The sequence below is a fragment of the Mesoplodon densirostris genome, chromosome 2 (genome assembly GCF_025265405.1).
Source record: "Mesoplodon densirostris isolate mMesDen1 chromosome 2, mMesDen1 primary haplotype, whole genome shotgun sequence".
NCBI classification, from domain to species: Eukaryota; Metazoa; Chordata; class Mammalia; order Artiodactyla; family Ziphiidae; genus Mesoplodon; species Mesoplodon densirostris.
Window position 1 is genome coordinate 55262249 of NC_082662.1, and position 127686 is coordinate 55389934.

The window sequence follows — 127686 nt, forward strand, 5'->3', positions numbered from 1 at the left end:
CCAATGAAAATATTTTCTCTCACAGAGTTCATATTGCTTTGGTGTATGAGTATCGAAAGCAGCAGATTGTTTTCCATGGTCGTAGGTTTTAAATATTTACCTGCTTGTGCTGCATAATTTAGCACACTGGAGTTGGAAAGCAGTTTGTATGGCAGCTGATGCCATGCCAGTGTTAGAGAATATAATTTCCCTGTGTGACTTCTACGTGAAGTTGTAAAAATGGAAAGTATTCTACTGTTTTACTAACCAATTAAAATTTGTTTTTACTGTAAATCCATAGGCTACCAATGTTTGTGGTATACATACAGTTTTATTTTGTATAATTACCATGTAGTTTATTTAAAGAACCAAAGCATTGTTTCTCGCATCCTGTTAATGTATGATATTAAAAATAAAATACATTCATTCTTGTAATCCGAGTCTTTATGAAAGTAACAAAAAAGCATCCAGACAGCTTGTTAAATGCATATTATCTGTCCTAAGAAATCAAAACGGAGTTCTGTATTTTAAAATATGGAACCACTGGCTATCCAATCAGGCAAGAAAACAGTTATTTTGTTTGCTCACTCTAAAAAGTGTTACATCTTGCTATATCCTTTGTGTGATAGGTTACTTGGTGGCCCTACTGCATAACAGAAAATAAATACTTGCAGTTACCTGTTTTTGTGAGAATAATAATAAAAATAAGATAATTCAAACCATTAAACACATAAAAAAATTGAAAACCCTTTTCAAATCTACTTTTAAACTTTTCAACTCTGCATTCTGAAATATTTTCTTTCCCTTGTGGTTTCATAGTCTGCTACTACAGACTGTTAATTTTTCTCTTCTCGTTTTTATTGTAATTTCCTATTCAATTCGGGAGCACATTTGGTAGCCCTTGTTCCAACACAACCTTGCAGTACTGCAAAAACGACGCAGGATTACACTTTGCAATAATTTAGTATTTCTCTCAACACCCCTTATGAATGAGGATAGAAATTTTCATTTCTTTATGAGCCTTTGCAGACTGTCCTGTTTCAATTCTGGGAAATAATCTGAACGTGGAAAATGAACTCACATATTCCTTGATATTTAATACCTTCACAAAAGGGAAGGAGGGAATACTGGTATTTTTACCAAAGTGGGTCTTGGTAGAAAGGTCTACATTAATCTAAAGGATTTAATGAATCCTCTGAAATCGCCTTTGAGGTCTGCAGGTGTCAGGGGCAGAGTGAAGAATAAGGGGGGCAGTGCATGCTGGATCTTGTAGTTCCCGCGCTGGAGGAGAGGGAGTGTTGCATGGCAAGATGGGAGTTGAAGTCCAATTGTTCAGCAGGAAGTCATGGCAGGAATAATGTAGTTTGTCTATCGGAGACACCGCTTATAGCTGGATACTTTCTCTTGGTTCTGCTCTTGCTATATTGGTGACTTACAGTCTCAGGCGGCAAACAGGACAAAAAAAAGGAAAAAAGGATGAAGTAAACGGACCGGGGGCTTGTAGGCCGCTGCTACTGCTGCTGCCAATCAATAGGCGTTAGTGCCCCGGAAGTGGCTGACCTACTGGGTTTGAAGGGGGGTGGGGCGTTTCTCTTACTACGGTGGCCGGGGAGCTCGAGGTGCATGTAGCTGCGGCGCTGAGGTCGGGGTGTCTGCCTGTGTGTCGGCTGCTTTTGTGGCGGCTGCTGGTGGAGCTGGAACATTTCCCGGTTGGTAGCTCCTGCACATTGTTTACATTTCTCCAGTTCTGTTTTCGGTTTTTCGGTGAGGGGTCGACTTGAGGTTCCTCTGACTCCGCTAGCTTCAGAGAAGGTTGGGACTTAGTGTCTCTGGTCCTTCCAAATGACCGGGTTTCTTGCGGGCCCCTGCCCTCAGTGGAGACCCAGTAGCCAACCGTTTAGGCTCTCTGAGGGTTTTGGCGCCTCCCTCATCTCTGTTTCTGGTGTAATTTGTTTTCTGACTCCTTGCCCTTCCTGGGCTCCAGAGCTAACGAACTGTAAGCCTTCCTGTGGGCAGCTGTTCCCCCCTCTCCTAGAGGCTTTTCTTACGTGTTTCAGGCAGGATCTCTCGTCCCCTAAGTTATTGCATCCATTTAACTCCTTCCCTATTTCTCTCCGTTAAAAAAAGAACAGAAAAGAGAAAAAAAAAATCCCCCCAAATCAGATTCTCAAGGTCTCTATCTTCTCATTCTTAACTCCTTTATCCCTTTTTAGGCCTTTGTTACTGCTTCAGACTCTTAACACATTTGCCTGAATATCTTAATGCTTTTCCATTCAGACATTAACGTTTAATCACTTTATTTGTTTCTTACTCATCCTCAACTCTTCGACTTCCATCCACATGTCCGGGCTTTTTAGGTTGGATGTTCAAACACATTCTTATGATGACTGGTGAATACGAGAGACGTCAACGAACAGCCAAGCATGACTCTGCTTATGAAGTTTATACTTAAGATCTATTTGGCTTACATTTTTGTTTTGTATTGATTATTTTCCCACAAGGGGTTCACTGCTACCCTGTGGTTAGAGGAGAATACCTCGTCCTACAGCTCTTCGTATCTGAATTACTTAGATGGGATTTTTTTCCCTTCTCCTACTCGAAACATGTCCCCAGTAGAATTTTTGCAATGATTTTGTGTCAGTTAATAGCAGATAGACACAAGGGAATGCTCTTTCGTCCTTGGTTGTTTATGATTTGTAATTAGATTGTGAGTCATTGAAAGTACACAGAGGGATTAGAAAAGCTTTGAAAGGTAAAGTCTGTGTGTGTACCAATTTACAAGTAAATAAAGTGTCTTCCCTGAACAAGGGAGAGTTTCTAATTAGTCGAATAATCTGATGGTGTATTAAATTAATTCTCAGTTCTTTCACTGTAAAATTTTGGGACGTGTTTAAAGTTAAAAAGTAGCCAACATGAGAACTTTTATAGTTTAGTAAAAAGAGTTTAAAAACCATTTAAGTGATGCTCCTTTTTCTGTAAAATGGAATACAAATATATTGAAAAGTTTATTTGTTGTGATTGTTTATGAGATATTTCTATATATATTTTAATTTATTTTATTTATTTAGTTTTGGTTGCGTTGGGTGTTCGTTTCTGTGTGCCGGCTTTCTCTAGTTGCGGTGAGCGGGGGCTACTCTTCGTTGCGGTGCGCAGGCTTCTCATTGTGGTGGCTTCTTGTTGCAGAGCATGGGCTCTAGGCACGCGGGCTTCAGTAGTTGTGGCTCGCGGGCTCTAGAGCACAGGCTCAGTAGTTGTGGCGCATGGGCTTATTTGCTCTGCGGCATGTGGGATCTTCCCGGACCAGGGCTCGAACCCGTGTCCCCTGCATTGGCAGGCGGATTCTTAACCACTGCGCTGCCAGGGAAGCCCCTTCTACATAATTTGATAGATCTGGTAAAATAGCATTGTTTACTATTCAGTAATGTTTTGTAGCCAGAAATTTTTGTACTTCTTGTCTTTCTGGGGACCATGTAACTTAAATAACTTTGCAGCTAGCTTTCTTCTATTCTGAGTATTTTACTATTCTAATAGCAAAATTATTGTTCTTCTTTAGGAGTCAAATATAATCTCTATGTCAATAAAATATAAATATTAATACATGTACCCAGTCTAAATTAGGTTATTCCTAATTAGTCAGAAATGGTTTTAGCCATGTTTAAGAGTGGGGCTAAATGTATAATATTTCAGAATTAATTCACTCATGAAATTCTTTATTGGATAAATGATATGAGGCTAAACATTACTCAAATTTTTTATATTTTTCCTGAGATTTTATTCATTTAGTAGGCATTTATTAAATCCTTTTTACTATTTAACTTTTGTCACAATATCATCAAAACATTTATTGAGAACATCCTCTTGTCCTCAGCTCTGTACCAGATGCTTTAAAGCAAGGGTCCCCAACCCCCGAGCCACGGACTGGTACTGGTCTTCGGCCTGTTAGGAACGGGGCTGCCCAGCAGGAGGTGAGTGCTGGGCGAGCGAAGCTTCATCTGCCACTTCTCATCACTTACATTACCACCTGAACCATATTCCCCTCCTCACGAAACTGGTTCCTGGTGCCAAAAAGTTTGGGGACCGCTGCTTTAAAGCATTATTGCATTAAATCATTATACCAACTCATTGAGCTACTGAGTATTATTTACATTTAGCAGATGAAGAAACTGAAGCTCAAAGAATTCAAGTAATTTAGTCCAGTTCCTTTTGACTCTTCCCACTTACTACAGTTGCAAAGATTTGTTCACTACTCTGGAATATATAAAGAGCATTAATTCAATAAATACTTGCTAAGCAGCTATTACATACCAGATAGTCTTCTAGGTGCTGGGAATATAACAGTGAACAAGAGACAAAAGTCCCTGCTCTTAGGGAGCTTACACTCTATCAGAATGTTTGACATGTAAACCTTGCCTTCAAGAAACAAAATATAGCCAGTATGCGTTTGGTTTTATGTGTTTTAAAATGTTAAGGTTGAAAAGAGAGATTATTAACCAGGGACTATTTCATGAAGAAGATGAGATTTGATCTAGAACTAAAATAGTATAAATTTGGTAGGTAGAAATTGGGAGGAAAGTAATTCCAGTTTGAGGCATAAAATGAGCAAAATTCTAAATTGTAGGAGAGAGAGATTAGTGGGAGGGACAGTTAACTGGATTGCTTTGTATCTTCATTTCTTTGCATATAGGTGGGCAGTGTCGGCTGAATTTGAAACAAATGTTTAAATGAATGAAGCTGTGGCAAGAGCTCAGATACCAGGCGATGAGGAATTAGACAGATCTAGTGTTATTATTGTGGGATTTAAAGAAAAGAATTAATTGGATAACTGTTGGTGAAAGAACCAGTAAGCAGTTAATTATTGAATGTTGGGAGTGGCGTGGTGGCCAAAGGAGAAGGGAGGCTAGCCTACCATGTTTGAACTGAGTGGGTCAGTTGTATTGTAGATTTACCTGTGATGAGGGTTTTTTGTTTGTTTGTTTATTTTATTCCAAGATGCACCATTATTTTATGAACTGCCGTGAAAGAAAAAAAATATTGCCCATTAAACATAAAAAGATTGTCAACTGTAAGGTGTATTCAGTTTCAGAGTTTAAAATGTAAAAATGTGTGATCTAGAAATGATGAAATAAGGTACTCCTTATGATGGTTCGTGAGCCTTGTAACTACTTAATTTTTTTGGACTGTTTATAAATGTTTGTAATCTTTGACATGCATTCAATCATTTAGCGTTTATTTATTTACTAGGCATGCTTCTAGGCCACAGTGATATAGTGATGAGTAAATGCAGTCTCTACCTCATAGAACTTATGAGGGGAGGCAGACATAAATCAAATATTCCATCAAAGAAATGTAAAGTTGCAACTATTGTAAGTTCTATGAAAAAGGACTTGATGTTATACAGAAGAAAAACTGTTCACAGAGGAGATAAGAGTGTGGATGAGGAGAGGCCAGATGAGAGATGGTGATATCTTAGACAAGGTGGTGGTGAAGACAGGTAAAAGTGGATGGGTTTTAGAGATGTTTAGGAGGTAGAACTGGGTGATGAATTGGATATGAGGAATGAGGGAGAGAAAGGTGCCATCAGCCACCACTAGCATTTTGGCTTATGTAACTGGATGGATTGTGGTACAGTTCATTGAGGTAGAGAACATTGTAAGATGACTGGGTTTGGGGGGACATGCTTTGTTTGTTAATATTTTTTCACCGTGGCATCAGTGTTCAAGGTTTATGTCTTAATTATTCTTTTTTTCCTTTTATGTCATTGTTTAAGTTAAGTATGTTTGAGGAATGCTGTACCTGAAATAAGTTTTTTCAGTATTTTTTCCCTTGAGTGGGCAGGGATAAGGGTCTAGATGAAGGCTTTTGGAAATATGTTGGTATTTGTTTTGAATTTATATGTAACATATTCAACCATATATATGAATAGGTAACTGAGTAATACAGCTCTATATCATTTTTATTTGCACTTGGGATTTGGCAGTAAATTGGGCATCTGGTTAAATTCTAACTTCATTCAGTTGGTGTATGTGTAGATATAAATGTGTATTAGGGAAAAAAGACATGCTTATGATTTTCTTTGAAATAACTCCATTGTGTAGTTTTTGGTAGATATTGAATTAATACAGTCAGTTATTATTTAAATTTTACATTTCAAAGTAAAGCAGTAGAGGGTACAGAGCAAAAGGCTTGGGCTTGGAGTCAAATTGCCTGGATTCAAGGTGTGTTTTGCTATTTAGTAGCAGTATGGTCTTGCAAAAGTTATTTAGCCTTTGTTATTTTTTAAATCTATAAAATGAGGATAATAATAGTACCTGCCTTATAGAGTTGTTGTGAGGATTAAATGAGATGGTACGTGTTCATAGGTTTACAAAATTCCTGGTACAGAGTTTGTTTATTATTATTGTTATCATTATTATTATTATAGTGATGTGGTGTCTGGGATCATCTGTACTTCTGTAACAACATTTTAAGTTAGAGTTCCTTTTAACTAATAGATCTTGATTGGGGAAAAAATCGTTTGGCAGTCATATTTGGATTTGGAGAAAATATTATACAAGACAGCTTTTGTTTATTCACAATTGTCCTAGGTGAGTCAGCACATGTCATCTTTCACAGAATTCTCATCAGAGATTATGGTTAGTCTACAGCTATAATTGGAAGTTAATGATGGATTGGCTTATAATTACTTATTATTTGTTAGAATTATTACTTTTATTTTTAGTCCAACCTGTCTGAACTTTGTACTGGCTTTTAGGTCTTATGGATAGGGTGAAGAAGTAGTTAAACGTTATAAAGTCTGATCAGCTGCTCTAAAGTCGATTTAATTTCCATCCTACTTTTTTCCCCAACTTTTTTTCTTTTGAAAGTTTCAAACCTATACAAAAAAGTTTAAAGAGTAGTACAACAAATACCTGTATATCCTTTACCTAGACTCACTAGTTGTTAACATTATGCTTCTTTTGCTTTTTTGCTTTTTCTCTAACACACACACACACACAGACACACACACAAATGCACACATTTTTTTTTCCTTGCTGAAGCATTTGAAAGTAAGGGGAGACATCATGGTACTTTATTCTAAATACTTCATCATGCATCGCCTAAGAACTAGGACATCCTCCTACATAAACATAATGCCATTAGCATACCCAAATAATTTAATTTTGATATGATAATATTATCTAATGTATAGGCCATATGAAAAAATTCAGATATACGCAGATGTTCCAGTAATGTCTCTTGTAGCTTTTTAGGAAAAAAACACTGAATTGAGCAAGAGATTTCATTGAATTGTATTTGGTTGTCATGTCTCTCTGTTTTCTTTTATCTAGAACAATCCTCACCTTTTCTTTTTCCTCCTATCTTCCTTCCTTTTTTTTTTTTTTTGGTGTTTCAAGACATTGACATTTTTGAAAAGTTTAGGCCAGTTGTTTTGTAGAATGCCTCACAAAATGAATTTGATTGTTTCATCACAGTTTCAGGCTAAATAGTTTTTTTTCAAGACTGTTACATGGTAGTTATTGTAAACTTTCCATTTGATCACATCAAGAGTAATGTAATGATAATTTGTCCATTTATTGGTGATGTTAAGGTTGATCACTTAGGTTAACCAGACTCCTACATTTTAAAGGTGTCTTTTCCCTTTTATACTTAACTATTAATCTGTGGAGGTGATACTTTATCATTAGATTTTCTGTTTTCCAACCATTTTTTTTCTATACGGTGGTTTTAGTAGCCATTGATGAACCTTGCCTGAATCAATCATTGCATTGGTTGTTGCCAAATAATGGTTTTCCAGTTCTCTCAATCCTTCTACATATGTTTGCTGGCTATTTTCTTTAAAGAAGAGATATTCCTCCTCTCTCTTTTTATTTTATTTTAAAGGAAGATACAAAAAAATATATTTATTTATTTATTTGGCTGCATTGGGTCTTAGTTGCAGTGCGTGGGCTCTTTGTTGAGACATGTGCGCTTCTCTCTAGTTGTGGCGCGTGGGCTCCAGAGCGCACGGGCTTAGCTGCCCGGCGGCCTGTGGGATCTTAGTTCCCTGACCAGGGATTGAACCCTCGTCCCCTGCACTGGAAGGCAGATTCTTAACCACTGGAACACCAAGGAAGTCCCTCTCCTTTTATTTTAGTACCTCTATGTACCCAAGGATTCCTTTAAAAAAAATGTATCCAATGTGATGATCTGTTACCATTATTCTTTTTTTTTTTTTTTTTTTTTTTTCGGTACGCGGGCCTCTTACTGTTGTGGCCTCTCCCGTTGCGGAGCACAGGCTCCGGACATGCAGGCTCAGCGGCCATGGCTCACGGGCCCAGCTGCTCCGCGGCACGTGGGATCTCCCCAGACCGGGGCTCGAACCCCTGTCCCCTGCATCTGCAGGCGGACTCTCAACCACTGCGCCACCAGGGAAGCCCCCATTATTCTTTTTGATGACTGAATTATCTCAGATTTGTTTAGTCCCTTCAAACTAGTTCCTGTGGCCTTTGCATATGTTCACATTGGTATTTGGGCACCTTCTTACTTCTTTGTACAATAAGGTGTTCCAGGCTCACCTTGTATATTCTACTTGGAATCAACTATTTTACAGTGGAGCCCTCGTTCATTTTAGTGGAAAATGGTACTTAGAAACCAAAATTTGGGCATTGAATATACTCACTACTACTACTGTTGTTGCTTCTAAGCCCTTTAAATGGTTACACACATACACACACATTTTTTAAAAGAAATCATGAATTTATAGGATACCTTCAATTCAAGTTCAGAACCACAGAGTTCAATTTTACCTTTCCTCAGTTCATATTTGTATCTCCCTTTTCCTACAGGGAGAATTCTGATTCTCAACCATATTAATATATTTACTCATTTAATCTGCCCTACACACACATATGATAGTTTTGGAATTGCTATATACTGATACTCCCTCCTGCAACAGATTTACCAAGTAAAGATTTCTTTGCCACTTTATGTCCTTATAATATATCCCACTAAAGATATATAGTCAAAGAAAGCAGGTGTTCAAAGGTATTTGAATTATTTCTTCTGTGATTATGTTATCAATTTAAAATATAGTTAAGTTCCTACTAAACTACTTTTTAATAGACTTTCTGTAAAATCAGTTATCTGTAAAACTACTAAAGTAGACATAATAATTTAAAACTTTATCATAATATATAGTAATAGGGAGCTCTAGGATAGTTATATCAGATAGAGAATATGCAGTTTTTATCTTTATAAGGCTTTAAATTTGTAGCTCTTTTTTCAAATTGATATAATTTTTTATTATTTAAAATTAGAAATGATGAGATAAATGACATCAAGCAATTCCATTTGTAAGCCAAAACAATTATGTTTGTGAACATTTTAAACAGTGCTCTTCTTTTGACTGATGATACAATTCAAGCATTAATCTTTAACAATAGACATAATTGTTTAGGGTACTTTAGCTCATTCCTAAAAAATATGGCTAGTGTTTTCCTGTTTTGACACCCAGAATAGAAAGATTTATGTTATTTGTATGTCCTTGTCCTTTGTATTTGAAGAATGCCAGTTATGACTGTGATACCCTGTGATTTTTTTTCATGTGTGAATGTTCTCTTTGGAAATGGAAAAATATTTCTCTTAATTATTATAGCATTTTTTATTTTTGTTGTGAGACATAACCACATTCAATATTGAGGTCTGGTTAGTTATAAACATATTGCTTATTAGAATGCAAGGTTAATGGGGACAGGAACCGGGTTTCATGGCTTATTATATTTCCCATAGTGCCTTATAGAAGTAAGTACTCCAATACTTGATGAATGAATAAATGTGATACTTTGTGTTTAAATGACATATAATACTAGTCTCAATAATATGGATGCACCTTTTTCTTGACAAAAGTATCTAATGGAATGGGACTTGGAAAAGGTCTTATTGGTATTTACTTGTTATAAATCTTAAAGTCACTGTGTCTCACACTGAATTCCTCATCTTCCCTGAGCCTTTTCCTCTTGGGTTCCCTTTTTCTGTTAAAGGTATCATTATCCTCTGAGACATCAGACCTGAAATTTCAGTCACTTTATTCTGTCTCCTGTATGTGGGCATATGAGCATTCATATATTTATATGATGTTGCTATCGTCTCAGCTTGTTGCTTATATCTCCTTATTCCTTACTCCCTTACCAGCACTCTGATTGAGGCACTCATTACCACTCATAACAATCTTCTGACTAATTGAAGGAATTAAGAATATTTAATGTGGAAAAGAGATGATGGGATGGGGTGAAGAGCAGGAAATATGTCTTTGAATATCTGATGGACTATCAAATGGAAGAGGGATTGATTTCAGAGAGCACAGCCAGGACCAGCTACTAGAAATTAGAAGGACATAGACTTTTGGTTCCATATGTCTTTCAAGCACGTGTAGGTGTCTAAAATTAGCTGATAACATGCAGTTGTATGGATACTCTAGAGCAGTTATGTTAGTAGAAAAAAAATAGTTTAAGTATTATCAGGCTTTTAAACTTGTAGCTGTATATTCAGCTCAATACAAAGCTCATTATATACTGAGCTCCCTGTTTTAGGAGTGTTCACTCAGAGGCTGGGTAAATGCACTTGGCTAAGATGTTGTAAAGGAAATCTTGCTGCTATATGGGTGGATGAACTGATTAGCGATTAGAGAGCCTGAACCAGAGAGCAGATCATATTCCTAGGGATAGGAGTGATTTTTTGTTTTTGTTTTTTGCTTTTTAAACTTAACACATTTTCTTTCACTGCTCCTCCCCATCCAAGCAGTGCAAGTTAGGAGAGATTACTGGTAGATTGGAGTGTATTGTGTAGGAAGATGGTCAAGAACTATTAATAGTACTACTTAATAGTTACTAGATGCTTTTAAGTTCCCTTTTTATCCTAAGATTCTGACATCCTTCAGTTCTTAGAGAGGTTAAGTTTATATTATTGATTAAATGATTTAACTCACTATGTTATTTCTTATATGTAGACTGTGTACTTAATAGCTTGCAAAGTTGCACTTTAAAGTATGGAGGCTGCAAACATTCATATTTATCTTGGCCTCATCAGAGGTTACTAAAGTACTGACAGAGTTCTAGAGTATCCATACAACTACATGATTAAAATTTATTTATCAAACTATAGTCAATATTATGTTCTTCTTAGAGGTAAGATCAAGACAGCCCAGATAACATTAATAGTTCCTATTGTACCCTTGAACCATTTAGGTTGGTTATGGTGATGACTTTACAGTCTATGAACATGTAATACTCAGTGCTGCATATGTGGAGATGTTTGCCTGTAGGAACTTGATACAAGTCATATGTCAGGATAAGTGTCTATTCAGTACTTAGGTTTTTCCATATAAGTTTCATTTTAGATTTAAGAGAACACCACCTAAGTAGTACCTTTTATTTATGTCATCATTATGAAGTAGCTCTGCATTGATTTAGTGTCTTTAACTGGAGGATGCAATCCTAAAGAGTTCTAAGAATGTTTACAAGATGTATCCTTTAGGCAAAACTACCAAGCCAGTTTCTGGATGTGCGTGTCTCACCCTTATTATGTTGCTTGTCCCTTTTTTCAATCTTTTTGTCTTTATCTCTTACTGCCATCTACGTTGCCTAACTGTTAGCTCTGAAAGAGGGCAATCCAAGTAAATATTTCTAGTGCTCTCCCTATCTTCATATTTGCTACTTAAAAAAAGCGTGCTGGGTTTACAAACTGAACATTTTTAGACAAGTTCAGGGCACGAAGATAGAAGACTGGCAAGTATAGGAAAAGCAAAGGAATAGAAATGGATACAATAGTTGACGTTTCTGTAAACAAAAAACTGAGATGGAGAAAAGAAATAAGAGAGCAGAAATGACAGACCAACATATTGAGAGACATTCAAGGTCAGACAAGAGATTGATATTTGTTACTAAAAATGCAAGCAGGTAGAAAAGGTTACAGTAGATGAAAAACTTCCTCACAGTTCAATTTATTTGATGGCGTAGCTAAAAGCACATCAAATATTCGAAATCAATATCTATATTTCTTTTGCTGCAGAATACCATTTGGGGAAGATGCCCAACGATACACAAATCCTGGAATTCTGCAGTGTTTTTACTGGTTGTGCTGCGTGACTGAGATATATTCTGTAGAATCAGTCCCCTAAAGTTCTGTCAGGAGTTTTTACTGGCTTTAAATCCTCAGTGGATAAAATATTCTATTTATTGCCATATGGGGGAGGCTGATTATCCTTATCTACTCTTCAAGGACATCGATTTGAGTACCTTTTACATTTATCAATTTATAATTTATCTACTATCTTAATGTGTGGTTGTGGTTAGAAAAGTGACTCTCTAAAAATGACATTTGGGTCTCAACCAATGATTTTCATATCAAATGTTGTAGTTCTGTCTTCCAAAACAGCTCTGTTTAGTCTTCACTCTGCACTTAAAATCATTAACAATAAAGTTGAGGAATGAACCTCATCTAGTGGCTTTATCTATGTTTACTGAGGTAAAGAGTTTTCTCCTCTTTAATGCTATTATTTTTAAATTAAAAATGGAATCGTCAGAATGTAAACAGCAAACAGAAATATGGAAATGGTGGATGATAAAATTTGTTGTAGTATGCGTTAGTGAAGAAGGTCTACTTGAAAAAGTGTTACCAATTTCTCTAAAGTTTTCAGAAATAAACCATAAATCCCTTCTAAAAAGTATTTGGAAATTGTGGAGAATGTTATTTGGGTGGTTTTTTAGACTGAGGCTCTGACAACACTACATAAAATAACCAAGAGTTTTGGTGTATCTTTTTTTTTTTTTCCTGGAGCAGTCAAACCATGTATTTTAGGTATCACAGGAGATTGAAATATACTGGATAATGGGTAAATCATCTCTCCACTTTATAATTGATAGACTAGTGAATTTTAATTCATTTTTAATTTTTTTTTAAATCAGGAAAGCTTTTGGAAAGGGAATTTGTAGGTGAGGATAGTTTAGAATTGTGGTTTCTTCATTTGTATGTTTTTTTTTTTATAGTTAAACTAAAAGTACTGTTTGTCTTGCCTTTCCCTGACTTTTCTCACACAAACAAAAAGGAAAAATTTTTTTCTTCATTGATTTTTTAAATTATTATATACATTTTCTTCGAGCTTTATTGAGATATAATTGACACACAGCACTGTATAAGTTTAAGATGTACAGCATAATGATTTGACTTACATACATCATGAAATAAATGATTATCACAATAAGTTGAGCGATCATCTGTCATCTCATATAGATACAAAATTAAAGAAATAGAAAAAAAATTTTTTTTCTTGTGAAGAGAGCTCAGGAGTCACTCTCTTAAGTTTCATATATAACATACAGCAGTGCTAATTATATTTATCATGTTAATTACATCTCTAGTACTTATTTATCTTACAACTGGAAGTTTGTAACTTTTTTTTTTTTAAATAACTGGAAGTTTGTACCTTTTGACTACCTTCATCCAACTCCCCCTCTGCCAACCAGAAATCTGATGTCTTTTTCTATGAGTTTGTTTGTTTTTGAAGTATAATTGACCTAAACACTGTTAGTTCCTATTAACATAGTGATTTGGTATTTTTATACATTTTAAAATGATCACCACAATTAGTCTAGTTACAGTATGTCACCATCCAAAGATATTATGTAATTATTAACTATATTCCCTATTCATACCTGAGACTTATCTAAAGAAAATATTTTAGTAGACTGAATGGATGCAAGTATTAATTTATGCTTTTTCCTCTTTCCAGATCTCACCACATTTATTTTTAGGAGAAAAAAAAATTATGAGTTAATAAGGGGTAGCCTCCGAGTCATTTTACTCAGCTAAAGCTGTTCTGGGGAATTACATTGAGGAAGTTAAGTTTTGTAAATGACTAAATAGCTGAATCTGATGTCTTTGAGAAACACAAGAATAATGTTGTTTATCTTAAAAAGGAAAAAAGCACTTTGTCTCAGCATTTTTATCTTTGTCATAGGCTGTTTAGGAACTTTGTAATAGAATGTCTTCTCTGTAGATTTCTTAGTTGAGCAGTTTAAGTTGTTTTTGTTAGAATTTAACATAACCTGGACACATTTGTAATTTCCTGTGTTAAGCTTTTCATTTGAGTGATTTATTTTTGAATAATTCTGTTATTTTTTTAAAAGAGGCTCAATGTAAACAATTTAATAAAGAGAAGTACAAACAAGAAAGTAGAAATGACATTGCATAATGTCAGCATAGAGTCTCAACATAAATTATACCTTGTTAAATAAAGCTTCTCCTAATGTTAAAAAAAATGATATTGCATCTCTTAGAGATTTCCACTTTTAACATTATGGGCTTCTTTTTTTTAGAATATTTATTGGAGTATAATTTTTTTATATTGCTGTGTTAGTTTCTGCTGTATAACCAAGTGAATCAGCTATACGTATACTTATATCCCCATATACCCTCTCTCTTGTGCCTCCCTCCCAGCCTCCCTATCCCACCCCTCTAGGTGAACACAAAGCACCGAGCTGATCTCCCTGTGCTATGCAGCTGCTTCCCACTAGCTATCTATTTTATATTTGGTAGTGTATATATGTCAATGCTACTCTCTCACTTCGTCCCAGTTTACCCTTCCCCCTCCCCGTGTCCTCAAGTCCATTCTCTATGTCTGCGTCTTTATTCCTGTCCTGCCCCTAGGTTCTTTAGAACCATTTTTTTTAAGATTCCATATATATGCGTTAGCATACGGTATTTGTTTGTTTCTTTCTGACTTACTTCACTCTGTATGACAGACTTTAGGTCCATCCACCTCACTACAAATAACTCAATTTCGTTTCCTTTTATGGCTGAGTAATATTCCATTGTATATATGTGCCACATCTTCTTTATCCATTCATCTGTTAATGGACACTTAGGTTGCTTCCATGTCCTGGTTATTGTAAATAGTACTGCAGTGAACATTGTGGTACATGACCCTTTTTGAGTTATGGTTTTCTCAGGGTATATGCCCAGTAGTGGGATTGCTGGGTTATGTGATAGTTCTATTTTTAGTTTTTTAGGGAACCTCCATACTGTTCTCCATGGTGGCTGTATCAATTTACATTCCCACCAACAGTGCAAGAGGGTTCCCTTTTCTCCACACCTCTCCAGCATTTATTGTTTGTAGATTTTTTTATGATGGCCATTCTGACTGGTGTGAGGTGATACCTCATTGTGGTTTTGATTTGCATTTCTCTAATGATTAGTGATGTTGAGCATTCTTTCATGTGTTTGTTGGCAATCTGTATATCTTCTTTGGAGAAATGTCTATTTAGGTCTTCTGCCCATTTTTGGATTGGGTTGTTTGTTTTTTTGATATTGAGCTGCATGAGCTGCTTGTATATTTTGGATATTAGTCCTTTGTCCATTGCTTCGTTTGCAAATATTTTCTCCCATTCTGAGGGTTGTCTTTTTGTCTTGTTTATGGTGTCCTTTGCTGTGCAAAAGCTTCTAAGTTTCATTAGGTCCCATTTGTTTATTTTTGTTTTTTTTGTCCTATAGATTTTGGATTGTCGTGTTTTTGTTTCCATTTGTCTCCAGGTATTTTTTGATTTTTTCAGTGACCTCAAAGTCATGCTAGTAAACATTGGTTGTTTACTAGCATATTGCTTAGCTTCCATGTGTTTGTGCTTTTTTGCAGTATTTTTCTTGTAGTTGATTTCTAGTCTCATAGCATTCTGGTCAGAAAGGATTCATGATATAATTTGGATTTTATTAAATTTACTGAGACTTGTTTTGTGGCCTAGCATTTGATCTATCCTGGAGAAAGTTCCATGTGCTTTTGTAAAGAATGTGTATTTGGCTGTTTTTGAATGGTATGTTCTCTATGTATCTCTGAAATGCATTTGATCTAATGTGTCATTTAAACCCCTTTTTCCAAATTGATTTTCTGTCTGGATGATTTTCAGAGTTCATGTAAGTAGGGTGTTAAAGTTCCCTACTATTGATGTTATTGTGTTACTTTCAGTTTCTTCATGTCTGTTAATATTTGCTTTATGTATTTAGGTGCTCATATGTTGTGTGCTTATATATTTACAACAGTTATATCTACTTCTTGGACTGATTCCTTGATCATTATGCAAGCTCCTTCTTTGTCTCTTGTAGTCTTTGTTAAAGTCTATTTTGTTTGATATAAGTGTTGCTATCCTGGCTTCCACGTCCATTTGCATAGAATACCTTTTTCCATCCCCTCATTTTCAGTCTGTGTCTTTAGATCTGAAGTGAGTTTCATGTAGGCTGCGTATGTATGGGTCTTGTTTTTGTATCCATTCAGCCACTCTCTGCCCTTGTTTGGAGTATTTAGTCCATTTACATTTAAAGTAATTATTGATAGCTATGTAATTTTTGCCATTGTGTTAACTGTTTTGGGTTGTTTGTGTAGTTCTTTTTGTTCCTTTCTTCTTCTTTTGCTCTTTTCCCTTGTAATTTGATGACTAGCTTTAGTGTTGTATTTGGATATATTTTTTTCTGTGTATCTATTGTAGTTTTTTGCTTGGTTATTACCATGAGGTTTATATATAGCAATCTCTATATATTTATATGATTGTTTTAAGTTGCTGATTTCTTAAGTTCAAACACATTTTAACAACCCTGAATTTTTTCTCCCCCCACCACATTTACTGTTTTTGACATCATATTTTACATCTTTTTGTTTTGTATATCCCTAACTAGTTATTGTGGATGTAGGTGGTTTTACTACTTTTGTCTTTTAACCTTCCTACTAACTTTGTACTTGGTTGGTTTACTACCTTTATTGTATATTTGGCTTTACCAATGAGACTTTCCTTTTGTAATTTTTATGTTTCTAGTTGTGGCCTTTCTTTTTCATTTAGAGAAGTCCCTTTAACAATTCCTGTAAAGCTGGTTTGGTTGAGCTGAGCTCTTTTGGCTTTTGCTTGTCTGTGAATCTTGATCTCTCCATCAAATCTGAGTGAAAGCCTTGCTGGGTAGAGTCTTCTTGGTTGTGGGTTTTTCCCTTTCATTACTTTAAATGTATTATGCTACTCCCTTTTGGCCTGCTGAGTTTCTGCTGAGAAGTCAGCTGATAGCCTAATGGGAGTTCCTTTGTAGCTTGTTGCTTCTTCCTTGGCTGTTTTTAATGTTCTCTTTATCTTTAATTTTTGCCAATTTAGTTACTATGTGTCTTGTTGTAGTCTTTTTTGGGTTGGTCTCATTTGGGACTCTCTCTGCTTCCTGGACCTGGACGTCTGTGTCTGTTTCATTTCCCAATTTAGGCAAGTTTTCAACTGTTATGCCTTTCATACATTCTCTGCTTTTTATCTCTCTCTTCTTCTTCTGGGACTCCTGTAATGTGAATGTGAGTCATTGTGCAGAGGTCTCTTAAACTGTCCTTGTTTCTTTTTCCATTCAGGTTTAGTGATTTTCACTACTTTGTCTTCCAGTTCACTGATCTATTGCTTATATCATGCAGTCTTCTGTTGATTTCTTCTGTTGTATTTTTTATTTTAGTTACTGTATTTACCTCTGTTCGTTCTTCTTTGTATTTTCTTTTTTTTTATTTGCATTATTTTATTTATTTATTTATTTTTTACATCTTTATTGGAGTATAATTGCTTTACAATGGTGTGTTAGTTTCTGCTTTATAACAAAGTGAATCAGTTATACATATACATATGTTCCCATATCTCTTCCCTCTTGCGTCTCCCTCCCTCCCACCCTCACTATCCCACCCCTCTAGGTGGTCACAAAGCACCGAGCTGACCTCCCTGTGCTGTGCGGCTGCTTCCCACTAGCTATCTATTTTACATTTGGTAGTGTATATATGTCCATTTCTTTGTATTTTCTAACTCTTTGTTACAAACTTCTAAGTTCTCTCTCTGTTCATCCAATCTTCTTCTGAGTTCTTTGAATATCTTTATGATCATTACCTTGACCACTTTATTGGTTAGATTGCTTATCTCTGCTTCCTTTAGTTCTTCTAAATTTTATCTTGTTACTTTATTTGCAAAATATTTCTCTGTTTTCTCATTTTGCCTAATTTGCTATTTTTATTTTTATGTATTTGGTAGGTTGGTTATGTTTCCAGCCTTGGAGAAGTGGCCTTGTGTAGGAGACATCCTATGCGTCCCAGCAGTGCACTCCCCTGTAGTTACTGGAGCTATATGGTCTAAGGGTGCCCCCTTTGTGGGCTGCATGGGTCCTTCTGTTGCAGTGAGCTGGCTACTGTGGTTGGTCTGGTAGGCATGACTGGTCCCCAATCTGTTTCTTTGTCAGGCCCTGTCTTGTGCAGAGGCTGTTGGCTCCTGGTTGGTGGGGCTGGGTCATGAGGCACCTGACTGCAGAGCCCCAGTGGGTCCTGGGGCTAGTGCTGTCCCACTGATGGGTGGGAACTGGGTTCTGCTGTGGGGCTGGGGGGTCCTGGATCTATTGTCAGCCTGCTGGTGGTCAGGTCCATTTTCTGGCATGGCTGGCTGCAGGGTCTGGGGTGTCCCAAAGCTGATTTTTTACCCACTTGTGTGTTGGGCCAGATCCTGGGGAGGCTGGCTCAGGGGCCCAGAGTATCCTAGAGCTGGTGTTGGCTTGCTGGTTGGCAGGGCCAGGACCCAGTGTGTCCTGTGGGTGGTGCTTTTCTGCTGGTTGGTGGGCTGTGTCCTGACATGACAGGCTGTGGGGCTGTGGTGGTCCTGGGTCTGGTGTCTGCCCTCTGATGGGTGGGTCCATAGCCCATGGGATTCTGGTGCTGGTGCCCACCCACTAGTGTCTGAGGTCCTGGGGCTAGTGCCAGCCCACTGGTTGGTAGAGCTGAATCCTGGAATCTCTGGCTGTAGAGCCTGGGGATTACAGAGCTGGTAGCAGCCTGTTGGTGGGGGGGGTGGGGCGAGGCCCAGGTGGTCCTGGGGCTAGTGCCTGCTCGTTGGTGGGTGAAGCTGGGTCTCAGGGTCTTTGGTTGTAGGGCCCTGGAGGTCCTGGAGTTGAGGTGTTGGCACACTCGTGGGTAAGGCCTGGGCCCAGGGAGTTCTGGGGCTGGTGACTGCCCACTAGTGGGTGGGGCCAGGCCCTGGGTTCTCTGGCTGCAAGGCCTGGTGGTTCCGAGGCTAGTGCCAGTGCACTGGTATGTGGGGCCAGGTCCTGGGCCCTCTTCTGTACAGCACGGGTCCTGTGGCAGCTGTGGGCTTGGGGGAGGGGGGTCTTAAGGTAGCTGGCCTGCTGGTGTGTGAGGCTGTGTCTCTGCCTGGCTAGTTGCATGGCCTTAGGAATCCCATTACAGGTGGTGACATGCTGGTGGGAGGGGCTTGGTTCCAGAGATAATAAGCGAGAGGGAGGAGTCCAAAATGGTACTTGACAGCACTGGGGTCCTCGCGGTAGAACAAGCTCCCCAAAATGGCTGCTGCCAGTGTGTATGTCCCCAGGGTGAGCTCCAGTTGCCTCCTGCCTCTGTGCCAAGATCAGCAGGTAGGTCTGACACAGACTCCTTTCAAATTACTGCTTTTGTTCTGGATCCCAGAGAGTGTGAGGTTTTGAGTGCGTCCTTTAAGAGTGGAGTCTCTATTTTGCACAGTCCTCTTTCTCTCCCGAAAGTAAGCCCTACTGGCTTCCCAAGCCAAATCTTTTTGGGGGCTTGTTTTCCTGGTGCAGGACCCCTGGGCTGGGGACCGCAGTGTGGGGCTTGAACCCCCTTGCTCCTTGGGGAGAAACCTCTACAACTGTAATTATCATTTTGTTCGTGGGTCACCCACCTTGGGGAATGGGTCTTTAGTGTACTAAGTCTCTGCCCCTCCTATCCATCTTGTATGTTTACTTCTTTATACCTTTAGTTGTAGAAGATCTTTTCTGTTGGTCTTCTGGTCTATAATCAATAGTTGCTCTGTAAATATTTGTAATTTTGGTATGCCTGTGGGAGGAGGTGAGCTCGGGGTCTTCCTACTCCACTAAAGAGGCCACCCAGATGCATCTCCTATGCATTGCTGAATTTGACTTACTAATATTTAGTTGAGGATTTTGCAGCTATGTTCATGAGAAATACTGGTCAGTAGTTTTCTTTTCTTGTAATGTCTTTGGTTTTGGTTTTAGGGTAATGCTGACTTCATAGAATGAGTTTGGAAGTATTCCCTTTGCTTCTATATGTTCTGGAAGAAATTGTAGAGAATGGACATAACTTCTTTCTTAAATGTATGGTAGAACTCAGTGATGCCATCTGGGCTTGATGCTTTGTGTTTTAAAGCTTATGAATTATTGTTTCACTTTAAAAAATAGATATAGCTGTATTCAGATTGTCTGTGTCTTCTTGTGTGACTTTTGGCAGACTGTCTTTCAAGGATTTGGTCCATTTCATCTGGGTTATCAAATTTGTGAGCATAGAGTTGTTGATAATATTTCTTATTGTTATTTTAATTTCTGTGGGAGCTGTGCTGATGCCTTCTCTTTCAGTTCTGGTATTAGTAATTTGTGTCTTCTCTCTTTTTTCTTAGCCTGGCTAGAGGCTTGTAGGTTTTATTGATCTTTTCAAAGAAGCAGCTTTTGGTTTCATTGACTGGTTTCATTCAATCTCTATTGATTTTTTTTTTCTGCCCTAATTTTTATTATTTCCTTTTTTCTGCTTACTTTAGATTTAATTTGCTCTTATTTTTCTGGTTTTCTAAGGTGGAAGCTTATGTTATTAATTTTATCTTTCTTTTCTAATATATGCATTCAGTGCTATAAATTTCTCTGTAGCCATGCATTTGTTGCATCCCACAAATTTTGATACTACTTTTTCATTTTCATTTAATTTAAAATACTTTTCAATTTCCCTTCTTTGACCCATGAGATTTGAGATTTCTTCTTTGACCCATGAGAGGTATGTTGTTTAAGCTCCAAGTATTTGGGGATTTTTAGGCTATCTTTTCATTTTTGATTTCTAGTTCAACTCCACCATGATAAGAGCAAACATTGTATGATTTTGATCCTTTTAAATTTGTTAAGGGGTGTTTTATGGCCCAGAATGTGGTCTATTTTGGTGAATATTCTGTGTGAACCTGAGAAGAATGTGTAATCTGCTGTTGTTAGGTGAAGTAGTCTGTAGCTGTCTAGTCTGTAGCTGTTTTCCACCCCCCCCCCCCGCCCCGACAAAGGCCCCTTGGAGGGGTAGTCTGTAGCTGTTGATTGATGCTGCTTTTGAGCTCAATTATGTCTTTACTGATTTTCTGCCTGCTGAATGTGTCCATTTCTGATAGAGAGGTGTTAAAGTCTCCAATTATAACAGTGGATTAATCTATTTCTTCTTACAGTTTGGCCTCACATATTTTGATGCTCTCTGGATATCTTTTTTTTAAAACTTTTTATTGGATATCTCTTTATGGTGGTAAATATAGGTCATAATATGTATCATCAACAGATATTTGTGTCTACTAGCACTCCTGTGTGCTAGGTGTGAGGATACAGTAGTGAACAAGACACATTCTCTGCCCTCAAGGAATTTATTATCTGAGAAATAATTTTGTAAAATGCTTGTTACCTCAGGCTTTCCAATATCTCTTGTGAATATGAAAAAAATATTAAATTCCTTTAATGTGCATTACTTTGATCTAGTAAGGTTGAAAATATTTTCATATGTTTATTGGTCCTTTTCTTTCAGAATGCTTGTCTTTTTTTTCCATTTAGTTTTTTTTTTCTGATTGATTTTTAAGAGCTCTTTGTATATTATGGACATTAACGTTTTGTCTATACAATATGAATTGGATTTTTTTCTTAATTTATGAATTGCAAGTCAACCTTGTTAATGCTTTCTTTTTCTTCTTCCTGTACAGAAGTTTTCTTTTTTATGTGATTACATTTTCCTTTCTGATTTCTAGTATTGCATACCATCCAATACCATGCATACCATTGCATACCATGCTTAGAAAGGTCTTTTCTACAAGACTGTTAAAAACATTTAAATCAATACTTCCCTGTAGTATGTGCAAACATGCCATGTGTTTGTATTTGCATTTACTTCTGTGATTGGTCTAGAATTCATAATGTGTGAGGTAGCTTTATTTTTAAACTGGGTAGCTTATTATTCCAGTACTATTTACTAAATCAGCTATCTTTTCTCACTGATGTGAAATATCTCTTGTATCAGTGACTAAATTCTCAAATATATTTGGATTTATTTCTGTACTCCCTGTTATGTTTTACTCAGTGTCATCCTTTGCTAATAAGATCAATAAATTTAAGTATTACTAAACTTAATTACTGTAGTTTATAATGTGTTTTAATATGCAGTAAGGAAAATCCTTTCCTCATTAGGAATTTTTGGTTCCTTTTTAAAGTGTTTTAATTTATAGTACTTTCTAATATGGTTCGAGGGATCACCTTTCAAAATCATCTCTGCTCTAAAAAGTTAGGATTTTTAGAAACAGCCATTTAAATTTTCGATATGGAAATAAAGTGGGTTTCTATCTTTATAGAAGATTGGAATTCAATTTTAGTTATGTGGAAAGTAACTATACTGAATTGTTAAACTAATAACAGCTTAGTTAATTTGACCTTATGATAATAATTTTATTCTTTTCGTGTACTCTATATAACAATGGCAATAAATGCATTCTTATAAAATAGTTGAGATGTTCCAAAAACATTTCAAATGTTTCAAGTTTGGGGTAAAATTACTCTGAGTAAATAACCTATAAGTAGCAGGAGTTTGAAGTAAAAATAACAGTAAAAGAATAACTTAACAATTTATTCCACTCTTAGTTTCTTGAGGTTAGTATATTTGTCTCATTAATTTCTGTATCTGTCACAGCATCTTACCTTGGTTATTTATTTAATTATTTATTTAGGAGTCTTTATCTAATACACAGACTTTCCCCATAGAAAATATCTCATTTTGTCTTCATTTTCCCCCAGCACACTTGAAAGGCATGTTGACTTTCACACTGTTGCTAAGGACTGTCCAGAGTGTTCCTGGTAGCTGGTATTGGGAACTCTTTGAACCAAGGTCCTCCCTGTGGCCTACTTTCTTTCTGACTTAGAAAGAAAATACATTCATGTACATTCTCTTATTTTATTTTTATTTTTTAATTTATTCATTTTTATTGAAGTATAGTTGATTTACAATGTTGTGTTATTTCAAGTTTACAGCAAAGTGATTCAGTTATACATACATACATAGGTCTATTTTTTCAGATTGTTTTCCCTTATAGGTTATTACAAAATATTGAGTATAGTTCTCTGTGCTATATAGTAGGTCCTTGTTGGTTATCTCTTTTTTATAGACTGGTGTGTATATGTTAATTCCAAACTCCTACTTTATCCCTCCCCTGCCCCTTTCCTCTTTGGTAACCATAAGTTTGTTTTCTTTGTCTGTGGGTCTGTTTCTGTTCTTTATGTAAGTTCATTTGTATCATTTTTGTTTACATTGCACATATAAGCAATATCATATGATGTTTGTTGGCTTGCTTCACTTCATATGATAATCTCTAGGTCCACCTATGTTGCTGCAAATGGCATTATTTCATTCTTTTTTATGGCTGAGTAATATTCCATTGTATATATGTATCACATCTTCTTTATCCATTTATCTGTCGATGGACATTTAGGTTACTTCCATGTCTTGGCTATTGTAAATAGTGCTGCAGTAAACATTAGGGTGAATGTATCTTTCAAATTATTTTTGTCCCTATATATGCCCAAGAGTGGTATTGCAGAATCATATGGTAGTTCTATTTTTGGTTTTAAAGAACCTCCAATCTCTTCAGTAAGTGGTGCTGGGAAAACTGGACAGCTACATGTAAAAGAATGAAATTAGAACACTCTCTAGCACCACACACAAAAGTAAACTCAAAATGGATTAAAGACCTAAATGTAGGACCGGATGCTATAAAACTCCTAGAGGAAAACATAGGCAGAGGGACTTCTCTGGTGGCGCAGCGGTTAAGAATCTGCCTGCCAATGCAGGGGACACAGGTTTGATCTTTCCAGGTCTGGGAAGATCCCACATGCTGTGGAGCAACTAAACCCGTGTGCCACAACTACTGAGCCTGCGCTCTAGAGCCCGTAAGGCACAACTACTGAGCCCGCGTGCCACAACTACTGAAGTCTGCAGGCTCTAGGGCCTGCGTGCTGCAACTACTGAAACCCGTGTGCCTAGAGCCCGTGTTCTGCAACACGAGAAGCCACTACAATGAGAAGTCCGCGCACCACAAGGAAGAGTAGCCCCCACTTGCCAGAACTAGAGAAAGCCCATGTGCAGCAACAAAGACCCAATGCAGCCAAAAAATAAAGCAAAACAAAACAAAACAAACCCCCCCAAAAAACATAGGCAGAACACTTTTTGACATAAATCGCAGCAATATCTTTTTGGATTTGTCTCCTAGAGTAATGGAGATAAAAACAAAAAGAAACAAATGGGATCTAATTAAATCAAAGTATTTGCATGCAAAGGAAACCATAAACAAAATGAAAAAACAACCTACAGATTGGGAGAAAATATTTGCAAATGATGTGACCGACAAGGGATTAATCTCTAAAATATACAAATAGCTCAATATAAAAAAAACAAATAACCCAATCAAAAAATGGGCAGAAAACCTAAATAGATATTTCTGTAAAGAAGACATACACATAGCCAAAAGGCACATGAAAAGATGTTTGACATTGCTAATTATTAGAGAAATGCAAATCAAAACTACAAATGAGGTATCACCTCACACTGGTCAGAATGGCCATCGTCCAAAAGTCTACAAACAATAAACACTGGAGAGGGTGTGGAGAAGAATGGACCCTCCTACACTGTTGGTGGGAATGTAAATTGGTGCAGCCACAATGGAGAACAGTATGGAAGTTCCTTACATTCTCTTATTTTAAACATTTTATATTTAGAAGATTCATGGTTGTTGGCTTTTTAAAAATAAAATTTATATATATATTTTTAATATCCATTTGGCTGTGCCGCATCTTAGTTGTGGCACACGGGATCTTCGTTGTGGCATTTGGGATCTTTTTAGTTGTGGCATGTGGGATCTTTAGTTGCATCATGTGGGCTCTTAGTTGTGGCATGCAGGATCTAGTTCCCTGACCAAGGATAGAACCAGGTCCCCCTGCATTGGGAGCTCGGAGTCTTAACCACTGGACCACCAGGGAAGTCCCTAAAAATAAACTTTTTAAATTCTAAAAATTATGTGTGTGCTTTGTATAAGATTTGGAAAAGGTGAGCGATAGTGATAAAAAAATAGCCATATGCAATTTGTCAGGGAAACTACTGTGAGCAATTTGGTATACTTTTTTTTTACCCCTTCACCTCCCCCTCAGCCTCCAGATAGTATTGTGTGATACATAAAGTTTTAGATTTTGCATAGTTTCCCCATTTTCACAGACTTTTTGTAAGCATTTTTAATGGATATATAACCCATCATGTGGATGTACTATATATAATCACACATTTTATAAACTTTTCTCCTTTTTTCTTTTCCAAATTTTGTTAAATAATGCACTTTTGGGAGGAAATTTTTTTCTTTATTCTAGTTGTCAGGTAAAGAATTCTAATTACAGCAGGTAAGACTACTGCTTATGTTTCATAATTTATCAGTTCACTGATTCATTTAATAAACATTTTGAGAAACAGTTGTGTGCCAGGCAGAATTTAAGGACATTTGAAAAGTTTACTGTCTGGTAAGAGGCAGGTAAGAAGCAAGTTATTACAATACAGTGTGATGAGTGCTGTGATAGAGGAAGACATAGGCTCCTAAGGAGCTAAGAAGAGGGGCTTCTGTCTTAGTTTGAGGTTGGGAGGAGGGTAAAAATTTTACTAATCTTACCAGAGGAGGAGAAACTTAAGCTGGGTCTTAGGGACTCATGATAATAAGACAGTCAAAAAGTGAGGGTGAGCAGGAAGGCATTGTAGGTGGAGGGAAGAGCACATGCAAGGCATGGAGGTACTAGCATGTCAAGTTTAGGAAGCTTTAATATTAATATTAAAAATGGCTTTAGTATATAGTGCATGTGAGGGAGTGGCAAGAGAGAAAGCTGAGTAAGTGGGCAGATGTAATTTCATGAAGGGCTTTGAATATCATCCTCAAGGCTGGGGTGCCATCATGGACGAGGCACAATCCTTGAGAAACATGTTTATAGTTCTAACTCTTCATTTGTACATCAGCTATTCTCAAATTAATAGCTCTCACCCAAACCTCACCTTTGAGCTCCAGAGCTATATATCCAACTGCCTTGTTGGCCTCTCTAGTATGTTTAGAATGTAAGTATCATGAAAGCAAGTATTTTACTCCCTTTGCCCTAAGCTATATCTGCACTACCTAGAACAGTGCCTGGCAATAATTTATTGCGTGATTAAATAAAAATGAATGATTCCCTACTATATCTCAGAGCCATCTCAAACTCCACATAAATCCAATTCATGATCTTCTCCCTCTAACCTGCCCTTCTCCTAATGTTCCCTATTTTTAAAAATAATTTAAAAAACATTTTATTTAGTTTTGGCTGTGTTGGGTCTTCTTTGCTGCACGCGGGCTTTCTCTAGTTGTGGTTGTGGGGCTACTGTTCGTTGCAGTGTGCAGGCTTCTCATTGCCATGGCTCCTCTTGTTGTGGAGCACAGGCTCTAGGTGCGTGGGCTTCAGTAGTTGTAGCACATGGGCTCAGTAGTTGTGGCATGTGAGCTTAGTTGCTCCGCGGATCTTCCTGGACCAGGGATCGAACTGTATCCCCTGCTTTGGCAGGCGGATTCTTAACCACTGAGCCACCAGGGAAGTCCCCCTAATTTAATGCTCCCTATTTAAGTGATTGGCACCAACTATTTAATTTCACAAGCCAGAGACCTGGGTGTATCTTTGACATATTCCTCTTTCTCACCTTTCACATCCATTTTCTCACCGAGACCTAATGAATTCTGGACGTTTCTTCATATGTCCATTTCTCTCCATCTCCACTGCTCTAGTCCAAGCTACCATCTCTCTCCTCATCCTATACAATAGTAGTAAACTCTCACCCTTTACTCTTGTCCCTTTTCAATCTGTTCTCTGTGTTGGAGTCAAAAAAACCAAACCCACAGAATCTGATTCTGATATCCCTGTTTGGAACCAGTTGCTCTTTGGATAAAGAACAAAACCTTTAACATGATCTACAAGGCCCTGTGTGCTCTGGCCACTGTCTAACCCAATAGCCACATCTCATGCCACTTTTTTGGATTCTGTTCTTAGTTACATTGGCTTTTTAAATTCTTCCAGTGGACCATGCTTTCTTCTGTCACAGTTATAATGTATAATTAGTAGCTTCTAATACATATTATAAAACGGAATGCCTATTGTCAGAGAAACAAATGTATCAATACCTTTGAGTTGATATTTATAACCCTGAAAGGATAATGTTCTGTGTGGCACTCTTTTCTTGAAAAGAAAACTGTCTGTGAATTATTTCAAATAAGCTCAAACATTTTCAGTTATAATTTGTTCCTCTTTCAGATTACAAATCACATATCTCAGTTTTTCCTCAAGTAAGTTAAATACTTATAAACTACATTTATTCTTATTTTAAAGTAAGAAAACATTGTTTGTAAATTTAAGCCATTTGATTTTTTTAAAAAATGCTGCAGTAGGAAGCAAGGATGTATTGGAAATATAGGAAATGCCTTAATTAAAAAAAACAACTAGGCTTTATATGAAAGTAGTGACTTAATCAGTATAAGTGGAAGCCTCCATTCTGAAGATAGTTGCCATTTCTTATACGATTTCAAATCGCCTTCTCTGATTACAAATGAAATAAGTCTTGAATAGTCTCACCAAAACTGACTTGTGTTACTAAGTTATTGTTCTTAATTGTGAGTGTCTGGGGGAGTTTATTGTTTGGTTTTGTGTGATAATTTTTATTGTTGTATATAAAATATACAACAATAAAATACATTTTGTAATTAAAATATTTATAGAGTATATTGTATTCTGTTCTGTAAAATGAAAAATTGATTTGCTCATTTCCAGTTCAAGTTGTATTTAATCACTTAAGTAACTTTAGCAGATAGTGCACCATATAATATGTACTCATTACTTATTTTTCTTTATCTTCTTTTCTTTATGTCAGAACAAAAGTCTAAACTTACAGAAGAATGCAATCAAGTGATGGCTTTTTCTTTAGAATCTGAATATGGAGGCCACAGGAACAGATGAAGTTGACAAGCTGAAAACTAAATTTATATCTGCTTGGAACAACATGAAATATAGTAAGTATCAAGATTTGAAAACTGTATAAATCCAAAGAAATATTTGAAGACATGTATTATCTCCCTTGTTAAGTCACTGGCAATTGTTGAGATTCTCTTTGAATGAAATATTTCTGTAAGGAATGTAGATAAGAATACTACCTGAAGAAAGAGCCAAATACCATCATAAACATTACTTAGAAACACAGGCATATCATGTGGTCCTTTAAAAAAGAAAATTCCAAAGAAGATAGAATTTATTCAGGTGATAATAATACCTCAGGTTTTCAGACCCAGCATCAGGCAACCTCATGTGTGAACCAGGAAGCAAGCAAAATAGACCTCTGAACACACAAAGCAGACCATTTAAAGTTCACATGCTGATACGTATGACTTTCTTCTCGGAACACACTCAGATCCTTATTTTTAACTTAGTTACTCTTGGTTTGCATACAAATCCAATAAGGATCATATGGTGGTTTTGAAGCCCACTTAAGACTAGAAACAAATTGGAGATGAAAAATCCTTCAAAGATGGAGAAATACTCAGCAGAACCAGTTTCAACCAGAAGAAGTTCATATCCATAAGCTAGGAATGATAAAATTTAGTAAAACCCCTTGACAGTGCAAATTTAAGTAAAACACAATTGGCTGTTGGCTCCTGGTTCACTGGAAGTCATGGCCAGCTAGCTATTTAGACAGTTAAAACTTGATAATAACTTGACATTGTATTTTGAAGATTATAGACATTAATTTTTTGAAAAATTGAGATTTAAATCATATACTACTAAAATTCACCTTTTTAAAGTGTATGATTCAGTGGTTTCTAGTACACTCACAGGAATGTACAACCATCATCACTATCTAATTCCAGAACATTTTCATCACCCCCAAAGGCTACCTTGTACCCATTAGCAACTACTCCCTATTCCTCCCCACCTCTCTCCAATCCCTGGCATCCACCAGTCTACTTTTTGCCTCTCTAGATTTGCCTATTCTGGACATTTCATATAAATGGTATCATATAACTTGTGGCCTTTTGTTTTTGACTCCTTTCACTTGACATAACGTTTTGAAAGTTAATTCATGTTGTAGCATGTATATATCAGTACTTCATTCTCTTATACGGCTAAATAATATTTCATTGTATGGATATATCACATTTTCTTTACCCACTCGTTAGTTGATAGATGTTAGGGTTGTTTCCACTTTTTGGCTATATGAATAATGCTGCTATGAATATTGTATACAAGTTTTTGTGTAACCATATGTTTTCAGTTCTCTTCGGTATATACCTAGGAGTAGAATTGCTGGATCATATGTTTACCCTAAGTTTAACTTTTTAAGGAACTAGCAAACTGTTTTCCAAACTGTTTGCACCATTATACATTCCTACCAGAAATGTTTGAGGGTTTTGAATTTCTCCACATCGTCAGCAATACTTGTTAATGTCTATCTTTTTAATTAGACCCATTCTAGTGAGTGTGAAGTATCTCACTGTGAGTTTGATTTGCATTTCCCTGATGAACATATGAAGATAATCTTCTTTTTATGTATTTATTGGCAATTTGTATATATTCTTTCAAGAAACATCCATTCAAATCTTTTGCATGTTTTAAAATTGGGTAGTCTTTTTATTATTGAGTTGTAAGAGTTCTTTGTATATTCTAGATAAAAATCCCTCAGCAGATATATGATTTGCAAATATTTTCTCCCATTCTTGGATTGTCTTTTCACTTTCTTCATAGTGTCCATTGAAGCATAAAACTTTTACTTTTTGGTGAGGTCCAGTTTACCTATTTTTTTTCCCTTTGTTGCTTGTGCTTTTGATGTTGTATTTAAGAAACTGTTGCTTAAATCAAGTTCATGAAGATTTGCACCTATTCTTTAAAGAGTTTTTATCTTTTTAGCTCTGATATTTAGGTCTTTGATCCATTTCAAGTTAATTTTTGCATATGACGTTAGGTAGAGGTTCCATGTTATTCTTTGTATGTGGGTATCAGGTCTCAGCACCATTTGTTTAAAAGAATATTCTTTCTCCATTGACTGGTCTTGCCACACTTATCTAAAATCAGTTGACCATAGATGTAAGGGTTGATTTCTGGACTCTCAATTCTATTCCATTAATCTGTATGTTTGTTCTATGCCAGTAGAACATTCTCTTGATTACTTTAGCTTTTTGTAAAATTTGAAATTGGAAAGTATGATTCCTCCAACTTTGTTCTTCTTTTCCAAGATTGTTTTGACTGTTCTGGATTCCATGCATTTTCCATATGAATTTTTGATCCTCTTATCAATTTCTGCAAGAAATCCAGCTGGGATTTTTATATAGATTTTAGTGAAATCTGTAGATCAATTTTCAGAGTATTGACATATTAACAGAGTATTGCCGTATTAAGTCTTCCAATCCATGGATATGGGATGTCTTTCCATTTATTTAGGTCTTTAATTTCTTTCAATGATGTTTTGTAGTTTTCTGTGTGTAAGTCTTGGCACTTCTTTTGTTAAAGTTATTCCTGAGTATTTTATTCTTTTCAATGCTATTTTAAAATGAATTTTCTTCATTTCATTTAGACTCTTCATTGCTAGTATATAGAAATACAATTGATTTGTGTGATTTGATCTTGTATCTTGTAAACTTGATAATCTCTTTTATTCTAATAATTTTTTGTGGATTCTTTAGGATTTTCTGTGTGTAAATCATGTCATCTGCAAACAGAGGCTTATGTTCTTTTTCAACCATTTAATTTGATGGATAGGTTATGTGATGAAGATTTCATTTATAAGGTCTGAACATTGTCATACAGGTACTCAACACATTTCAGCAGTAACCTAGGAATTGTTATTTAACCTATTATTTACATATGTGTAGCTTTCCCTATCTAGATATTTAAGTGGGCATCATAAGATTATGGTAACCCCTATCTCTGAAGAACAGATTGTTCAGGGTAACTACATGTTCTAGATAGTTTTAAGTTATAGAGTAGTATTTTAGTTTTATTTTTATTGGTGAAAATTATTCTAAAATGTTGAATGTATTTTCATTGTTTAGAGTTTGTGTAGTATGGATGGTTTAAAAAGGATTAAAATCGATTGAGCACCCACTAGTATGTTGTAGTTTATGCACCTTCTCATTTAAATTTCATCTTTCTGAGTTAGATATCTTTCTGAGATTTAAATCTAATATGTTTCTAAGGTATTCTTTTTTTGCAAATTAGAAAACTGAGATTAGGTGACATATTCAAGGTCATGTATCTAGGTAAGTCTTGAAACTTGTATTCAAACCCAGCCTCCCTTGCTCCCTATTCTTGCTGTTCTCTGAATGCACTGAACATAATTTAGGATTATTTTTTATCAATGTCAATATTATTATATAAAGATGGAACTAGAAATGGCATAGCACTTAAAATTTAAAATAACTGGACCTTACTTTCTTGAAAAAGTGTTTCATTTTTGCTCCCCCCCCCATATTTACATGACTTTATGAGGTATGTAAACTTGATTTCCTTTTTAAAATATTAAGAAGTAAATCATCCTTCTGGGTGTTTCTGTTCCTCCAGAAAATCATTATTATCTCTACTATTTCTATGCTCTTTGGTTTGTTTGCATCTTTTAAAGCCTGACTTGTGATATTCAAATTGCTAACTTAATGGACTGTTGGTTTTTTGGTAACATTTTGTTTATGGTAGCTAGTCTCCAAAGACAGTCCTCAGTGAATCACATTTTGTATTGTCTCTTTTCTCATATGAATCTGGGCTGGCTTGTGTCTCATATCAACCAATAGAATGAGTTAGAAATGAAGCTATGTCAATTCCAGGCCTAGCCATTAAGAGACAACTTCTGCCTGCTGTGTGCACTATAACTCATTGCTCGTGTAAAATGTAGATCATTATAGAGGCTCAGGCTCTGACTTATCAGATTCACCTTTCTTTTCTTTCGGAAGGACTGGTGACTGGTAAGAGGGTATACAGGTAGAGGGTAAACCATAGGGAGAAAGAGAGAAGTTCTTCCTTAAAGGTTTTTTGTTTGTTAGTTTTTGAGGTTGTTTTTATGAAGTTCTTAGGATTTGCTTTGGAAACACTGCCTTTTGGGGAGAGGGGATTGTTATCGTTTTGGGGATTAGAATCATTCTAGTATGGTACTAATAATACTCCTATGAAACAATGTCTATAAAGCACCTGGCTTAGTTCCTAGTATAAAATAGATGGTCAGTAAATACTATTTTCCCATTGGTGTTCAGAGAAGAGAATGAGAGATAGGTGGGAAAAGGAAAAGATGTCTTAGAAGTGCGTGTTTGAGTCAGAAGAAGAAGATTTAAATGGATTTAAATGGGCTGATATTGGGGAGGATATTTTTGTTATGGAATAGTATGAACCAAATAGTAAAGTCCACTTTGAGTATAGATGAGAAGTAGTGGAAAAGATGACTGTAAAGGTAATTTGTATCATATTGTGGAAAGTCTTTAGTATCACAGAGAAGTTCATTATAAATCTGTTAGGTAATGAATCATTGAGGATGGTTTTTGAGCAGACAAGTTACCTAATCAAAGCTGAGCCACAGAGAGATTAATTTGGCAGGGATACGTGGCATATGCTAGAGTGGGGGAAAACTGATTACAGATAAGCCATTTTGGGGGAGTGTTGCAGTAATCCAAAGCCTGATTACTGTATTTGACTTTCCATTCTTTCTTTCTTTCTTTTTTTGGCTGCGTTGGGTCTTCGTTGCGGTGCTTGGGCTTCTCACTTGCAGTGGCTTCTCTTGGTGCAGAGCACGGGCTGTAGGCTTCAGTAGTTGCAGCATGCAGGCTCAGTAGTTGTGGCACGCGAGCCCTAGAGCATGTGGGCTTCAGTAGTTGTGGCACGTGGGCTCAGTAGTTGTGGTGCGCAGGCTCTAGGGTGCGTGGGCTTCAGTAGTTGTGGCACGCGGGCTCAGTGTTGTGGCTCACAGGCTCTGGAGCACAGGCTCAGTAGTTTTGGTGCACATGCTTAGTTGCTCTACAGCATGTGGGATCTTCCTGGGCCAGGGATCAAACTCGTGTCCCCTGCATTGGCAGGCAGATTCTTAACCACTGCAGTACTGGGGAAGTCCCTCCATTCTTTCTTTTTCACTACCAAACTCAGATACTTGCATGATTTTTATTATAAATACATATTTTAATATACTTGTTCTTTATGCTTATTTGTATTATAGTACTTAAGGAAGCACTTTCATAAAAATCACTCATTTAAAATTTTGTAACAACTCTGTTAAATATAAATGTTGGTCTGCTTAAGACTAGACCTAAGTCTCTTAACTCCCAATTTCAGATTCTTTTTATTTATATGTTCTTGCATTTTAGGAACTGCTTTTAAGTCTGCCATTAGCACTCAGGAATTTCTTACACTTAGGAATATTCAGGAATGTAATGGGCAAGTGCTTTTCTCAGGAAATTGAGAACTATTAATGACATCATAAAAAACCAAAAGGATAGTTCCTTTTAGATATAGACAGTTTAGTAGGAAGAAAATTGGAAGAATTAGAGTTTGCAACTAAGAGTTGAGGATTGGGGATGGGAGATGGAAAATTGAGATGAAAATGTCTGAAAGCTTTATACATCACTTTCAGAAATCCTCATTTGGCTGAAAAGATGGGGTAAAAACAAATTTCCCTAGGAAACTTCAGAGATCCACTTTTATCATAAGCATTAGTGTACTGTGTGATCTTTTTCCTAAATTACTTCACTGGAATATTCAAATACTTTAAACTTTTAAAATATCTAAAATGGAAGAAGATATAAGAAATTGGTAACATTTGTTGCCTTTGGGAAAAGAGGTTGGTGTCAGGGAAACTGGAGTAGAATTTGTACCTTTTAATTTTTATACCATAAGAACGTTGTGATCTGTTTGAAAATAAATTAAAACTAAAATTTTTTATCTGCCATGTTCTTTAAGTGGGCAGAATGTGGTTAAAATACTTGGCTTTATTTGAAAGTAGCATAAGTGGCCTGTATTTTCAGTTCATTGTCAGAATACTTTTGCTACACTTGTAAAATATGCACATCCATAATTGGGAATTGGTGATTTGAAATTAAATAAAAGAAAATGCTGCTGAACTTTTAGTCTGAAATCCTTTAATTGCAAAACTGTTTTTCTCTTTTTCTCATTTAGGTTGGGTGTTGAAAACAAAGACATATTTTAGTAGAAATTCCCCTGTATTATTGCTTGGAAAGTGTTACCATTTTAAATATGAAGGTAAGTGCTAAATTTGTAATCCATTTAAAAATCTTTGTAGAAATTCATTGTGTAATTGTTTTCATTATTTTATTTCCAGATTAACCTACTTTTGACATATTTCTTTTTGTTTTTTACTTCCAGTTATTTTTATTGTGGTAAAATACACATATCGAAATTTACCATCTCAGTCATTTTTAAGTGTACGGTTCAGTGGTATTAAATACATTCATAATGTTGTGCTACCATCATCACCATTCATCTATAGAACTCTTCATCTTGTAACACTGAAATTCTGTACCCATTAAACAATAACTCCTCATTCCTCCCTTCCCTTCAGCCCCTGGCAACTGCCGTTCTACTTTTTATGCCTATGTTTTGGCATATATCTTTTAAAAACCTGTATTTTATGTAACACATAAAATACTGCCATATGGTTTGGGTTTCTTGTGAATTCCTTGAAAATAAAGTTCATACCGTCATACACCATTTGTTATATCCCTCATAATTTTGGACTTACCGTATGAGTGCTAAGTAAATATTATTTGAATCAATATCTTAATATTCTTTATCAAGTTCTCTGATGATAATTTTAAAGTATATGATAATTTAAAGTATCACGTTAGTTAATGTAAAAAAATGGTAAGTTTTCCAATTCTTAAGGATGCTCCAATTTCTGAAAGTATTTACTGTATTTGATGTTTCTGAATTTTCATATATGCTCATCATCCTTTCTGTAATTATCATATATTTTCTTTTAATAATGTATGTCCCCTATTGAGTGCCTACTATGTGTCAAGCATCATGCTAAACTCTTTGGGAAATGTATTTAATTCTCACAACAAGCCTACAAGGTAGATTTAAGTGTCCCTGTCCTATGCGCTTGAAAGCCAGAGTTTAGAGAAGTTAAATAATTTGTCCAAAATCACACAGGTATTAGATGACAGAGCTGAATTTAAACCAAGACTATGTTTCATTTTAATACTGGCATTCTTTGTACTATATGTCTTTGCTTGGTATTTTGTATGTATGAGTGTGTGTGTTTTGTGTGTGTTTGTGTGTGTGAGAGAGAGAGGAGAGGGGAAGAATGTATGTGACAGTATGTGATTATCAAGGCTTGTATTCATTTTTTGGTTGATCTTTTTTGGTCACATCAGCAATTGTCTAAAGCCTAAATGGTTTGTAATAGTAACAGCTGACATTTATTGAGTATTTATAATATGCCAGACAGGATTTTTAAGTAATTTACGTGTATTAACTCATTGAGTCCTCACAGTATTCTTGAAAGATGAGTAGGAAGTTGATGGATAAAGAAGGCATGCATTTTAGGTGAATAGAATGGCATGATGAAAGCAATAGCACTGAGATGTTAGACAGTATATTTAGGAAACATAAGTGTCCAGTGTAACTATGGTGGGAGAGAATTATGAAAAGGATCAAATTATGGAGGAGCATCTTGAATGCCGTGCTAAAGAGTTAGGTCATTTGTTTACAGGCAGAGGAGAGTATGGGCTTTGGGGTGAGACATATGTGGGTTTGAATTTTGGCTCCTTTGGCTGATTAGTTGTTATTTTTGGCAAGTTATGTAATTTCCCTAAGTATTAATGATACCTGTTTCATAGGCATTTAGTGATATGCCTCGTACATATAAGCATTCTAAATGATATTATTATTCATGATAAAAGGAATGTGAGAAAAAGTTATTAGAATTATTTTTAAGGATAGCATTATATATTTTTTGGAAGAAATACTTTGAGCAGTAAATGGATTCTTGGGGGTCCTCAACTCAAGAGATGAAAAGTAAATGATATAGGGGATACAAATGAGACAAATAGAAGACTGCTTTGTTTTGGACTAGGAGTAGGGATACAGGGAAAGACAAGGGTATGGGGCTCGGGAGGGAGAAAGGAGAGCGAGCCAGAAAGGTGGTTGGATTCTGCATGTCCACTGAGAAGTTTCCTTGTTGACGTGCTCTGGTCTTCAGTAAAGTCAGGTAAGTTTATGAAATGCTTGGTGTAGGAAAAGTTCTTTTGGAAAGGGGATGGATTTGGCATCTGGAATGAAAAAGGCATCTCATATCATTGTAGGAGTTAGAAGCGGGAGGGGAGGAAACGAGAGTTTAAGCTGTGTAGAATTAACAGAAATCTGGGGGGCTAGCTTTGAACTTCTACATGTCACAGAATTTTTGGTTCAAGCAAGTTTTCTAAGTTATCAGAGAGATAGGGGGTGGTGTACCCAGCTTCTTAACTACAATAGTTATTATTATCCTAGGTTTTTGAACAACAAAATACCAGATTTCATTTAATTATTTTCAGTGATCATGTATTGAGAACATGCTAGCTAGGACATTGATCTTGCCCAGAAGGAGCAATGATAATCATAACTAAATACATGCTTTAGAAAAATAACTGATAGCAACGTAGAAGAACCATTGGAAGTCAGTTATCAGGCAAGATACGATGACTCTGATATAGGGCAGTGAAATGGAGAGGATTGACTTGAGATTTTTTTTTTTTTTTTTTTTTTTTTTTGTGGTACGTGGGCCTCTCACTGTTGTGGCCTCTCCCATTGTGGAGCACAGGCTCCGGACGCACAGGCTCAGCAGCCATGGCTCACGGGCCCAGCCGCTCCATGGCACATGGGGTCCTCCCGGACTGGGGCACGAACCCGTGTCCCCTGCACTGGCAGGCGGACTCTCAACCACTGCGCCACCAGGGAAGCCCCAGACTTGAGATATTTTAAGGTAGACTCGATAGCATCTGACAAATGATTGGATTTGAGGTTATGAGAGAGAGAAGATAAAGAATACTTAAAGACTACTATCTTGGATTATAGGTAGTGTTAGTAACCAAATGTGATATACTAGAGGAAGCGTGGATTTTGTGGGGACATGTAGTATTTGAAGTAGGCCATTCAGAAGTAAGCAGTCTGAATGAAGTAGGTGGTTTAGAATTGATTGGTTAGTTATTTTTATTTTCAAAGAGGTAGCATTTGAGGCTAATGAATAAGGTCACATTGATGGAAAGTATAGGTGGAGAAAATTCATCTTTAAGGATCTACTGATGAAGAAGAATCAGTGAATGAAATTGAGAAGGAGTAGGCAACATATAGGACAAAACCCATGATAGTATTTTATCATAGAGACTGAAGGAAAGAGATTTTCAGGAGAAAAGTTGGGACAAAGTGCCCAATGCTCAAAAGAGGTTAAGCAGGAAAAAACCTGATTAGAGGCTGTAGGATTTGTCAATGAGAAATTGCTGATGACTTTTGAAAGATCAGTTTCACTGGAGTGGTAAGGATGGAAAAGTAAAAGCAGTAAAATTAACAGCAGCTCACCTGCATTTACTGAGTGTGGCTCTTTGTTATGCATTTATTTATTTATTTGGCTGCATTGGGTCTTCATTGCTATGCGTGGGGTTTCTCAAGTTGTGGCGAGCAGGGACTACTCTTTGTTGCAGTGTGCGGGCTTCTCATTGTGGTGGCTTCTCTTGTTGTGGAGCACGGGCTCTAGGCGCACGGGCTTCAGTAGTTGCGGTATGCAGACCCCATCGCACACGGGCTTCAGTAGTTGCAGTGCATGGGCTCAGTAGTTATGGCGCATGAGCTCTAGGGCACGCGGGTTTCTGTAGTTGTGGCATGACATTGTGGCTCGCGGGCTCTAGAGCACAGGCTCAGTAGTTGTGGCACATGGGCTTAGTTGCTCCGCGGCATGTGGGAACTTCCCAGACCAGGTATTGAACCTGTGTCCCCTACATTAGCAGATGGATTCTTAACCACTGTGCCACCAGGGAATTCCCCAAAGCGTATTCTTTTAAAGATTTATTGGTTATGATATCGGGGTAGAGAAGAACTGCTTTTATAACACATAAAAACACAGCCTGTATAGGAAAATATTGATGTATTTGACCAAATAAAAATTTAAAAATCTGCATCACGAAAGACACCATAAACAAAGTTTAGAAGCAAGTCAGAGAGAGAAGATATTTGTATACGCTCTCTCATTCTCTTTTTCTCTCTCTCTGTATTGGTATATGTATGTGTGTGTGTGTGTGTGTGTACATTGAAGATCTGTCTGTCCATCTGTTATCTCTTCATCTATATCTTAGACAAAGGATTAGTCTCCAAAATAATACGAAGCTACAAAATAATATGAAAAACATGGACAATTCAAAAAAAATGAGCCAAGGAAATGAACAGGTGCTTTTAAAGTAGAAACTTGAGTGGCCAAACATAAGAAAATATTCACCACAGTAATAAAGGAAGTGCAAATTAAAATGAGATACTGTTTCTTAGTTATCAAATTTGCAAAAATTTAAAAACTTGATGATATCAAATTTTAGCAAGGTTGTGAAGAAACAGGAACTCAAACACTGCTGATGGGAGGCAACTTGGTACAACCTCTTCATGAATTTGAAGGTACTTAGAAAAATTGATAATACATAAACTTAGGATCTAGCAATTCTACCTTTTAAGTATTTACCCCAGAGAAGTTCTCTGTATATGTGTAGAACACTTGTACAAGGATGTTTATTGTAGCTTTGTTGAAATAACAAAAAATATTGGAAACAAGTGTGTGCTACTGGTGGATTAGATGAATAAGGTTATTCATTCATTCCAAAAGTATTTATTAAGAGCCTGTTATGTGCCAGGCACTGGGGTTACTGCTGAAAGTATTGCAGGCACAGTACTTACACTCAAGGAGCTTACAGTCCAGTAGATGAGAGACATTAAACAAATAATTACAAAATTATTAATTTCATTATGATATTCATGATAAAACAGAAGTATAGGTTCTTATAAACAGAGACCAAATTAGAAAGGATGTGATTGGATCAAATAAGCAGAAAGTCCATTTCAAAATAGCTTAAAAGCAGTAAGGGTATTTATTATCATTCACAAGTGGAAGTCCTGACATAGGGATGGCTCTAGGTTGGTTAATCAGTGCCTCTGTGACATCATCAAGGACCCATGTTCTGTCCATCTTCCTACTCTGCTAATCTCAGCATATTGGTCTTACCTTCATCTACCTCTCCTATAGTAACAAGTGCCTATCTTAGTACCATGGTAAGACATATGGCAGATATGGCAGAATCCAGTGGAAGAAGGACTTTTTCTTCTTTGTTTTCTTTATTATAAATATGAATTTTTATTATTTCAATAATTTTATATTATTTAAAATCTTTACATTTTTAAAATTATGAATTGCTCATATACAGAGAAGACAAAAGCCTTCAAGAATAGTAATGAAATTTTATTAGACAAGAGAAGTACAACATTATGAATAAGTTTTAATCTCCTTGTGCTTCTACCCAACTGTAGTCCTTTCCATGCCAAAAAACTCTACTATCCTAAAGTGGTGGAATTTAGTGTTTCCTGTTTTTGACCTTTTTGAAAATGAAATTGAACTATGTTTTTGCTTCTGTGACTTGCTTATGGCTTTTAAGGTTGTATTTTTTTTTTATTTTTTATTTTTTTTGCTGTACGTGGGCCTCTCACTGTTGTGGCCTCTCCCGTTGCGGAGCACAGGCTCCGGACACGCAGGCTCAGCGGCCATGGCTCATGGGCGCAGCCGCTCCGTGGCATGTGGGATCTTCCCGGACTGGGGCACGAACCCGTGTCCCCTGCATCGGCAGGTGGACTCTCAACCACTGCGCCACCAGGGAAGCCCTTAAGGTTGTATTTTTAAGACTTGTCCATGTTCAGGAATAAAGACACAGACCTACTAGAGAACGGACTTGAGGATATGGGGAGGGGGAAGGGTAAGCTGTGACAAAGTGAGAGAGTGGCATGGACATATATACACTACCAAACGTAAAATAGGTAGCTAGTGGGAAGCAGCTGAAAGCACAGGGAGATCAGCTCGGTGCTTTGTGACCACCTAGAGGGGTGGGATAGGGAGGGAGGGAGGGAGGGAGACGCAAGAGGGAAGAGATACGGGAACATATGTATATGTATAACTGATTCACTTTGTTATAAAGCAGAAACACACCATTGTAAAGCAATTATACTCCAATAAAGATGTAAAAAAATATTTGTCCATGTTATGTGTAGGTTCTAGTTTATTTTTACTGCTGTATAATATTCTGTTGTATGAATTACCACAAATTTTTCATTCTACTATTGTTAGACATTTAGTTTGCTTTGGCTTTGCCTTTTTAAATAGTGTATAATAGTACATTCTTGTATTTTTGTAGAAATAAGACTGTATTCTCAGAAGTTTTTGAAATACGACATTTGCTGATTTAAAATATCTACATGCAGAATGAAGGGAATGAATCATTAGCCAGAAGAATATCATATTTCTGTTCTTATAATCCACTTTATAGATTCTCTTTTCTAATGAGTTAACCCCAAACCACCTTCTTACACCTTTCTAGGAATTTTTTGGTATCCTCAGAGAGGGGGAGGCCTTTGTACTTAAAAGCATACAAATCTTAGTGAGTCAAGTATAATTCTGAAAACAGGAGGAATAACACTGAATAAGATCAAATATACATTTGAAAAGAGATTTAAATATACATTTTGAAAATAATAGGAGTCATAATAATCAAGATAAGATAAAAGGGAATTAGAATATTTGTTCAGAAAAACAAAGGGATATGGCATGGTGGAAGTAACATATTAAGGATTTTTTTTTGTTAATGAAGTTTTAAAACTTTTGAAATATATGACATAAAGGTCTGTTGATTATGGGGGGCTAATTTTCTTTATTATTTCTCCTATTGTGGGTATACAAACCCATATTATGTAAAGGTTTATTAATCCTATAATTATGGTATGACTTTGGTGAATTTCTATTTCATAACACTTGTCCTAAGGTTATTGCCCTGTTTTGTCATGACTTTTTTATAGATTCAGCAGAAATATAATATTCTGTTTATCGCATTTGAAATATTTTAATGGTAACCTTTTCTCTCTGTGTGTCATTATGTACTCACAGCTTTTTAGATTTACTGTGCATTGGTCAATCTCCACCAGATTTTCTCTTAGATGGTTCAGGACATGATGGGCCCAGAGACCGTTAAGGAAAAACTGTATCTGTGGTTATCTCTAGTATACCAGTTCTATCTTAGGGACCCAAATGATTTAACATGAATAACAGAGATAAGGCTCTCTCCTTCTTAATTTTGGGGCTGAGGAGCATCTATAGACAATGATTCTAACCTATGGACAAAGAAACCCCAAAATAGTGCGTGGAAAAAAGGAAAAAAAAAAGCTTTTTAAGAAGTAGAGAGGGTAGCACAGAGGCTAGAAAATAATAAAAGATTTTTCTGCACTGAAACCAACCCAGGGTGGAGCTTTGCCTAGGGATCTCTTTATAGGACATAAAGGACATGAAAGTAAGGTATCAAGGGGTCTTCCTTTGTCAGCTCTTGGTTCTTGTACTATCTCTACTATTTTCAGGGGTCTTTGTTATTCCACATGTTGCCAAGATTATGCCCAAATGTTGTGGAAATAAGATCCCACAATTTGGAATTTTTTGAAACATGACTTTTGCCATTTAGTAAGAAAGGGTGTGCAGGATGAAATCAATTATTTATAGGTATATTACTTAATTTGGAAATTTCCCAGATCTTGTTCTGTTATTGATTTTTAATTTAATTCCATCGTGGTCAGAGAAAATATTTTTATGACTAATCTCTTTGAAGTTATTGAGACTTGCTTTATGGTCTAAATATGGTATAACTTGGTAACTGTACTTTGTGATTCTGTTACTGGAATGTTCTATAAGGACAGTTAGGTCAAATTGGTTGAGTTCAAGTCTTCTCTGTTCTTGCTCTGTCCTACTTGTTCTACCAATTTTTATGAGAGGGATATTGAAATCTCTGACTATAATTGTGGATTTGTTTATTTCTCCTTGCAATTCTATCAGTTTTTGCTTCTTCAACTTTGAAGCTTTGTTATTGGGTACATTAACATTTAGAGTTGTTATGGTCAGTTAATGAATTGACCCCTTTATAATTATAAAACCCTTCTTTATTCCTGGTGATATTTTTTTGGTCTGAAATCTACTTTGTCTGATATTAAGCTTTCTTTTGCTTAGGGGTATATGGTATATCTTTTTATGTTCTTTTACACTTAATCTATTTGTCTTTGTATTTAAAGTTTGTTTCCTGTAGGCAGTAAATTGTTGGGTCTTGCTTTTTTATACAATCTGATAATCTCTGCCTTTTAATTAAGTTGTTTAGACTACAGGCATACCTCGGAGATATTGTGGGTTTGGTTCCAGACCACTGCAATAAAGCAAATATTTCAATAAAGTAAGTTGCACAAATTTTTTGGTTTCCCAGTGCATATGAAAGTTATGTTTATACTGTATTATAGTCTATTAAGTGTACAATAGCATTATGTCTAAAAAAATAATATATGTACCTTAATTAAAAAATACTTTATGGCTAAAAAATGCTAATCATCATCTGACAACACAGGGTTACCACAAACCTTCAATTTGTAAAAAACGCAGTATTTGCAAAGCACAATAAAGTGAAGAACAAAAACAAGGTATGCCTGTATTCACATTTTATATGATTATTGATATAGTTACGTTTGTCTGTTATCTCACTATTTGGTTTCTATTTGTTAAATCTGCTCTTTGTTCCCTTTTCCTCTGCTTCTACCTTCTTTCAGATTGAATATTTTTTGATTTCTATTTTATCTCTGTTGGTTGATTAGCTGTAACTTTTTATTGTGTTATTTTACTGGGTTACTTTAAGGTTTTAGGGTATATATTTAACTTATCACAGTTTACCTTCTAATGATATTATACCAACTCACATATAGTATAAGAACCTTAGAGTAGTGTACTTCACTTCCCTCCTCCTGGTCTTTATGCTACTGGTGTCATACATTTTATTTATTTGTATCTTATACATGCCATAATACATTGTTATTATTTTTGTTTAAACAGTCAATGTCAATTACTTAAGTCAATTACTTAAAGAGATTTAAGTAATAAGAAAAATAATATATTTGCTCATATAGTTATCATTTTTGGTGTTCTTCATTCCTTTGTGTGAATCCATATTTCCATCTGCTAAAATCCATTATTTTCCTGCTTGAAAGACTTATTTTAACATTTCTTATAGTGCAAGGTGTGCTGGTGATACGCTCCTTCAGCTTTTGTGTCTCTGAAAAAGGGTTTTGCTTTCATTTTTGAAAGAGATTTTTGCTGGGTATAGAATTTTGGGTTGATGGTTTTTTTTCTTTCAGTAGCTTTAAAGATGTTGCCCTGCTATCTTCTTGTTTATTTTGTTTCCAGGGAGAAATCTGAGGTCATCCTTATCTTTCTGTGTACATAATGTGGCTTTTTTTTCTTGACTACTTTTAAGATTTTTTTTTATCACTAGTTTGGAACAATTTGATTATGATGTGAAGTATAGTTTTCTTCATATTTCTTGTGCTTGGGTTTTGTTGAATTTCTTGAACCTGTTCATAGTTTTCACCAATTTGGAATTTTTTCAGCCATTTTGTCTTCAGATATTTTTTCTGTCTTCCCCTCTCTTCCCTCTCCTTCTGGGTCTCCAATTGAACATATATTAGCATGAATGAAATTGTGCCACATCTCACGGATGTGCTTTTATTTTTTAAAAAATTCTTTTTCCTCTCTGTGTTTTAATTTGGATAGTTCCTATTGCTATGTCTTCAAGTTCACTAATCTTTTGATCTTTTCCTCAGCAATGTCTAATCTGCCATAAATCCTAGTCAGTATATTTTTCATCTTGGACACTGTAGTTTATGTATCTGAAAGTTCCATTAAAAAAATCTTCCTTACTTATCTTCCTTACTTAATCTTCTTCTACTTATCTTTTTGAACATATGTAATATTGTAATAATTGTTTCAATGTACTTGTTTGCTAATTCTAGCATTTGTGTGAGTTTGGGTTCACTTTTGATTGGTTGAGTATTCTCATTTTGGCTTGTGTTTTCCTGCCTATTTGCATGCTTGATTGATTGCCAGACGTTGTGTTATTTACCTTGTTGGGAGCTGGATTTTTTTTATTCTGAGTATTGCATTGTGTGAATACGCCACACTTCATCCATTTTACTCTTGGTGGGCATTTGGATAGTTTTCAATTTTTGGCAATTGTTAAGAGCCCTGCTTGAATATTCTAGTACATGTGCTTTGGTGAATGAACATGTGTATGGATTTTCATTCAGTATGTATACCTGGGAATGTAATTGCTGGGTCATAGGGTATTCCTATGTTCAGCCTCAGTATATACTACCAAATAGTTTTATAAAACAGTTGTGCCAATTTGTATTTCTACCAGGTGTGTATGCAAATTCTGCTTGTTCTCTGCTCACCAGTACTTGGTATTTTTCCATGTTTATGAGAGCCACATTTTATTTTAATTTGCATTTGTCTAACTTAAGAAATTTAGCATATTTTCATAAATATTTTTCCATTTAAATATGTCTTCTATTAGATTATCTCTAGGTTTTCTTAATATATTCTGGATATGAATCCTTTTTTGGATATGTCTATAGGAAATGTTGTCTCCTACTCCATTACTTTTTCACTCAGTTTATCTTTTGAAGAGCACAGTTCTTAATTTTAATATAGTCTGGTTAACTTTTTTATCTTCTTAAATGGTTAGTACTTTTTGTGTTCTGTTTAGTAAATCTTCACTCACTTTAGGACAAGATAGTCTCTCTAGTGTTTTGAAGCTATCATTTCTATGTTTTTTCTCTCTGGTTGCTTTTAAGATCAGCTCTTTGTCTTTCATGTGGATTTCACTTCATTCTACTCAGAATCATATATTTCTTAAAATCTGAGGAAATTTCAGCCACTTTTAATTATAGTTTTTCTCCATTCTTCTTGTTCTCTCCTTTTGCATCTCTGGTAAGTCTTTCTGTTAGATTTTTTTTCATGTCTCTGAAATTCTTGTTTTTTATATTTTCTGTTATTTTTTCTCTCTGTGCTGTGTTCTGAGTAATTTCTTTAGTTTTTCTGGTTCCTTGATTGTCTTCTGAGCTTTGTATAATTTTCTATTTAACCTATACCAAATTTCTATTTTTATTTATTATATTTTTCATTTCTAGTAGTTTTATTTGGTTTTCCTTTACATGTGCCTGGTCAATTTTAATTGTTTTCTGTTATTTTTCCACCTTTCAGTACCCTTCTACTTTTTAAACATATGCATACTTATTTTATCCCATACCTGATAATTACAATAGTTGTACTCTTTCAGAGTTTATTTCTGCAGTTTGTTGTACTTCTGATTATTTCTCATATTAGCTTGTTTAATTGTGATTTTTTAAAAAAATTATTTATTTATTTTTGGCTGCATTGGGTCTTTGTTGCTGTGTGCAGGCTTTCTCTAGTTGCGGTATAATTGTGATTTTTGATTGCGATAAGCACCCTTCACTGAGCCCTCAATATTGCTAGCAGGTCTCTTCTATTTCCTTTATCAGCTTTCTTTCTCATTCTTTGTAGTGGTTCTTTCAGGCATTCTCACTCTTCATAAACCTCTGCTCAGAAGTTTTTTCCATCATAGAAAACAAAAGCAAAGCAAAACAAATATTTATTGTGTATCTACTATGGACTGAACTCTGTGTTAGGCGCTGAACATTCAGAGGTCTAGAAGATAAACATATTTCTTCTCCTCTAGAATACTTGAAATCTGGAGGGGGAGCAGATGTAGATAAAAAGCATTCTAGATATAATTAGTTAATACTGTGAAAAGGAAAGTCAGTCAAAAAGTGGAATAGCATGAGTAGTATTATAGTGGAAAGTCAACAAGACAACAAAGTTCATTTAGTATGAACAGTTTCACAATAATATTTAGAGTAAATATTAAGAGGAGACTAGATCTTAAAAGGATAAGGAATTGATCACTTTGTCAAGATAGGAGATTAGAACTATGTGTTTGGCAAGCCTCAGGATGAGCTGTGAGAGTTATGTGTTATTATATCCAATTTCAAACAAATTTAAATGTCTCCAAAGTAGAAATTTTGGACTTATTTGTAGTGCCATATTCAGTTTTCAGGTATTTTTATTTTTATTTGGAATTAAATTCAAACGCTAATCTTCAGAGAAATTCATTGATAATAGAGGCTTGCCATGTATTCGTTTTTTTTTTCTTAACATCTTTATTGGAGTATAATTGCTTTACAATGTTGTGTTAGTTTCTGCTGTATAACAAAGTGAATCAGCTATATGTATACATATATCCCCACATCCCCTCCCTTTTGCGCCTCGCTCCCACCTTCTCTATCCCACCCCTCTAGGTGGTCACAAAGTACCAAGCTGATCTCCCTGTGTTATGCAGCTGCTTCCCACTATCTGTTTTATATTTGGTAGTGTATATATGTCAATGCCACTCTCTTACTTCGTCCCAGCTTACCCTCCTCACCTGCCATGTCCTCAAGTTCATTCTCTTAGTCTGCATCTTTATTCCTGTCCTGCCCCTAGGTTCATCCAAACCATTTCTTTAGATTCCATACATATGTGTTAGCATATGGTATTTGTTTTTTTCTTTCTGACTTACTTCACTCTGTATGACACACTTTAGGTCCATCCACTTCACTACAAATAACTCAATTTTGTTTCTTCTTATGGCTGAGTATATGTGCCACATCTTTTTTTTGTGTGTGTGTGGTACTTGGGCCTCTCACTGTTGTGGCCTCTCCCGCTGCGGAGCACAGGCTCCAGACACACATGGCCCACGGACCCAGCTGCTCTGCGGAATCCAGGATCCTCCCGGACCAGGGCATGAACCCGTGTCCCCTGCATCGGCAGGCAGACTGTCAACCACTGCACCACCAGGGAAGCCCCAAAGAAGGGGCTTCTTTTTTCTTTCTCAAGATTGCTTTGGCTATTCAGAGTCTTTGTGTTTCCATACAAATTGTAAAATTTTTTGTTCTAGTTCTGTGAAAAATGCCATTGGCAGTTTGATAGGGATTGCACTGAATTTAATTAAAAAAAATTTTTTTTCACATCTTTATCGGAGTATAATTACTTTACACTGTTGTGTTAGTTTCTGCTGTCTAACAAAGTGAATCAGCTATATATATACATATATCCCCATATCTCCTCCCTCTTGCGTCCGCCTCCCACCCTCCCTATCCCACCCCTCTAGGTGGTCACAAAGCACCAAGCTGATCTCCTTGTGCTATGTGGTTGCTTCCCACTAGATATCTGTTTTACATTTGGTAGTATATATAAGTCCATGCCACTCTCTCATGTCATCCCTGCTTACCCTTCCCCCTCCCCGTATCCTCAAGTCCATTCTCTACTAGGTCTGTGTCTTTATTCCTGTCTGCCCCAGGTTCTTCATAACCTTTTTTTTAGATTCCATGTATATGTGTTAGCATATGGTATTTGTTTTTCTCTTTCTGACTTACTTCACTCTGTATGACAGGCTCTAGGTCCATCCAGCTCACTACGAAAAACTCAGTTTCGTTTCCTTTTACGGCTGAGTAATATTCCATTGTATATATGTGCCACATCTCCTTTATCCATTCATCTGGTGATGGACACTTAGGTTGCTTTCATGTCCTGGCTATTGTAAATAGAGCTGCAATGAACACTGTGGTACATGACTCTTTCTGAGTTATGGTTTTCTCAGGGTATATTCCCAGTAGTGGGATTGCTGGGTCATAGGGAAGTTCTATTTTAAATTTTTTAAGGAACCTCCATACTGTTCTCCATAGAGGCTGTATCAATTTACAACCCCACCAGCAGTTTAGGAGGGTTCCCTTTTCTCCACACCCTCTCCAGCATTTATTATTTGTAGATTTTTTTGATGATGGCCATTCTGACCTGTGTGAGGTGATACCACATAGTGGTTTTGATTTGCATTTCTCTAATGATTAGTGATGTTGAGCATCCTATCATGTGTTTGTTGGCAATCTGCATATCTTCTTTGGAGAAATGTCTGTTTAGGTCTACTGTCCATTTTTGGATTGGGTTGTTTGTTTTTTTGATATTGAGCTGCATGAACTGCTTGTAAATTTTGGAGATTAATCCTTTGTCAGCAGCTTCGTTTGCAAATATTTTCTCCCATTCTGAGGGTAGTCTTTTCGTCTTGTTTATGGTGTCCTTTGCTGTTCAAAAGCTTTTAAGTTTCATTAGGTCCCATTTGTTTATTATTGTTTTTATTTACATTTCTCTAGGAGGTGGATCAAAAAGGATCTTGCTGTGATTTATGTCATAGAGTGTTCTGCCTATGTTTTCCTTTAAGAGTTTGATAGTGTCTGGCCTTACATTTAGGTCTTTAATCCGTTTTGAGTTTATTTTTGTGTATGGTGTTAAGGAGTGTTCTAATTTCATTCTTTTACATGTAGCTGTCCAGTTTTCCCAGCACCACTTATTGAAGAGGCTGTCTTTTCTCCATTGTATACTTTTGCCTCCTTTATCAAAGATAAGGTGACCATATGTGCGTGTGTCTATCTATGGGCTTTCTATCCTGTTCCATTGATCTATATATCTGTTTTTGTGCCAGTACCGTATTAACTTGATTACCATAGCTTTGTAGTATAGTCTGAAGTCCGGGAGCCTGATTCCTCCAGCTCCGTTTTTCTTTCTCAAGATTGCTTTGGCTATTCAGAGTCTTTGTGTTTCCATACAAATTGTAAAATTTTTTGTTCTAGTTCTGTGAAAAATGCCATTGGCAGTTTGATAGGGATTGCACTGAATCTGTAGATTGCTTTGGGTAGTATAGCCTTTTTCACAATGTTGACTCTTCCAATCCAAGAACAAGGTATATCTCTCCATCTCTTTGTATCATCTTTAATTTCTTTCATCAGTGTCTTATAGTTTTCTGCATACAGGTCTTTTGTCTTCTTAGGTTTATTTCTAGGTATTTTATTCTTTTTGCTGCAGTGGTAACTGGGAGTGTTTCCTTAATTTCTGTTTCAGATTTTTCATCATTACTGTATAGGAATGCAAGAGATTTCTGTGCATTAATTTTGTATCCTGCAATTTTACCAAATTCATTGATTAGCTGTAGTATTCTGCTAGCTTCTTTAGGGTTCTCTGTATAGTATCATGTCATCTGCCAACAGTGACAGTTTTACTTCTTCTTTCCTGATTTGGATTCCATTTATTTCTTTCTTCTCTGATTGCAGTGGCTAAGACTTCCAAAACTATGTTGAATAATAGCAGTGAGAATGGGCAACCTTGTCTTCTTCCTGATCTAAGAGGAAATGCTTTCAGTTTTTCACCATTGAGAACGATGTTGGCTGTGGGCTGTTCACATATGGCCTTTATTATGTTGAAGTAGGTTCCCTCTATGCCCACTTCCTGGAGAGTTTTTATCATAAATGGGTGTTGAATTTTGTCAAAAGCTTTTTCTGTATCTATTGAGATGATCATATGGTTTTTCTCCTTCAATTTGTTAATATGGTGTATCACATTGATTGATTTGTGTATATTGAAGAATCTTTGCATTCCTGGGATAAACCCCACTTGATCATGGTGTATGATCCTTTTAATGTGCTGTTGGATTCTGTTTGCTAGAACTTTGTTGAAGATTTTTGCATCTATATTCATCAGTGATATTGGCCTGTAGTTTTCTTTTTTTGTGACACCTTTGTCTGGTTTTGGTATCAGGGTGATGGTGGCATCGTAGAATGAGTTTGGGAGTGTTCCTCCCTCTGCTATATTTTAGAAGAGTTTGAGAGGGATCGGTGTTAGCTCTTCTCTAAGTGCTTGATAGATTTCACCTGTGAAGCCATCTGGTCCTGGGCTTCTGTTTGTTGGAACATTTTTAATCACAGTTTCAATTTCAGTGCTCCTGATTGGTCTGTTTATATTTTCTATTTCTTCCTGGTTCTGTCTGGGAAGGTTGTGCTTTTCTAAGAATTTGTCCATTTCTTCCAGGTTATCCATTTTATTGGCATGTAGTTCCTTGTAGTAATCTCTGCTGATCCTTTGTGTTTCTGCAGTGTCAATTGTTACTTCTCCTTTTTCATTTCTAATTGGATTGATTTGAGTCTTCTCCCTTTTTTTCTTGATGAGTCTGGCTAATGGTTTATCAATTTTGTTTATGTTCTCAAAGAAGCAGCTTTTAGTTTTATTGATCTTTGCTATTTTTTCCTTCATTTCTTTTCACTTTTTTGTGATCTGATCTTTATGATTCCTTTCCTTCTGCTAACTTTCGGGGTTTTTTTTTTCTTTCTCTAATTGCTTTAGGTGTAAGGTTATGTTGTTTATTTGAGATGTTTCTTGTTTCTTAAGGTAGGATTGTATTACTGTAAACTTCGCTCTTAGAACTGCTTTTGCTGTATCCCATAGGTTTTGGGTCATCCTGTTTTCATTGTCATTTGTTTCTAGGTATTTTTTGATTTTCTCTTTGATCTCTTCAGTGATCTCTTGGTTATTAAGTAGTGTATTGTTTAGCCTCCATTTGTTTGTATATTTTACAGATTTTTTTCCTGTAATTGATATCTAGTCTCTTAGCATTGTGGTCGGAAAAGATATTTGATATGATTTCAATTTTCTTAAATTTACCAAGGCTTGATTTGTGACCCAAGATATGATCTATCCTGGATAATGTTCCATGAACACTTGAGAAGAAAGTGTATTCTGTTGTTTTTGGATGGAATGTCCTATAAATATCAATTAAGTCCATCTTGTTTATTAATGTATCACTTAAAGCTTGTGTTCCCGTATTTATTTTCATTTTGGATGATCTGTCCATTGGTGAAATTGGGGTGTTAAAGTCCCCTACTATGATTGTGTTACTGTCAATTTCCTCTTTTATGGCTCTTAGCAGTTGCCTTATGTACTGAGGTGCTCCTCTGTTGGGTGCATAAATATTTACAATTGTTTTATCTTCTTCGACTGATCCCTTGATCATTATGTAGTGCCCTTCTTTGTCTCTTGTAATAGTCTTTATTTAAAGTCTATTTTGTCTGATATGAGAATTGCTACTCCAGCTTTCTTTTGATTTCCATTTGCATGGAATATCTTTTTATATCTCCTTACTTTCAGTCTGCATGTGTCCCTAGGTCTGAAGTGGGTCTCTTGTAGACAGCATATGTATTGGTCTTGTTTTTGTATCTATTCAGTCAGTCTGTGTCTTTTGGTTGGAGCATTTAGTCCATTTACATTTAACGTACATTTACATTTACATTTATCAATATGTATGTTTCTGTTTACCATTTTCTTAATTGTTTTCAGTTTGGTTTTGTAAGTCTTTTCCTTCTCTTGTGTTTCCTGCCTAGAGAGGTTCATTTACCGTTTGTTGTCAAGCTGGTTTGGTGGTGCTGAATTCTCTTAGCTTTTGCTTGTCTGTAAAGGTTGTAATTTCTCCATCGGATCTGAATGAAATCCTTGCGGGGTAGAGTAATCTTGGTTGTAGGTTTTTCCCTTTCATCACTTTAAATATGTCCTGCCACTCCCTTCTGCTTGCAGAGTTTCTGGTGAAAGATCAGCTGTTAACCTTATGTGGATTCCCTTGTATGTTATTTGTTGCTTTTCCCTTGCTGCTTTTAATAGTTTTTCTTTGTATTAGTTTTTGATAGTTTGATTAATATATATCTTGCTGTGTTTTTCCTTGTATTTATCCTGTATGGGACTCTCTGTGCTTCCTGGACTTGGGTGGCTATTTCCGTTCCCATGTTAGGGAAGTTTTCAACTATAGTCTCTTTAAATATTTTCTCAGACTCTTTCTTTTTCTCTTCTTCTTCTGGGAGCCCTATAATTCAAATGTTGGTGCATTTAATGTTGTCCCAGGGGTCTCTGAGACTGTCCTCAATTCTTTTCATTTGTTTTTCTTTATTCTGTTCTGTGGCAGTTATTTCCATTATTTTATCTTCCAGGTCACTTATCTGTTCTTCTGCCTCAGTTATTCTGCTATTGATTCCTTCTAGAGAATTTTTAATTTCATTTACTGTGTTGTTCATCACAGTTTGTTTGCTCTTTAGTTCTTCTAGGTCCTTGTTAAACGTTTCGTATATTTTCTCTATTCTATTTCCAAGATTTTGGCTCATCTTTACTGTCATTATTCTGAATTCTTTTTCAGGTAGGCTGCCTGTTTCCTCTTCATTTGTTTGCTCTGGTGGGTTTTTACCTTGCTGCTTCATCTGCTGCATATTTCTGTCTTCTCATTTTGTTAACTTACTGTGTTTGGGGTCTCCTCTTCACAGGCTTTGGGTTCTTTGTTCCTGTTGTTTTTGGTGTCTGCCCGCAATGGGTGAGGTTGGTTCAGTGTGTTATGTAGGCTTCTTGGTGGAGGGGACTGGTGCCTGTGTTCTGGTAGGGGGGCCTGGATCTTCTGGAGGGCAGGGCTGTGTCTGGTGTTGTGTTTTGGCATGTCTGTGAACTTAGTATGAGTTTAGGCTGCCCTTATGCCAATGCTTGTGGTTGTTTTTTGTCTTACTAGTTGTTTGGCATGGGGAGTTCAGCACTGGAGCTTGCTGGCCATTCGGTGGATCTGGGTCTTAGCGTTGGGATGGAGATCTCTGGGAGAGCTCTCACCAATTGATATTATGTGGGGCTGGGAGGTCTCTGGAGGTCCAATGTCCTGGACTTGGCTCTCCCACCTTGGAGGCTCAGGCCTGATATCCAGCCAGAGCACCAAGACCCTGCCAGCCCCATGGCTCGGAAGAAAAGGAAGAAAAAAAGGAGGGGGGGAGGGAAAGAAACCAGATAGAATCCCAAACCAAATGGTAAAAGCAAAACTAGGCAAAATCACACGAAGTAACATACACACACACACTCATAAAAAGAAATAATAATAATAAAAGAACAGTCAGAACCCTAGGACAAATGGTAAAAGCAAACCTAAACAGACAAAACCACACAAAGAAACATATGCATACACACTCACAAAAAGAGAAACAAGGGGGGAAAAATAAATAAATTAATTAAAAAAAGAAGAGAGCAACTAAATCATTAAACAAATTCACCAATGATAACAAGCACTAAAAACTAAACTGAGAGAAACGTAAAAACCAGAAACAAATCAGATGCAGAAAGCAAACCCCAAGTCTACAGTTGCTCCCAAAGTCCACTGCCTCAATTTTGGGAACATTCGTTATCTATTCAGGTATTTCACAGATGCAGGGTTCATCAGCTTGATTGTGGGGATTTAATCTGCTGCTCCTGAGGCTGCACAGAGAAATTTCCCTTTCTCTTCTTTGTTCGCACAGCTCCTGGGGTTCAGCTGTGGTTTTGGCCCCGCCTCTGCGTGTAGGTCACCCTCAGGCATCTGTTCCCTGCCCAGACAGGAGGGGGTTAAAGCAGCAACTGATTAGGGGTTTCTTGCTCGCTCAGGCCAGGGAGAAAGAGGGTACAATAGTCATAATTGGAATGCGGGGCGAGCCTGTGGCGGCACAGGCTGACATGACATTGAGGCACACTGTGTGTTCTCCCGGGGAAGTTGTCCTTGGATCTTGGGACCCTGGCAGTGGCCGGCTGCACAGGTTCCCGGGGGTGGTGTGTGTGTGGGTAGTGACTCGTGCTTGCACACAGGATTTTTGGCGGCAGCGGCGGCAGCATTAGCATTCTGAGCCCATCTCTGGGGTCCAAGCTGATAGCCGCAGCTTGCTCCCGTCTATGGAGCTCGCTTAGGTGGTACTCTGCCTTCTGTGGGCACACAGGGAAGGAGTCCTCTCTCCTCATGCACCCCGAAACAATGGTCAATATATTGGTCAATAAAAACAATATATTTAAGAATTTTATATTCTTACTGTTTAGCTTGTTAGTTTTGATTTTATAATTTGAGTATAAGTATTCATGACAGTAAATACAACGTGCAATTTTATTTGATTTTAAGAACTAGTTATGTGATTACATACATTTTTATATATTGACAAACATGATATTTTATTTGCAAATCTCATTTTAGAGAGCACTAATATCTATATCCTGAGCCAAATGAGGCAATAAGAAAATATATTTTTATATTATGTCCTCATAAGAGAGTTGATTATATTCGGAATATAGGATATTATTATTAACAACAGTAGTACTGATAATGCCTTATATTAGTTAGCACCAGAGTGTATGGAACATTTCAGCATTCATTCTCATTTGATTTTCATAATAGCCTGAATAGGCAGAATATGAGACTTATCTTCATTTAAATTGAAAAAAAAGAATTAAAAAGATTGTGCTGTGCTCCATATGGAGAGTAATGGGAATATAGTACCATTATTGACATTTCTTTGCATTTATTTAGAGTATAGTTTATATTTTTATTTTGTAGATGAAAATGAACTGTTACCTGTAAGCTCAGGATGTACAATAGAAGATCATGTGATTGCGGGAAGTGTAGAAGAATTTCGTAAAGACTTCATTTCAAGAATATGGCTTACCTACAGGGAAGAGTTTCCTCCAATAGAAGGCTCAGCTTTGACAACGGACTGTGGTTGGGGCTGTACACTAAGAACTGGCCAGATGCTGTTGGCTCAAGGACTCGTACTACACTTCCTTGGTAGAGGTAAATCAGATCTCTGGTTTTGGGGGTTTTGTTATTGTTACTCTTTTTTAAATTTGAACTCTAGCTTGCAAACTGAATAAAATTCCCTGATGTTAATTTCCTGAGTCCCCTATGTCTTCTAAAGTTGTAACTAATCTAGCATGTAACATCTTTGTTGGACTGGGCCATTCACCTTTCAAAATACAGATTAAACATAAGTATTATTCATGACTCCCACTATGAATTAAGTTCAAATTTTAGTAGTCTGTGGAATTTTTGTTGCTGTTATCAGTTAATTCTTTTTGATTGAACTCTGGATTATCTCCAGTTCAGTAAATTCTGGGCAGGTCAACAGCAGTGACTTTGAGCGGAAAATTATTGAGCAGTTAATGTTTTTACATTATTTAAATCTTAAGAAATTTTACAGTTTTATGCTTTGAAATTATTTTTATCTTTATAAATGTGATTATAATCAGTTAAATTGATTAGGGCATTTTCTTAATAAGGTCATCATGCTTAGACTTTTAGACTCTCAGAAATGTCATTGATACTAACTTACTTATATCTATTTTTTCCAATGTGCCACCTTTCTTACCATTTCTATTAGTTCATTTTTATATAATGTGTACATTTGTAGGAGGATTTTAGTTGACCATTTTAGGCTATCATATCTGGTTATTACTAAGTGTCATTATATTTTTTTAAGTGTCAGTCAATTTTCTGCAATGCATGGCAAATATTTAATAACCTTTCTGTAGGGATTATTGATGAGATCATTTGGAGAGAACGTTTATTCAAGAGCAGTGTGGATATTGCAAGGAAAAGGAATTTTTCAGCTTTTTGTGGGATGATTTATTTATAGTCTCATGAAATCATGGACAAGAATTGGAATACTTTTCACACTCCTGACTAGGTCCCTGAATCTGTGACTCATTTTGTTAGCTTGAAATTATATGAATGTTTGGGGACTGTTGTGTTATTGAAAACAGCGAGGTAGTGATATAATTGATTTCGGGGGGGATCTTTGATCTCTAATGACTTCTTTTATTAACTTCATTTACTAGCGAATTGATATTACTCCCTAAATAATAAAGTTATTTTGAAAGGACTGAGAGAAAAAAACACCTTGTAAAGAAATATTAAACTTCCAGGTCAAACTTCTATTTTAACGTCTAAGCAAAACAAAATCCACTTTCTGAAGTTAAACTCTCATAAATACTATGATTGTTAGTTGAATATGTTTATTGTGCCTTTGGGTAGTCAAGACTGGATGTCTGGTGAGCAGTACTGGTAATGGAATACAGAAGTCTTTATTCCACCTTAGCACTGTCAAAAAAAACAAAAGAAAGAAAAACATATTCCAGAATTGTCCATTTGTACCTAAGTTTACTATTTTTTCTCTTTCATTTCGGTAATTTTTTCCTGATTATATGTAATATATCCCCATTTAAAAAATTTTAGAAACTACAGAAAAGTCTGGAGAATAATATTTCAACTCAAAAGTAAAGATCATTGGTATATTGGCATGTTTCCTCTGCTTGTACGTTTATTTGTTTTTTTACACAGCTTTATTTAGATATAATCAACATACCATGATTTCACTCATTTAAAGTGAACAACAATTCAGTGGTTTTTAGTATATTTACAGAGTTCTACAATTATCCCCATAATCTAATTTTAGGACATTTTCATCTTCCCCCAAAGAAACCTCATACCCATTAGCAGTCATTCCCAATAGCAACAATTAATCTACTTTCTGTCACTATAAATTTGCCTATTTCTGACTTTGCTATTTTAGTTTAGTAACCCATATGACTTTAAATGCTACATGCTTATTTTAGTAGAATTGTTAAAGTCTAACTATTTAAAAGATCTGAACACCTTGCTTTGGAACTGCTATAGCTTGGACCTGGCCTGATGCTTTGAACATTGATAATTCAGACTCTGAATCATGGACTTCCAACACTGTAAAAAAATTTACTGCATCATTCGAAGCATCGCTTTCAGCAGAAAGAGAACTCAAAACCCCAACAATTTCTCTGAAGGAAACAATCAGGAGATATTCTGATGATCGTGAAATGCAAAATGAAATTTATCACAGGAAAATCATCTCTTGGTTTGGTGATTCCCCCTTGGCTCTCTTTGGTTTACATCAACTAATAGAATATGGAAAGAAGTCTGGGAAAAAAGCTGGAGATTGGTATGGACCAGCTGTGGTTGCTCACATTTTAAGGTAAAATTGTTTTAAAATCTTTCATCTTGTGACAGAGGTCTTCAGGCTCAGAGATAGTGATTTTTGCAGTACATATATATTATTGGAACTTTTAAAGTCTAACTGTATGAGAATATTCATAAAGTAGCTTTCATTTACTGTTAGGGAAAAAACAAGACATATTGTGACTCTAGTTACATTTAGTTTACCTACTGACAAATTTTTCTTCTTTTGCTCATAGGTATAGATATCCAAGGTCTCTTTCTAACCAGGTTTTCATTAGACTACCTTATTGAAATGTTCTAAAAACTAACAACTCTTTCAACCTGGGAACATGCATAACATTATAGTTTTTTTTTTTTTAGTAGTGTAACCTGGAGGCTGTAATGTACTGATAGTGTAATGAAATGTCAAGAGCTAAAATTGATGTTTTCAGCATTTCTTTGCACACATCAAATTCTGGTGAATTGTAAATGTATGGGAGTATTAATGTTATAATTATATCATAGTAAAATAAAGTGTCTGTGACATTCAGAGTAAGAAAAAAGTCGGAAGTCAGATTTCACTATACCTCAGCTTTTTATATGCCAATTATTTGGATGCTACTTAAGTTTTTTAAAAAATTGTCATATTTATTGTGTCCCACTATTATTATTAACTGAATCATGAATATTGTCATCCAAGTACAGCATGTTATAGTAAATTTAGTCTATTTAGAATAATATACAAAATCCAAATTAGTACAAAGGGTGTTTTTGCTTATTAAGAGGCTTTTATATTTTATAGGTCAGATGCTTATAGTTGAAAAAGTAGTTGCCTAATATTATTAAATGGATTGTTAATAATGTCAAGTCCAGCTTGGTATGATATGTATAAAAACATAGTCATAAAAGCATGGTTTCTACTCTTCAAGATATTATGTTCTGTATCCCAGGGATCAGAACACTTTTTCTATAAAAGGCCTAATGGTAAATAGTTTAGGCTTTGCAGGCTATATAAGGGCTCTATTGCTCATTTAGCTCTTTTTTTTCTTTTTTTGTTTTACAGTTGTTGAAAACTGTAAAAACCATTCTTAGCTTGCAGGCTGTACAAAAACAGGCCACAGGTCATGCTTGAACTATGGGCCATAGTTTTCCCATCCCTCTTTTATATTAACACATACAAACATACATAATAAGGCATGTTAAGTTAAAAAATTATAAAGATACAGTTAAATAAAAGTATTTTTCCACAATTTGTGTAATTTCCTTTTACATATATTGTTGTGATTTTTTTTTCACTTCATGTGCACCATTGAGAATATTATACTCACTTGGAAATATTTTTCAATTTTCAGTTTTACTTATAGAATTCTAAGACTTGAAAGTAGGAAATTCATTTGTTCAGGTCATATAGGTTTTTGAATGAAGGAAAAAAGTCATGCTATTGTTTAAAGAAAAAAAAAATCTTTCATAAATGTACCAGAGGACAATCATACTTTGATAGTCAGTAATGTAAGTTAATATGAAGCAAACCTTGAAGCATATTGTAATACCACTGGTTAGAAAACATTTAATATAGCCAGGTGAGTTTGAGAGAAATTCTTTTTTGGGGGGCAGCATGGGGTTCACACCTTTGTACCCAAGAATTTTAAAATATGTTTTTTAAACTTATGTTTTAATGTTTTTGGAGTAATTTAGTGTAATATTCTACTTTGAAAAAATTGATTTTTGATACCATTCAGATGATAGTTTTGAAAGCAGACACTATAGGGTAAATAGGAAAGTCAAGAAAATGATGGCTTTCTTTTCCCTTAAATTAAATCTTTTGTTATTAACTGGAAATGTTAGTTAGGATTTTAAAGGATAATGCTTGTTATTTTCTTAGAAAAGCAGTTGAAGAAGCAAGACACCCAGATTTACAAGGAATAACTATTTACGTTGCACAAGATTGTACAGGTGAGGAATGTATTATATAATTCTACTTTTTATCCATTTATTTGGTCAGACCTTTTTAAAAATTTAGGTATAATTGATATATAACATTATGTTAGTTTTAGATGTATAACATAATGATTCAGTATTTGTATATATTGTGAATGATCACCATAATTAGTCTAGTTAGCATCCGTCACCATACATAGTTAGAAAATTTTTTTTCTTGTGATGAGAACTTTCAAATATACAATATAGTATTATATAGATACAGAACTATATTCCAGTATTTCAGTTCTATATTCCAGAACTATATATCCAGTATTATACAGGACACAAAACTATAGTGCCCATCCCCATGCTGTACATTATCTCCTTATGACTTATTTATCTTATAGCTGGCAGTTGTACCTTTTAGTGCCCTTCACCCATTGTGTCCCCCCATCCCACTTCTGCCAGCCATCAGTCTGTTCTGTGTATCTGTGAGCTTGGTGTTTTGTTTATTCATTTTGTTCTGCTTTTTAGAGTCCACATATAAGTGAGATCATACAGTATGTGTCTTTCTCTGTCTGACTTATTTCACTTAGCATAATGCCCTCAGGGTCTATCCATGTTGTCACAAATGGCAAGATTTCATTCTTTTTTATGGCTAAATAATATTCCACTGTATATATGTACCACATTTTCTTTATCCATTATCCATTGATGGGCACTTAGGTTGTTTCAATATTTTGGCTATTGTAAATAATGCTGCAGTGATTAAAGAGGTGCATTTATCTTTTTGAGATAGTGGTTTTGTTTTCTTCAGATAAATACCCAGAAGTTGAATTGCTGGATCACATTGTAGTTCTATTTTTAATTTTTTGAGGAGCCACTGTACTGTTTTCCTTAGTGGCTGCACCAACTTACATTCTCAACAACAGTGCACAAGGGTTCCCTTTGCTCCATATCTTCAACAGCATTTGTTGTTTCTTGTCTTTTTGATAATAACCATTCTAACACGTGTGAGATGATATCTTGTGGTTTGATTTCCATTTCTCTGATGATTAGTGATGTTGAGCACCTTTTCATGTACCTGTTGGCCATTTGTATGGCTTCTTTGGAAAAATATCTCTTCAGATCTTCTGCCCATTTTTTTAATTGGATTATTTGTTTTTTTGATGTTGAATTATGTGAGTTATTTGTATATTTTGCATATTAACCCCTTATCAGATATATGATTGCAAATATTTTCTTCTATTTGGTAAGTTACCTTTCCATTTTGTTGATGGTTTTCTTTGCTGTACAGAAGCTTTTTAGTTTGATGTATTCTCATTTGTTTATTTTTGCTTTTGTTGCCTTGTGGTGTCAAATTAAAAAAATTATCACCAAGACCAATGTCAAGGAGCTTTCCGCCTCTTTTCTTCTAGGAGTTTGTGGTTTCAGGTCTTGTGTTCAAATCTTTGTTGATCGATTTTGATTTAATTATTGTGTATGGTATAAGATAGTGGTCCAATTTTATTCTTTTGCATGCGGCTGTCCAGTTTTCCCAATACCATTTATAATTAGATTTTTCATAAGTATTTAGCTTATCCCAATTATACTGTAAATGATGAAAGTAGAGACCATGTTTTACACATTTTTGTTCCTACATTGCACCCTGTATAGGCACTGATTAAATATTTCCTGATTGAATATATACTATGAATTATTAGTTGCAATATTAAAATAAGTTCTTAAGAAAAATTTCAGTATTTAAAATGACTACTTAAAAAAGATAGGTGGGAAAATTTAACATAGGTATATACTTGGGGTGCATGTCTGCCATGTCTCATCTCATTGGGGATGTGTTTCAAGGAAGGAAAATTCTCTGTTTGATTTGTTTCTCACTAGTCAGTCCTTCAGTAAATCATCTGATCATGATGCAGCTATTGTCCAGAATGTTGCTTTGTTTTATTGTTATGGGTATTCTGTTTAATGACCAGTATCTATAGTAATTTTGAAACTCTATTGGGGATAAAATAGAGACCTTAATTTCCTAATAAAATAAAAGTGCCTTCAAAATAAACCACCTCATGTTGTTTATTTTTTACCGAAATGCTGTTAAGAGGATAAAATATGTTAATGTTTGGGGAAAGTTAAATATGCTTCAATTATGTTTAATATAAGGGTATTTACAAAATGCTTGAGATTACCCTGGTAACTGACTAGTGTTTATAGTGTGGATATAATCGTTACCAAATACACGTGCATTTTGTTCGGCCTTTTGTTAAGGTTAATTGGATTTTTAAGAAAGAGTGATAAGCCATGATTATAGCCATATGAACATGAAAGTTTTAAGTTTTCAGATGAGTGTGTGAATTTTGCAGGTATTGTATTTGTTTTTCAGGTAGGAAATCTTGCAAGTAAACTGTACTGTGTTAAGAGTTCTAATTAAGTCAGAGGATGTGCTTAAACAATTAGTCATTAAATAATTTATGAATTTGCCTTTTGTGCTTTTATTGATATCAATCAGCCTTGGTCTTATGCGTTGCATATTGTTAGTTAATTAAAGAACACAAAGCTACTCAATATCTAAGTGGTTTGTGTAATTTGAAGTAGATCTTAAAATTTTGAACACTGATGTTTAAAATTCTAAAGGGAGAGTTTATATTACTGTAGTGCATTTTGATAGATGGTGAGGTTAGGAACTAGGTGAAGCCAGAGTCTATTAATAATTCCCCTCCACACCCCCATCTTCATTAGTGTTTTTAAAAGCTCCACTTTCTATTCATTTTCTCTTCCTCTCATTCTGTATTCTCTTCCTTTGTAATTGCATATTTTTCCATGCCTTTAAGTAGTTAGGACTGTGCTCTATATACTAGGACTTCTAAAACTGCATTTCTAGTGCTACTTGTATTAATATGAGGTAACTTGTATTTTCTGCTGTCCTTCAAATATTTCCATCTGGATGTTCTACAAACACTTCAAATTCAGCGTGTTTAAGATTAAACCTGTCATTCCCCTCTACACCACTCCTTTCTTGCTTTCTATTTTCTCTTCACTAATAGTATCATGTCCACGTGCGTGCGTACTTATTCTTGACTCTTTTTTCATTGCTTATATCTAGTTAGTCAACCAAAGCTTAACAAATTATACTTAAAAAAATGCATCTGAAATCTGCTCTCTCTTCTTCACTCTCATTGATTTAGATCAGACCCTTATCTCTAACTTGGACTTTAACTTGATTTCCCTTTCTTTTCTTTCTCTCATTCATCTGATCAAAAGAAATTGATCATGTCCCTTAATTTAAAACCAATGACTGTCTATTAACTCTAGTCTCAAGTTATTGTAGCATGTAAAGCACATGAAGTTCTTTACCATTTGTCTTGACCTACATTTCCAGCATCACCTCTCAACACTGTCTTCCATGCTGATACACCAAAGTACCATCAACCTGCAAGCCATTCCTTGGGCATACTATCATTATCTTTTTTCCATGTCTTTGCTGATATTATTGCCTCTGCTTAGAATGCCCCTTATTATTAAAATGCCTTTTGTTAACTCTTACTCATTCTTTATGAACACGCTCGAAGGTACACCTTTGGTGAAGCCTTTACCAACTCCCACCAGGTAGAATTAGTTTATTATTCTGTGTTCTGTAACATTTTGGAAATACCTCTATTAAATATTGTGCTTGTAATTCACTTTTAATATCACCGTGTGCTTATCTGTATCTCCTTGGTAGGTCAATGATTATTAAGGTAGCAGGGGTAGGGGAAAGGTACCAGAACCATTTGGTTGGCAATCACTGCTGTAGTGAGCCTGTGTTATGGAATTGGATTATTTCATAGCCCTTACATATGTTGAAAGTGAAGGGAAAATACCAAAACAATTGAGCCAGACACTGTGAAGTAAGGATCTTATTTGCTTTTATATTTCTGTGGCATAGAAAACTTCAGTAAATAGTTGGCTGTCAATCAATGTGTGTTGAATTAGACTGAAGGGTAAGAAGCATTTGATAAGGAAGAACTTGTTGTATATGCTAGTGGAAATACTATTGCTAGTGGAAAGTGGAAGATAGGGATGGTCACGTGTGCACTGCCTCAGAAAAGTGAGAGAATTTGAAGGTTTATAATTAGAAGGCTTTACTGAGTAGTTTAGCAAAAATAAGATGACAGAATTGAAACATGGAAAGAACTGTTTTTCCATTTTTGTGGCTTTGGTTTAGACTGACTATGGGGGATAGGGAAGTGGGTAAACAGGAGACTATGATAGCTCATAATCTAAATTTGGAATTTAGGGAGGAACTGGGACCGCAGTGGCAGAATTTGTTAATCAGCTAACTGTGGAAGAGTAAAAGAGTTTGCTGACAGGGAGTATGGGTGTAAAGTAAGTTTTGAATAAAACTATTTTTTTTGTTGAACAAAACAAAATAAAGTTTTGTCTGTATTTGCTTCCACCAAATCCACCCATTTTCTCTTGAACTATCCACTTAGGCTCTCATACCCATCACTCTACCAAAACTACTCTTGTCAATAATTTAATCTCACTAAATCCAGTTGTCACTTCTCAGTCTTTACCTCACAATCTGTCAGCAGCATTTGACACTGTTGACTTCTTTTTTTTTTTTTTTTTTTTTTTCCTTTTTGCGGTATGCGGGCCTCTCACTGTTGTGGCCTCCCCCGTCGCGGAGCACAGGCTCCGGACGCGCAGGCTCCGGACGCGCAGGCTCAGCGGCCATGGCTCACGGGCCCAGCCGCTCCGCGGCATATGGGATCCTCCCAGACCGGGGCACGAACCCGTATCCCCTGCATCGGCAGGCGGACTCTCAACCACTTGCGCCACCAGGGAGGCCCGACACTGTTGACTTCTCCCCGACTCCTTGTAATGTTTTGTTTACTTAGTTTCCAGAGCACTACTCTTCAGGTTTTCCTTTTACCATTGTGTCTGCTCCTTCACGGTCTCCTGTGCGGATTCTTCCTTATCCCCCTATGTCTAAAGTACTTGGTGTGTTGTGCTACGTCTTTAGATCTCAACTTTTTTTTTCTGTGTATACAGATTTGGATTTACCCAGTCTCATAGCTTTACAGTACCGTCTGGGTCCTGTCAATTCCCCAGTTTATATCTCCATCCCAGACCTGTTCCCAAGTGCAGGCTTTTATGTCCTTACCTGCCTACTCATCCTCCTTGCTTGCATGTCTAATAGAGGTTAGGAGATAAAGTTTGAGATCAAACTTAGCATGTCTGAAACTGAATTCCCACTCCTCCTTTCTATATTTTCCCTTCCTACAGTCTTCTATGTCTTTGTAAATGGCAGCCCGCCTACTCTGTTTGCTTATATGAAAACCACTCAACCACTCATCTTTGACTCTTTTTTTCCTCTCACATCTTATGTTTAATGTATTAGGGAGTTCTTCATTTTCAACTGATCAGTTTTCACCACCTGCACATGATCATCCCATGACCGTTCCATATCTTGACAATTACTGCCTTTGTTCAAGCCACCATCATCTCTTGCTGGGTTCCTGCAGTGGCTTTCTAACTTCTCTATGCTTCAGCCCTTGCCCTCTGCAGTCTGTTAGCACAGGAACCAGACTGGTAAAGTATAAATCAGAGCATGACGTTCCTTTCCTAAAAAAACTCTTCAGCGGCTTCCCATCTCCCTCAAAGTAAAGACTGAAGATTTTGTTAATGGCTTTTAAGATTTCCCACAGTCTGTCTTCGTTCTCTCCCCATCTGTAACTTTATCTCCTAACCTCATTTTCTATTATTGTACCCCTTGCTCACTTCCCTGCAGAGGCACTGCTCTCTTGTTCCTGGAACAAGCTGGCAGTGCTTCTGCTTTAAGACATTTGCACTTGCTGATCTTTCTATGTGGAATCTCTTCCCCCCAGGTATCTGCATTTCTTGGTTTCTTTCTTTCTTTAAGTCGTGACTTCCCTACCACCTCATTTTAAATTGCACCCCTTCTCTACATTTCTTATCCATCTTTTTCTCCCTTGTTTTTCTTGAAAGCACCTATCATCGTCTGACATATCTTATATTTTACTTATTTATTGTCTACTTCCCTGTTAGATGGTATGCCTTATGAGGGCAGGGGTTTTTCTCCATTTTGCTCACTGCTGAGGACCCAGTGCCATATAGTAGTTATTTGATAAATATCTGTTGAATGCATAAATGAGGTAGGTATTTTTTAACTCATTGAGACCTTGTTAGTGATGTCAGAGATCATATGACTGGCCATTGTTGGGGGGGAAATTAGGGTACAAATGTTTCTGAAAATCATTTTTATAAAATTTAATACATATTAATTGTGTTTTTCTCAGTTTACAGTTCTGATGTAATTGATAAACAGTGCACTTCCATGGCCTCTGATAATACAGATGACAAAGCTGTTATTATTCTAGTTCCTGTTAGACTTGGTGGAGAAAGAACCAATGCCGACTATTTAGATTTTGTAAAGGTATGAAATAAGAGCTAAAATTTTTTGAAGGCAATGCTGGCTGTTATGAAAAATAGAGAAGGTTTGCAATCTTTTTTCTATGAAATGGGTAGTGATGATTTTATAGTTGTAGATTGTAAAATTTGACATTAGAGATCTTAAATTTCAGTATTACAAGATCAGATGTGATTTGAAGAGTAAGGTGTTCTATGACAAAATAAAAAGGCTTTTAATCTTTTCAGCTAATCAAGGGGATACAGTGCAGCAATAATCATAGTCTGAAATATGTCTACAGTTCCCATCATCCTTATTTGTGATTTTTAAAAATATGTACCTTTGTTTATTCATAAAACCCACATTAAACTATATCTAGGTAATTATTGAAACAAAATGAGTTTTTTTTTATTGCTGCTGCGTTATCTCTTAGTTTGTTTCCTGTGCTACCATAAGGTCCATCAGTAGGTAGAATACTTATTTATATAGAACTAAATGATGAAGATAGTATGGGGAGCTTCCAACTTTGTTTTCTTCATATTAACCAGTTAAAAGTCTGTTCTATTTCAGAACACATAATTCTTATTTCCAAAAGAACCTGTCTAATTAGGTTATCTTGTCACAAAACTTTAACTTTTGAAATACTTAGTTTCTAGTTGAGAGTATAGTATTTATGTTATTTTCATAGTTTTAATAAAATCAAGACCAGAGATAGAATTCCTCTTTGAATGGAGTGTTATGGCATATAGTAATCTTGAAATAAAGTTTAGATTTGTTCCCCACATGAAGCATTAACCCCATATTGTGGTCCCTATGTATATAGGTAGAATATATATCCTCACTCTAGACTGTACCAATTCTAAAAACCTAGAGCAGTTATTTTCAGTATGTGGTATATGGAAGTCTAGCTGGTATATTGGCTTTTCCTAATCGTTACTAAACTGTTGCAGTCATACTTGTTACTAATAATACCAGTACTATAACCAATAATGTATACATACCCTAGATAAAAGGGGGGTTTTGATTTCTAGCATGTGGACTCTTTAGTAGAATTATTGGTGGAATGTGAGAAGATATGAACCATTTCATCTAGTGGATCCACAGAGGGTTTTGAGACTTCTCGCATGTTGTCATGTCTCTGTTGGTTGTAACCGAATCTGAAATGAATTCCCCTGCCTCCTCTACTACCATGAGAAGATCAGAAATTGAGGCAGTCTCGGAACTGACTCTTTTGCCAGACCGCCACTCCTGGTGAAATGGACTGCAGATAGCTTTGAGGCATGCTTCATCTGGCTGAGAGCTTTGCTGTTTGGTGGTGTTGATAAAAGTTATCAGATGGCAGGACTGCTTAACGCTGTTGAGTGATTCACTGAAGTCTGCATTGTAGTGAAACAAACCATGCTTAGCTGTTAAAGTGATCCTTAGTACCTAGCATATAGGAGCTGCTCAGCAAATATTTGTTAACTCTCATTTTGTATAACACTTTTAATACAGATTTATCTCATTTTACCCTCATATTAGCTAGGAACTGGATTGTCTTTATAAAACAGAAATGACAGAAGTTAAGTGATATGTTCAAATTCGGATAACAAACTGGTGACAGAGACCAGAACTTTTGTTGTTTTTCATATTTTCCCCTAAAATATGGACTCTCTAAAATGTAACATTTCTTTGAGCTTCTACTAACTTAATTTATGCTACAGTCCCCTTTTAGAGTAGTGACTATTAATACATTTAAAATTTTCAACTCTCAGGTAAAAATGGCCTAAATGGCTGAGTGAAGTAGTGTTACGTTGTGCTTGGTCAGGGCGTGGTTGGGTCAGAAGCCAAAAGGAGAGCATGTAAAGAGTCATTCAGTTAGCAGTGAAAAAATAGTGTGTCTAATAGCCCTAAAAGAAAAGTAATCTTTCTCTTCCATTTCTGCTCCCTTTTCTTCTCCTCCTTCTCCACCTCCTCCTGTACCTCCATCACTGCCCCACTCACTGCCCCTCACTACACTTCTTCCTCCTCATCCTTTGTTAGCAGCTGTATTTTTTCCTGCCAAACCATTGTGCATTGCACTCTCTAAAATTCACCGTTCAATTCTAGTTTTAAAATTTATTGATTGAGGTAATTCCACAGTATTTCAGAGATGGTTACCATCTCCTGCTGCTTTCTGTGAGGAGAAAGAAATTTGGTGTGGTGCTTTATCAGCTCTTACCACAGGAAGTTTACTTATTTATTTATTTTTAAAAGGACCTGGAATGAGGAAAATCCAATATGTTCTCTTTCTTCAGCAAGACAAATTAGGACTTTCCTTTTTGACTGATTACTTCAGTCTTATTTATTGCTTCATGGATACAGCTCAATCAATTCTCACCACTAGATAACTGTGAAAAAGCTTTTTTAGGAACTGAAAAGTGTTTCAAGTTTCCAAAGATACAGCTTCTTATATGTAATGGCATTTTAGCTCCTAATCTACTTATAAGTGTTTATTGCTAAATCTGCTCTAATCTGTTGAAAAGGAAATATAGGTGTCAAGAAGCAAAGTCTTTCTTCCATTACCTGAAATCATTCTTTTTCTGAAGCGAGTCTGTGATGATTCTTGTTATACATACATGTATTTTTTCTTTTTTTTCTTGGCTATGAGGGACTTAGAACTTTCACTTCCTCATGGGTCCCTGTATCAGAAACATTGTATTTCAGCTGATCAGATTGCCTCAGATTAAAGTAAGGCACTCTCTAATTGAGTTAAGGATTTTTATTTAGGGGGAAAGCAATAGAATGATAGAACTGTTAATAGAATGATAATAACAATAGAATAATAATAACGATTATTATCAAGTTTTTTGGTATAATTTCATCTTAATTTATTTTTTAGTTAGCTCTAAAATTTTAACTTTATATGCCTTCTCTGTTTCTGTAATTTCTTCAGTGCAGTTCTCCTTTCCAAAAAAACCTCTATGATATTTTCACAAGACTGAAAATATACAAAATTTACAGCCATTAAATATTATAATATAGATCTATATTTACTGATAGGAAAAGATGTTTATGAGATAATGAATGACAAAAGTTACAATAGCATATGTTGTATGATGCCATATATATAAAATTGTATTTATAAATCTATATGTGAATATATGTAATATAGACAGATGTCAAGAAGGTATTCTCCTAAATGTTAATAATGATGAGTGTTGGGGTTTTGGGAAATTTCTGTGTGTGTTTTTTCAATAACCACCACATATTATTTTTAAGAAAATAATTAAGTTTAAACAAAACTGTGGTTTGTTTACTTGTTAAAGGAAAAAAGCATTTGTTCATACAGTCTTTATTTTTGTACCTTCTAGATTTTGAAACATCCTCTCATTTAAGAGAAGGAAAGTTTATTGTTTAATATTTTGGGGGTTTATAACATATACTTTATCATTATTAGTGTTTTCTAACATAATATATGCTAAAATTAATGTAGAAACTATTGATAGGATATTAATTGATTCCACTGGACATGTTTTTAATTGACTCCACTCCATGGACATGTTTTTTTAAAAAGTATAGAATTATTTGGCCCAGCTTAAATAGAGTTCTGCTTAGAATAGATGCTGAGGGAAATATTAAACAATTTATTGAGGTATCACTGATATTTTATGATTAGTAAAATAAACTGAGTTTAAATACAGTAATAATTATTATTTTCCTTGGATTAAATTGTTTTCATTAGTCTTTATATTTATTCCAAATGAAGTAGCGTAAAAATTTTGTCATGAATGCCACTGATTAAAAATGGTTTTTAGTTTGTGATTCTAAGACTCAAGTTTCAGTGAAAACAGTAACAATGTCTAATAATTATTTCTAGCATTTCAAAAAACCTGATGAAAATACTACATTGATCACAGCAAGGCTGCACCAGCTAACTGAAAGGCCAAATGTTTTTACTTTGGCAGTCATTTTTACTGCCTTTCCATGGTTATGTTGTTTATAACTGGCACATAGTAATTGTTTAATGTTGTTGAATGGTTTAAAGAAAATGGAAGATAGTTTGGTGGACAAAAGGATTTCAGAACATGGGGAAAATGTAATAAAAATAAAACTGGTGGTGAAAAATTTGGGAACTACTACTAGTAGTAATACAAATTTGGTTGTTTTGAATAATTATCATTTGTCTCTTGACTCTAAATCTGAATTAATTTATTTTGGCAGGGTATTTTAAGCCTTGAATATTGTGTGGGTATCGTTGGTGGCAAACCTAAACAGTCATATTACTTTGCTGGATTTCAAGGTTAGTGATTTAGTAAAATATATTTCTTCTCTGTTTTCTTTTAAAAGTTGGAAAGTTAATATAGGATCATCTAGAAACAGGATGATTAACGGAGCAAAATGAGTACCTTATAAATTTATCAGCCCTACCATAGCCATTCATTTGTCATTTGGTCCAAAACATAATTGGATTCTGTAAAATGTATATTTAATTTCTGTTATTGCATAAACAAGGCATAATTTATTGGTTTTACTAAACTTTAGAAGACATTGCTGCCATATTCTGGCAGTTGCTATTTATATATTTACCTTTTACCAGTTTTAGTGGTGCTAGTTGATGATAAAATGACAAGCAATATGTTCTTCCTGTCAGGATAAAGTAGTGCAATACATTTTTCATATGCAAACTGTAGAATATAATTGTGTGTTTGTGAAAGTAATTTTATCACCAAAAATTAAATGACAGTCTCATCACTTTATAAAAATTCTGCTTATACAAGCATATTTGATTATGCAAAAGTTAATCTGTCCTGTGCAAACCTATGTTTCAGTCAATGAATATCAGTCTGGCAAGCTGTTACTCCCAGATTTTTTTCAGCTATTCTACATAGAAATTGGATTGTAAGCAGTGTAATAATAAGGTGTTTTTTGAATTACTTGTCTTCTGTTTTGTCCTTGTAGATGACAGTTTGATTTACATGGATCCTCATTACTGCCAATCTTTTGTAGATGTCAGCATAAAGGATTTTCCTCTTGAGGTACTGTGGATAAAGAGCTGGTACTGTTTTCTTACCATATGAAGCAAATTCTAATTATTTAGAGATGTGCTAGGCAGCTACACTTTTATGGTATCACAGTTACAAGATAATAATAAATATTTTACTAATTTATAAAACCATAATACAACGGTCAAAGGTTAAATAGTTCGTTGCTGAATTTTAATTTACAATACACTTTCTTCTTCATTTATCTTTGTCTCTAACTTGTTAGATACCCTAGCCCTACCAAAATTAATGATCAGGCCTCCAAGTAATTTTGTACATATACAGCTGAATAGTACTGAAGAATTAAAAATGTTAGGTATGTTTAAAAAAAAAAGAAAGGGGGAAAAAAAAATAAAGAAGATGATGGAGTTGGGTTAGAGTGACAAAGTGATTGAAGGAGCCTGCAAAATTATTTTGCTTTAAGTATAGTAATTAAGTCTAGCCTCTAGTTAAGTTTTCACGAGTTTTAATTCGGTTTCTAGCATTTGTTTTAGCTTTGATTTCTTAAAGTCTTCCTTTCCTTTATGTTAATCATTTTCTGGTCCAGCATTTAAAAAAAATTTTATTGCATTATAGTTGGTTTACAATGTTGAGTTAGTTTCAGGTATACAGCAAAGTGAATCAATTATACATGTGCAGCATTTTTTTTTCTTTTTTTTTTTTGCGGTACGCGGGCCTGTCACTGTTGTGGCCTCTCCCGTTGCGGAGCACAGGCTCTGGACGTGCAGGCTCAGCGGCCATGGCTCACGGGCCTAGCTGCTCTGCGGCATGTGGGATCTTCCCAGACCGGGGCACGAACCTGTGTCCCCTGCATCGGCAGGCAGACTCTCAAGCACTGCGCCACCAGGGAAGCCCCATGTGCAGCATTTTAATTCAGAAAATTTTGAGAGTGCATAAGTGAGACATGTTATTATTACATGGTTTTGGTTCTTGTTTTCCCAGGTGATGCTTTTACAGACTTTGAAAATAATCACTTGAGTGGCATGGATCACTGATTCTCAAGGGCTTGACAAGATGGAAATGTGGTTTAGTACTTTGTTTTAGTAAAAGCCTGCTAGCTAATATTAATACCTAATAAGTACTTAGGGGATAGATTATGAAAATGGATAAACCACAAGATTAAAAACTGGTTTTAAAAGATACATTATAAAACAGCTTAGCATTTTTTGTAGACTGTTACCTCAACTAAAGTACAAGCGTCTTGAGGCCAGAATCAGCTTTGCTTTCTACTTCCTTCCTTCATAATATTTTGCATGTAAGCTTTAATAAATATTTCTAGTTGGCTGATTGATACTGTAGGAGGAGGCACATAGAATTGTGCTACGTGAACTACACTGTAATTCTTTTGCTGCTGCGTTGTGGTCTTGTGGCACTGATTCCTATGTCTAAGTTACATTTCCAGTGTGTATGTGTCAAACTGACTCCTTAAAAAAGTAAACACTTGAGATTCAGATGGAAACTTGTTCACAGTATTTTAGTATTATCTAAAATAGGCAAATTAAAAGATTATTAGTGTTGGTTATTTTGGCCAGTAGAAAGAGACTATTCTTCTGATATTTTGAGAGACTCTACAAAGATGCCAGGTCAGTGAATATCCTGGTTATGTCTACACAGTCAATATTAGGAAGGTCGCAGCTCATTATTGGGCGACTGTTGCAACACTTCATCACTTCAGTAAAAGTTTGAAGTGGGGTGAAAGTGAGAATGGAAAAGAAGAATTGATTTTAAGAGACTTTGTAAAGTAAAATTTGGTGAAATTAGGTAACTTCTTGAATGCACAGAAGCATTTATTTCTTATACATTGGGACACCAAGAAAGTGGGTTTAAGAAGAGCTTTAGCAGTGAGGGTCTGTTGAACTGTGGGTTCACATCGCTAGTGGTTAGGACAGGGCAGAGTTTCAATTGTTGGGATGAGAGGACTAGTGGATATATATTTTCTTATACATATTTATGAAGTGTGTGTGTGTGTGTGTGTGTGTATACATGCATTATGTGTGTGTATATATTTAATAAGTTAAGATTTCTTAAACCAGAGACTGTTGCTTCATGCTATTTATGATATACTTTCAGAATGACTGATTCTATCTCTTTACAAATACTGAATCTATTCTATTATTAAGGTAATATTGTATTACCTTAATATTAATATTCTATTTAATAAGGTAAGAAAAACCTTATTATAGGTATGTTAGTCTCTTCTGATTCCTGGGCCCCCAATTCCAAGTTTCAGATTTTAGGAGGTTATACAGTGGTGACTATTTTAATATATCCTAGTAAGTTCAGAGAATAGTGGCATTAAAGCTATTAGAATGATGTGATGTGATTATGTAGATAGATGAGTGACTTCATCGGTGAAAGATGTATGCTTTATGAATTACACATGTGAACTGCAGTTCGTAGGAGGTGCTTTTTAGTAAGGATATATTCTCTAATTAGTTATCTTAGGAAGCTTTATCTAAATCACCAGAATAACACAGCTACACCTAAAAGTATTTATTTCAGTATTATTTGTATGTTTAGGTAATAGAGTCCACTATTCCATATAATAAGCCTAGAACAGGCCTAGCATTTAGTAGGTGCCTAATATCTAACTGTTTGTTTAGGCAGTGAATAAACAGTGTGTTGAAAAATGAAATAAATGGGAATTGACTCACTCTGGCCAGTTCTTTCAGAAACATACTTTATTGTCACAGAAGTGTATCTCTTGATACTTGCTAAAATGTGTTTGTGAAGCAGAAGCTGCTACTCTTAGCAGTCATCAGAATTTTAAAAATTAAAAAAGAAATCTAAGTGCATAGCTCAGAGAATTATCGCAAAGTGAACATAGCTATGTAATGCCCCTTGGGAAAATATTTTAAAGTCTAACTTGTTTTACAGTAAACAGAAATGATTCTGAATTATAAATTAATGTTGGTTTGTTTCAGAATCTTCTTGGGTGAACAAAAGATTATAATTTAAATGGTATAAAATGCCTTTCTGTAATATGAGTCCTAGTACTCATGTAGGAACACCCAATAACAATTTCACTTTTCAGTCATCAGAAATTTATATCTGTGTTTTGGTGAATAATTTCAAAGTTCTTTGTAGGTATCAAAACAACTATGATTAACTAGTGTTTGTCATTATTATCTCTGATGATTGAGGCAATACAGTGAAATAGCACTAAGCCTATTCCGGTTTCGTCTCAATGGTTCTTACATGAAAACTTGAATCAATGTTTTGATATAATTTAGGGCACCCATGTAGACAGGTTAAAAAAATACTTTGTTGGACCGTACAAACTTTTGGCTCTTCTTTCTTATCCCCAAGTAGCAAAAGCTAAATAAACATTCCTTATTATTGGCTTTGGAAGGAGTTGGGCAAATGACTATTGTTAGATACCTTGTATGTAGAATAATTTTATTGTAACTATGACCTGGAACTGTCTGAGCCTTAAACAGTAATACTCCTGTATATTGTTAACTAACAAGTTTACCTAGCTCTTCTATGCCTTTCCAGATCTGTTTTTAGTATCTCTTTATAAATAAAACAGGTAAAACAATGTTAGAAAAAGTCCAACTAAGACAATACTTGTGTTGACTAGAACACTGGACGTTCCAGTTTAGCTAGGTTGGATCTCACTGTAAAGTAAGTGTTAGCTAAGCATTTCATAGAAGTCATAGTTTTGAAAACACATTGGTTTGGTCTATGCTTACTAGAATGATGTTGGATTTGAATCTAGCATGTGACTGAACTGTCTGTAAGGGGAAAAAAAGCAGCTTGGAATGTATTCATTTTGCATATCCTCTGACGATAATATGGGATATTAATTGGATCACTAGGATGTATGTAAAGGGAGAGAAAAGAGTGATTTTGACTGATTCACCATGAACATAAATATGAAAGCTTATATTTTTCTGTGTTTTAATAGATAGTTTCAAGTTGAAATCCCTTAGTTTCAGGAATTAAATATAGGGAAATTTTAAGTTTATGGGTTCATATCCAGCCTAGATTATTTCTTGAGCTTCTTCTTTAATTCAAAAATATAAAATATGCAATGAAGAATTTCCCATACCTGTCTCCCATCTGCCCAGTTTTCTTCCTTTCCTTAAACTTGTTAATTTTTGATAACTTTATGCAAATATAAGCAAATATGAATATATATATATACTTTTTATGGCCCTCCTTTTTAACATAAACTTTTTTTTATACATACAAAAAAAGATTTGGTAGCATCAATAATTTTTAAGGACAAGTGTCTAAGCATTCACGCAGTTAAAAAAAAAATCTTTTGAACAAAATACCAGAGTGTAGTGGTAAAGAAAAAAAACATTGGAATGATTAGCTTTATATTCTGCCCTTTTCCTCCTTTTGCATTCTCTAAAGATACCAGACTCTACTAGTAGCCACAGCCTATTGACAAGAGTAGAGCATTTAGAGCAGTCTCCTTAGCTCATTTATATCTTTAGCACTGTGACCACTTGAGAAAAGTGAACTAAGGGACAGGAGGACTGGTAAGGAGAAGGGCAAGGACCGTAACAGAACAGTTTTCACCTGTATCCTGTGTGGGACTGAGCAAGAACTTGAGGTAAAGCTCAGTAGAAGAGTGGGTTGGGAGAATGTGTAATTATGTGCTAATTGTGTCAATTACTAAAACTTTCATGTTGATCTCTTTTCATATCATTATGGAACATTTTCATGAACCCGCGTATTTGTTTACAAAGTCTTCGTGTTCTTATTGAAAGGTTTATAAGCATTTAAAAAATCTCTAACCAAACAGACTTAATTACACTTTCTTAGAAATAGCTAACTTGATTCTAAACCTTGTACTAGCTTATTCATGTCTTTTTCAGAGACACATTTTTCTTCCCTTCTGCAAGTGTCAGAAATGCACACCACTTTTGACACACTTCCTTTCTTTTGCAGAATGGCACTAATGTTGTGTAAGGTGGAGATTTGGTGAATTGAATATACACAATGTTGGCGCTTACGTTTTACAGCTTTGGAGATTGGGAGGGATCATCTGCAGAGGAGAGACTAAAACACCATTTGAAAGCATGTTTGTAGTTTGGAGAAAAGCTAAATAGCAAATTTTAAATTAAGTAATATTTTTGTATACTTAAGTCCATCAAATAAAACTAAATTAATCCTAAAGAACTTTTAAAATTACAGACATTCCACTGCCCTTCTCCCAAAAAGATGTCATTTCGAAAAATGGATCCTAGCTGTACAATAGGATTTTACTGTCGAAATGTTCAGGACTTCAAACGCGCTTCTGAAGAAATCACTAAGGTACTTTTATTTTAAATATTATAATAATATTTGTAAATGACCTAATTTTTATTAGAGGTAGCCTATCAGAAGATAAAAATCTGTAGATTATGATTCGTTTATAAAATGTCCCCTTGAATGTTAATATTATTAAGAATATTTTGAACCAGAAAATACAACTATTTGGGGATTCCTAGCTTTTGAGGATGATGAAATCACTTAGTGACCAATTGAAAGTATTGCTTGCTCCACTAGGTGGCACTGTTGAAATAAAAATCTCTGCAAACTAGCCATGTGCAAGCAATTAGCTTATATTTTATTTGAAGAGGATTTTAAAAGGGCAGTACCTTAGGGGGTAGAAAAAAATTAATGAAGTATTTGATCAAGCCAAATTGTGCATTATTTCTTGTTAGTCCAAGTGTTTTGATTTTTGTAAAGAGAAATGGTGTTTTTGGATTTCTCAGAACTGTTTTATCAAATGAGCTGTATCGTTACCTTCCAATAAACTTGTTTAATCTGATCTATTCTACTTATAGGATCTTGAAAATAGGTTTATTTAACTCCTCTTATTACCTTTAAACTTCTGCATTTTTCTGGCCCTTGAGTACTGCTAAAACATTTATAGGGCCATAAACTCTGTCTATATTTAGTACTTTAGAAAGTAAAAAAATTACTTATTTAGGAAGTAAGCCTAATTGGATGGCTCTCTTTATTAATATCAATATTGTAGGTTATCATTTTTTATGATTAGTAAAACTAAAACTAGAATCATTTTTGGGAATTCTTAACTTGAGCTCAGTTATAATATGTATACCTTATTACTGCTTTACTTCCAATTAATTTTATTCAGGAAAATGGACATAGTGGGTTGAAATTTTATTTTTATAATGTAAAAATAGAATGAAAAAAAATAAAAAGTTTCATTTAAGTTAGGTTTAGTTTACTTGACCTGCCATGTAAAAGAGGAAATATAACAGGAACATGACAGAAAAATGAATGAGGAGAGGAGAAAATGAGATATGTGAGAACCTTTTCTTATTCCTCATTTCTCACAGTTGTCTTTTCATCCTTCTTTTCAACCTGAAAGGCCAAGTGAACACAAGAAAATATGTTTTCTCTATTTTCCCCTCTTTTATTACTTGAAATTAGTATATACATTTGTATATTTTAGTTTGACAATTCTCTGGCTTTATAAAGTATCATGTATGTGCTAAAATATACAAATACAGATAGATATATGGTAATATAGATTGATGTTGATGAACATTTTCCATTAAAAAGGCCCATTTACGTTTCCGTTAGTTTATTTTTTATCTAGGTTGAAATAAGTATATTTAGAACAGTGATGTAGTCTACCTCTGGAATAGAAAAAAGCCCAAATTACTGTTACCAAATTGAGAAAAACAATATTCATAAATGAGTTGCATGTTGATATTTTCTGATTAAAAACAGATAGTTTTGTGGTTTTATACTAATAGTTTTTACACTGGAAAACTACTTAGAAGTTATTGCACTTGATGCATCCAAGTAATATGCAGTATTAAAGCAATGAGAAACCATGTTGAAATATAATATGGAAGTACTGAGAATTTTGCCAGAGTCAATTAACTTTGCTTTAATTATACTGTTGTTCTTAAGTTAATAGCTTTTTGGTAACAGTATCAAAACCTCACTTTGTCAGTTAATAACTTCATCATTTACTTTTACCTGGAAGATTATAAGTTAAGCAATTTTCCTTCTTAAAAAAGGAATTCAGCATTTTTAGTTAAACTGTTATTTTTTTCTTTGAAAATTGAAACATCTTAAATTATTTGTTTCTATATAGGGTATATTTTCAGTTTTCTCATTTTGAAATTGAGGCCAGGTAGTCTAGATTCTCATGTTTAATTTGTAATGCTATGTGAATGAATATTCTAATGCTTATGCCACATGAGTTTTAAAATGTTAATAAAAATTGTTAAGTTAATTCAGTGTTTAGCAGAGCTCAGTCCAGCAAGTATCTGAATAACTGTCATGTTGAAAACACAAAGTGACCAAGGCTTTGCCCTCAAGTAGCATTTATAGTTCAGGAGGTGGAATAAGACAAGTAGACATGTATTACATTGAATATGATAAGCATTCATACAGAAATAGAAATAAATTGATAGGGTAAAGAGGAGTGTTAAAATGAGAGAGATGTCATATCCAAGTCAAAGTTCTTTATTGTGATGGTGATATTTAATATGAGCCCTAAAGTGTAGCCTTAATTTCTGTTGGCTAAGGGAGAAGGGGGAGGGTATGTGAAGTAGAGGAGATAACAAGAGGAAAAGTATTGGAAAAGAAAAATGTAGAGCTTCTCTAGAGAATGGCAAATAGTCCAATTTGTTAGGTGCCATGGATACATATAGGGCACGATATTTTGTCCTCTGATTGCACGAATCAGAATCCCTAGAGGTATGGCCTGGGAGCCTCCATTTCTAACAAACTTCACAAGTAATCTTGTACACCAAATTTGAGAACCACTATTATAAGACAGTGCAACCTAAAGTGTGATACTTGATGTTTTTAGGTGACCCTGGGACAAATATTCTGATACTTATATATGTATATTCATATTAGAAAAGAATAGCTGGCTTATTAAACATGTGGTTTCCTACTTATCATTGACCTGTACAAGGCTACTGGGGTTAAAATTATGAAAAGAAAAATATTCATTAATTGTAATAGAGATGGCATATATAGTGAAAATAAGGAAGGAGGTATATAAATGTCCAAGGCTTGGGAAACACTGCTATAGGAGATAGTGAAGTATGAGGCTAGAAAAGGAGGTTGGAATAATATTGTGGAGAGTATTGAATGCCAGGCTGAAGAAGTTTGTACTTTGCAATATGTTCATTTTATTAAATTAGTTTTTAAAAATTTCAAGCATACAGAAATATAAAGTATAGAATAATAAATAGCCATGTGCTACCTCTAAGCTTAAGGGAGAAAAAAAATACCCCACGTATATAATTATATAATCGAAGTGTATTACCCTTCCCCAATCTTATTCCCTTATTTCCTTCCCAGTGGTAGCCACTATCTAAATTAGTGTAAATTAGTATACTTGATGTATCTGTAAACAACATACACTCTGTTTTTTTTGTATGTTCTTAAACTTGTCATTAATTATATATTCATATAAAAATGTTTGTATCATTTTGCAACTTGCTTTTTCATTTGATAGTGACTTGGAGATTACATCTATTCATGTTGGTCTAGCTTATTCATTTAAACTGCTAAATAGTAGTACATTTTACAGTATACTACATTTTAAAAAATGTATTTATTTCTTGAATTTTTTGAAGTATAGTTGATTTACAATGTTACATTAATTTCTGCTGTACAGTTGTACATACATATGTATATATATTCTTTTATACATGTATATTCTCAGTTGTACATATATATATTCTTTTTTGTATTATTTTCCATTATGGTTTATCACAGGATATTGAATATAGTTCCCTGTGCTATACAGTAGGACCCTGTTGTTTGTCTGTTTATTTATTTATTGAGGTACAGATGTTGAACATCTTTTCATGTACCTGTTGGCCAATCGATATGTCTTCTTTAAAGAAACAGCTATTTAGGTTTTCTCCCCATTTTTTGATTGGGTCGTTTGTTTTATTTGATACTGAGTTGTATGAGCTGTTTGTATATTTTAGATATTAACTCCTTGTCAGGTGCATTGTTTGCAAATATTTTCTCCCATTCTGTAGGTTGTCTTTTAATTTTGTTGATGGTTTCCTTTGCTGTGCAAAAGCTTATAAGTTTGTTTAGGTCCCATTTGTTTACTTTTGCTTTTATTTCTTTTGCCTTGGGAGACTGATCTAAGAAAATATTGCTATGATTTATGTTGAAGAATGTTTTGTCTATGTTCTCTTCTAGGAGTTTTATGGTGTCATGTCTTGTATTTAGATCTTTAAGACATTTTGATTTTGTTTTGTATATGGTTTGAGGAAGTGTTCTAATTTCACTGATTTATGTGAGGGTGTCCATCTTTCCCAGCACCACTTGCTGAAGAGATTGTCTTTTCTCCATTGTATATTCTTGCTTCCTTTGTTATAGATTAATTGACAGTAGGTGTGTGGGTTTTTCTTCTGGGCTCTCTATTCTGTTCCATAGATCTATGTGTCTGTTTCTGTGCCAATGCCATGCTGTTTTGATTACTGTAGCTTTGTAGTATTGTCTGAAGTCTGGGAGGGTTTTGCCTCCAGCTTTGTTCTTTCCCCTCAGGATTGCTTTGGCAACTCTGGGTCTTTTGTGGTTCCATATAAATTTTAGTATTTGTTTTAGTTTTGTGAAAAGTGTCTTGGATAATTTGATAGGGATTGCATTAAATCTGTGGATTGCTTTGAGTAGTACAGCCTTTTAACAATATTAATTCTTCCAATCCAACAGCATGAGATATCTTTCCATTTCTTTAAATCATCTTCAATTTCCTTTATCAATGTTATATAGTTTTCAGTGTATAGGTCTTTCACCTAGGATGCTGCCATTTTAGATTAGCACTACAATTCATTTCCTTCTAATCTTTTTTCTTTATTTTTTTAATAATTGTATTTTTTCTTTTTTAAATTGAATTATAATTGACATACAATACTAGACTAGTTTCAATTGTACAACATAGTGATTCAGTATTTTTACACATTATGAAGTGATCACCATGATAAGTCCAGTTACCATCTGTCACCATACAGAGTAATTAAAATATTATAGACTATATTCCCCATGCTGTACAATACGTCCCTGTGACTTTTTTATTTTATTTTATTTTATTTTATTTATTTATTTAAACATCTTTATTGGAGTATAATTGCTTTACAATGGTGTGTTAGTTTCTGCTTTATAACAAAGTGCATCAGTTATACATATACATATATCCCCCCATCTCTTCCCTCTTGCATCTTCCTCCCTCCCACCCTCCCTATCCCACGCCTCTAGGTGGTCACAAAGCACCGAGCTGATCTCCCTGTGCTATGTGGCTGCTTCCCACTAGCTATTTTACGTTTGGTAGTGTATATATGTCCATACCACTCTCTCGCTTTGTCCCAGCTTACCCTTCCCCCTCCCCGTATCCTCAAGTCCATTCTCTAGTAGGTCTGTGTCTTTATTCCTGTCTTGCCCCTAGTTCTTCATGACCTTTTTTTTTTTTTTTTTTTTTAGATTCCATATATATGTGTTAGCATACAGTATTTGTTTTTCTCTTTCTGACTTCACTCTATAAGACAGACTCTAGGTCCGTCCACCTCACTACAAATACCTCAATTTCATTTCTTTATATGGCTGAGTAATATTCCATTGTATATATGTGCCACATCTTCTTTATCCATTCATCTGTTGATGGACACTTAGGTTGCTTCCATGTCCTGGCTGTTGTAAATAGAGCTGCAAGGAACATTGTGGTGCATGACTCTTTTTGAATTATGGTTTTCTCAGGGTATATGCCCAGTAGTGGGATTGCTGGGTCCTATGGTAGTTCTATTTTTGGTTTTTTTAAGGAACCTCCATACTGCTCTCCATAGTGGCTCTATCAATTTACATTCCCACCAACAGTGCCAGAGGGTTCCCTTTTCTCCACACCCTCTCCAACATTTATTGTTTGTAGATTTTTTGATGATGGCCATTCTGACCGGTGTGAGATGATATCTCATTGTAGTTTTGATTTGCATTTCTCTAACGATTAATGATGTTGAGCATTCTTTCATGTGTTTGTTGGCAATCTGTATATCTTCTTTGGAGAAATGTCTGTTTAGGTCTTCTGCCCATTTTTGGATTGGGTTGTTTGTTTTTTTGATATTGAGCTGCATGAGCTGCTTGTAAATTTTGGAGATTAATCCTTTGTCAGTTGCTTCATTTGCAAATATTTTCTCCCATTCTGAGGGTTGTCTTTTGGTCTTATTTATGGTTTCCTTTGCTGTGCAAAAGCTTCTAAGTTTCATTAGGTCCCATTTGTTTATTTTTGTTTTTATTTCCATTTCTCTAGGAGGTGGATCAAAAAGGACCTTGCTGTGATTTATGTCATAGAGTGTTCTGCCTATGTTTTCCTCTAAGAGGTTGATAGTGTCTGGCCTTATATTTAGGTCTTTAATCCATTTTGAGTTTATTTTTGTGTATGGTGTTAGAAAGTGTTCTAATTTCATTCTTTTACATGTAGCTGTCCGGTTTTCCCAGCACCGCTTATTGAAGAGGCTCTCTTTTCTCCATTGTATATTCGTGCCTCCTTTATGAAAGATAAGGTGACCATAGGTGCATGGGTTTATCTCTGAGCTTTCTATCCTGTTCCATTGATCTATATTTCTGTTTTTGTGCCAGTACCATACGCTCTTGATTACTGTAGCTTTGTAGTATAGTCTGAAGTCAGGGAGCCTGATTCCACCAGCTCCGTTTTTCTTTCTCAATATTGCTTTGGTTATATGGGGTTTTCTGTGTTTCCGTACAAATTGTGCAATTTTTTGTTCTTGTTCTGTGAAAAATGCCAGTGGTAGTTTGATGGGGATTGCATTGAATCTGTAGATTGCTTTGGGTCATATAGTCATTTTCACAATGTTGATTCTTTCAATCCAAGAACATGGTATATCTCTCCATCTCTTTGTATCATCTTTAATTTCTTTCATCAGTGTCTTATAATTTTCTGCATACAGGTCTTTTGTCTCCTTAGGTAGGTTTATTCCTGGATATTTTATTCTTTTTGTTGCAATGGTAAATGGGAGTGTTTTCTTAATTTCACTTTCAGATTTTTCATCATTAGTATATAGGAATGCAAGAGATTTCTGTGCATTAATTTTGTATCCTGCTACTTTACCAAATTCATTGATTAGCTCTAGTAGTTTTCTGGTGGCATCTTTAGGATTCTCTATGTATAGTATCATGTCATCTGCAAACAATGACAATTTTATTTCTTCTTTTCCAATTTGTATTCCTTTTGTTTCTTTTGCTTCTCTGATTGCCATGGCTATGACTTCCAAAACTATGCTGAATAATAGTGGCGAGAGTGGACATCCTTGTCTTGTTTCTGATCTTAGAGGAAATGCTTTCAGTTTTTCACCATTGAGAATGGTGTTTGCTGTGGGTTTGTAATATATGGCCTTTATTATGTTGAGGTAAGGTCCCTCTGTGCCCACACCCTGGTGAGTTTTTAATCATAAATAGGTGTTGAATTTTGTGAAGAGCTTTTTCTGCATTTATTGAGATGATCATATGGTTTTTATTCTTTAGTTTGTTAATATTGGTGTATCACATTGATTTTTTTTAACATCTTTATTGGAGTATAACTGCTTTACAATTTTGTGTTAGTTTCTGCTGTATAACAAAGTGAATCAGCTATATCACATTGATTAATTTGCATATACTGAAGAATCCTTGCGTTCCTGGGATAAATCCCACTATCATGGTGTATGATCCTTTTAATGTGCTGTTGGATTCTGTTTGCTAGAATTTTGTTGAGGATTTTTGCATCTATATTCATCAGTGATATTGGCCTGTAGTTTTCTTTTTTTGTGACATCTTTGTCTGGTTTTGGTATCAGGGTGATGGTGGCCTCGTAGAATGAGTTTGGGAGTGTTCCTTCCTCTGCTATATTTTGGAAGAGTTTGAGAAAGATAGGTGTTAGCTCTCCTCTAAATGTTTGATAGAATTTGCCTGTGAAGCCATCTGGTCCTGGGCTTTTGTTTGTTGGAAGATTTTTAATCACAGTTTCAATTTCAGTGCTTGTGATTGGTCTGTTTATATTTTCTATTTCTTCCTGGTTCAGTCTGGTAAGGTTGTGCTTTTCTAAAAATTTGTCCATTTCTTCCAGGTTGTCCATTTTATTGGCATAGAGTTGCTTGTAGTAGTCTCTTATGATGCTTTTTTTTTTTTTTTTTTTCTTTTTGCGGTATGTGGGCCTCTCACTGTTGTGGCCTCTCCCGTTGCGGAGCACAGGCTCCGGATGCGCAGGCCCAGCGGCCATGGCTCACGGGCCCAGCCGCTCCGCGGCATATGGGATCCTCCCAGACCGGGGCACGAACCCGTATCCCCTGCATCGGCAGGCGGACTCTTAACCACTGCGCCACCAGGGAGGCCCTCTTATGATGCTTTTATTTCTTTGGGGTCCATTGTAACTTCTCCTTTTTCATTTCTCATTTTATTGATTTGAGTCCTCTCCCTCTTCTTCTTGATGCATCTGGCTAAAGATTTATCAATTTTGTTTATCTTCTCAAAGAACCAGCTTTTAGTTTTATTGATCTTTGCTATTGTTTTGTTTGTTTCTATTTCATTTATTTCTGCTCTGAACTTTATGATTTCTTTCCTTCTGCTGACTTTGGGTTTTGTTTGTTCTTCTCTTTCTGATTCCTTTAGGTGTAAGTTTAGATTGTTTATTTGAGAGTTTTCTTGTTTCCTGAGGTAGGATTTTATTGCTGTAAACTTCCCTCTTAGAACTTCCTTTGCTGCATCCCGTAGGTTTTGGATCATTGTGTTTTCATTGTCATTTGTCTCTAGGTACTTTCTGACTTCCTCTTTGATTTCTTCAGTGATCTCTTGGTTATTTAGTAATATATTGTTTAGCCTCCATGTGTTTGTGTTTTTTATGTTTTCTTCCCTGTAATTTATTTCTATTCTCATAGCATTGTGGTCGGTAAAGATGCTTGATAGATTTCAATTTTCTTAAATTTACCAAGACTTGATTTGTGACCCAAGATGTGATCTATCCTGGAGAATGTTCTGTGCGCACTTGAGACGAAAGTATAATCTGCTGTTTTCAGATGGAATGTCCTATAAATATCAATTAAATCTGTGTGGTCTGTTGTGTCATTTAAAGCTTGTGTTTTCTTATTTATTTTATGTCTGGATGATCTGTGCACTGATGTAAGTGAGGTGTTAGATTATCCCACTATTACTGTGTTACTGTCAATTTCCTCTTTTATAGCTGTTAGCATTTGCCTTATGTATTGAGGTGCTCCTTTGTTGGGTGCATGTATATTTATAATTGTTATATATTCTTGGATTGATCCCTTGGTCATTACGTAGTATCCTTTCTTGTCTCTTGTAACATTCTTTATTTTAAAATCTATTTTGTCTGATACGAGTATTGCTACTCCAGCTTTCTTTTGATTTCCATTTGCATGGAAAATTTTTTCATCCTCTCACTTTCAGTCTGTATGTGTCCGTAGGTCTGCAGTGGGTCTTTTATAAACAGCATATATATGCGTCTTGTATTTGTATCTATTCAGCAAGCCTGTGTCTTTTGGTTGGAGCATTTAATCCATTCACATTTAAGGTAATTATCGACATGTATGTTCCTATTACCATTTTCTTAATTGTTTTGGGTTTGTTTTTATAGTTCCTTTTCCTCTCTTGTGTTTCCCACTTAGAGAAGTTCCTTTAGCATTTGTTGTAGAGCTGGTTTGGTGGTGCTGAATTCTCTTAGCTTTTGCTTGTCTGTAAAGCTTTTGATTTCTCCATAGAATCTGAATGAGATCCTTGCCAGGTAGAGTAATCTTGGTTGTAGGTTCTTCTCTCTCATCTCTTTAAATATATCATGCCACTCCCTTCTGGCTTGTAGAGTTTCTGCTGAAAGATCAGCTGTTAACCTTATGGGAGTTCCCTTGTATGTTATTTGTTGTTTTTCCCTTGCTGCTTTCGATAATTTCCCTTTGTGTTTAATTTTTGCCAATTTGATTACTATGTGTCTTGGCGTGTTTCTCCTTGGGTTTATCCTGCCTGGAACTCTCTGCACTTCCTGGGCTTGGTGGCTGTTTCCTTTCCCATGTTAGGGAAGTTTTTGACTATAATCTCTTCAAATATTTTCTCTGGTCCTTTCTCTCTCTCTTCTTCTGGGACTCCTATAATGTGAATGTTAGTGCATTTAATGTTGTCCCAGAGGTTTCTTAGGCTGTCTTCATTTCTTTTCATTCTTTTTTCTTTATTCTGTTCTGTGGCAGTGAATTCCACCATTCCATCTTCCAGGTCACTTATCCGTTCTACCTCAGTTATTCTGCTATTGATTCCTTCTAGTGTATTTTTTATTTCAGATGTTGTATTGTTCAACTCTGTTTGTTTGTTCTTTAATTCTTGTAGGTCTTTGTTAAACATTTCTTGCATCTTCTCAATCTTTGCCTCCATTTTTTTTCCAAGGTCTAGGACCATGTTCACTATCATTATTCTGAATTATTTTTCTGGAAGGTTACCCCTATCCACTTCATTTAGTTGTTTTTCTGGGGTTTTATCTTATTCCCTCATCTGGTACATAGTCCTCTGCCTTTTCATTTTGTCTATCTTTCTGTGAAAGTGGTTTTCATTCCACAGGCTGCAGGATTGTAGTTCAGTATTTATTATGTAATGTTAAAGGAAAAACAGGATAAACACTATATATAAAATTTAATTTCAGTTTTGTTAAAGTAATTTTAAACATGTACTTTAAAAAGTCTAGAAGGAAATACAACAAAATATTAAATATTTCCCCAAGTTATTAAATGTCTTTCTTATCTTTATTTTGTATAATATCTCAATTGATATAATACCCCAAGTCATATAGATAACCTAATTTGGAATTTTTTGTGTGTAGATTTTATATTATCCATTATGGAGGGACCTTAATGTTTTGACAATGCATCCTATTTTGTAGTATAAAAAAGAAAACTAAACTTTTCCCTTCTAATAAAAGTTCAAATCAATGGTTATTCTTTAAAAAAAGTCTAAAGAATTCTTGATATGTTGCTTAGAGCTTTGAAAAGCATTTGAAAGGCATCTTGATTTTGAAAGAAAGGATGAAGAGATGATAATGTTAGCTCTGCGTGTTGAGTTGAAAATGATACAATGATACCTGCTTGTTAGATACTGGACTTTTATAAGTGATGTTAAATGAATATAAAATGGTAACAATTTTGGACTGTATTCCAGCCATTGGCTAGAGGTGAAAGATGATTGATCAGATGCTGGCCCCCTCTGTCTCTTACTTTTCATTTCCACATTTTTGCCCTTCTCTCTACCTTTTTTTTTTTTTTAGAATGTAAGTTAAATAAATTTGAGAAGTGTAAAAAGTAGGAGCACAATATGAATTATAGGATCAATCATATTTCATCACATCTGGTTTTTTAAGTACTTGATTGTTTTTAAATGGTTCATTTCCACTCAGTTAGAAAATGGATTTCGTATTAACTGTCTCATTGAAATATTTTAAATTTAACATTATATCTGTATCCTAGGGCTACATATTTATTTTAGCCAAGAGAATCTATAAATGTAATATATAAGAATTTGATGAGCCTTCAGTTGAATACCAACATTTGGAAGAATTTAGTTTTTACTGCTAAAATTATCCTTAAATTATATTTAATTGATCATGATTAATGATGTATAAGTACTATTGATATTTTTTCAGCATTCTTTGTAACTCACATAAACTTTTCAGAATCCTTCTTATAAGTCCTGGTTACCTATAGAAATGTTTATTTCTATAAAAACATCCTTCACTCAAAAATTTTTATTCACCTTAAAATGAAAATTGTTTTAATTTTTTAATAGACTTTGTTTAACAGAAATATTTAAATGGTTTAGAATGGGTTGTGGGCTTGTCAACGAATGCCAAATTGACAGAGGTTATATAAAGGTTGTCGGTGTTCTCACAAAATTCCAGGTATTACTTATTTTACTTCTAAATTGTGTAATGTAACTTTAGAAGGTAATATGTAAAGTGTGGATTGTTACTGTGTATAAAAATACTGTTTTTCATCTTAACTAGATTATTGCAGAAATATATTTTTTTAATATAGAAATCTTTGAAAAGACCAAACTTGATTATAAAAAATAACTTTTTATTGCTTTTGGTCATCCTAACATTTCTCTGAGATAAGGAGATTGGATAACTTTTGCCCAGTTTTATAGGTGATACTCAGTTAGAGTGATTTGTCAAAGATCACATCAAAGTTAAGTTGTAGAAGTGAGATTAGAATGCACCTTTTGACTTAGTTTAATTTTTTTTTTCTGTGTTATGGTACTAAACAGTCATTTACAGTATTTTACCATAATCAGTGATACCATTTTGTTTTATTGTCTTTACCACCAATAGAAGATAAATCTTAACTCACTAGTAAGCCTTCAAACGAATGTGATCAGAAGACTTTACTTTTGGGGGTTTTGGGTAGGAATGATAATATAGTTAATTTCTGATGGTCTAATCCTAATGGGGAAGTAGGTATTTAGCGATAAATAAACTATACAATACTGATCAACTTTTGTCTTTTAGCCAGAACAGTAAAGCAGTAGCACTGGATAAATGTAAATGAGAGTAGCTAACAAGAGAAATTCAGGGCTAAAACATTAGATTTCATCATGTGGTCCTACTGTGCACTATTGCATCCAATAAGGGATTCTTCTGTTCTTTCTGTTACAGATGCTGAAAATTTCTTCTAAGGAGAAATATCCCTTATTTACTTTTGTAAATGGTCATTCCAGAGACTATGATTTTACATCTACTATAACCAATGAAGGAGACCTTTTCTCAGAGGATGAAAAGAAAAGATTAAAAAGATTTAGCACAGAAGAGTTTGTCTTGCTGTAAAGATTAGCACATTTGTGCTTGATGAGAAGAAATCCTTTGAAGGAAGCAAAATGAAGAGAAACAAGTATACTTGAAACTGGTTTATTTTCACAAATACCTTAATTTTATATGTTCTTTAAAAAAAGAACATTTGAAAATATACAAGTTTTAAAGATATTTTTTTGAAAAAGAAATGATTCATTGAATTTTGATTTCTAATAAATATCAAGTGATTCTGGCTGCATTCCTGTTTCCCTAAGATCTGCTAATGATAACTCTACCTTAACTGCAAGTCTTCCAGTCTTCAAATTCTTCCACCTGGGTTCAGTATTCTCCTGAAGGTTTTGTGATATTGGGCCCCAAAGTAGGATCACCAAATAGTTTCAAAAGCTTCAGTTTATACTAATGACCAGAAGAGCAGAGAATGAATCTTCAGTGCTGCCTAAGCCTCCTGATACTAATGCAACCAAAGGATGCTTTTGGATGTATCTTGATATATTAAATAGTAATTTTTAGCTGTGATATGATACAATTACATAAGCAGAATTTTGAGTTAAGGTAATACTTAGCAATATGATTTTATAATGGCTCCTCATTTTGCTTGCTGTTGAGCCTTGTCTGAGGGGTGAAGGTAAAGTATTAGTTTTCCCCACTGATTTAAAGCTTATGTTATTAATAATAACTACATCCAACCTAACAGATTAAGGCAAAATTGTTTGTTTCCTATCTCAAAAATGAAATTTTATGGAAACTCTACTTATTATGCAGTTTTAAAATCTAAAGATAAGTACCAGGAAAGATATCAGTAGATGCTCATCCATGTGATTTTTGCTATTTGTATAAATCAGTGCACTGGTGTTTAGAAGGTGAGGCCATCTATAAGGTAAATCTGCCTTAAGTGTATTACGTATTACTTAAAGGCAAATTTGTGGTATAAAAGTATGAGTTATTATTGAGCCAGGTTTATAAAATAAGTACTTTAATAAAGATGTAAGAACATAAAATGCCTTTGTTTTGGTTTTAATGAGATTATTTTAATCCTTTCATTTGAAAAATCATTGTCTCAAATGAATTCTGTTTATTTATAATGAAGGCAAATAATATTGTTGCTTTGAAAGCAAGTATTAACTTATTTTATGAGGCTTCCATGTTTCAGTGTGAAAAGGTGACTTATAAAGACATAAAATTGTGTATCATTTAAAGTCATTGATTTTTTTCCTTCAGGAAGCCTATTTGTTAGGTTTAGAGTTACATGCAAAACTGAAAGAGGGTGGGCAGATAGATTGCTTTGGTATGCCTGATGAGAGAAATCAGGTTTGGCATTTCCTGGTGAAGGTAGTTTATTGAATTCAAAAAATAGTCAGTAATCTAAAATTTTCCTTTACCCTAAATGAAATCTGGACAAGTTAAGTATGGTACTGATTTTCGTAGAATGCGAAAGCAGTACAGGTACAACGAGAAGCCAGTGGTATGCCTGATTTTATACACTGAAGCTCCCTCGTCTAAAGTACTGCAATTTGTTGTTCCTATACACCTGCAGTAGTCACAGGATTCTACAACAAACACATCAAATGAGAGCACCATATCTTCAAACAAATCAGAACTGACTGTAAGTGTTCTCTTACAAGGACTATATACAAGCTTAGAATTACAGGATAGCATTCTGTTATTTTCACAGCATATTTGGGGATGAGACAAAATTACACCTGGACAAAGTTGAGGTGAGAGGAGGGAGAAACTTCCTTTACATTGCATTATATTGAAAATACTCAGAATATTGCACAGACAAGACAGGTCTTACAATACAATCATCCCCATGACTGAGAATAAATGGTTAGGATCAGAAATTATTACAATAATATGCATATAAAAAGTATTCAACAATATGTATGAATGAATGCATGCATTCATGAAAATTGAGAGATAGGCTGATGGATTTATCTTGCCTATTAATAATAAAAAAATCAGCTTCAGCCAAGGACCAGCCAGAAGTTGTGCTAATCTTTTATTGGAAAGACAGCAAACAAAACTACATCATTAGATTTAGAATAGAGGTTTCAGACTTTGTTTTGAACACAGATTTCATTTAAAGTTCTGACAGCCAGTAAACTCAGTCAATAAAGCTATTGGATGATCTCTTTCAGCCTGGAATAAAGAAAAGTAAAAAAGGACAAGATTCTAAGATGGGTGTTCTATTAGAATTATGATAGGAGGATCCTCCATTTGGACATCAATATTAAGATACTAGATTTTACCATTAACATTTCAGAAATGAATTTAAAAATTTTTTGATGTGACTTTTTGGTGGCAAAGGTTTCTTTTCTCTCTTTTTCATAAAATTTGACACTTTGAATCCCCTTTTGTCAATGTATTAACCACCAGCAGGCAATCTAGAGAGTCATCATTTGGTGAATGACTGAATGAAAAGATCCTTTATAGTGTAAGTCTATGCAAAAGAATTTCTCAGAGGTATCCATTTTTCTGTTTTTACGTTAAACCAACCCCATTGAATTTGTATTAGTGAGAAGACAACTTTAGAGGATTAAAAATTCTGTTAACCTTAGGATTTAGCATTGTCCAAGGACAAATGTATCTAAAAATATATATGTTAATGTCATCTTATTTTTAGGAGAATGGAAACAAAATAGCAAAAATGACATCTGTATCGTCTGTCCAATTTTAGGTCAGAAATCTCTATTTTTTAGAGATCTCTTGTTACTCTCTCTTATTCCATGCCAGAAAGCACTGTATTTCTGGTCAAATCGTACTAATTGAGTCTTTTTTTTTTTTTCCTTTTCTCTGCTAATTTCTTTGCTACTAGAAGAAAGATTTATTTTCATGGTTTATCACAGGACACTTTCAGTAGCTTGCATTGTACATCTAAGTCTTGACTATATTTTCATACACAATCATAAAAACAGTATAAAGGATTTTCCAAAAACAGGACACAATAGGAAGAACAGATAATGAAAAAACACTTGAAAATATTAAATCACTATATGAATTCTATTGAAACAGACATAAGATGAGGAGGAGATTGAGAATTTAAAATAATAGTGAAATGAAGATATCCAGAATATATTGATAGAGACAATTTCTTAGAAAGGATAATGGATTATTATTTTCTATAAAAAGAAGAGCAAGTGTCTTTCAAAAAATTTTAGGAGAATAAATACTTAACCAGTAATATTTATTATAGCCTCACTATTGTCAATCAACCACAATTTAATAGTACTATATTCAGTTGAGCACTTAGACTGAATATCTTGAGGTACTGAATTGAAAAGGTGAAACATCCGACAAGGAAAAATTGGAAACATCCTATTGATTCTAAAATATAAATTGCCTATCATTTTATTTTTTTTATTTTTATTTTTTCCTATCATTTTATAGTTTGAATCTTAAGTCAGTTTAGAAATCTGAAGCATTTTTGTGTGGTTTTCATGGTTATATAAAGACTTTCTCTTTGCCTATAAACTTTGGAAAATATTATATTTAGAGTCATTATTGCAGAAGTCCTCAGCATTATTGGTGGCAAGCAATGGCCCAAAACATTCACAACTACTATAAAGTTTCACTTATTTTCTCACAATAAGAAAAATATGCTAGGGACTTCCCTGGTGGACCTGTGGTTGAGACTTCGCCTTCTAATGCAGGGGGTGTGGGTTTGATCCCTGGTCGGGGAACTAGGATCCCACATGCCTCGGGGCCAAAAAACCAAAACATAAAAACAGAAGCAATATTGGAACAAATTCAATAAAGACTTTAAAAAAAAAAAAGAAAAAGAAAAATATGCTAAAAGTGGAGAATACATGTTTGTATTAGGTAGAAAAATTAATTGTGCTACCTTCTAACCAATTCCTCCAGAAATTTAGAAACTCACTTTTCCCCTATTTTAAGTCAGTAGTCCAGATACTGCTGTCATTCAAGAATGAATCACAAAAAAATTCTACAGAGAATTATCTTTCATTTATAATGTTATTGAAAATTAAGTTAATAAGTATAAATATAATACTTATATATATATATATATATATATATATATTTTTTTTTTTTGCTGTACACGGGCCTCTCACTGTTGTGGCCTCCCCCTTTGCGGAGCACAGGCTCCGGACGCACAGGCCCAGCGGCCATGGCTCACGGGCCCAGCCTCTCCGCGGCATGTGGGATCTTCCCAGACCGGGGCACGAACCCGTATCCCCTGCATCGGCAGGCGGACTCTCAACCACTGCGCCACCAGGGAAGCCCAATACTTATATTTTATACTAAGACAATATAATAAGAATTGGGAATTCATGGATTTTAAAAGAAGTTATTTTATAAGCAGGAAAGGTAAAGAAAGGAACGTTAGAAGTCCAATAGAAGTCTGATAACAAATGGATGAGAGAATTATTGACAGCAAGTTTTGAGTGTGTCTAGGCAAATACACCATATCAAACTGACACAGGTAAAAAGTATGAATTTAAAAGGATTGAAGACTGGGATGATTTAAATTAAAAAAATATATATCTAATTTATTCCTTTTTTGGGGCTGTGTTGGATCTTAGTTGTGGCATGTGGGATCTTTTGTTGCGGTGCGTGGGCCTCTCTCTAGTGCTGCACAGGCTTCTCTTTAGTTGTGGTGTGTGGGCCCCAGGGTTTGTGAGCTCCGGAACGCGTGGTCTCTGTAGTTTGTGGCACACAGGCTTATTTGCCCTGCGGCATGTGGGATCTTAGTTCCCCGACCAGGGATCGAACTTGCGTCCCCTGCATTGGAAGGTGGATTCTTTACCACTGGACCACCACGGAAGTCCCTGGGATGATTTAAAATTTGATGTAGGCATTGGAAGAAAGTAAATACTGACTGATACCAAAAGGTATGTGGCTGCCATGTTGCACACCTCCAGGGGGGCACTGTTTTCAGTGTAATATGAATGGCACTCCTGGAGTTGTACAATGTGGCATCCTTGTAGCTACTTGCTATTTACACAGCACTGTTCTGATCAATTCAGTTGTATCAAATTATAGCTAATGAATCTAAGATGGGGAATTAGATCTGGGATTAAGGAGACAATTAAGGAGTCCTCAGACTTGGATGATCCTATAATGGTGCAGGTCAGGAGAGTCCATAGTTAGGACTCTATCTAGTAAGTTACCAGGGAGTTTTAATGGAGAGATACACACATACATATTTAAGTTATTTCCAAGTTACTTTAACTAGATATAGAAAAAAGTCCACCCTACACCTCTGCTACCTCAACATAGTATTTTCACTTGTCTATATTGTCTTCTATTTTGTGTTTAATAGGTTGAATTTTGATTCTTATTTTTTTAAATTTAACTGCATTCTATTTGATGGAGAGAGCCACCACTTACCAGTCTTTCAACTTTTGATTTGTGTAATGACATTGTCTCTCTGACTTGCATGTAGTCTTTCCTGTGTCTTTTATCTGGTTCCTAAACCTGATTCACTGTGCTTGGCCAGTTTTGTGGCTACCAGCCCATGTCTAGAGAGAGAGACCTAGAGAGAGACTCTTATTTTTGTACATAATATGTTCCTGTAAACACTTAAAACAGCTGAATGTGAAGGAACTGAGCCATAGATGCTTTCAAACAATATTTTAAGGAAGGTTCTGTCCCAGAGAGTATAAAATATTATGGAAATATTAAAAACATTATAAAATTATTTTAATCATATAGTCTTGACATAATCTTATAGTACTAGCATCTCATAGATGTTCTTTATTTTTGTTCTTTTATAGTCAAACATACAGTTGATTGACTTAAAGTCCAGTGAGCATTTCATTGAGGCTGATGATTATTTCTATCTTTATATTAATTATACGAAATTTGAGACCTACATTTCTTACCGTGAGTTTTAGCACTTCCTTTTTTCTATTTTCCTGTCATGTTTACAAAATAAGGGGAAATGAAATATAAAATCCAATATTGTATAAGCTGCTACACAAAGATTGTGGTATTAGCTGGCACACAGCATCAGCTCAGAGCTCATAGTGCTTCTCTGTCAGGTGATGTTCCAAAGTCCAAGTTTTATAATATTAAAGGTCATTTAGGAGTATCAGATTATATGAAAGTCTAATGTCTTTTTGATTTATAGCCATCCTAGTGGGCATGAAGTGGTATCATGTTTTTTTTTAAAAAAATAACTTTATTGAGATGTAATTCACCCTTTTCAAGTGTACAGTTCATTGGTTTTAGATATATTTGCAGAGTTATACAGTGATCACCACTCTCAAATTTCAGAATATTCTCATTACTCCAAAAAGAAACCCTGTACCTATTAACTAATTTACTTTCTGTTTGTGTGGATTTGCCTATTCCAGACATTTCATGTACATGGAATCATATAATATGTGGCCTTTGGTGGCTGACTCCTTTCACTTAACATAATGTTTTCAGATTTATCCACATTGTAGCATGTATCAGCACTTCATTCTTTTTTGTGGCCGAATAATATTTTATTAGATGGATATACTACATTTTGTTTATTTATCAGTTGATGGATATTTTGGTTGTTCCTACTTTTTGGCTATTACAAATAACACTTCTGTGAACACTTGTGTATATGATTTTATGTGGACATTTGTTTTCCTTTCTTCTGGGAATATGCCTAGGAATGGAATTGCTGGTCATATGGTAGCTCTGTGTTTAGCTAATTAAGGAACTGCCAAATTGTTTTCCAAAGTGGCTGCACCATTTTGCAATTCCATTAACAATGTATGAAGGTTCCAATTTTTCTACTTCCTCACCAACCCTTGTTATTGTCTTTAATTTTAACCATCCAATGTGTTGTAAAATGGTACATTATTCTGGTTTTGATTTGCATTTTCTTAGTGACTAAGGATGTTTAGCATCTTTTCATATGCTTGTGGCCATTTGTATATCTTCTTTGGAGAAGTGTGTATTCAAGTCCTTTGATCGTTTTAAAATTGCTTATTTGTCTTTATATGTATTGAGTTATAAGAGTTCTTTGCATATTCTGAATACAAGTCCTTTATCAGATATACATGATTTCAGAACATTTCCTCCCATTCTGTGGATTTTTTTACTTTCTTGATGGTATCCTTTGAAACACCAATAAAGTCCAATTTATCTATTTTTTATTTGGTTGCTTGTGCTTTTGGTGTCATATTTAAGAAACCGTTGCTTAATCCACTATCACAAAGATTTATGTACTTCTTTCTAAGAGTTTTATAGTTTTAGCTCTTACATTTAGGTTTTTAAATCCATTTTGAATTGATTTTTATATATGGTGTGAGATAGGTGTCCAAATTCCTTCTTTTGCATGTGGACGTCCCGTTGTCCCAGCACCATTTCTTGAAAAGACTATTCTTTCCCCACTGAATGGTCTTGGCATTCTTATTGAAAATTAATTGACCATAAATGTAAGAGTTTATTTCTGGACTCTCAATTCTATTCCATTTATCTATATGTCTACCCTCATGCCATATGTATATGATGTATAGTTGATTTACAGTGTTGTGTTAGTTTCTGCTGTACAGCAAAGTGATTCAGTTATACATCTCTATACGTTCTTTTTCATATTCTTTTCCATTATGGTTTATCACAGGATATTGAATATAGTTCTCTGTGCTGTACAGTAGGTCCTGTTTTTTATCCAGGACCATGCTATCTTGATTACTATAGCTTTGTAGTAAATTTTGAAATTGAGAAGTGAGTCCTCTAACTTTGTTCTTTTTCAAGATAATTTTGGCAATTCTGAATACCTTGTATTTTCATATTAATTTCAGCTTGTCAATTTCTGCAAAATTTTTCTTCTTTTATTTTCAGTCTTTATTTTTAAAACATAAAGTGTTATTGAATTTCCACATAGTATGAAGTTGGCTCCAAACACCAAAGATTTGTTTGCAAAGGAATAAAACATGCAAAACATAGGTCGTATAGGTATGGTCATATTGTAAAAGAACATATCAAATTACACTAGATTACAGCCAGAACAAGTGTTTCAAAACTAAGACTTTACATATTCACTTAATACTGCTAGTTTGGAAAAAATTATGAATCCTTATATTTAGGGAAAAACAGATACTTAATTTCCCTGTCAAGCTCCAGTGTTCCACCGTGAAGATGGCATAAATGAACTGGTTAAACTATAGAGTCAGACTGGCTCTGCTCAGATTGTGACTTTAGCACTTACTAGCTATGTACATGGCCTTGAGCAAGTAACTTAATCTATCTATAAAATATGGGTAATAGTAACTATCACATCGGGCTATTGTGAGGATTAAGTGAGGAAACATGCAAAAACACTTAGAAATAACGCCTGGCACATAGTGAGTACTCAATAAGTGTTAGCCTTTAAAACTGTTGTCAAGATTTCATTCATCTCTGTCTTAATATTTGAAAAGGCTTTAAGAGTAGGTTTTTTTGTTTTTTTTGTTTTTGGAACTGGCATTGAAGAACAAGAGTTAGAAAAGAAAAGAAAAAAAAATCAAAACCCCTAAAACTTCTTAATTCCACTCCAATATTGAGTGTCTGTCAGGCTCTGTAGAATACCTTGAGGTAAAAAAGTGACACTTCTGTCAGGAAGCTTAGAAATTTACTTAAGGGTGGGGAAAATACACCAAAAGATGGTCACACTTTGTAGGGGAAGAGAAGAATTATAATAGAAATTCTATAAAATAAAATTGTATTTGGTTTCAAAAGAGAGCTCACATCTGGTTATGGAGATTAGGAATGTCTTCATGGAGGAGGTGTCATTTGAGATGAACCCTAAAAGTCTGGTATATAGGCAGTGGTGAAGTAAGTAGTGGGGCTAATAAGGAAACAGCACAAAGACTCAGAGACAGGGTCCGTGGACATGTTTTCTAAATGAAAATGGAGTTGGGGTGGGGGGTTATCCCCATAGGGCACGTTTGAGGTACATGTGGCTGCTTTTGGTTGTTCTACTGACCAGGGAGCACTGGTGGCATTTAGTGAGGGAATGATGATAATAAACATCCTGCAATGATGTGGATAGAAGAATAAATGATAAGAATGAAACATATGTCAAAGCTATATTACTGAGGATCTTGAGGGTCAGGCTGAAATTTACACTTAGGTAGGTAGATGCCTGGGAGGAGAGCCACAGGAGCAGGGATGTATGAAGGAAGAAACAAAGGGTATAGAAGTCAGAAGAACTGGGGTTTAGTTCTAACACTAAAACATGAAGATTTGGGCTTCCCTGGTGGCGCAGTGGTTGAGAGTCCGCCTGCCGATGCAGGGCACACGGGTTCATGCCCCGGTCTGGGAAGATCCCACATGCCGCGGAGCAGCTGGGCCCATGAGCCATGGCCGCTGAGCCTGTGCGTCTGGAGCCTGTAGTCCGCAACGGGAGAGGCCACAACAGTGAGAGGCCCGCATACCGCAAAAAACAAAACAAAACAAAACATGAAGATTTAAAATTGAAGAAGATTTCTCAAGGCCTATCCTTAGAGTCTGTTTTACTTTGATATAATTCTGTAGAGTCTATGGATGAACTTAGTGAATTTAGGTGGGGCTGAGGAACAGTAAGTCATTTAATGTAGAGGTTCTTAACCTGATGAATCCATGAGTAGAATTCAAGGGTCTGTGAACTTGGATGTGAAAAAAATTACATCTTTATTTTCACTAACATCTAACTAAAACATAGCATTTCCTTCCACTAAGAATGTAGGCAAAAAAGTATAGTAATATTAGCAGTACCTAGGACTTTGCAACTCATAGAAATCATAAATTCTTCCGTACCATGGTTAATGCGGTTATCTTGAGATATTTACACTGCCTTGAAATTACGGTAGGACTTGCTGCTAGGACTTACTAATGTGTTGATAAAGAAGCCAATATATTACTATATATCAAATTTTAAAATATTTTCATAACTATTCCCTTTGTAACCATGTGCCTTTCATGTACATTTTAAAATATTTTATTGAGAATGGGCCCATAGACTTTACCAGGCTCCCAAAGGCTTTAAAGTGGGGAACTGGGAGAAACGGAATGACAGAAGGTCGTGAGGATGATAGGCAAGGCAGAAGTTCAGGCTGAAATCCGGAGTTGGAGCATTTTTAGTGTTGAAGTAGATGGATGCACATCAGGAGGAGAGGGTGTGAGATGATGACCGAGCAGCACCTGGAAGCGGGAATGCAGAGCCACCCTCACCCGCCACCCGCCCCCCCCCCCGAATGGGAGGGATTCAGATAGAAGGAGGAGTCTCTGCTGGTTGAGTTTAGATGGGAATCAGTATCGTCAGGGAAAGAAAAGTTTGAGTCAGTGTGAAGAGAAAGAGGGTTAATGATTGCAATGATGATAACAATTGCAACAGCTGCCATTTATTGGGTACTTACCAAGTATTTTATAAAAAACATATTATTTCATTTAATCTACACAAAAATCCTGGGATATTAGTTATTTTTATCATCTTTTACAGATGAGGAAACTGACATTTCAGATACAGTAACTTGCCAGGTTAGCACAGTTGATAATTTGCAGATCTGGGATTTAAACCTCTCCTGATTCCAAAGCCTGTTCTAGTTTTCCCTGGAGGGTAGAGAGTTAGAGGCTCCAAAGGACCGAGAAGCAGGCGCTAGTGAAAATGGCACATAGAGTGGAGGAAGGCTGGGCTGGATGGGGATGAAAATGGGGCCAGCTGTCGAAGGGTAGCCTTTGACCTAATGTAGCCAGAATTTTGGAAAACTGGGAATAAAGACACAGGCAGTTTGAAGAGGTTGAAGAAGAGATGAGAGACACTTGACAGATTTGCTTATGTTTTACTGGCGTTGAGATCAGATTCCCGTTGTTTGAGAAACTGCTAAATAGATGGGACGTTTTCGTAAGATGCTCCTTTTCTCTCTTCCCTTCAAGTAGTGCATCCTACTTACCCTGAGGTGAAGAGTCTGATCTTAGTAGCCTTATGAGGCGACAGTTTGAGCCCTCTCTTCTTTGCCTGGCCTTCAGACCCCAATTTTCCAGAGACCACAATTGAGAAAGACCTTTTGTTACTGTACAATAGGGGGAAAACTCCCAGTGGTAGAAAACAGACTGAGGACTTTGCAAAATATAGCAAGTTCATGTCTGCTAATAGGTTAAGTTATTTGGCCTCCCTAGTTTAAGTAGTGATTTGTTGTTTTCATGCTAATACAAATTCTTGTATTAATAGGAGCATGGCCTGGGTTTCTTCATCCGCCTGGGAAAAAATTACTTGTTTGATGGTAAACAAAGAACAGAAGAATTGATTCACTGTCCTCATTTTAAAAAAAGATGGTATGAAGCAATAGTGGAATAATTTTAATTGTAACCCTCTAACACTTGCCATCAGTAAGATCATTTGTGTTCTGTTTTTAGGAAATGGAGTATTAAAGAGTACATAGTGCATTAGAAATGCAAAACATGACCGCATGTTCTCAGGATTTTGTCAGTGTTACATGAAAGAGCACTTGTATTGGGATACTCAGCTCTGAGGGTATTCTCTGTTCAGTGTGTATTTACAGAGATGTATGAATATTTGATTAATGAGTCATGGTCTCTGGAGAAACTTAATAACTGTATTGCTGTACAAAGCCAGGCCCTTAACTGTTAACACAGCTGCCAATACTGTCATTGACACTGCAACTCTTTCTGAATCTAATAGATCTAATGTATTCCGTGGAGTAAATTCCTTGGTCAAAAAAAGATCTGTGAGAGACATTCTTCAGTTATCTGTTTTGAACTTTACTCAATTTAGAGGCTCTGATTTGTAAAGATTTTTCCAGTGAAAACAAGCAGTGATATGGAAACTTAAAAATGACCTATTTTAAATGATTACTTTTCCCAGAAATTAGTTGAAAAATCATTGATAAATAAAAAGTGGTTGATAATTCTCTGCAAGATTATCTGTTAGGGATTCAGCAATAATGTTGTCTTGCTTATCATATTAAGAAATATCCATAAGAAGTAGAAACGTGAGGTATACCTGTGATTTAGATATAGATCTCACATCTATTTGAATGCCATAATCTAAATTCATTATTAAACATAATTTAGTGCTTCTTCAGGAATTATGGAAGGCTAATTTATCCCTTCATCTATTTTTTTGTTTGTTTTTAATATCTATGGAGAAATCAATTGTAACTTTCAAAGTTAGGTCGGTATTTTAGTATTGTTACCTCATTTAACTGCTTGGGTAACAGGGAGAAATGTCAAAAAAAGATAAATTTAGTGCAGGAGCTTTTGCTGGAAGCTGTAACTGCATGTTAGAATTATCCGTGCTATGCAGAATTTCCTGCAACACTTCTCCTTAGGGCCACAATGCATTACAGCAGACATATAATGAAGCTGCTATAAAATCTCTGGTAATTAAGGGGGATTTGACAGTAATTGCAACAGTGAATCAACTTAATTATTACCTGCTTCAAAGAGAGCTAACCTGATGTTATAATCTAACCTTTTCTACTTTTAAAATGGGAGATTAAACAAGTATATGTAGCATTTAAGAATTAAATCTGTTGAGATAGAATTGCATTAATATACTTCTAATATACATTTTATGCACATGTACACATCCACTTCTCAAGAAGAACTAGCATTAGGCTGTCTGTGATCCTCTGAAGTTATTTGGTAGACTCTGGAAATTGAAGCAAACCCACAATCTCTGAATGGAGTCCACTCCTCCTCAAGTCCAGAAAGACCTTGATTATGGTTTGCCTGACTTCTGCAACATAAAGAAGGATGCTTTCTTAATATTAATATGTAAAGAAAAGAAACACCATTATTATTATTGTTGTTTGCATTTAGATAGACTAGCTCTTAGAATCTTAAAATCTCAAGAGCTACAAGCAAGCTGATATGAAAGTGAAGATTTAGAATCAAATGAAAGCTCTTCTATAACTTGGTATATTCAACCCTGAGTACAAAGAACAAGACACCCAAGTTTCAGCCCGAGTTCTGTCTGTGGTAATGCTTCTTATAAACTCTATGCTCCTATTTCCTGTAGCCCGCTGTCTTCCTTCTCACAGGAGTGGGAATGGAGAAAGAGGAAAGTAGTCACTGTGATTTGGATGAGTTCATGTCATATACCACGTGCTATCAAGAACTTAGAACAATTAATACCAGGTTCCATATTTATGATTTGACACGCCCCACCCCCCCACTCTGGCAGATACCCCTCTCTTTTCTGCTTTTAAGTCTTATATCTTCATTGGCTTTAGCTTTACCTATAGCCATATTAATTCTCTGTAATTATAGGAAGATTGGAATTCAGTAGTTTTGTTTTGGAGTGTGAATCTTTTTGTATTTTGTGTCTGCCATATGTAGAGACCCAGTAAACTGACTCATTTCATAAGAGATGATCGATTAGGCATAGATCTGGTACAGTTTGGGATGGAATAATCTTATCCTCAATTACTGTTTGCCACACTAGAAGTAGGTTCATATGAAAATGAACCAGAATTGATTCTCCATCTGGGGCAGCAGGACCCCTGGGCAGGCTTTGATCATCGATCTTTGTAAGATTTCTTCTGGTATGTTGCAAATTCAGCCTGAAGGAAGGATTCCTTGAAGGAAGATTGAGAACATGTGTTATATACCTTGTTTTCTAATGTTGCTTCATACCACTAAGCAGATTGTTTCTCAATATAAGAAGCAAATAAGTATGGTCAATAATGAATAACGATTGGAAAATTAAGCAATGTGAGTTATAATTTCAATTTGGTCACTGATTGACTTGGGGAAAATTGTCTAGAACCTCTTTTCGTTTTATTCCTCTACTAGACTGAATTTCAGCTACTCCACAGGAATCCCCTAAAACCCAGTCTGCTTGTTTGTTAGAAAACTTTTACCAAAGCAGAAGCTCACCTAAGGCGTGGCCTTTGTAAAGGTAGTTAGTACAGCTTCCAGAGGTACCTGTTTTGGATCAGGGATCCTCCTATTCCACATGAGCCATGGTTGTCTTCAGTTCATGCTCATAACTTTTAATTTACCAGGGATCAGTGATCTATGCAGGGTTTATCCCTCTGATTTTTATCTTTTAGATGGTTCATTCCTTGTTTTAATGAGCAGAGGAGGTTACAGGGCATGAAACTCAAATGAAATGATTTCTACTTGATAAACAATGTAACAAGGCCATGGAAAGAAGTTGGAACTGTTGGCCAGAGAAAAAATCCTTTACTTTTACAACTTATCTATGTACTTGAGATAGAAAGGTGAACAAAACAGGCAAGGTTTCTGCTCTCATGGAGTTCACATTTAGTTGTAACTTCTATTTACTAAGTGCTTACTACTCTAGGCACTTTATACGTATTATCTCATTTTTATGCCATAGACAGAAATCTGTGCTTTATACGGAAGAAACTTGAGACTCAGAGAGATTAATCAAATTGCCCAAGGCTACCCAGCTGGTAAATGATTCATTCAGGATTCCACCCCAGATCTATTTGACTCCATAAATGGTTGAAACTGCTAAATTTTGGGATTGTATATAGAATTAATGAACCATGTTGTTCTTTTCCTAGATATTATAAGTTAAAACTAACTTTACCATATCTACCATGCCAAATATTTACTACAGTAATGCAATGAGGTAGAGAGCCCCAAGTTTTTTTTTTTGCTTGTTTTTTAATTAGATGTATATGACACATTAATATCCTGTTTCTGACAAAACCCAGAAGTTAGCAAGGTTTCATGAAGACCCCCTGAAATACAACAGAATTTTCAGTGTCAGCATTTTCAGTGTCAGATATGACATAAGAATCAGTAAGTTTTGAAGCTGTTACCTTCCATGCAAAAGCTATTACCCTCTCTCAGTTCCTCTCAGATCTTTTCCACAAACAAAACATGTACTGACTTCTTATGAACTTTATGAAGAACAGGTATCCATTTAGAGAACTGCATTGTAAGACAAATTGTCATACTTCTTTGTTCTTATAGAATGATGGAGTAAAAAAAAATAGGGTTATGCTTTCTGAGAGAAAGTTAATTATACAATCACCTCAATTATTCAGGGGTAGAATATTAGATTAGGGATATATTCACTCCTGCCTTGGGCGATAGAGAAGGACTTTTTAGTTGACACTAACATGATTGCAATAAGGGATTACAAGTGAGCTGGCATCACCTGAAAAATGACATATATCTTAGAAAGGTGGCCAAGTTTTGGGGACCTTAAAGATTATCTAGTCCATTGTCTTCTTTTTACAGATGAGGAAACCAAGGCCGCCAAAGATAAAATTACTTGCCCAAGTTACACAGCTATGTAGGACAGAGCTCTAATTAGGATTCAGTTTGTTCCTTTTTTTTTTTTTTTTTTTTTTTTTTTGTGGTACGCGGGCCTCTCACTGTTGTGGCCTCTCCCGTTGCGGAGCACAGGCTCCGGACACACAGGCTCAGCGGCCATGGCTCACGGGCCCAGCCGCTCCGCGGCATGTGGGATCTTCCCGGACTGGGGCACAAACCCGTGTCTCCTGCATCGGCAGGCGGACTCTCAACCACTGCGCCACCAGGGAAGCCCCAGTTTGTTCTTTTAGCTGAGAGAAAATTCATTTTAAAGAGTTAATATTTGGTAGCTTTAATATAGATAGCAGAACATCTACTGATGTCTTTTTAAAAGTCTACTCTTATTTAAGTAAATTGGGTCGTTCAGTTGACTTTCAAGACTAGAGTCCTGAAAAGGGATGGAGTTCTTGTTACAGAAGTTGCCTTTCCTTTGGTGTCCAATTTGAGCATTGATGTAGACTTGGGATAGTGAGTGAAACCATCAAGAGAGAAAATAGAAAACTAAGAGCAGAGGGAATCAGTCTGTGTTCTTTTTTTTTATTATTAATTATATTTATTTATCTTTGGCTGTGTTGGGTCTTCTTTGCTGTGCGTGGGCTTTCTCTAGTTGCGGCGAGTGGGGGCTACTCTTTGTTGCAGTGCATGGGCTTCTCATTGCAGTGGCTTCTCTTTTTGTGGAGCAAGGGCTCTAGGTGCGTGGGCTTCAGTAGTTGTGGCACACAGTCTCAGTAGTTGTGGTGCACAGGCTTAGTTGCTCTGCAGCATGTGGGATCTTCCCGGACCAGAGATTGAACCCGTGTCCCCTGTACTGGCAGGCAGATCCTTAACCACTGTGCCACCAGGGAAGTCCCAGTCTGAGTTCCTTTTTAAAAAAAAATTCTACCCCTCCCTCCCAATTCATATCTTGGCTTTTTGTGTTATTGTTATTAAGTCACTTCTGCAAGAGGAATAGGAAAACAGGTGATGACTGCCAGTTGGCAAAACTTCAAAAGGAAGGTCAGGTGTGAGAAGAAAACGAATGGAGATTTCTAGTATAAAATCTGTTTCACTTATCTATTGCCATGTAACATATCATCTGAAAATGTCACAGCTTAACCCAAGAAGGATTTGTTTTTCCTCGTGGTTCTGTGGGTGGATTGAGTTCAGCTATAAGGTTCTTCTGCTCCTCGTGATGAAGCTGTAGTCAGTCATGTCTTGGACTGGAACAGCCAAGATGGTGTTATCTTCCAAGACCACTCTCCAAGTAACCTCTCATCATTTGCTAGTCTAACCTGAACATTTTAGTGCATGGCAACTCCTGAGAGAGCACAAATGCAGTAGCTTCCAGGCCTTCAAAATGCTCATGCCGGGATCTTGCACAGTGTCACTTCTGCTAAATTCTGTTGAGCAAAAGCAACTCAAAAGCCCAGCCCAGATTCACAGGTAGAGGAAATACACTCCATTTACTGATGAGAGAAATGGCAAAGAATTTTGTGGTCATCTTTAATCCATTATCATCTCAATTTCTTAGAATCTCAATTTTTGTTTCTCAACCAATCTTTTATCTTAACTTTCTTACCTTTTTAATGTCCCTATCAAACATCCAACAAATGCCAGTATTTCCTTAGCCCAGGCAATAGCCTATATCTTTCCTCAATTTCCCCTAAAGACAAAGAAATTCACAGACATACACAACTCAGGAAAATGCTAGGATTATGACGTTGTGAAATTCTAGATTTCAGAGATTACAAAAATATCCCTGCTTATCTGCATGAGATCTGAGGTGAATTTTCCAGCCCCTTTTTATTCTCTAGGGGTATAAAAAGAAGATTTCAAGTCCCAGGAAATTTAAGTTTTGTAATAAAAAGAAATATGAACATGTGAGAGTGAGCCAGAGGGAAAATTTTGGCTGGGAATTTAGATGTGTAATTTGGTTCAGCAAGAAGACCAAATCCATTTTCCCTTTGGCTGCTGCATTCTAATTTCTCTAATAGAGTCTGAATTTAGAGAATCATCTTCTCTGACTAGGTACTCCTCTGCCAGAACAACAGAAAGTGCCAAACTGACGTGGCAGTGATGGCCAACTTGACATGGAGGCACTGGAAGAATAAGAATGAGGGATCAGCTTTGATTTCCCTAAACTTTATGTTTAAAAATACTTACAAAGGCGCTACGCACAAGCACTCAGGTCTGCTTTTCTGCTGAAAAGGCAGTGATTGCACTGCCAGAAGGGCCCTCTTACTGAAGCACGTAGACAATGGTGGGAATGGGTGTTATGGAGTGGATTACACTGTAAAGACAGCAATGTGATTTTAAATCCCCTTTTCCCTGAAGGCACCAGCAGAATCACCAAGAGGTAGCCTCTTCCCCCTCAAATGAGATACAGCAGTTTATCATGTCAGACTACGCCATGGAGGGTTAAGGCTCTCAGGCTTCTGGCTGTCAGGAACAGGATTTCATATTGGGACCCCTCAGGCCATATGGAGGAAGCCTAAAAAGTTCATTCTTCTTTTCCCATTGTCTAGCATCTTGCCTCCTTTTCCCATCCCAGTGTCCTCTTGACCAACCTTATAGTCCAAATCCAAATCATGTCTGTGAAATAAGCATTGTAAGATTTTCCTCTTCTTAAGAGAGGGTTCCCAATTGTATCTGAATAAATTTAGTAAAAAGAAGTAATGGGTTTTTAATCTTAATTTATGAATTTTCATAAGCTTCCACAAACTTAGAAAACTATCTTTTAACACTTGGAACAATTCTGTGAAAAGAACCTAAAATTATTTCTGCCTAATAGAGAATAACCTATGGAGGCAGGATCATGAGACAAAAATATACATATGGAATTCTTTTGCAGAGCTACTATATTAAGATTCTGTTCACAGCTCTTATTAGAGTTCATCACCACCTATTTCAGATTTTGCTCATAGTAATTGTTTCATTGTAAAAATCTTTTGTGTCTGTTTTCTGAATTGCGATGTTGTCTATAAATATTTAGTGATAATTCATGATTGGATTGTATTTACCCCTGTAGTTATGTATTACAAATGAAACGGCAGCATCTGCTGAAATTAAAAGTGGCCACATTTTCACTGGAGCTTAATTAAATGCCAAAATTTATCTACATTAACAACAAAGTACTGAAATTTATTGATCAATCCACATGATATAAGTTGACAAATGGCTTAAGCAATTTCCATAATTTTCTACACGTGTTAAAATTTGTAATGAAAAAGAACACTATATTAACATTAAATGAGAAATGAAAGGGAGATTTTGTACTGGGACCAGTGCCCTGGAGCAGTGTACTTTGTTTTCCCGGCCCTGTCCAGGCTTGCTGTTTGAGCTGTGTACAGATGGGTCTCTGACAGTCCTACAGCTGTTCTCCTAATTGTCCATTAAGTGTTCTATTGATTCTCTGATTCAAAGTACATGTCTTTCAGCTCAAGCTATCCTGTGAAGTGGCAGACACATTCCTTGTAGAATGACAGAGCTCCTTGAAACCTAAAAATGTGGTCTGCCAGTTTCAATTGAGGATCCTGCTTTCAAAGGAAAAGGCTTGGTTAAAGGCGCTTTGTAATAGCTGGTTAGGTTTTATTTTCTAAACTTTTAGCATCAATCAATTAAAGCAACAGTAGCATGAAGAGTTTTAATTCCTGGTTAAGCATGTACAGACTGCACCTGGCTGATTCAAGGTAGGGCGAGGGGATCAGTATTGGTAATAGAAGATCAGCCTTCTTTAGCTGTATGCAGATTTCTTCCCCCTGTGCACCTGACACGTGCAGTCATTTTCATTTGACTTGCAGGTTCACTTTTAGCATTTTTTTAAAAATTGAGATCATCTGCAATTCCAGATTATGCCAGTCAGAAGCCTGTTTAAAATCATCTTTCTTTAATCTGCAAAGAGAAAGATAAAATGCATATCTGTTCTGAGGACCATAAATCTTCAGAGAAACAAATAACCATAGATAAAACTGTACAAGTTATTTAGTTCTCCACTGGAAGAGGTTTATTAATGTAAAATTTCTAGTCCACCGTGTCATGATTTGGTTAGCACTCTGTATCTCATTTGTGCAATGGTACCTCAAGCAAAGAGCTGATCGCTTCAGAGTTTGAACTTTATCAGTTGTGTAGTTCAGTTGTAATCTAAATGCAAGGAATAAAACAAAAGCCACTCTCCAAAAATAGTCCAAAACTATGGTTTAGGTCACCCCCGATACTATTTGTTTCTTTTCTTAATGAGATGATATATCCTAATGTTTTTACCACTTCAGTTTAGCTGTTAATTGCTTTGTAATATATTATTTCAATAGAAAGCAGTCTTATTATCTAGTAATCTTTCAGCTATAAATGAACTGAACAAATAATGTTTGTGGCCTCCGGTGTATCAGTTTAATTAGGATCTACCCCAATGGCCCTAATCATGGTTGAGGTTCTCTAGTGTGATTTTAGCTATTAAGTTTTGAGATTCAGCTAGATTTTCAAAGGGAAAAAAGACTGTCAAACACACATTTAAACGTGTTTAATGTGTTAAATACACATATTTAAATGTATAAAAATGAAAAATATAGATTATATTAAGGAAAATCACTTTAAAGGAGTGATTAACTAAAAACTGCTCTGTTTCTCACCATTAGCTGCTTGTTCTTTTTTTATGTCTCCTTTGTATCTTCTCACAAGGGCCCCTTTTGAAGAATACTCCCTTTTCTTTTCCTCTCATTATTGTTGGGTAAAGGAGCATGGCCACTAAACTAGTGTCCTCTTTGTCAAAAGCAAGTGATTTGTATCCTGATGCTCTGTCTGAAGTATGACTCTCTTTGCTGTCACCCTCCCAGTCTATAAGCCTCTACGTTGTAGCATCCTAAGTAGGAAGTGAGTGACCTGCAGTAAGAGTTGCTGAAACAGGGAGACAGAATTTAGATACTTAAAATTTTTTTCTAGTGTAATGTGTTTGGGATTTGGAAACATTAGGAGTTGTATAGTCGATTCGCTTTTAAAAATATTTGTTTTGAAATTACATAAAATACGTAAATGAATGAACTATATGGTACATACTCCAGAATCAAATCTGAATTTAGGGATTTATATTTTTTCAGAATATGGAAACTTCAAGCAAAATGTCCTTTTACCAAAGGATGATAAATCTTCCCTATCTGCTTTTTCTTGGGAAATAAGTGAAAAATCTATTTCTAACATAGTAATATAGTATATATTGATACCTGCAAAACATTATGTGAATCTAGTTAGACGCCAGCACTTTCAATTACACTGTTAGCCAGTTTTTAAAAAAGATTTTTAGAAGCTTTCAACTGTAGACTTTTGTCTTGTTGAATGAACTTCAGCTACACTAAATTTTAAGTAAATTTGTGATGACTGAGCAATATACATTGGCTGAGCTAGAATCCAATAACCCACAGGACAAATTAATTTTCAACAAAAAGGGCAGAAACCTCAAGTGCCATGAGTATATGGAGTCTCATTCTATCTCTCTGGAGCCATTTTTGCAAATCACTACAGCTATTCATAATCTAAATCAGTCTCCTTTAGCAGCAGAAAGATCTTTTTTCATGACAAAACAGAAGATGACATTCATTAGTGCCTAACTTGCATAAGCTACCTTAAATTTATTGGTGCTCTTCTACTTATCTGAGTAAGAATTCCTTTGTCTATAGCTATAGGAAAATTCCAGTTGTACTACTTAAAAATATAAATTGTCACTTTTATCAGAACTTTTGGCAGTTTACTTTATTTTGGAAGTAAAACTGGTTGTTAAGGTTTTAAGACTTCCAATGGGCATTGTTTCAATCATATTTAATAGGTGCCTAGGACTGTAATAGGATCATGTATCAGATTCTCGGCTGCCAAAAAAAAAAAAATCCACATTTTCATCCGTGCACTGCTGGGGTGGCATGTGGGGGAACCAACCTTTGTGGGGGCGGATATGGCTAAATGCATCATCTTGCCTGCAGCTGCGGACAGACCTAAAGCCACCCAGCCTGTTTGCTCATTGTATTCAAGGGTTATGTGTGATTTTAAAAGGGTCAAAATGCTTATATTATTTTGAGCTGTTCTAAGCCTTTTTACCTAGGAAAGAGCCCAGTCAGTGGGAAACTTAGTCTTATGTTTACAGTCTTCTGATTAGAACCCTTCTTTTGTTGCTCAGATTTTCTTTCCAGTTTATAAGAACCAGGCTTGGATCTGTCTGGAAAAATTAAGTTGTAGCTACATCATTAGGACCATGTTTTTTTTTTTTTTTTTTTTTGCTTTTTGTCCCCTCCCACCCCCATCCATGCTGGTTAAAAAGAAATAAGGAAAAGCTGAGTATACTTCAATTTTGCAATGATAGTTTTTGTTTTCTTCTGACAATCAGGTGCTTGGCCTGGTGAGACAGTGAGGAGAATTATCCAGCAAGAGTTATGTTGGCAGGGCAAAATGGCACCTTGGTGCATCTACGTAGAGCAGGAGAATGTGGGTATGGCCTTGATTGAGCCTGACTTGGCTGTGGGTTTACAGTAAGGTAAGACAACCAGATCCTAACACTTCTTTTTCTGTGTCTACACAGCATCTCTAATGCCTGAATTCACATCTCCATCTGCTACTAGTCATCATTTATCACAGATGGTAACATTGAGGCAAGACTTGGATATGACCTGGAATGAAGGGAGAACTGAATAGTACCACAGGTGGTGTAGCCCACAAATTGGAAGACATCTTATACTTTAATTACAACAAAAATAAAGTTATTTTAACTATGGGAAATTTGGGATTTAAGGGAGACGAGAAAAGGGAGCTTAGGGATAGTTTCTAGTCACATATCTGCATGAGGATTTCAGAGGCTGATCTTTGCTGTCCTGGTTTTTCTCCTCCTTCACTGCTCCTTTTAAAGTTCCCCCTCATCTCTTTAATCTGTAAATGTTGGGGTGCCCTAGAGCTTAGTCCTCAGCCTTTTTTCTTCTCTTCTATGTTTATACCCCTTGATGATTTCCTCCAGTTTCATGACCTTAAATACCATCTATATGGTGCCTATTTCCAAATGTATAACTCCAGCTTGACTCTTTCCCTTAACTAGCTGCTTTACATCTCCAGTTGGATATCTAGGAGGCATCTCAAATGCAATACAATCAAAGTTAAACCCCTGATTTCTCCTCCCCATCTGGCCTGCCCCCCCCCCAAGAAAAATCTGCCTTCTTCACAGTCTTCTGTCTCAGTAAAGGGCAGTTCTAGCTACTCAGATGCTCAGGCCAAAACCCATGAAGTCACCCCTGATTCCTCTTTCTCTCTTTCTCATGCCTTGTATCAATTCCATCAACAAATCCTGCCATCTCTACTTAAATATACAGCTAGAAAAAAATATATATATATATATACATCTAGAAACCAGCCTCTCCTCAGCACTCCACTGCTACCGTCCTGTTCCAAGCCTCTGTCATTTCTCACCTGGATTATTGCAATAGCTTCTGTACTTAAGTTCTTGTCCCCCTATAGTCTATTCTCAACATAGCAAACAGAGCGATCTTTTAAAAACCATGTCAGGGACTTCCCTGGTGGTCCAGTGGCTAAGGCTCCATGCTCCCAATGCAGGGGGCACAGATTGGATCCCTGGTCAGGGAACTAGATCCCACATGCCACAACTAAGAGTTTGCATGCCACGACTAAAGATTCTGCATGCCACAACTAAAAAAACAAACAAAAAACATGTCAGAACCCTCAAATGGGGTCCCAGTCACTCAATATGGAAACCAGAGTCCTCATGATGACTAACAACGTCCTTCATGTTCTGGTCCCCAGTTACCCTGCTGACCTTGTCTCCTCCAGCTCTGTCCATCGCTCACTCTTCCTCAGCCACATGGCCTCCTTGTCCCTCAAACATGCCGAGTAGGCTCCTGCCTTAGGTCTCTGTACTTGCTTTGCCCTCTGCCTAGAACTCCCTTCCCCAAGATATTCTCATGGCTTGTTTCCTTACCACTTTTAGGTATTTGCATGCATATCACCTTGACACCAGTATCTTCTTTGACCACCTCATTGATGACTGCACCCCCCTCACTGCCGCATCCACATCAGGCTCTTCCTATTTCTGTTCTGTTTTACCTTTCTCCATAGCACTTGTCACCATCTGGCATTCTGTGTGTATAATTTGCTTGTTTATTGTGTCTTCCCCTGTAGAATGTAAATTCCTAGGGACCAGGGGGTTTTGTATGTTTTGTTTACTTTTGGATTCCTAGCACCTGGTATAGTGCCTATAATATATTAGACCTCAATAAATATTTGTTGAATGCATAAAAGAAGGGCTTGGGGTAGTTCATAACACATAATGAGCACTCAATAGATGTTAACTATTATTTTAAAAGTTGTCATTGTGCATAGTATAGGATAACTATAAGCCAAGAGTCTACTTATACATATTAATGGCCCTATAACTCTGTATGGTAAAGCTCCACTATTATTTCACTTTAGCCTCAAAATATCTCTTCTGGAATATACCAGTGCTTAGCACCATGCTTTGTACACTCTCAGTAAATGTTTGATAAAATGAGTGGTTCAGTTTCTGAGTTGAGAATATCGTCTTTAGAAGGCCAAGACCAGAAACCCAGTGTTCTTTGGGACCAGCTTCCTGATTAAATCTTTTCAAAACAAAAGCAATAAGGGTAGCAGAAATTTAAAGGTTAGAATTTCCCCTTCTTCCATTCTAAGACTAAGTTCTTAGCCCTGGGTCCTTTTTATTTAACTTAAAATTACTGGGCAGTTTCAATAGTTTCACTTTGTTTTTCATTGTAGAGCTTGGTGTCCATGTGTATTACAATACAAAGTCCAATATCATAGCAAATGATAAACATGTTCATGAAGAGCCCTCTGTCAGGTCAGTTCAACAAATATAGAGATCTACTTACACTAAACTAAGTGCAAGGAATTTGTAGATGAATATTACTTGGTTCTGCCTTTGAGGAGCCTAAAAACAGTGGAGAAGACAGACATAACTAATTGTATTTCAATACAGCGTAATAAATGCTGTAAGAGGACCATGTGCAGAGGTGTAGAGGTAGCAAGTAGGAAGGAATGATTAACTTTGGGAGATGGGGTGAGTTGGGGAGGAGATTAAAAGAAGGCTTCTTAAAGGTTATACCCAGGCAAAGCTTTTATGTACGAAAAAGTGTAAACATGAGTTATGGTGAGTAAGGTGGGGGCTGGAGAGGAAGAAGGCATCTCAGAAAGAGGGAACAGTGTGCGCAGGTGCAAAGCTGCATAACAGTATAGTATGCTCAGAAAAGTCACAAATAGTTTGGTATTACTGAAGCAGAAGGTGTGAGTGAGTGTGTGTGTATGTGTGTGTGTGGTGTGTAGGGTGTGGTGGCATGCGTGGGAAGTCATAGAATATGAGGCTGCAGGACTTTCCATGCAACATTAAGAGCTCCCATGTGGTCAGTGGGGAGCTATTCAAAACAGAAGCCAAGTTCTCAAAACTACTCTTCTTGCACTACAGAGGGTGTATTGAAGGAGATAAGAGGGGAGGTAAGGAGTCTACTCAGGAGGCTATTGAAAAAGTCCCAGGGTAAGCTGATGATGGCCTGAACTAAGGCAGTTACTGGGGATGGAGAAGAAGCAAGGACTTTCGAGACATTCTTCAGAGACTCAGGCAAAACACATTTGGTTGATTGCATTTAGGGGGCACGAGGAAGACAAACACCTACTTGCTTCATAAAAATACATTCCTTAGTTCCAGATTCTAAATAAGTTGGAGTGTTATCATTTGATGAGAAGGGGAGTTCTGAGACAGAAGCTATGGCAGGCCTCTGCACCCCACAGGTCCATGGAAGAGCTGGGTTCCTCTGGGGTTTCGTCTCCAGAGCGGAATTGTTGGTTTCCAAGGCAAAGAACCCTAACCTGGTCTTTAAGAGCTGGAGGGAGTCTCAGAGGTCATTTAGTCCAAGCTTCTACCTAATGCAGGAACCATTTCTGTAGTATCCTGGACATAAGATCATCCAGCCTCAGCCTGAAATCCACTTCCAGAGATGGGGATTTTGCCACTTCTTAAGGCAGTGCCTTCCACCTTTGAACAGTTCTATTAGAAAGTTCTGCTTTACACTGAGCCAAAATTGGCCTTCTAATCTTTGGTTCTGGTTATATCCCATTATGCCACACAAGTGTGATTCTTTTTCAAGAAGAAGTCTTACTCAGAAATTAAAGATGACTTTTGGATCCCCACGCGGTTTCCTTAGCTCCAGTTGCTCCTTGTGGGACATGGTTTCTGGACTCCTTACATCTTGTTTGTGCTTCTGGAGACAAGCATGAAATGTCAGTGATCCTCTTCAGAAGCAGCACCAACAACCCATCATAATACAGTGGGCCCACTCCTGCGATGTGGAGCCCGCAGATGTGGAGAGCCAGCTGGACTACACTATTTTATATGAGATATTTGAGCATCCACAGATTTTAGTAGCTGCGTGGGGTCCTGCAGTTAATCCCCTGCAGATACCAAGGGATGACTGTACTACCCACAAGAGCCTAGTGGTCTGGACGTGCGTTTTCATCAATGTAGCCTGAGGTTCGTAGGGTTTTTTTAGCAGCCAAATCATTAGCACCTGCTGAGTTTCTGGTCACCAAAACCCCTGAGCTAAGTCTTTTTTACCCTGTCAGTCCTATTCAGTTCAACTGATTTTTAGAATCTATGTGCCCGACTTACATATGTTCCTGTGAGACTTCACCTTCTTGGGTTTGTAGACCCAGAGCTTGTCTGTGATGAAAGTTTACTGATTCAAGACTCAAAACAATCATATTAACCACACTTTTAGTTTGATAAGTGTTCCTGGAGGTTAACCTCTAATTGCATCTCCCCTTCACCTTCGTCTGAGGCTTATATTCCTTTCTTGTCTCGACATTTTCCTGATCCCAGAGCAGCTCAGGAACTTTCACTGACAGTTTGTTCTACTGCAGCAGCTGCTGTGGCTCCACACGTGTTGCCCCTTAGCCTCTGTTGTTGCTGCCACTGCCCTGCTCTCACTCCTGGTGAGGGCCGCTGACTTGGGTGTATCTTTGGAGTTTGTCACTCCGCTGTGCACTGCTCATTCCCACATGGTTGGTGACATTGTTATCATCCATTTTGCTTCTAGGCATGCTAGTCCTTCCTCTTCTCCAGCAGGCCCTGCACTCAGACGGGGAAGACCTCCACCCCCAAGCATCACACTTCTTTAATTATATGCCACAGAGGAAGGCATACTTTCTGTGTGTGCATGCATGTGTGTACGTGTTTTAATACTCCCCATCAGTGTTACACACCCTATTTTTTTTTTTTTTTTTTTTTTTGCGGTATGCGGGCCTCTCACTGTTGTGGCCTCCCCCGTTGCAGAGCACAGGCTCCGGACGCGCAGGCTCAGCGGCCATGGCTCACGGGCCCAGCCGCTCCGCGGCATATGGGATCCTCCCAGACCGGGGCACGAACCCATATCCCCTGCATCGGCAGGCGGACTCTCAACCACTTGCGCCACCAGGGAGGCCCGTTACACACCCTATTTATTTCACCCTACCTTTAGGTTGTTGACAGGCTCCCTACCTCATCCCAGGATTCCTTCAGGGCTGAGACAGAAGACAATTCAAGTGGTAAGCAACAGTCATAAGCTCTGTTGAGGGCTTGGCATAGAGTCGTTGCTCAGTGCCCAGAGTATATCACCCCAAATCGTCACTTCCCACGAGTCCTCCACCAGTGCCCCTGGTTTGGACTGGTGCCCTTCCTCTATGGAAGATGAATTCCGCAACCCCCTCCTTTGTTCGCCCTTTCGGAGCCCTGCACGAGGAGTTGAAGAGCAACCTTTGTCCCCTAGAGTCAGGCCAAGAGTCTTTGTCTTGGAAGTAAAAGCAGTTCCAACCTCTATACTCTCTTTTTGGACTTTCCCCTCTTCACACAAACACGGTTTGCTCTGGAGGCTCTAATTGGCTGAATTCTTTTTTTTTTTTAAACATCTTTATTGGAGTATAATTGCTTTACAATGGTATGTTAGTTTCTGCTTTATAACAAAGTGAATCAGCTATACATATACATATATCCCCGTATCTCCTCCCTCTTGCATCTCCCTCCCACCTTCCCTATCCCATCCCTCTAGGTGGTCACAAAGCACCGAGCTGATCTCCCTGTGCTATGCAGCTGCTTCCCACTAGCCATCTATTTTACATTTGGTAGTGTATATATGTCCATGCCACTCTCTCAACTAATTGGCTGAATTCTGAGGCAGATTCCCAGAAGGTTCACTGCTCCAGTCTGTGAGACTCATCATGTGTCTGTTATTGAATGTGTGTGTTTTATCCAGCCTACGAAACTTGCGTTTGGAGGCTTGGCCCTGACTGTAGCACCCTCTTCGCCTTGGCAGTTGTGACTTAACCTCCCGTAGCATAACTTCCCCTCTCTACAAAATGAGGAGGATGATACCCTTTCTTTCCTCAAAGGGTTTCTTAAGAACCGAATGAAATACTCTATGCATTTTACAAGTTCTAAGGAACAATGCAGGTATTATTATTTACTAGAATTGTCCATGGTCCAAATCAGCTCTAAGAGTCTAACTCAGGCTGCTGGAAAATATGTGACCAATGGGAGGAAGGAAGCTAGTCCCTTGGGGGCTACAAAACTGTCACAGGGTCAGAATCTCCAAATTTTAGAGTAGATGGGGCCTAACAGATCACTTGATCCAACGCCCTCACTTTGCTGAAAAATCAGACAAGAGAGGAGCAGGGGACTTGCCTTGAGATTTGCTTGGGTCAGAGGATCCGCAGAGAAGTAACAATCCTCAAAGCTGGAGAAGGCGAGAGGCCAGCCAGCAATCGGGAAACGTGTCCAGCCTCTCCCAAGGTCAGGGAAACTATCGATCTTTCTAGCAGGTGGATGGTTTTTTAACTGCTTTCCTTACCTTGAGAGCTTCCTCTGGCTCACAGGCTCCTCGAAGACCCACCTGTGTCCCTTTAGAGATTGGCTTTCCCAAGTAAGCATAACCGTGCTGTCTCTCAGCTGCACTGCTGCATAGTGGATGACGGCTCCACTCTGGATCAGCCGGAGACTCCAGTGCCAAGCCTCTGATACATAGTGTGGGGACTGCAGGGCATCCAAGTTGCAACAGGAACAAGATGAGCTTGTGGCCTCGGGCTTCTAAGCTGCCCCTCAACCCACACTTCAAAGAAAGTTATTACACAAGAGTTAGACTAAATCAAACCAAACTGCAATGTTTGCGTACTGTGGCCCATTTTCAGATCTCACTGTGTCTCACCACTCGTCCCTCAGAAACCTAGCTGGGAGTAGAACAAAAGGACCCAATGATAATTTAGTTGCAGGTCTTTAAAAATGAGCCCAACTGATTTATTTTGAAATTTCAGTTAAGCATGATGTCAAGAAAATCTCTCTGGCTATTTATCATCTTTTTTTCCTCTTGTATAGTCTGAATAGGCAGGATAAAATTAGAAACTGGCTATTCACATGCTTCCAGCTTTTGTTGTAGGCAGATGTTGTTACTAGAATATCAGAATGTTAAGATGTTTTGATGATCATTCTCTGCCAAAAAATACTCATCGTAGCAAGAAAGGTCTTTACTATGCCATTTACTTTCTTTATTAGCAGTGTTATACAGGTGCTGTAGGAAGAGGTACAATAAATGGTCTAAAGATATATATTTCACTTTGGTGAGAACCGCTACTCCCATTTTTCCAAATCACCACAACCTGAAAGCATGAAAAATGGCATTTTTCTTTTGTAGCTTTGAACAGTGGATATAAGATCTGTACATTTTTTGAATCATCAAAGAGATAAAGCTTATATTCATTGTTGTCTAGTGTTCAGCATATTTTGTAGGATGGTTTAGAAAACTTTGTATGGTACATATGGTACACCTTTCATTTAATCTAGTAATTGAACCATTAAAACCCATACCTCCTAGCCATTCTCCATACATTCGTTATGTGCAACAGGGATGCTTCTAGACACTCTTTTAGTTTCAACTATGAATCACTGCAGTGTCTCAGAATCGTGGAGGGTTGGAGCTGGGAGAGATCTCCCAGCAGCATGAGGAAGGAAACTGAGACCACAAAGACAGGTAATTTACCCAAGGCTGCACAGACAGTTACTCAGAGCCATGGCTAGGATTCAGGTTGGATGCTTTCTTCTTCCATCCCATATGTGGCACCTTGCTTATTAGATCAAGGATGACAGACTGGAAAACCAAAATTGAAGAATTTTATGTGAGCAGAGACAAGAGTGAACTTTTAAATCGCAAACCCAAAGGCCAATACGTTAAAAAAAAAAGTCAAACCAAGCATCCAGCCCAAAAGAGGGAATGAGAGGCTGTAAAGCCCAGGGAAAACTTATGACCTGGGTCCGAAGAGAAGAGGAGATGGGGACTTTTTGGCTTCCGTTGACTAGACACATCTGTGGTGCAAGAACGGAATATTTTCATGGTTCCCTTTCCATATTTCTTTTTATTGTTCCAATATTTGTGCACCGTCCTTAGATTTTGACTTGCTTTGTTTTGGAAAAGTTAAAGACTGAGATGCCGCTAAAGAGATTCTCATCCTCCGCCCTGGTCAGCAGCCTGCCCCTTTCCATAGGTGCTGCCACACTTATCTTCTGAGCCAGAACATTAATCAGTCCATCACCCAGTCTTTACTCAAACTTAGCCCCAGATACAAAGAGTATCACGTAGTCACTGCTCTCAAGGAGATCATAATCTGTTTCGGAGGTTTCAGAGGATATTATTGGAAGAGTCAAAGAAATATCTGATTATCAGAGGGTTCCACAACTCAGAGAGGTTGATTAATTGGTCCAGTTGGAGAGACGAGACTAATTTACAGAATCAGCCAAATAAGAACAGTATATCATATTCAATACATTTGTGAGATCAAGGTGGGTCAGCTTCCCAGACAGCTTCCAGAATGAGGTGGGGTTTTTAGGTGTGTCTTGAAGGGGAGAAGATATCTGGATAGGTAGAAAGGAAAGGGCAAGTGTGCCTGACTGGGAGAATACAGTGGATTGGAAACTAAAATGTATTAAGCAGAATGCATATACATTAGGCACCTTATTACATATGATCTCATTTAATCTTCACAACAAGACAGTGAAGTGAAGATTATCCTCTCCATGTTACAGGTGAAAACAGATCCAGGAAGGTTAGGTGCCTTGTATACAATTGGGAGATTGGCAAAGCCATATTAAGAACCCCAATCATTTCGTCACGGATATGAAATGTATAGTATGGGGAATATAGCCAACAATTTTGTTATATCTTTGTATGGTGACAGATGGTAACTAGACTTGTCATGGTGATCATTTAGAAATGTATAGAAATATTGAAGCACTATGTTGTGTAACATGAACTAACATAGTTTGTAGATCAATTATATTTCAAAAACAAACAAACTCACAGAAAAAGAGATCAGATTTATGGTTACCAGAGGCGGGGTATGGGGGTAGGAGAATTGGATGCAGGCAGTCAAAAAGTACAAAGTTCCGGTTATAAGATAAATAAGTACTAGGGACGTACTGTACAGCATGATAAAGATAATTAGCACTGCTGTATGGTGTATAGGAAAGTTGTTAAGAGAACAAATCCTATGAGTTCTCATCACAAGGAACAAAATTGTTTTTCTTTTTCTTTAATTTTTCATCTTTATGAGATTACTGATATTCACTAAACCTCTGGGAATCATTTCATGATGTATGTAAAGTCAAATTATGCTGTACACCTTAAACTTTCACAGTGCTGTATGTCCATTATATCTCCATACAACTGGAAGCAGAAAAGTAGAACCCAGGCCATTTGACCTCAAAAGCTTCTTGCTGAGAAGCGGAGCTCATATGGTGACAGTAGAGCTAAATCCTGTCAAGTTATGATCATAACGAACCTTTATTGAGCACTTACTATGTGCCAGTCAGGATGTAAGCTCTTTATCTCATTTAATACTCAAAATAACCCTCTGGGAGGGTATTGTTGCTACGCTCACTTTACAGTTGAGGAACCTAAGGTTATAAGTAGTTTGTCAAGGGAATTCCCTGGTGGTCCAGTGGTTAGGACTCCATGCTCTCACTGCCAAAGGCCTGAGTTCAATCCCTGGATGGGGAACTAAGATCCCACAAGCCGCATGGTGCGGCCAAAAAAACAAAAATAGTTTATCAAGGTTCATACAGATAATGGGTGGCTGAATTGGAAAGATTTGAAATTCAGATCTAATCTGTTTGACTCCAGAGCCCCACTCTTGAAACATGCTAGAAAATTAGCACTTTGTGAGTGTTCACAGCGTGCCAGGCACTGTGCTGAGCACTTTATGTGCATCATCCCATTCAATTCCACAGAAACCCTGTGAAGGACATACAATATTATTTTCTGTATTTTACAATGAGGAGCGAAGTCACGGGTGAACTGAAGCTCAGGAAGGTTTAGTAAGTAGTCCAAGGTCACAGTTTGGCAGGGCTGAAATCTAACCCAAGTCTTCTGGCTCTGGAACCTGGACTCAGAACTCCTGTGGTACAGTTTACCCAAACCAGGAATTCTGGGAGTGAAGGACTAAAGTCACTTCTCTTAACTATTCCCTCTCCTCCCACTGTATTTCTTATCTTCTCCTCAGTCATTATTTTTTCATGCCTTTTAGTGGCTCCCTTATTACTTCAGATTCTCATATACATTGGACCCAAATCACTATTTAAAGAAAGCCTGGGATAAATGTTTTTTGTAATGTTATAAATGGAGGCAATGTGAGTAAGTCCTCATTTATTCATCAAACTTTTATTGAGCCCCTACTGAGGGCTGCTCAGGGTGCTGGGAATATAAAGACACAAAGAAAAAGTCCTTCTCGGTAAGCTGGGACAAAGTAAGAGAGTAGCATTGACATATATACACTACTAAATGTAAAATAGGTAGCTGGTGGGAAGCAGCCACATAGCACAGGGAGATCAGCTCGGTGCTTTGTGACCACCTAGAGGGGTGGGATAGGGAGGGTAGGAGGGAGGCTCCAGAGGGAGGGGATATAGGGTTATATGTACATGTATAGCTGATTCGCTTTGTAATACAGCAGAAACTAACACACCATTGTAAAGCAATTATATTCCAATAAAGATGTTAAAAGAAAAAAAGAAAAATTGCTTCTCTTCAGGGACTGCACAGTCTTGTGACGAGGATAGACACTAGGCCCATAGACAGTAACTGAAATACAGTGTGATAAATCGTGTGATAGAGGTAGGGACAGAGTAACGTCAGAACACAGAGAAGGGGCATCTGACTCAGGATGGGGTATTGGTGGGAGTTGGGGAAGGTGTCCCAGAGCAAGTGATGCTTCAAAAAACTGTTCTGTATCCAACAGGCTGTTTATGGCATTTTGAAGCCGTTAGTTCAAGATGGTCAATACAATGTCACTTAACTGCATTTTCTCTCTTTTACACACACACACACACACACACACGCACACGTGCGAGTCTTTCTCTCACACAACTTTTACTAGCTCATTGCACAATTTCTTTCTTTCTTTCTGTTATATTGAAGTATAATTGATTTACGTGTTAGTTTCTGGTGTACAGCAAAGTGATTCAGTTTTATATATATATATTTATATATATATATAGTTTTTAATATGCTTTTCCATTTTGGCTTATTACAGGATATTGAATATAGTTCCCTGTGCTATACAGTAGGACCTTTTTGTTTGTCGATCTTATATATAGTAGTTTGTTAATCTCAAACTCCTAATTTATCCCTCCCCCACCCTCTTTCCCCTTTGGTAACCATAAGTTTGTTTTCTATGTCTGTGAGTCTGTTTTTCACAATTGCTTTATTAAACTTATAAAGTCAACACAAAGACAGTGGTTTATGAAAACAACACGTAGGGCTTTTTGCTGGTGATATCAGATGTGCTGTTCTTGAATAATTCCCTTATTTGAACAAAGCAGCAAGCTCGGTTGATGAAGCACTGAGTTGAGGGTATCTCTTTTTTTTTTTTTTTTTGGCTGTACACGGGCCTCTCACTGTTGTGGCCTCTCCTGCTGCGGAGCACAGGCTCTGGACGCGCAGGCTCAGCGGCCATGGCTCACGGACCCAGCCGCTCCGCGGCATGTGGGATCTTCCCGGACTGGGGCACGAACCCGTGTCCCCTGCATCGGCAGGCGGACTCTCAACCACTGCGCCACCAGGGAAGCCCGAGGTTATCTCTTATCACCTGTGAAGTTTAGACTGAGAGATACTTCCAAGTTCTTTCTGTATTTCTTCATTATTTAAAAATTTTTAAAAGTCAACTTTATTGCAATATAATTTACAGATAATAAAATTCAATTTTAAGGGTATAACGATGAGTTTTTTTTTTTTTTTTTTTTTATGGTACGTGGGCCTCTCACTGTTGTGGTCTCTCCCGTTGCGGAGCACAGGCTCTGGACGCGCAGGCTCAGCGGCCCTGGCTCACAGGCCCAGCCGCTCCGCGGCATGTGGGATCTTCCCGGACCGGGGCACGAACCCATGTCCTCTGCATTGGCAGGCGGACTCTCAACCACTGCGCCACCAGGGAAGCCCCTAACTTGATGAGTTTTGACAAATGTATGCAATTGTGTAATTATCATTACAATCAAGATATAGAATATTTCCAAAACCTGAAACAGTACCCTTGTGTCTGAATCCAGTCACTGTATTCAGTCATAGCAAGAGCTGTAGCGGGTAACCGTTAAAGAAATTAAATGGCTGGAGAGAGCATGACCAATCTAAGGAACTAACATTTATTGAGCACTTTCTGGATGCTTAACCTAAGTACATACACGGATTTGTTTACACCCCCTATAAACCATGTGGGGGTTTTATCTCCATTCTACAGAAGAGGAAATTAAGGCTCAGAGAATTTAAATCACTTGCTCAAGGTCATTGAGCTAGAAGTGGTGGAGCCAGAATTCTACCTAGTTTATGTTTCCCACATTACCTTCTCACTGCTAATATATAGAGGAAAAGGTATAAAGAAATATGGGAATACTCAATGCTCTGTGGTGATCTAAATGGGAAGGAAAGCCAAAAAAGAGGGGATATATGTATATGTATAGCTTATTCACTTTGCTGTACAGTAGAAACTAACACAACATTGTAAAGCAACTATACTCCAATAAAAATTTTAAAAAAAGAAAAAGAAATATGGGAAGCCAAACACAGAAGACTAGATTCCATCTGATTCTATTCATATGAAATTCTAGAAAAGGTAAAACTAGTGATCGAAAGCAGATCATTGGTTATCAGGGGTGTGGGAAGAGGATTAACTGCAAAGGGGCACGAGGAAACTTTTTCAGTTTATGGAAATATTCTACATCTTGATTGTAGTTACACAATTATATACATTTACCAAAACTCATCAAAATGTATGCTTAAAGTTGAATTTTATTATATGCAAATTATACCTCAATAAAGTAATTTTAAAAATCTAAAAAGAAAAAATATAGAAAGACCTTGGAAATATCTTTTGGTTTAAAAGTCACAACAAAATTGTCACCTTTAAAAATGTAACTTTTGCCATATTGAATAATGAAAGTATAGAAATATTTTTTATGAAATGATGCTAAAATTTTAAAAGGCTGGCAAAATAAATCAGTGCTCATTATGACTTTGAAATTAAATCAGCAAACTGTTTTCTTGCATGAAATGAACAATTCAGTATATACATTTCTGAATCTGTTGCAAATGTCTGGTGTACAAGGGTCTGATTAAGCATGATCCAAAAAGAGCTTGCAAGTAGGACTGTTTACTAACATTTCAATTTCTGTGCCTCATTTATTAGACTTAGAATAAAAGGGCTGTTTGGGATTGTCTTTAACCTAGATGATATTTCCACTGAAGCAGCAAAATGGCTCTTAGTTGCTTAAGTGAAGAGAGCATGTTGATGTGTCCTTCTTTGGGCTAAGAGCTCAGAGCCTAACCATTATGCTAATTCAAGCATTATATACACCAAAGTATTTATGGGACTGACACAAGTGATGTTGTAGGTAAAGGGCTGTGAAATGGTCTGTAAACAGAGAGAATTGATTTGAGGCCCAAAAGCAGTGCTGTTAAAAGTCACAGCCATTGAACAGCCAACCCTACAATTTCTATCCAGATCGTCAAACTGGGTCAGACAAGTGTCAGCAGGGCTGCCATTAGAGATCAGATGGGTGATTTAATAATATGTAAACGAGCCACATAAACAGGTAGTTCTCATGGTAGAGGTCCATACCCACCTGGGGTGTGTGTGTGTGTGTGTGTGTGTGTGTGTGTGTGTGTGTGTGAATTCTCATTATGGAAACTTCACAGTGCCATATTCAGTCAAATATCAATGCATTGGTTTTTGATAAAAGAAAAACTTCCAGCCAGTATAAGTTAGACAAGAGAGCAGCAATGCAACATAAAGACATCCAGGGAGAATGAATCTGTAATCATACGGGGAAGGAAGGACAATCAGATCCATGCATTTGACCATCTAGACTTTGACATCATTTGTTTAAATGCATCTCTTTCTACAATAGGACTGTACATTTTTTGAGCCAACCTCAAAATAATTATGTAAGTCTCCTCATCATCCGCATTACCAGCATGCTTCACTTAGGACATCAAAAAAAATGGAATCAATTGTTTTAAAAACTAGGTGGACTTTGAGTTCAGATCCCTACTCTGCCACTTACTGACTTGGGGCAAGTTGTACAACCTCCCTGCACCTCAGTTTCTTCCTCTGTAAAATGGGGCATTGACCTCACAGGATTATTGTGGGGCTGAATACATATAAGAATACCTGGCACAAAGTAAGCATTCAAAAAAGGGTGAATATTACTGATACGTATTTGGCCTCATAAACTTTTTTGGCGGTATGCGGGCCTCTCACTGTTGTGGCCTCTCCCGTTGCGGAGCACAGGCTCCGGACGCACAGGCTCAGCGGCCATGGCTCACAGGCCCAGCCGCTCCATGTGGGATCTTCCCGGACCGGGGCACGAACCCGTGTCCCCTGCATCGGCAGGCGGACTCTCAACCACTGCGCCACCAGGGAAGCCCGGCCTCATAAAGTTTTGATTTATGCCTGATATAATTTCTGTGTCAGTTCAATTTTATTCTTTCTTGGGATTCACAGAGATTATTAACATTCTAGGGAGTTTATTGGATATATGTGGTATTTTAAAAAACAGCTCAAAGTATTCTCTCTTAAACTAGAAAATTCACTAAAGTGTATATTTTCTAACAGTGACAACAACAAACAGCTCACACTTAACTCCTTTTAACTTTTCCTTTTTTCCCCAGTGAAGGTCCTCTGTCATAGGGTTAGGTTCTACACCAGGAGCACATCTTTCTCATTTGGTTTCAATGTTAGTGCAGCTTACAGAGGAGTTCTCCATGAGTGGAATAACAGTGACGTCCTGTGCTGATTGATGTGAATCAGTTAAATTCTTCAGGCCCCTCTCTTGGACAAGAACCTCTACAATGCTTTTCCTCTTATTAGATTGACATCTTATGTTAATTTGCTGCCATTCCAAGCAAAGCTTTTAGAGTATAGCTCTGCTTGTACTCGTTAACAGTTTTAATTTAAATATCATTTTCTGGGTATACACCTGCTCAGGAAATTTTGATAAATTTCAGAATTATGAGTCATTGTATTTAAAATGGCACAGTGTGAAATCAAGACATGGTTTAACCATCCTATGACTTAGCTGTTCTTGTAACTGTCTTCCTTGAGAATGTGCATTAATGAGAAGATAAGATTTTGATTTAATTTTAATCTGTTAGCTCATCAGTTCTAGGGGTAAATTGTATTATGGTATTTTCTGAGCACTTAACATGTGAGATTCTATCAAGGGTAATACAGTGTGTGGTTCCAAAAAAAGGTTCTGTTTTAAAGTTTCTAACGTGCTACAAATGCATATTTTAGGAAATATTTTTAAATGTACACAAGACATCCCTTAATCATAGATGAAAGAATTTTCCCAATTTCTTTCTCAACATTTTTGAGCTAGAGGTTTCTTTGAAACTTTGAATATACACAGATTGTTTCAGAGATGCTGTTATTAATAGCTGGGGGGAAAAGCCAATAATAGGACCAGAGATGATTTCTAGAGGTTATTTTGTTTCAATCCTTTCCATAGGCAGGGCTATGTCCAATAATTTTGGACCAATAGGGATCTAGCTTATTTATAAAGGTATTTTAGAGATTTCACAGCCACACATAGTAACCCATTCAGAGATTCTATAATCCAGGCCAATGACTCTTCAATAAAGTTTAAACCAAATCAGAATGATCCCAAAGTACAGCTTTATAGATTGGGCCCCTTCTGTCCTCTAGGCAGTCAAAGAGACGTACAAACAGCTTGAACTGGTTCTCTGGTCCCCTTAGGTCACAGAGAAAAAGCCTTTAAGTCTACGAGGGATGACAAATAGCTTTCATTGTGAGTGTCAATTCTCATGGACCAGTGGTAGTTGCCTGGAGCAAGGTGTTAGAGGACTTGAGGCTCTGTCCAGGATCAGCAGGAAATCGTGCCATGATCTATTAGCAATGCCTGTCATGGTGAAAGGGTGGAAGGTAGGAGCAGCTTTTTTGCTAGGACATGCCATTCTGAATTTGTATGTTGTATGTTCTTCCCTGTTGCCCATTTTTCTCAGTTGAAGTTACTTTAGCTAGCAAACCAGTACCAGTCTAGGTTCCTACAAAGTGGATGTGTTCTTCCACCTGCATCACATTTTAAAATTTTTGTGTAGATTTGGAAAACATCCTGGGTGCTTTTTTTTCCCCAAAAAGATAAAGAATAAGAGTTTCTTCTGAAAGCCTGAAACTTTTACTTCACTGAACAAATATATGGAGTACCTACTATGTGCCAGTCATGTGCCAGGCATGTACCAGGCATGTATGGGTAAGCATGAATGGACTATTTTATTTGTTCAAATTATCTTTATTAAATAAGTTAAAACATAGGAACCCTCCCTAAAATGCCTAGAAATGTTTCATGCTCAATAAATATAAATTATCCTTTTAAAATATCTTTTACATGCCGGATTCGGCCAAACATGTTTGGGCTCTCAGCATCCCTTTACCCCTCCGCCAAAAGGAAACATGGTAACAGCCTGACCTGGAAGTTAAGAGATCTGGTCTATGGTCCTGGTTCCATACTAACAAGCAGTGGGACCTTGAGCAAGTCCCTCCACTGGCCTGTGCCCCCGTTCCCCATCTGTAAAGGGGAACACCACTGACCCCCTGGAATGTTGTGTGGCTGGTCACATGGCAAAGGAAAGCACCTGGAGCAAAAAAATGTCTAATGCCAATGCTTTCTGTAACATCAGCATGGATTATTGTTTAAAACCAAACAAAGGAGAAGCACAGGGGCCAAGAGAGGTCACACCAAATATGATCTAAACATTACCTTTTATTATTTTTATTTTATTTTATTTTTATTTTTATTTTTAGTACACTGTCTGGAATATAACAATACTTAAATGAGTTTTAGCTAGGATCATATTGCTTGGCAATGCTATTTGGGTAACACACAGGAATATGATGTTTTCTCTTTTGTGGTAACAATAATCCCTCCCGTTTGTTAGTGATTACCAAGTGCCGTTGCATAGCCTCGCAAAGCCTTGCACAGCCAGCATTTTTGGAGACTCCTGGAAATAATATTTGTTGAATTACTTTTCTCACTGAATTCTCACAGAGACCTTGTGAGATGCATATATCTATCGCAGGGGAGAACTCTGAGACACAGAGGTTAAGCGACTTGCCCAAGGTTACAAAGCTAAGAAGTGGCCAGCCTGGATCTGAACCTGAGCGTAGAGCTTCTGACTTCAGATTCAGTAAGACACTCGTCTCATGATGACACATATGCTGCATCGCAGTTCTCTCGCTTTAATGTACTCTTTCAACAGTTTAATGTATTCTTGAACCCTTACTGTTTAGAGGCTGTCTGTAACACAAAATTCAGGGATAAAAGGGGCACATAGTTAAAAATCAAAGGGAAAAAATGTCTCAGACCAACCAAAGGGATTAAAATTTGTAACCATTTCCTTTTCTTGTCCTAATTTTCTAGAAAGGACTATTCAAATTTGGCCGAAAGATTACAAACAAATAAACAAATTAACAAAAACCAAAAAGACATCTAATAGATGTGAGTAGAGGCAGTAAATTGTCCTCATCATTTACATGTGAGTATCTGAAGATATGGGCCCAGAAACAGTAAACCATCCTGATCTCTCAGGATCTCCTTCCTCAATCTGCACCTTCCTTTTTCTTTCCAACAGTCTTCAAATCGGGGCAAATACACACATGAATGTGATGAGGAGAGTTAGAGACAGACTGTTGTCTCCACCTTCATTTTCAAGGTGGTGTTATTGCTGGCACTCAGGGAAGACCACCCTCCTATTCGGACGTGGTGAGCAGACCCCATTACTTTAAGAGCGGCTCATTTATATTGTTCTCCACGAGTCTCTCTCTGGTACTAATCCTGTCGCCCAGACATACACATTTCTCCCATTGACTCCGTGGAAATCA

At 36.3% G+C, this 127686-nt stretch overlaps 1 protein-coding gene across 1 annotated transcript; it reads left to right on the top strand.

The window, feature by feature from the left end:
- The first annotated feature begins 1585 nt into the window (after positions 1–1585).
- On the top strand, positions 1586–89022 carry ATG4C (autophagy related 4C cysteine peptidase). The gene is made up of 11 exons (XM_060089898.1): positions 1586–1688; positions 28007–28145; positions 34270–34353; positions 54492–54725; positions 56607–56937; positions 58783–58853; positions 65117–65253; positions 69409–69487; positions 70147–70223; positions 75381–75500; positions 87874–89022. Exons 2-11 carry the CDS (start codon positions 28070–28072, stop codon positions 88039–88041), a joined length of 1377 nt encoding a protein of 458 aa, XP_059945881.1. The 5' UTR covers positions 1586–1688; positions 28007–28069; the 3' UTR covers positions 88042–89022.
- The last annotated feature ends 38664 nt before the right edge of the window (positions 89023–127686 follow it).

Bases quoted from the DNA above. Each gene is read 5' to 3' on its own strand.
- ATG4C (XM_060089898.1), top strand. From the start codon at position 28,070: ATGGAGGCCACAGGAACAGATGAAGTTGACAAGCTGAAAACTAAATTT. The intron at 34,354-54,491 runs GTAAGTGCTAAA...TTTATTTTGTAG, and splicing joins TTACCATTTTAAATATGAAG to ATGAAAATGAACTGTTACCT. The intron at 69,488-70,146 runs GTTAGTGATTTA...TTGTCCTTGTAG, and splicing joins TTACTTTGCTGGATTTCAAG to ATGACAGTTTGATTTACATG.